Source organism: Eleutherodactylus coqui, chromosome 5 (genome assembly GCF_035609145.1).
Source record: "Eleutherodactylus coqui strain aEleCoq1 chromosome 5, aEleCoq1.hap1, whole genome shotgun sequence".
Lineage (NCBI taxonomy): Eukaryota > Metazoa > Chordata > Amphibia > Anura > Eleutherodactylidae > Eleutherodactylus > Eleutherodactylus coqui.
Genome location: NC_089841.1, coordinates 91,811,932 through 91,956,110, shown reverse-complemented (window position 1 = coordinate 91,956,110; position 144,179 = coordinate 91,811,932). Strand labels below are relative to the sequence as shown.

Genomic DNA, 144,179 nt, shown 5'->3' with positions numbered 1-144,179 from the left:
CTGATGGACAGATTCATTGAGGGCATAGACTCGAAGCTGACCCAGACGCAGCTGCGCATTTTGGCTGTCCAGCACCCGGGCATATCCTTCTCAGCTTTTAAGTCCCTGGTGCAACAGGTGTTAAGAACTGACACCCCTCCCGAGAGTGCCACTACCTGTGCATTTCCATCACAAGTCACGGGAGAGACTTTTGTTGCCCCTGAAAGGTCAATATATAGTGTCCCGCAGATTACACAAGCTGCGCAAATTTCTACCCCTGCTCCTGAAGCCCTAACCACAAAGCAGGTGGACATAGTGACTGAGATGATGTTAGAAATGACTAAAACCTTGCAAGAGCTCTCTGCCCGGTCCACATCCACAGCTAGTGAACCACCACTTCACAGAGCCTTTCCACCAGAGCATCGCCCACGCCATCCACATCCTGTACGACCCCCTCCTGCTAAAAATGTTAGGGGCGAGAGGCCCACCTGTTTCTACTGTAATAAGCCGGGTCACACTAAAGCTCAATGTTGGCAGTTAAACGGGCTGCCCCTGAGGTCGCGGACTGCCCCTCAGGAATAACGAAAGAAGGTCCGACCCGAAGAGCCTCCAAAGCAGGAGCCTCACACTATGTCTCCTCCTGCCCCTATATAACTATTCGTATTGATGGTGTACCACTGGAAGCATTAGTGGACACAGGATCACAAGTGTCCACTATATGTAAGAAAACGTTTCTAAAACATTGGGACTGTAATGATTTGCGAATACCTGATATTAATGATTTGACTCTATATGCAAGCAATGGTCAAGTTATACCATTAGTGGGTTACTGGGAACCTAATGTGCAAGTGGGTGATATGAGATTGCCTGATCAGGGTGTAGTAGTCACAGATGTAGAAGATGAAGGTGCTGCTGAGTTTATTTTAGGCATGAATATAATGTGTCATTGTTTTGTTGAAATGTTGGATGCCTTGCGTGCTTCTCTCCCTACTGCTTCTTTTTCATATAAGAAAGTTTTACAGCATCATGTCAAAGTTCTTACTGCTCAACAGAGGTTTGTAAACCAAGAAGATGAAATCTGCCATGTCAGAGTTCAAGATGCTAGACCTGTGACACTACCACCTAATGCAGAAACTATGATCTGGTGTCGTGCCCGACCGGGTATTGCAAATAAAGACTATCCAGCCTTGCTAGAAGCTATTCAGCTAGATGGACAACCACTGGTGAAAGCAGCAAGAAGTCTTGTCACCGTCTCAAACGGTAGAGTACCAGTACGGTTAGTGAATTTAAGTGACGCACCAGTAGTTCTGCACAAATTTCACCCAGTGGCTCAGTTGTATCAATTTCATCCTGAGGATGTGGTGAAGACTAGCCCCGCTGCCACTCAACAGTCGATAGGAGCCACTAGAGATAAAGGCAAATCAACTTCAAGTCCTTGGTGGACAGAACTCCACGTCGGAGACACCAGTACTCCTGCTGATAGAGTAAATGGAGCTCTGAACGTTGCCAAGCGGTATCATCAGGCTTTCAGGAAACACCCCATGGATTTTGGAAAGACTACCCTTATCCAACATCGCATAGCCACTGGTGATCATCCTCTTGTTAAAGAAAGACATCGACCAATTCCTTCATCAATGTACCAGGATGTGAAGAAAATGCTGCGAGAGATGAAGGAAGCCGACGTTATCTCTGAAAGTCAAAGCCCCTGGGCTGCCCCATTGGGTCTTGTTAAGAAGAAAGATGGATCAATCCGCTTCTGTGTGAACTATCGGAAACTTAACAATATTACGCACAAGGATGCGTACCCGTTGCCGCGTATCGAAGAGTCACTCACTGCCCTCGGCTCAGCTGCTTATTTTTCCACCCTGGACTTGACCAGTGGCTATTGGCAAGTACCTATGGCCCCTGAAGACAGGGAGAAAACTGCATTTACTACTCCCATGGGACTTTTCGAATTTAATGGCATGCCATTCGGACTCTGCAATGCTTCTGCCACATTCCAGCGACTCATGGAGAGGTGCTTAGGTCATGTGAATTTCCAGAGCATTTTGTTGTACCTCGATGACGTCATTGTCTACTCCTGGACGTATCAAGAACATTTGCATCACTTGGCAGAAGTTTTTGGAGTGCTTATTAAACACGGATTAAAAATTAAACCTTCCAAATGTCACCTGCTAAAACCAAAAGTCAGCTACCTTGGACATGTAGTCAGTGCAGAAGGAATACAACCAGACCCAGAGAAGATTGCTGCTGTGAAAAACTGGCCGACACCAGCAACTATTAAGGAAGAACGACGTTTCTTGGGATTCGCTGGTTATTACCACCGCTTTATTCCACACTTTGCCCAAGTGGCTGAACCACTAAATGAACTATTACGTGGATGTCCAAAGGAAAGTTACAACCGTAAGCTTCCTGTCGATTGGTCAGAAAGACAAGAAACTGCTTTTCAGATGCTGAAAACCCTCTTGACCCAACCTCCAATATTGGCATATCCAGACTATAGCCAACTGTTCTGTCTCTATGCTGATGCCAGCTATCAGGGTCTTGGAGCCGTGTTGTCTCAAGTTCAAGATAACAAAGAGAGAGTCATCGCATATGTAAGCCGTAGTTTACGAGGTGCTGAAAGGAATGATTGAAACTACAGTTCCTTCAAGTTAGAGCTACTAGCTCTTGTGTGGGCCGTCAAGATTACCTTCCAGCTACACCATTAACTGAGTATACTGATAACAACCCCCTGGCGCATCTTGATACTGTGAATCAAGGTGCCTTGGAGCAAAGATGGGCTTCCAGATTGGTGAACTACTCATTCACTGTTAAGTACAGAAGTGGCAAGTCCAACGTCAATGCAGACACTTTGTCCCGCCTACAAGTTGGAGAAGAACCCCCACAAGATGATAACTTGGAAGAGGTGGAAATGCCTCCCTTCTACAACAGGTTTGCCCTACAGAACTCTATCACTGCACCTGCAGATAGTAACCAACTGCCTGAAAAAGCATCTGAGCCTTTACCGGATCCTTCTATGTGGAAGTCAATCCAGAGTGAAAGTCGTGTTCTTGGAGAGATTTGTGACTACATTACTGCTGGTAGAGTACCAACACGACTACGTCATGCTCATCCAGATATTGAACTTGTTCGCCTGTGGTGACAGAGAAAACGTCTATTCCTTCAAAAAGGTGTGATCATGTGCAACTCACTTGATCCAGTCTCTGGCGAGAGGCTACATCAGATCCTGATCCCAAGAAGAGATGCTAACATGGTCTTAGATGCGTATCACCACCAGTCAGGACATTTTGACATACACAAGACAGAGGCTACCCTACGTAAACGCTTCTATTGGATCGGAATGAGGGGAGATATTGAGAAATGGTGTAATGAATGTTCTGCATGCCAAATCACCAAAAATGGACGTAAAGATGCTAGAGCACCCCTTCACCCAATCCAGACTCACAGGCCAAACCAGTTAGTAGCCCTTGATCACGTGAAGCTTGCCCCAATATATTCCGGCTACTCATATGCCTTAACTATGGTGGATCATTATTCCAAATGGGTCGTTGTGGTACCTGTTAAAGACCTTACAGCAAGAACCACTGCCATGATGTTCTATGAGAAGTATGTAAGCTGTTATGGATGTCCAGATGCTGTGTTAACCGATCGTGGATCAGCATTCGAATCACAACTGTTCAAAGAATTGTGTCAATTCCACGAATGCAGAAAGCTGAGGACAACAGCTTATCATCCTCAAGGTAACGGCCTTTGTGAAAGAGTGAATCAAGTCTTCATAAATATGATAAGGACCGCTTCAGTAAAGAAACAAGCAGAATGGCCTGAACTACTTCGTGAACTCCTTGAAATCTGCAACAATACCACACACTGTTCTACTGGGTATTCGCCTTACTATCTCATTTTCGGAAGATAAGGACAACTTCCAAGAGACCGAGCCTTAGGAATTCAAGTACCGTACACCATCAACCCCTTTCCGAAAACCGATTGGGTTGCAGAACACCAAAGACGAATAATTGAAGCTCAAGAAATAGTAGGTCAGCGCATGGATGAAGTTAGTCAGAGACAACAGGATGATTACAATCTTTGTGCAATCCTTGTGTCACGCAACTGTCAGTGGGCGGCTGACAGGAACTACATGACATGGAATCTCAAGATAAAGCTGGTTATGTAGATAGTAGGAACAACGAGAAGAAATGTTATGACGCACATGAGATAACACTAAAGGACTCACAGGAGAATCTCTAGTCAGGACAACAGTACAATTGCAAAAATCGCAAACCATATATATATCAAAAGAACCAAATGCGAGGAAGAAATCCAGCTCTATGGTTTTTATAAACAATGTAGACAATCCACAATGACATCAAAAGAATAAGGCAAAATGCAAGAAAACAACCTTCTTCACAATATGCATCTACCCACTTTAGAGGTGTGTCACAGGGGTGCTGAGTAACATTAGGCATAACGTATATACAGATCAGTATAACATAATAACGCAGGGATAGAGCAGTAGAACAATGGTACAGGAAATTGTAGAACCAACATGTACTACAGAAGGAGTTAAAGTATGAACATAAAAGTAGCAGCGTACATAAAAGGGACAGGACTAGAGATGAGCGAACACCAAAATGTTCGGGTGTTCGTTATTCGAAACGAACTTCCCGCGATGTTCGAGGGTTCGTTTCGAATAACGAACCCCATTGAAGTCAATGGGCGACCAGAACATTTTTGTATTTCGCCGATGCTCGCTAAGGTTTTCATGTGTGAAAATCTGGGCAATTCAAGAAAGTGATGGGAACGACACAGCAACGGATAGGGCAGGCGAGGGGCTACATGTTGGGCTGCATCTCAAGTTCACAGGTCCCACTATTAAGCCAGAATACCGGCAAGAGTGCCCCCCCCCCCCCTCCCAACAAGTTTTACTTCTGAAAAGCCATCATTAGCATGGCATACCTTTGCTAAGCACCACACTACCTCCAACAAAGCACAATCACCGCCTGCATGACACTCCACTGCCACTTCTACTGGGTTACATGCTGCCCAACCGCCCCCCTCCCCCCCACAGCGCACACCAAAGTGTCCCTGCGCAGCCTTCAGCTGCCCTCATGCCACACCACCCTCATGTCTATTTAGAAGTGCGTCTGCCATGACGAGGGACCGCAGGCACACACTGCACAGGGTTGGCACGGCTAGGCAGCGACCCTCTTTAAAAGGGGCGGGGCGATAGCCCACAATGCTGTACAGAAGCAATGAGAAATAGAATCCTGTGCCACCGCCATCAGGAGCTGCACACGTGGGCATAGCAATGGGGAACCTATGTGCCACACGCTATTCATTCTGTCAAGGTGTCTGCATGCCCCAGTTAGACCGGGCTTTTTAATTCATAGACACAGGCAGGTACAACTCCCTATTGTGAAGTCCCTGTCAACCGACAGCATGGGTGGCTCCCTGGAACCCACCGGCGGTACACAAAAATATCCCATTGCATTGCCCAACACAGCTGAGGCAGTAATGTCGTGCGTAATACAGGTGGGCTTAGGCCCACACTGCATGCCCCAGTCAGACTGGGGTTCTTTACAAGTGGAAACAGATGCATTTATAATTCCCTGTGGACCCACAGCCTGGGTGGGTGCCAGGAAGCCACCGGCGGTACATAAATATATCCCATTGCATTGCCCAACACAGCTGAGGTAACGTCAGCTGGAATGCAGGTGGGCTAAAAATTAATTTGATTACACTGTAGGCGAGGGCCCACAAAAATTGCTGTATCAACAGTACTAATGTACATCCCAAAAATTGGCCATGGCCAGCCAAGAGGGCAGGTGAAACCCATTAATCGCTTTGGTTAATGTGGCTTAAGTGGTAACTAGGCCTGGAGGCAGCCCAGTGTAACGAAAAATTGGTTCAAGTTACAGTTCCAACGCTTTTAAGCGCATTGAAACTTTTAAAAATTGTTTAGAAAAATTATTTGAGTGAGCCTTGTGGCCCTAAGAAAAATTGCCCGTTCAGCGTGATTACGTGAGGTTTCAGGAGGAGTAGCAGGAGGAGGAGGAGGAGGAATATTAGACACAGATTGATGAAGTAGAAATGTCCCCGTTTTGGATGGTGAGAGAGAACGTAGCTTCCATCCGCGGGTGCAGCCTACGTATTGCTTACGTATCGCTGCTGTCCGCTGGTGGAGAAGAGAAGTCTGGCGAAATCCAGCCTTTGTTCATCTTGATGAGTGTTAGCCTGTCGGCACTGTCGGTTGACAGGCGGGTACGCTTATCTGTGATGATTCCCCCAGCCGCACTAAACACCCTCTCCGACAAGACGCTAGCCGCAGGACAAGCAAGCACCTCCAGGGCATACAGCGCTAGTTCAGGCCATGTGTCCAGCTTCGACACCCAGTAGTTGTAGGTGGCAGAGGTGTGACGGAGGACGGTCGTGCGATCGGCTACGTACTCCCTCACCATCCTTTTACAGTGCTCCCGCCGACTCAGCCTTGACTGGGGAGCGGTGACACAGTCTTGGTGGGGAGCCATAAAGCTGTCCAGGCCCTTAAAGACTGTTGCACTGCCTGGGATGTACATGCTGCTCGATCTCCGCACCTCCCCTGCTACCTTGCCCTCGGTACTGCGCCTTCTGCCACTAGCGCTGTTGGCTGGGAATTTTATCATCAGCTTGTCCGCAAGAGTCCTGTGGTATAGCAACACTCTCGAACCCCTTTCCTCTTCGGGAATGAGAGTGGGCAGGTTCTCCTTATAGCGTCGGTCGAGCAGTGTGTACACCCAGTAATCCGTTGTGGCCAGAATGCGTGCAACGCGAGGGTCACGAGAAAGGCATCCTAACATGAAGTCAGCCATGTGTGCCAGGGTACCAGTACGCAACACATGGCTGTCTTCACTAGGAAGATCACTTTCAGGATCCTCCTCCTCCTCCTCCTCCTCCTCAGGCCATACACGCTGAAAGGATGACAGGCAATCAGCCGGTGTACCGTCAGCAGCGGGCCAAGCTGTCTCTTCCCCCTCCTCCTCCTCCTCATGCTCCTCCTCCTCCTCCTGTACGCGCTGAGAAATAGACAGGAGGGCGCCCTGACTATCCAGCGGCATACTGTCTTCCACCGCCCCCGTTTCCGAGCGCAAAGCAGCTGCCTTTATGGTTTGCAGGGAATTTCTCAAGATGCATAGCAGAGGAATGGTGACGCTAATGATTGTAGCATCGCCGCTCACCACCTGGGTAGACGCCTCAAAATTACCAAGGACATGGCAGATGTCTGCCAACCAGGCCCACTCTTCTGAAAGGAATTGAGGAGGCTGAATCCCACTGCGCCGCCCATGTTGGAGTTGGTATTCGACTATAGCTCTACGCTGTTCATAGAGCCTGGCCAACATGTGGAGCGTAGAGTTCCACCGTGTGGGCACGTCGCACAGCAGTCGGTGCACTGGCAGCTTAAAGTGATGTTGCAGGGTGCGCAGGGTGGCAGCGTCCGTGTGGGACTTGCGGAAATGTGCGCAGAGCCGGCGCGCCTTTACGAGCAGGTCTGACAAGCGTGGGTAGCTTTTCAGAAAGCGCTGAACCACCAAATTAAAGACGTGGGCCAGGCATGGCACGTGCGTGAGGCTGCCGAGCTGCAGAGCCGCCACCAGGTTACGGCCGTTGTCACACACGACCATGCCCGGTTGGAGGCTCAGCGGCGCAAGCCAGCGGTCGGTCTGCTGTGTCAGACCCTGCAGCAGTTCGTGGGCCGTGTGCCTCTTATCGCCTAAGCTGAGTAGTTTCAGCACGGCCTGCTGACGCTTGCCCACCGCTGTGCTGCCACACCGCGCGACACCGACTGCTGGCGACATGCTGCTGCTAACACATCTTGATTGCGAGACAGAGGAGGAGGAGGAGGAGGAGGGTGCTTTAGTGGAGGAAGCATACACCTCCGCAGATACAACCACCGAGCTGGTGCCCGCAATTCTGGGGGTGGGTAGGACGTGAGCGGTCCCAGGCTCTGACTCTGTCCCAGCCTCCACTAAATTCACCCAATGTGCCGTCAGGGAGATGTAGTGGCCCTGCCCGCCTGTGCTTGTCTACGTGTCCGTTGTTAAGTGGACCGTGGCAGTAACCGCGTTGGTGAGGGTGCGTACAATGTTGCGAGAGACGTGGTCGTGCAGGGCTGGGACAGCACATCGGGAAAAGTAGTGGCGACTGGGAACTGAGTAGCGCGGGGCCGCCGCCTCCATGATACTTTTGAAGGACTCCGTTTCCACAACCCTATACGGCAGCATCTCAAGGCTGATGAATTTTGCTATGCGGACGGTTAACGTTTGAGCGTGCGGGTGCGTGGCGGCGTACTTGCGCTTGCGCTCCAACAGTTGCGCAAGCGACGGCTGGACGGTGCGCTGAACTACACTGGTGGATGGGGCCGAGGACAGCGGAGGTGAGGGTGTGGGTGCAGGCCAGGAGACGGTAGTGCCTGTGTCCTGAGAGGGGGGTTGCATCTCAGTGGCAGCTGAGCAGGTGTCATTGGAGTGGAGTGAGGAGGCTGGGAGGAAGGAGGAGCAGCAGACAGAGGATTCTGATTTGCAGCAGTGGACGGCGCAGAACTGCGGTTGGACGATAGGTTGCTCGAAGCACTTTCTGCCATCCAGGACAGGACCTGCTCACACTGCTCATTTTCTAATAACCGTCTCCCGCGTGGACCCATGAATTGTGCGATGACTGTCGGGACGCCAGAAACGTGCCTCTCTACTAATCGCGCCGCAGTCGGCTGCGATACACCTGGATCAGGAGTTTGGCCTGTGCCCACACCCTGACTTGGCCCTCCGCGTCCTCGGCCGCGTCCACGTCCTCTAGGCCTACCCCTACCCCTCAGCATGCTGTATTACCAGTGATTTGATTTCACAGGCAGGAAATAAATTGGCGCAAGACTGCAGCCAAATATAATTTTTTCCCTTTTTTGAAAATGAAAGGCCCCACTGCCTCTAGTGAATGAATATTCTAAGTTTAATAACTGTGCTGTGGCCCTGCTAATGTGGCACAGAACTTGAGGGTAGCAGAGTTATTATAACTCTGGCAGAGCAGGTATTTTTTTTCCCAATTAAGGAAAGCAAATGGCGAAGCCAGGAGTAAAACGTAGCTGGGTGCGTCTGATTTTTAAACGTTGCACACGCAGCCGACACGTGTCCACCGCCCTTAGGACGGACAGAGGCAGGAGAAATAGAATTTTTTTCAGTTTTTTTCCACCAAAAGGCAGCACTGCGTATATTCAATGAACATGAGAAGTTTAATAACTGTGCTGTGGCCCTGCTAATGTGGCACAGAACTTGAGGGTAGCAGAGTTATTATAACTCTGGCAGAGCAGGTATTTTTTTTCCCAATTAAGGAAAGCAAATGGCGAAGCCAGGAGTAAAACGTAGCTGGGTGCGTCTGATTTTTAAACGTTGCACACGCAGCCGACACGTGTCCACAGCCCTTAGGACGGACAGAGGCAGGTCAAATAGAATTTTTTCACTTGTTTTACAAGCAAAAGGCCGCACTGCGTATATTCAATGAATAATAACTGTGTTGTGGCCCTGCCTACACAATTCTTTCCCTGCAGTATCAATGGAGGGTGCAATGCTCTGCAGAGGCGATTTTGAGAAGAAAAAAAATATGCAGCACAGCTAACAGCAGCCAGCACAGTACTGCACACGGTTAAACACTCTCCCTGCCTATGCAACACTTCTGTCCCTAATGCCGGGTGCAACGCTCTGCAGAGGCGATTTTCAGAAAAAAAAAAAATTGCCACTGCTAACAGCAGCCAACACACAGCTATCAGTGGCCCTAATAAGGACCTTTGGGGGTCTTGAAGCCTACACTAACTACCAATTCTTTCCCTACAGCAGCTCCGGTACAAACAGCACTGTCCCTCATCTAACTCACAAGGCATCTGAGGCGAGCCGCGGGAGGGGCCGACTTTTATATTAGGCGGACACCTGATCTCGCCAGCCACTCACAGCAGGGGGGTGGTATAGGGCTGGAACAACACAGGAGGAAGTTGTAATGCCTTCCCTGTCTTTCAATTGGCCAGAAAAGCGCGCTAACGTCTCAGGGAAGGAAGTGAAAGTAACCCGAACACCGCATGGTGTTCGTTACGAATAACGAACATCCCGAACACCCTAATATCCGCACGGATATCAAGTTCGGACGAACACGTTCGCTCATCTCTAGACAGGACGCAAGAGGAAAGAAACTCAATATAAGAGGAAGGACTCAATATAAGGAGTCACTATTACTACATGGGTTGGATTTTCTGCAGAATTTACAGTAGCTGTAGCAGCAAAGTGGATGAGATTTTGAATATCTCATCGACACACTGTGGGAAAAAATCTGCAAATATAATGTATATCAATAGCCCACCCAGTGCTCCAGCGTTCCTCCCTGTTTTTTTTTTTGTTTTTTTTAAATGGCCCTGTCCTTTTTATAACGACGGAGGTAAGTCATATGGCACGATTAGCCTGCTAGCTACAATTTAGATGTCATAAATAGGATCAAAGCCTCTGTGCCTTAGGCCTCCTACAGACATTTGCATCGGATCCCGCTATTAGTATTCTCGCAGCGGGGTGCGAGCCGTGCCCCTGCAGTGACCACCACTGCTCACCTCCTCCCGGCGTCTTCTCCGCTCTGCTATGTGCAGTGTCCCAGAACCAGAGTCCGTGTTACACCCCAGTGCAAAGTTGTCGTGTGGTTTCATAAAGCATATTTTTCACAATGGATTATAATATATATTGTTTGTATTTTGCACTCTGCTGTCTTATATTTGCAGAACCTTGCATATCTCAGGCTATGCAGAGATACAAGGGTTAAATTGTACAGATGAGATGTGATTTTGGTTATCAAGCAGACCCTCAGCAGATGTTGCAGAGTGCCACATCCCCCAAGAAGGTGGGAGGGACCCGACAGCAAAGGGAGTCAGTTGGCTCTTGGAGGGGGAAGGGGGTAGAGTAACATGTGAGCCAAGAACAAAGGGCAGACAGAGAGAGAGCTCCTGGGATCTTAACCCACTCTGCCATTTTTGTGCCAGTCCACGCTGTGAAGGGGCTTATCGTATGATGAGCTCTGAGGAAACGAGACAGAGCTGGAGCTAAAGACAGAGAGGATAAGTTGTACAAGGACCTCCCTGCGTATGCTGTTTCTAACTTTTGGTGTAGAGCAGTATTGGTCAGCTAGCACGCTGATGAAATTGTCCCCGCACGCGTCCTTCCAGGTACCGCGTGACGGAACGGAATTGTGAGTACCAAGTGAAAATTGTAATGCAATGTGAATGGAGCCCCACAGCAGAGGTTAATCTAAACTGGACTGTGTATATTGAGAATTGAATCTAACTGTTAGCAAAGATATTCCTGCTACAAGCAAAGTAAGAGACATTCCCAAGAGCATCATAGACTGTATCATCAATATCTCTGCTGAAGGAGCCACCTTTAAAGTCATGATAACCAAATGATCATCCATCTACTGCTTATTTGTAATACCGCATGTTATACTTTGATTGACTCGTAACCTGGAATGTACATAAGCAATTGTAGTAAAGTTAAAGCTGTTTCACAAAATCCCAGTGTCAGAAGTCCATCCTGCACTCCGTATAACTGAAGCAGCTCCCTTGACAAAAGGGTATGGTGTGGAGCCCGGGACCCTCAGGTTAGTGAAGGCACCCTGCCACATGACATGAGAACTATAGCCCCTGCTAGCCTGTTGTATTAACCCCTGGTGCACCACATATGTGCCAGCTGCCGCATAGAAATAGGACATGCCGCGATTTTTTTTTACCGCGCGAGTTCTAACGTGGTCAAATCACAGCTGTCTGCATAGGATTGCATTATCTAATGCAACGCTATGGCAGCGGGCACGGGCGGAACTTCTGTGGGAAATCCCGCCGCGGAATTTTCACCCATGTGCAGGAGGCCTTAATTATAGACATTGCTTGTGTTATAGCCCAGCAGGGGTTAATCCGCCATTTTGTGAGAGACTGTTGTGTCTTATCCTTGTGGAGCTGTGATGGATTGTTAGCTCACACTAAGGCATGTTACAGACTTTATTTGAAGATTTGCTTTCTGAGAAGATATTGTGTTGATGTTGTGAAAAATCCAAAACTCAGATAGTTTGCCATTGATTATTACTGCAGTGGTTCAGCCATGGAGCCCTTTTTAAACAAAGTTTCTCGAGGAGCCCCAATGTGTATTCAGGGGAGGGGTTAGGGGTGTGGCTTATCACGATATATGATTTTTGCCCAGTAGTAATAGGCTCCCCCGTTGCGCCCCCAGTGGTGCAGTAGCCCCTATTCCACCCCACTAGTAATAGCATCCCCTATATTGGCCCCAGCAGTAATAGTGACCCCTATTGCAGCCCCAGTGGTGCTAGCAGCCCCCAATGCAGCTCCACTAGTTATAGCGTCCCCTATATTGGCCCCAGTAGTAATAGTGTTCCCTATATTGGCCCCAATAGTAATAGGCTTCCCCATTGCGTTTTGACTTTATCTGTTATAAATGAACTCGGGATAATAAATCACCAAGACTTTTATTTCTACTAGCAACTCAATGTTGTTTGTGTTATGTAGACCCTTATCCAGAATGTTATTTATACAATTGTTCTGGTTTAATATAGGCAGAAATTTATAAAATAACTTTTTAATACTATAAAAGTCATTGCTAAATGGTATGGAAAATACTATCATATCATATTGATATTTAATATCGGTATTAGGGCGCCCACCCACTGGCGATTTTTTTTTTCTTTGCGTTTTGCGTTTTTTCTGCAGAGCAATTAGAATTGAATGTACTCCTGTCCACTGGCGTTTTGCGTTGCGTTTTTTAACATAGGAACTGTCAGTTGCATATGTGTCCTTATTTTTCTCCTAATGCACCCATGAAAGTCAATGGAAATTAATGGAAAAGCCGCGAAAACGCGGCAAAAAACGCAACGAAAACGCAACGTTTTTCACGCACGAAAATCGCAAACGCCAGTGGGTGGGCGCCCTTAGTGTTGTTCTTTTTTTTTTATTAAATAGATCTTCTCTAGAGATGAGCGAGCACCAAAATGCTCGGGTGCTCGTTACTCGAGACGAACTTTTCGCGATGCTCGAGGGTTCGTTTCGAATAACGAACCCCATTGAAGTCAATGGGCGACCCGAGCATTTTTGTATATCGCCGATGCTCGCTAAGGTTTTCATTTGTGAGAATCTGGGCAATTCAAGAAAGTGATGGGAATGACACAGAAACGGATAGGGCAGGCGAGGGGCTACATGTTGGGCTGCATCTCAAGTTCACAGGTCCCACTATTAAGCCACAATAGCGGCAAGAGTGCCCCCCCCCCTCCCAACAACTTTTACTTCTGAAAAGCCCTCATTAGCAATGGATACCTTAGCTAAGCACCACACTACCTCCAACAAAGCACAATCACTGCCTGCATGACACTCCGCTGCCACTTCTCCTGGGTTACATGCTGCCCAACCCCCCCCCGCACGACCCAGTGTCCACAGCGCACACCAAATTGTCCCTGCGCAGCCTTCAGCTGCCCTCATGCCACGCCACACTCATGTCTATTTATAAGTGCGTCTGCCATGAGGAGGAACCGCAGGCACACACTGCAGAGGGTTGGCACGGCTAGGCAGCGACCCTCTTTAAAAGGGGCGGGGCGATAGCCCACAATGCTGTACAGAAGCAATGAGAAATCCAATCCTGTGCCACCTCCATCTGGAGCTGCACACGTGGGCATAGCAATGGGGAACCTATGTGCCACACACTATTCATTCTGTCAAGGTGTCTGCGCGCCACAGTCAGACCGCGGTTTTTTATAAATAGTCACAGGCAGGTACAACTCCGCAATGGGAATTCCGTGTGCACCCATAGCATGGGTGGCTCCCTGGAACCCACCGGCTGTACATAAATGTATCCCATTGCATTGCCCAACACAGCTGAGGTAGTAATGTCGTGCTTAATGCAGGTGGGCTTCGGCCCACACTGCATGCCCCAGTCAGACTGGGGTTCTTTAGAAGTGGAAGCAGATGCATTTACAACTCCCTGTGGACCGACAGTATGGGTGGGTGCCAGGAAGCCACCGGCGTTACATAAAAATATCCCATTGCATTGCCCAACACAGCTGAGGTAGTAATGTCGTGCTTAATGCAGGTGGGCTTCGGCCCACACTGCATGCCCCAGTCAGACTGGGGTTCTTTAGAAGTGGAAACAGATGCATTTACAACTCCCTGTGCACCCACAGCATGGGTGGCTCCCTGGAACCCACCGGCGGTACATAAAAATATCCCATTGCATTGCCCAACACAGTTGAGGTAGTAATGTCGTGCTTAATGCAGGTGGGCTTCGGCCCACACTGCATGCCCCAGTCAGACTGGGGTTCTTTAGAAGTGGAAACAGATGCATTTACAACTCCCTGTGGACCGACAGTATGTGTGGGTGCAAGAAAGCCACCAGCGTTACATAAAAATATCCCATTGCATTGCCCAACACAGCGGATGTAACGTCAGCTGTAATGCAGGTGGGCTAAAAATTAATTGGATTACACTGTAGGCGAGGGCCCACAAAAATTGCTGTATCAACAGTACTAATGTACATCCGAAAAATTGGCCATGGCCAACCAAGAGGGCAGGTGAAACCCATTAATCGCTTTGGTTAATGTGGCTTAATTGGTAACTAGGCCAGGAGGCAGCCCAGTTCAAATAAAAATTGGTGGAGGTGAAAGTTTCAACGCTTTAATGAGCATTGAAACGTATAAAAATTGTTTAGAAAAATTATATGACTGAGCCTTGTGGCCCTAAGAAAAATTGCCCGTTCGGCGTGATTATGTGAGGTTTCAGGAGGAGGAGCAGGAGGAGGAGGAGGAGGAATATTATACACAGATTGATGAAGCGAAAAGGTCCCCGTTTTTGATGGGGATACAGAACGATGCTTCCATCCGCGGGTGCAGCCTACGTGTTGCTTAGGTATCGCTGCTGTCCGCTGGTGGAGAACAGAAGTCTGGGGAAATCCAGGCTTTGTTCATCTTGATGAGTGTTAGCCTCTCGGCACTGTCGGTTGACAGGCGGGTACGCTTATCTGTGATGATTCCCCCAGCCGCACTAAACACCCTCTCTGACAAGACGCTAGCCGCAGGACAAGCAAGCACCTCCAGGGCATACAGCGCGAGTTCAGGCCACGTGTCCAGCTTCGACACCCAGTAGTTGTAGGGGGCAGAGGCGTCACGGAGGACGGTCGTGCGATCGGCTACGTACTCCCTCACCATCCTTTTACAGTGCTCCCGCCAACTCAGCCTTCACTGGGGAGCGGTGACACAGTCTTGCTGGGGAGCCAGAAAGCTGTCAGAGGCCTTAGAGCGTGTTCCCCTGCCTGTGCTGTACATGCTGCCTGATCTCCGCGCCTCCCCTGCTACCTGGCCCTCGGAACTGCGCCTTCGGCCACTAGCGCTGTCGGATGGGAATTTTACCATCAGTTTGTCCGCCAGGGTCCTGTGGTATAGCATCACTCTCGAACCCCTTTTCTCTTCGGGTATGAGAGTGGAAAGGTTCTCCTTATACCGTGGGTCGAGCAGTGTGTTCACCCAGTAATCTGTAGTGGCCAGAATGCGTGTAACACGAGGGTCACGAGAAAGGCATCCTAACATGAAGTCAGCCATGTGTGCCAGGGTACCTGTACGCAACACATGGCTGTCCTCACTAGGAAGATCACTTTCAGGATCCTCCTCCTCCTCCTCAGGCCATACACGCTGAAAGGATGACAGGCCACCAGCATGTCTACCCTCACCAGTGGGTCAAGCTGTGTCTTCCCCCTCCTCCTCATCTTCCTCCTCCTCCTCCTCCTCACCGCGCTGAGATATAGACAGGAGGGTGCTCTGACTATCCAGCAACATACTGTCTTCCCCCGGCTCTGTTTCCGAGTGCAAAGCGTCTGCCTTTATGCTTTGCAGGGAACTTCTCAAGAGGCATAGCAGAGAAATGGTGACGCTAATGATTGCAGCATCGCCACTCACCACCTGGGTAGACTCCTCAAAGTTTCCAAGGACCTGGCAGATGTCTGCCAACCAGGCCCACTCTTCTGAAAATAATTGAGGAGGCTGACTCCCACTGCGCCGCCCATGTTGGAGTTGGTATTCCACTATAGCTCTACGCTGCTCATAGAGCCTGGCCAACATGTGTGGGCACGTCGCACAGCAGTCGGTGCACTGGCAGATTAAAGCGATGTTGCAGGGTGCGCAGGGTGGCAGCGTCCGTGTGGGACTTGCGGAAATGTGCGCAGAGCCGGCGCACCTTTCCGAGCAGGTCTGACAAGCGTGGGTAGCTTTTCAGAAAGCGCTGAACCACCAAATTAAAGACGTGGGCCAGGCATGGCACGTGCGTGAGGCTGCCGAGCTGCAGAGCCGCCACCAGGTTACGGCCGTTGTCACACACGACCATGCCCGGTTGGAGGCTCAGCGGTGCAAGCCAGCAGTCAGTCTGCTCTGTCAGACCCTGCAGCAGTTCGTGGGCCGTGTGCCTCTTATCTCCTAAGCTGAGTAGTTTCAGCACGGCCTGCTGACGCTTGCCCACCACTGTGCTGCCACGCCGCGCGACACCGACTGCTGGCGACGTGCTGCTGCTGACACATCTTGATTGCGAGACAGAGGTTGCGGAGGAGGAGGAGGAGGGTGGTTTAGTGGAGGAAGCATACACCGCCGCAGATACCATCACCGAGCTGGGGCCCGCAGTTCTGGGGGTGGGTAGGACGTGAGCGGTCCCAGGCTCTGACTCGGTCCCAGCCTCCACTAAATTCACCCAATGTGCCGTCAGGGAGATATAGTGGCCCTGCCCGCCTGTGCTTGTCCACGTGTCCGTTGTTAAGTGGACCTTGCCAGTAACCGCGTTGGTGAGGGCGCGTACAATGTTGCGGGAGACGTGGTCGTGCAGGGCTGGGACGGCACATCGGGAAAAGTAGTGGCGACTGGGAACTGAGTAGCGCGGGGCCGCCGCCGCCATCATACTTTTGAAGGACTCCGTTTCCACAACCCTATACGGCAGCATCTCCAGGCTGATAAATTTTGCTATGTGCACGTTTAACGCTTGAGCGTGTGGGTGCGTGGCGGCGTACTTGCGCTTGCGCTCAAACACTTGCGCTAGCGACGGCTGGACGGTGCGCTGAGAGACATTGGTGGATGGGGCCGAGGACAGCGGAGGTGAGGGTGTGGGTGCAGGCCAGGAGACGGTAGTGCCTGTGTCCTCAGAGCAAGGTTGGATCTCAGTGGCAGGTTGGGGCACAGGGGGAGAGGCAGCGGTGCAAACCGGAGGTGGTGAACGGCCTTCGTCCCACCTTGTGGGGTGCTTGGCCATCATATGTCTGCGCATGCTGGTGGTGGTGAGGCTGCTGGTGGTGGCTCCCCGGCTGATCTTGGCGCGACAAAGGTTGCACACCACTGTTCGTCAGTCGTCTGCACTCAGTGAAAAACTGCCAGACCTTTGAGCACCTCGGCCTCTGCAGGGTGGCATGGCGCGAGGGGGCGCTTTGGGAAACAGTTGGTGGATTATTCGGTCTGGCCCTGCCTCTACCCCTGGACACCGCACTGCCTCTTGCAACCTGCCCTGCTGCTTTTGCCTCCCCCTCTGAAGACCTGTCCTCAGTAGGCATAGCAAACCAGGTGGGGTCAGTCACCTCATCGTCCTGCTGCTCTTCCTCAGAATCCTCGGTGCACTCCTCCCTCGGACTTAATGCCCTTACTACTACCTCACTGATAGACAACTGTGTCTCATCGTCATCGGCCTCCTCACCCAATGAAAGGTCTTGAGACAGTTGCCGGAAGTCCCCAGCCTCATCCCCTGGACCCCGGAAACTTTGCAATGGTTGGGCATCAGTCACGATAAACTCCTCTGGTGGGAGAGGAAGCACTGCTGCCCAATCTGAGCAGGGGCCCGAGAACAGTTCCTGGGAGTCTGCCCGCTCCTCAGAATGTCTCATTTTCATGGAGTGAGGAGGCTGGGAGGAAGGAGGAGCAGCAGCCAGAGGATTCTGAGTCGCAGTAGTGGACGGCGCAGAACTCTGGGTGGACGATAGGTTGCTCGAAGCACTTTCTGCCATCCACGACAGGACCTGCTCACACTGCTCATTTTCTAATAAGGGTCTACCGCGTGGACCCATTAAATGTGCTATGAATGTGGGGACGCCAGAAACGTGCCTCTCTCCTAATCCCGCAGCAATCGGCTGCGCTACACCAGGATCAGGAGCTCGACCTGTGCCCACACCCGGACTAGGGCCTCCGCGTCCTCGGCCACGCCCACGTCCTCTAGGCCTACCCCTACCCCTCAGCATGCTGTATTACCAGGAATGCAGAAACACAACACTGTAATTAAATGTGCCGCTTATTGGCCTGTGGTTTGAGGCTTAGTTCGCTTAGGGAACGCCAGGAAATAATTTTGCGCAAGCCTGCTGTAACACTTAGCTGGCTGCGTATTTATTTGGAGAAATGTTACCCCCAGCACACACGGACCCACAACACTGAGCAGAGTGACAGGCAGGCCAAATATTTGTTTTTCTTCAAATATTTTTTTGCACAAGGACCACTGCGTATATTCAATCTATAAGATGTCTTCTGGCCCTGCCTACGCAATTCTGTCCCTGATGTGTGTGACGGAACTGCAGTGTTGCACTGTCTGTTATTAAGTGCAACAGAGCGGTGATTTCAGAGCCAGGAAATAATTTGGCGCAAGCCTGCTGTAACACTTAGCTGGCTGCGTATTTATTTGGAGAACTACAACCCCCAGCACACACGGACCCACAACACTGAGCAGAGTGACAAGCAGGCCAAATAGATTTTTTTCTAATCTTTTTTTGCACAAGGACCACTGCGTATATTCAATCTATAAGATGTCTTCTGGCCCTGCCTACACAATTCTGTCCCTGATGTGTGTGTGGGGGGTCTGGAACGCAGACCGAAATGCGAATGTTGCCTGTATCCAAATTAAGAGGAAATATTATATAGAGTACTCATAGAGAACCATAATAAATCACTACACAGACCGTCTAGTGATCAGAATGAATTCTAGTTTATTTTCGAAGATTGCTAGTTTTTATGCAAGATGAAAAGAAGGCGTTTCCAAATGTTACCTGATGCCTAGTTTCTTATTTAGTTTCAATGTACTTTTGGTGACCAACCCCTCATTCCAACAGGTTACAACATGACTGTAAATCAAAAAGCTTTCTAAACAAAAGGTATCAACAAAGCTGTTTGAAGTAGACATAAAACAGTTACAATGTGATAATAAAGGTTGACTCCTGGCTGTCTAAGTACCTTGTTAATTATATTTCTTGTTTGACAAGAAGTGTAATCTTCAAGGTCCATCAACAATTTGCACATCAAAAGAGGGGACATTGTTTCTAGTTTACACATAGAACTGGTTCAGCCACCTACTCGGGAGTCAGCACAAAGTTGATAAGTTGGTATTCAGTAAGATAGCTGAATAAAATCTAATTAATCATACATTTAGTATTCTAAAATCAATATTCAAATAAACGCTTGATATACCTTTTTACATATGATTCTACATCCGAATTCTACTAGCAACTTCTGGAATGTTTTACATATAATACATAACATTATATAACCAAATAACTAATGTCACATTTATTACACTGTTTCCTTATCTTTCTTATGTTAGGTTATTAAAAATATTGATTGACCCCTATCATTCCCCCATTTGGACATCAGAGCCACCATTATCTCCTGATTCTGTCACCCATAGGTGCCGGGTCCCCAGGTAGGAATGGTGCACTCTATGTCCATCAAGATATTTAAACAAATGACATAATATCAGATATTGCAAGTCAATCAAGTTTACAATACAGTAATCTTAGATCTATCAACATCAATTTATCATCGTCATATTAGACACTGAAATGGGTGTAGAAAATCGACATTCATTACATTTAGCTACACATGAAATTATTACTTTTATTGCAATATATAAGATTATACTAGTCGGACGATTGCAGAGTATTTGAGAATCTTTAGTAGCTGTTACTTCTGTTGCCTTAATTTGTTGGCATTTCCCGATTTCATTAGAGTCACAAGTAAAATTACAACATTCTTCAGCCAACGCAATATTTCTCAACTAAAACCGAGGTATATTCATCCAATGTGTATATTCAATGGTATCGCAATGGGGACAATATTCAAATATATTAAGGAAGGTGTTTTCCTGAACAACATTGTCATCTACTACATCACTATCATTGTGAACTATTGAGCATATGTCTCGAAGAGTCTCTACTGGAGTGGGGACAGATAATAGACAAGTCCGCAAAATGTCCTCTCCACTCCTGAGGTTGGGCATCCAGTCCATTGCTTCTCCATGTGGATCGTTCGTAGTGGTGTTTCCCAATAAGAAGACAGTCCAATAAGACAAATGCAAAAGTCAAAATCAAAATGTCCATTACCTCCCCCACCCAAACAACGCCGGGATCCCACCCATCACTTTTCCTCTGGCTCGGGAACTTTCTTGCAGTGGGAGGCATGTATCCACTTTTACAGAAGTAGGCGTTGACAACAGAACTTGGTATGGTCGTCAAACCTTGGGTCCAAGGCCTTTATTACGTATCTTTTTGCGACCACCCAGTCTCCAGGCTGCAAGAAATGAGTCCCCTCTAGATTGTCAGGGTCTGGAATTGGGGAAAACACTAGATCGGGTGTTATTTTCAGTTTACGACATAGTTCTTGCACATATTCAATAACCTTATCACACCCCTGCTGCAGGGCCTGTGGATGGTACAGGCCTAATCTTGGCATAGAGCCAAACAACACTTCTTTTAACTAAAGCGTATCATTTTAGTTCTTTCAACTTTGTCTAAACTCTGCGGGTGGTATGGAGTGTGAAACACTTGTTCCACTCCCAGGCTGACATCACCTCTCGCATCACTTCACCTGTAAATTGTGTACCTCTGTCACTCTCAATTGTCTCTAGTACCCCAAATCTACATACAAGTTCTGACACAAGTTTAGTCACTGTACATTGTGTGGTGGCTTTGAGCAGGTCCACGCACACAAGGACGTACTCATACCTGCCTGATTTGGGAAGCCGGATGTAATCGATTTGTAATCTCTGAATAGGATACAGTGGTCTGGGTGTGCACTTCACATGACTTCACATATGCCTTCGCCAACCTGTCGAACCCTGGAGCATACCATAGCTTGTCCATAACAGAAACCATGGCATTCCCGAGAGGCATGCACTTTCCCGTGAGCTAGGACGGCGAGGTGGGGGTAGGCAGCCGCTGGTACATCATCTACGTCCCATAGGACGCCAAATCCCAAATCAACAAGAGTGGTGGGACCAAGATCCAACTTACAGCACAAGGGGTCTTGCGTCCTGTCCAGGAGAGCTGCAGCCTTGGCTGCCCTATCCCTTGCTCTCTGGTGACTGCCCCTGCGTGTGTGCTTTAACCTTTATTATGGCCACCTGTCCTGGCAACATGATAGCCTTCATTTAATCTTAATGGGCTTGCCTTGTGCCGTGAGAAAGCTCCTGGACCGCCAGATGGGTCCATAATCGTGTGCAGTACCAAAGGCGTACCTGGAATCAGTGTAGATGTAAGCAGTGGTAGCTTTTTCAATCGTACAGGCCTCAGTTTCTGTGCTGACATGTATGGCGGCAGTGGTTTTTGTACAAGCATCTTATTCAGTGTGACTACTTCAAAACCTGTTACAAACCTTCCTTCGTCATTCAGGTATCTAGATCCATCCACAAACATTTCAAGGTGGGGGTTTAGGAGGGGTTTGTCAGTGACATGTGCGAACCCAGTTGTCTCCTGCTCCATGAGCGCTGCACAATCATGCTGGTGTTCTGCGTCGAAGGCCTCCTCTTCATCATCAGTCAGAGAATTTGCAAAAAGCAAAGCTGGTTCTCTGTACTTACTCCCCCATTTGAATCAGTGTCACCTAATGGTAATAAGGTGGCCGGATTCAAAGTGGTGCAACGTTGAAATGAGACATTGGATGAAGAGTGTACTGTAAGTTCCATTTTGATCTGTCTAACAAGGGACAGATGTCTACGGCTTACCTGTGTCAGGATACCATGTATGTCATGTGAGGTGTAGATCACCATGGTGTGATCTAAGAAGTTTCTCTTTGCTGGCTTTGCAGCCATTCTACTCTGATGGAGGAAACACAAAAGGCTTAGTGATGCATTGAGGTAACTATTTGTGTCAGCAGTACACAAAAGAAAATTAAAAACAAATCATCAACATATTACAAGAGGGCGGTGCCCTCGGGAATTGGTCAGGCATCTAATACCAGCTTCATGCATCTGGTGAACTGGTATTGGGCTATTCTGTGCCCCTTGTGGCAGCACTATCCAACAGTACTGCTTTCCTCTGAAATTAAATGCAAACAAATACAGACAGTCTGTCGAGGTCCTTCTGACTGGTAGCCCAAAGGCTCGAAGGAACGACACTAAGAACTTGTTCCTCTGCGTGCGTAAAAGTGAAGACAGGTAGAGGTGTCGCTAGGTCTGCTGCCATCCGACCGAAGGTTGGGTGACTTTCAGACCTGGGGTGTATACGAGCCTCACCGGACGGGTGAAGTTCAATACAAGATCCCAAGGATCTCATCATTTCGGTTCCCAATATGCTTTCAGGACTTTCCAGCACAAGGAAGCGCATGAGGCATCGTGACCCTTTAAACATTACCTCTAGTGGTTCAGTTTCTGCCAGCTGAATTGGCACTCCTGAAACCCCTTGCACCAATTACTGCTAGACAATCAGGCTGGTATTCTATTTAAAATAGATCAGAACCTTGTTGCAAAAAAAAATAAAAAATTAAAAATTTAGAAATTGCTGACCTGCAATACCTGGATCACCTATGTCAGATGTCCAGTTCCTTGGGCTAAGCAATGACTCAGGAATTGGAGTTTGTCTTGGAGGTGACTTACTATTTGTCAGGACCTGCGGAAAGCTGAGTTTCTGCAGTAGCTATCAAGACAAATACATGAGCCGGATCTACCAAGAGAGCAGTTAGTTTACAAACCTCCTCTGAACTGTAACTTGAGGTCTCAACCCGTACCGATCCATCTGGTGAAAATTTGATGGATGCAGATAAGGCTTGTAAGATATCAATACAAATAACAGAGACATGAATTACAACAAGGCAGAATAATCCACAAACATCTATCCACATTAAAATATGATATTCTTTAAGCAAATTCATTATTAATCTGATCCTGCCTGCAATGTCTCATCAAATTTGAGAAGAGAAAAAAAAACTTTTCCTAACTGCCCAAGCTCCTCACCCCCTCCCTTTGTAGACAAAAGAAGGATGAAACATTACCTACTTTTACATTATCTAACTCCACCCCTTGATGCTGGTCGTCTGCATGTCTCTCCTACAGAACATTCTCTCAGAGACAGTGCAGTACTAACAGCATTTAGCAGTAATATAGACGTCCAACCAATTACAGAACTGACATTTACACAAAAAGCAAAAATATATCTTAAAATCCCTATGTTCTCTATTTTTAAGACCATATAATTCACATAATTCATTACAAGTTTCTTATTTCATCAGCGTCTGTCTTCCTCTCTATGACACTGAATTTTATCTCTATGAAACAGAACAATAGCTAAGATATTAATAAGCAACTAAAACATTCAGACTTTAAACAGCATTAATTATTAGTAATTACAAGACGTATACTTCTTAGCTAGGCTGGTCTGTGTTGAGGGTGGAGCAAGACCTCTTCCTATTGTTCTTCCCTCCCATCTCCTTACATCACCTAGCTCCACCCCTTGTGGCCTGGCTCAGCGTTTGGTCTTTCTTGCCTCATTTAGTTTCTAGCCACCGGACAGTATATACCATATAACACAATCTAACTCTCATACGGGCCCTTCATTAATACACAAATTCACACTCACTGGGGTTTTCATTCACTCATACACAGACTGATAAGTATCTCCTGTGAAGTAGAAACTGGGATTGTATTTACTGTACATAGAACTTCCCATATTGAACAAAGTATATATATATAAGAAAAACTCTTATGTACCGCGGTTTTTACATATTTTGTTCAGAATAGGCTATCAAATGACAAACATAATACAACTTATGCCCATTTCCATCCACATACTTATATTCACCACTCCAGATAGCAACTATTATCACCGTTCATTGTTAAACCTTCTACCTTTCCTTAACTCATTGACTTGCTTTTTTTTTCTTTCTTTTAACAAGTTATACTACACTTTCTTTGTTCCCTATTAACCTGCACAGTCTGCTTACACCATTCACTACTACAGAGACAATACAAAACCCCCCCATAGCTCAAACCTTCTTTACACTCAGGACATTACTTCACAGACAACATAAAAACCACACAGTATATATACTTCATTGTTCTTTTGAGCCCCCACAGATGTGAGTGGGGTATAACTTTCTTACACTTACATGAAGAAGACTAAGACGTACAACAAAGATTAGTTTACATAACAACAAGACATACAAGACAAATAATAGTGGTTATTTGTCACATAATTGTCCACAGATTTTGCATGAACTTACTTTATGTCCCAGAGGAACACAAACTATAAGAGGATTCCCTTTCTCTGATAACCCCTTACTGCTGTATCTATACTTGCCTTAATCCATCTGTCTAACATATTTTTATACAACCTTTTGACTATCTCTGAATCTTTTCCCCAAACTTGCTGGTCTAAGACTCCCAAAATTCTAAACACCTTACTACATTCTTCTTCCCACAGCTAACGTGCCTTCTTTGTCTTTTACTATTTCTCTAGCTGATTTCCATATAGGCATACTGCTTGCCCTGTACGTTTCCCATATTGTCTGTTCCTTTATCTAAACCGGCGTCTCTGATATCTTTCATATGCTTTTTCCCGTACTGTTACCAGAACTCATAGTTAAAGGTTCCCGCTTTTCTAAGTCTTATCTGTATATATATTTTATACGTTTGTCTGCGTACGTCTCCCCCTTCCCTTTCTCTTATGGACTTACCTCTTGCTTTACCACTGTTACACAGCATTGAGGATGCATATGGCTTTCCTCAGATAAATCTGGCGGTCCCTTCTTACCAAGCCCGCAGCTGGCAGGACAATTATTTCTCACACAGACCTCTATTTCCCACTATTCATCACTAAGTAAACAGGACCTTATTTCACACAGTACACTAAGGACCCCTGGTCCCTGGTCCTGGAATAGTTTTACGGACTCCTTAAGGGGGGGGGGGGGTTAGGGGAGACCAGACCTCTCTTCTAAGGGAACTTCTGGTGATATTATAACAGACTCAGTAAAAGCAAATTATGGCTTACATGACACAGACTATCAACGTACAGATTTCAACAATTACTACAGGCAACATGGCAATATACACACAAGGGTTCTTCCGTCTAGCACGGTTACTAAGAACACCGTAAATAACAGGCAGAAGCGTCCTATATAACATGCAGCAACTCACCCCCTGTCGACACGAGACTGAATAAAGCCAGGAGAGCCCAGAGCTTGAGTGGTAAGTCAAGAGCTTACCGTATACCGGTGTTTTGTAGATCGGCAGGAAGTGTCGTCAGGTATCGGCTGCAGGTAAGGAGTTAGCTTCTGCCCCACAATGGGCGCCAAATAAACTGTGGGGGGTCTGGAACGCAGACCGAAATGCGAATGTTGCCTGTATCCAAATTAAGAGGAAATATTATATAGAGTACTCATAGAGAACCATAATAAATCACTACACAGACCGTCTAGTGATCAGAATGAATTCTAGTTTATTTTCGAAGATTGTTAGTTTTTATGCAAGATGAAAAGAAGGTGTTTCCAAATGTTACCTGATGCCTAGTTTCTTATTTAGTTTCAATGTACTTTTGGTGACCAACCCCTCATTCCAACAGGTTACAACATGACTGTAAATCAAAAAGCTTTCTAAACAAAAGGTATCAACAAAGCTGTTTGAAGTAGACATAAAACAGTTACAATGTGATAATAAAGGTTGACTCCTGGCTGTCTAAGTACCTTGTTAATTATATTTCTTGTTTGACAAGAAGTGTAATCTTCAAGGTCCATCAACAATTTGCACATCAAAAGAGGGGACATTGTTTCTAGTTTACACATAGAACTGGTTCAGCCACCTACTCGGGAGTCAGCACAAAGTTGATAAGTTGGTATTCAGTAAGATAGCTGAATAAAATCTAATTAATCATACATTTAGTATTCTAAAATCAGTATTCAAATAAACGCTTGATATACCTTTTTACATATGATTCTACATCCGAATTCTACTAGCAACTTCCGGAATGTTTTACATATAATACATAACATTATATAACCAAATAACTAATGTCACATTTATTACACTGTTTCCTTATCTTTCTTATGTTAGGTTATTAAAAATATTGATTGACCCCTATCATGTGTGACGGAACTGCAGTGTTGCACTGTTATTAAGTGCAACAGAGCGGTGATTTCAGAGCCAGGAAATAATTTGGCGCAAGCCTGCTGTAACACTTAGCTGGCTGCGTATTTATTTGCAGAAATTTTACCCCCAGCACACACGGACCCACAACACTGAGCAGAGTGACAGGCAGACCAAATAGATTTTTTTCTAATCTTTTTTTGCACAAGGACCACTGCGTATATTCAATCTATAAGATGTCTTCTGGCCCTGCCTACGCAATTCTGTCCCTGATGTGTGTGACGGAACTGCAGTGTTGCACTGTCTGTTATTAAGTGCAACAGAGCGGTGATTTCAGAGCCAGGAAATAATTTGGCGCAAGCCTGCTGTAACACTTATCTGGCTGCGTATTTATTTGGAGAACTACAACCCGCAGCAGACACAGACCCAGAACACTGAGCAGAGTGACAGGCAGGCCAAATTGTTTTTTTTCAAATATTTTTTTCAAAAGGACCACTGCGTATATTCAATCTATATATGTCTTCTGGCCCTGCCTACACAATTCTATCCCTGTAGTATTACTGCAGGGCGCAATGCTCTGCACGGCCGATATAGAAAAAAAAAATGTGCAACACTGCTAAAAGCAGCCTCCACACTACTGCACACGGTTAGATGTGGCCCTAAGAAGGACCGTTGGGGTTCTTGAAGCCTACACTAACTCCTAACACTCTCCCTGCCTAACCACCACTTCTGTCCCTGTAGTATTACTGCAGGGCGCAATGCTCTGCACGGCCGATATAGCAAAAAAAAAAAAAAATGCAACACTGCTAAAAGCACCATCCACACTACTGCACACTGTTAGATGTGGCCCTAAGAAGGACCGTTGGGGTTCTTGAAGCCTACACTAATTCCTAACGCTCTCCCTACAGCAGCTCCAACACTATAGCACTGTCCCTCAGCTATCTCACAACGCATCTGAGGCGAGCCGCGGGAGGGGCCGATTTTTATACTCGGGTGACACCTGATCTCCCCAGCCACTCACAGCAGGGGGGTGGTATAGGGCTTGAACGACGCAGGGGGAAGTTGTAATGCCTTCCCTGTCTTTCAATTGGCCAGAAAAGCGCGCTAACGTCTCAGAGAGGAAACTGAAAGTAACTCGAACATCGCATGGTACTCGTTACGAGTAACGAGCATCTCAAACACGCTAATACTCGAACGAGTATCAAGCTCGGACAAGTACGTTCGCTCATCTCTAATCTTCTCTTTTCCGACTATCCACTTTTTTATAGCTTTCTCTAAAATAAATTTATTATAACCTCGTTTTTCCAACCTTTTACAGATAGTTTCCTTTGGTGTTGAAAATGTATGTTCTCCCGAGCATGCTTTTCTCGCTCTTATAAGTTCGCCCACTGGCACTATCACACTAACAATAAACAATGGATAGCATTGGAGCAAACCGATTGTACAGTTCCCCTGAGGCTACTCCCATGGGTGAAAAAAGAGGATAGGGCCCAATCTGTAGGTCCAAATTACTTCCTAAGGGGTGCACTCAGACTATGCCCAGAGAGAATAGTCCCCTGAAGGCATTATTTGATAATCCAGCTTACCCGCCAGGGAGGGCGCGAGATCGCTTTCTGGGTTGCCCTCTCTTCAGAAACTCAAACGCCAATTCAGAGATATTCATATCTCCTGGATTGAATACTTCCAGCTATGCTCCTTCCTTGCACCTTGGGAAGGAATCGACACCCTAGGCTTGGTATTGACACCCTTTGAGGAGTTGTTTGAGTTGCAGTCCCCTCTGGAGCACGTATTGTTGCAAATATACAGTCTTCTGATGCAGGAGCTAAGTCGCACAGGCCCAAGTTTCAAGTGGGCCTGGGAGCAGGAGTTGGGGGAAGAAATCACACAGAGCGATTGGCAAAAGTCATTTATTTTCACACACAAGTCGACCATGGCATGCCCTGCTCAGGAGAAAGGGTACAAGGTGTTGGCTAGATGGTACAGATACCCAACACGCATCCACGTGATATTCCCTTTGGTGTCAGCGCTGTGGGACTGATAGAGGCACTCTGATACTTGTCTGGTGGGGTTGCGATACATTGCTACCTTTCTGGGACAGGGTGTTTACCATCTATAACTCGATGTGCAAAAAATCCATGAACAATACTCTGTGGATAACTCTCTTCTCCATTCTACCTGGCTCAATTAGTGCTCAGAAGGGAGATCTGCTCCGTTTCTGTGTTGCAGCAGCCATAGGAGTTATCCCTCACCACTGGCGAACCACACAAGTCCCCTCAATGAAGGAGTGGCAACAAGAAGTGTCGTATCTCAACCATATGGGGGAGCTATGCGAAGAACACTCTCGAGAACCCGAAAAACAAAGGCAAAAATATAGAGAAACCTGGCGACCCTGGATTATGTTTGAGTCCTCTACAGAGTTCACCAGCCTGTTTCAATAGACCTACCATGAGCCTTGAGGGGGACACAGGTCCGCCAGAATAAGAGACCGACAGGAATGCGCTCTAGGTGCACCACCTCCTCCCCCTTTTTTTTGTGTGTTTGTGCTGGGTTTTGTGCATGCGTGTTTTGTGTGTCATTAGAGTGCCTTGTTATCCTGTCATATTTGTTCTTTAATCTTCTCCGATTTTTCCTCTACTTTTTTTTTTTTTTCCTTTTCCCCTTTCATTATATTATGGTATGGGGCCCCACCCCTACTTCTCAGTCAGTTTCGCAACGATACAGTAAAAGAATAGACGACTGAGGGGAGGGGGCCTAGGGGGTTACTTTTGGGTTAATCGAACTATTTATTTTATATTTGTTGTTAATATGAAGATTTGCCTAATTTTTGTACAATGCTATTTGTAGGTCCTGCGAGACCTGTCTTTATTTATATTACTACTGCCTAATGTCTGTAAAATATTTGAAAACCTTTAATAAAAAGAGATTTAATATAAGTTCACCCACTGGTATTGAATCTATTGTGTGCCTGGGGTGTCCACTTGTGGCATGCAATAAGGTATTACCTGCCGTAGGTTTTCTATATAAGCGTGTTTCAACTTTGTTTTTTTCGGGGACACCTGTCAAAAAAAGATCCAAAAAGATTGCTTCTTTATCAAACCGAGTACATACAAATTGGAGATTGAATATGTTATTATTAATGTATTCCTCAAATTTCTGTATACCATTTCTGTTAGGGAATTCAATGTTCCGTCAATATGCTGTGAGGCTCCAAATCAAAGGCTGTTATGGCGGCCGCCATGAGAAAGCTATGAAACACAGAGATCAGGCCTGTGTCTAGAAGCAATCTGAGTTTATTGTGTACTTTGTCTTTCTTATACAAAAAATAGTAGGCGTATCAGAGATTGAACTGCTTTACAGAGGTCGACCTGTTTTACTGGTACATAATTTTGTCTTCTCTATAAACAATGCTTTATTTGTTTGTATGTAGACATCGTGTCTGGTATCCTGATTATCATCACACTCTACATTAACAAAGCATTCCATACAACCTTTTGATCAGTGTAACGAGATAAACAAGCTCTTGGAGACATGATGGACGCTTAAGATTACACCTGTACTTAATGTAATTAAGTACTAAGCTAAATGTACGAGCATTTAGCAGACCTTTTCATAGGACACAGAATAGAGTGTACAATTTAGGCCTACAGCCTCCGGAAACGTATATTACAGATGGATGAAATGTATACATATATAAGTTTTCATGTTCATAACCCTCACAGTCCCCCATTTTGAAACAGTCCATCTTGAAAAGAGCCTTTGTAGTGGTACTATCAAGGGTGCTAAGCCACCCCTGCCGGTCTTTCTATCCTCTTCGCCGGATCCCCACTGTTGTTGCTCTTTTACGTATGACTGTTTTAACGATATCGTAGAGGGGGCGATTCCAGATAATTTGCTTGTCTCCGTATCCCACAGAATGTCCATAAATTGCAAACACTCAAAAGAATGAACAAAAGAAACAGTATTAGTAAAGGGTGAAACATAAAATCCATCATCTTTCCTGCAATAGGTGACCATTCAGTAAAAATATCATACCAGTTATACTCTGTGTCTACCTGGATCTCAATACCTAGGCTGACTAGCTTATCTCCTACCCATACATTTTTCTAATTCCATAAGGGAGAGGTTAGTAACATCCAAATGCATTTAAAGGTGTTCAGTATCTATCATTAGTCTTACAATTCTACCCAAGGATACTGTCAGAGTTGACATAGGGATAGTATCTGGGTACCAGTAGTACCTTAATGTTGCTTCAGCATCTGACAAAAATGTGTAAGTTTCTGTAAATCTATGTATCACCAATATGTTCTGTATACATCCAGACAATGGAGTGGTGAGATTATACATACTGGTGGTTCCAGTTCGGTTGGCAACAAAGAACATATATATATTGGGGGCCAACTTCTATCAGCATATAGAAGAAGCAGGTAACACCGTCCAATCACATATGCTGATTGAAGGCTGCTGGAAACATGGCTCATATGCGGCTGTACTCCGTCCGCATGCTAGGCCATCCAGTGTTTCTTCACAGTTCTCTATACCATGGGTTTTATTTTCACTATAAATCATAGTACCTGTGAACTTGGGCAACCAATATTGTAAAGCATATAGAGGAGGTCCGAACACCACAGGTAGTACTACAGACTTACACATCAGGCTTGTGTCCTTTACATCATAAAAAGTCATTTCTCCAGTGCAATATTCATCAGAGCATTCTACACTATCAGCCCGGGGCCGTATCCAGGATGCTACTGGAATTACATTCTTGAAAATATTTCTCCACAATTTTTCATTATTTGTCATCTAATCTGACTGTTCTTTATCCCTCTCGTGAATCATATATACATATTGCAGGCTACATTGTGTATAGTTCATGAATTTACTCATATTTACAAACAAATCCTTTTAAACCGCAAAACCAGATTAAAAAGCGTTAATACATCCTTATCATATCCTAATGCAAGACCTCGGGGGAGGAACAAGGAAGGCATGCATTGTGCCTGAACATTTATCAATCTAGAAACATCCTGTCCCACCCCAGCCATTTTATTCTTCATCACCTCTAAATCTATAGAGTTTAGAACCCCTACACCTGTACCAATTCCCCCTAATAGGGTATCATACCATTTTCGTTTTCCTCTGGTGCAGGGTTTCATTGCCTGAAGAGAAATATTATAATGCAATATGGTTTTCTGGCTCTTTGTGGATGATAAGGGGTGTCAAATGCCTGGGAGTTACCCAGGGCAGACATGAAGTGTTGCATTATTTCACCTGTGAAATGTGTACCTCTATCTGACTCGATTACCTCTGGTACCCCGTATCTGCAGATTACCTTATTCATGAGCTTCTTTTCGGTTACCTGCTCATTTACTTTTGTAACAGGGTACGCCTCCAACCTGAAAAACATCAACAACAAGCACATATTCATACTTCCCAACACGTGAGAGCTGAATGTCGTCAATTTGCAATCCCTGAAATGGGTAGAGTGGTCCTGGCAAGTGCCTTTGTGGTCAATTTACTTCTACCCTGTTGCTTACGGCATAGCTCATGCAAAACTGGACAAATGATGTAGCAGCTACAAAGAACCCAGGGGGCAACCCTTTCTCTCTCAAGCGTAGGTAACATAGCTGCCTTCGATAGGTGAGTCTTTCCATGGATCAGCTGGGCCACCATGGGGTACAGGGATCGTGGTAGGCAAGTTACTGACCGTTTGCCATACGCCACCCTGTTCTACTGCTCCCATATTAGTCCATTTATCTTTTTCTTCTTTGCTGGCTTGTGACTGTAATGTCTTTAGTACATTAATGTTCAAATTTTTATCAAAGTCCAAATCATAGTCTCTGACTTGTGCGGTCAGTATCTTCTTTTCTTCTTTCTTCCACGGCTTGAGGGCCGCTGTCTGCGCTGAAGTCTGCTAGGGCATTGCCTTTTGCTTCTGCACTGTTGGCTTTAGTATGAGTTTTTACCTTCAGGATTGCTACTTTGTCTGGTAGGAGTAGGGCTTTCATAAGGTTCTGTACTGCTACACCATTCTCAATGGGTTGTCCTACAGAAGTTTAAAAATGTCTGGCCTTCCATATTGGGCCGTAACCATGATCTATGCCGAATACATACCAGGAGTCAGTGTAAATGGTTACCTTCTGTCACTCTACACGCCTCAGTGAGGGCCTTCAGTTCCGCTTCTTGTGCTGAGACATGCGGAGGCATTCTGCTTTTAGAGATCTTGTTGTGTGAACACTGCATATCTGGTGTGGAGTTGTCAATCACCCTGGTACCATCTATAAAATACAACTCAAAATATGTATTAACAAGGGGTTTCAATAACTCTTTAAAACGTAAACTTTCTTGTTGCATCAATGCTAGACAATCATGCTGATATTCTATTCCAAATAGATCACGTTCTTATTTGCAAAAATTTTTAAAAATAGCTGATCTGTAATACATAGATCACCTATGCATCCCCCTCCCCCATTTGATCACCTATGCCTCCCCCTCCCCCATTTGATCACTTATGCCTCCCCCTCCCCCATTTGAAACAGGATACTCGATTGGAAGAAGAGTAGCCGGGTTCACCATTGAAAAGAAATATTAAAGGGGGGGCATGAGCAAAGCACATTGCAACCTTATTTGACGAGCTAGAGACAGGTGTTTAGGTTGTACTTGAGTGAGTATACTCTGGAGGTCATGAGGGGTGAGAACCACTAGGGGGTAGTCCAGGACCAACTCAGAAGATTTGTCAACCATTGCTTGTACTGCTGCCACCGCACAGACACAGGAGGGGGCTCCTCGGGCTACCGGATCCAATCTCATGGAGTAATACCCAAGTGACCGTGGACGTCCTCCATGTTTTTGCGTCAATACTGCTGTCGCATGAAAGGCCAGGGACGGCAGTATGAGACAAGTCCCAAAAAGGTGCGAAGCTTTGGCAGCAGAAGAAGATACAGAAATGGCTTGAACTGCAGCCCTGCGTCGTTCTGTGAGATGTCTGCCTTCTTGAGCTAGACAACAACCTTTTGTTTACAAAGCTGTAATTTTTCCTTTTTAAGCCTTGCAGCCATTTTCTGCTAAAAAAAAAATTTTAGAAGAGAAATAGATGCAGATTGACATGTTTCAGATCCTCAGCACAAAGCTGGAAAGTCATTAACATATTGCAACAGCACAGTCCCCTCAGGCGGAGTCCAAGCCTGCAGGACAGTTACATAAATGCCCTTTTGTCTGAAAAAGGGCCGGAGATTCAGACTGTCTCCACTCTGGTTTATTATCTATGACCTTAGGGATTCCAATAGACCTTCTACAAAGGCCATACTAAGTACATGTTTGCCCATCTTTTCTATGCCCCTATACCCCAGATCTGACTAATGTTGTTGAAGGCGGGCATAGAATTGTTTTACACTTTCTTCCTTCTCTTTGTGTGATATTAGAAAGAGACAAGGAGGATTCTCTCAAATTTTTGTTTTTCTTTTTCCCAATGTTCCAGACAAATTAAAAATATTTTACCACTTCTCAATTCTCTATGATTAATTTAATCCTAATCTGTGCCACAATAGTTTTTCACATAATTTTAGATTATCGTTCCCACTGCCTTCCCTGTTTTACATCTGCTCCTATTCCACCCTCCGCTCCCTGCATCTCTTTCTTGTCCTCATGCTTCCACTCACTAGCCTAGGATCTAGTGAGCATAGGCATAACCGGTTTGCACCGAGGAGCTCCGCAAGCAGGGCAGCTCTCTCTCCAATCCGGGTTCTATTGTCCACAATGCCAGCAGGTCCATCCCTCCAGTCCAATGTTTGACCTTGGAGTGGATGACTTGGCATAGGGTGGGGAGGAGACGGTTGGAATTGAGATGAAGGAGGGGGTGAAGATGGAAGAGGGAACTAACCCGACAATGAGAGAACATCTTTGAATTCTTTTCTCATTTCATTTTCAGCTACTGAACAGTATATATATATATATATATATATATATATATATATATATATATATATATATATATATATATATAATACAACATACTTCCTGTGTAGCCAAATATAACCAATTCTTAATTCAGATTTCTTTGCAAAGACAAGTAGGTCTTCTAAAGCCCAGTACTCCCCACCCTTTGAAATTTATCTTATCTTCTATAGAACACAGAAACTTGTCCAGACAGATAGCAAAGCTGTATAACAGGTTCCACTGCCTGTGACCATCTTCTATTGTGTGTAACTAACCTGGGCTGTCTATTTAAGATTAACCCAGAATGTAATACACTTGCCCCCACCTTACAAAACTGCAAATTCACACTCACTAAGGGGGGTTTTATTCATTCCTATACGGACTGATAATATGTGAAGTAGAAATTGGGATTGTATTTACTGTACACCAGACTTCCAATAATGAGCGAATTATGTATAGATAAGAAAAACTCTTAGTACCGCGGTTTTTACACAATTTGCTCAGAATAGGCTACCCAATGACAAACACAATACAACTTATGCCCATTTCTACCCACATACTGATATTCACCACACTGCGACCACTCAGCGGCCAATATATTATAGGGGGCTTTATTCCACCCTGGCATAATTAACAATTCATCGGACACTTCTTTGTTCTTAGCTACCGACATTTTCGTACTATTGCGGATTTTCTTAAAAGGCGACATTTTCACACTAAGCCCGATTATCACAAGAAATTCTTCAACTATCAGTTTATCAAAATTTTCCTTTAAAACAAACTAGTGTATTACTCTCTGCGTAATCCTGTTCACAGCGCCATTTATGTATTGCTGCAAGGAGCAAGACTTAGTTCAAATTACGCTTTAAAGAGAGTAAGACACTATAAAAGGATCATACTGTAGTTGATTGGGACCCTAATAAGTGGGATGGGGACCAATATTCATTTGCCAATTTCTTTAGCTATCTTTCACACCTTATCCTCTTTACCAGCAGTATGGACAATGGCTGGCGGTTTATGTACACCAAGAGGCTTATTGTTTTTATTCTTTCACACACATAAAACAATTGTTTGTTTCACTATTTTCTTGTGCAGTCTTCCGCACCTTATCCTCTTTACCAGCAGTATGGACAATGGCTGGCGGTTTATGTACACCAAGAGGCTTATTATTTTTATTATTATTTTCTTTATACACTCAAATAAAATGCTGTTGTTCATTGAAAATGAATTACACTTTAAATAGAGCTTTTGTTATTAATTTGACTAAAGTACTTATCAGGTGTTTCAAGTACACAATTATCTCATATTAATATCTAAATTCAATAATATTCAAATTAACACAACTCAATATTTTTGAATTCCAGATATTCCATGAATCTGTATATTCATATATACACTGTGGTAATCCTGGGCTATTATCTCACACAACTAGTCTCAGGAATAAAATTAGATGCCCCTCCTTTGGTCACTCCATTTGTTCAAGTGAGAGACTTAACATGGAGTCTAAGAGTGACCTTCACTCTATACATTACCACAATATACATATATATACACCAACATCCACTTAAAATGGAGACACACTTCTCACCTAGGCTGGACTGTGTGTAGGGTGGAGCAAGACCTGTTCCTATTGTTCTTCCCTCCCATCTCCTTACATCACCTAGCTCCACCCCCTGTGGTCTGGCTCAGCATTTGGTCATTTTTGCTTCATTTCGTTTCTGGTTACCGGACAGTATACACCATATAACACAGTCTAACTCTCATACAGGTCCTTCCATTTATACACACACATAAAGACAAAAACATTTGCATGTCAGTTACTATTTTTTTTTTTTTTTGTCAGTACTTTAAGTGTCAGTACTTCCTCACTTGTCTAAAAGTGTCGGTACTTCCCAACCCTGCTTATTTCCCCCCGTCTCAATTACTTCTCTTATACCTATAAGAGGCTCCCATCAGGGATTTTATCCCCTGAAAATTTTAGGCTTCCCTGGTACAATTTATACCATGCCTTTCCGAGATCGGCAAGCGGGTTTCATATTCTGTACTTCCTCACCCTGCATATTTTACCTCGTCTCCACTACTTCTCTTATGTTTATAAGAGGATCCCATCAGGGGTTTTATCCCCTGAAAATTTTAGGCTTCCCTGATATAACTTATACCATGCCTTCCAGAGATTGGCAATAGGGTATTACTTCCTCACCCTGTATATTTTACCTCGTCTCTACTACTTCTCTTATGTTTATAAGAGGATCCCATCAGGGGTTTTATCCCCTGAAAATTTTAGGCTTCCCTGATATAACTTATACCATGCCTTCCAGAGATTGGCAATAGGGTTTCATATTCTGTACACTGACCATGCAAAGTAACAAATAAAGACAATAACAGTTAAACACCCGCACAGCATATTCAGCCCACCATATGAATTCTTAAAAAGCTTGAAGATTTATAAGAGGCATGCACTTCTTACCCCTCGGACAGGAAAGGAGCAGCCAGGAAGCACGGATAGATTGTGGCAAGATAAAACCTTACCTTACTGCGCAGTTTTTGTCAATCCGTGGTTCCGAGTGGCTCCTTATCCCATCTGGGTCCGGGGGGGTTCGAGGTGTAGGTGGTCCTCTTGTTCCATCAAGCCCCGCGTTCGGGCGCCAATTTCTGTTAGGGAATTCAATGTTCCGTCAATATGCTGTGAGGCTCCAAATCAAAGGCTGTTATGGCGGCCGCCATGAGAAAGCTATGAAACACAGAGATCAGGCCTGTGTCTAGAAGCAATCTGAGTTTATTGTGTACTTTGTCTTTCTTATACAAAAAATAGTAGGCGTATCAGAGGTTGAACTGCTTTACAGAGGTCGACCTGTTTTACTGGTACATAATTTTGTCTTCTCTATAAACAATGCTTTATTTGTTTGTATGTAGACATCGTGTCTGGTATCCTGATTATCATCACACTCTACATTAACAAAGCATTCCATACAACCTTTTGATCAGTGTAACGAGATAAACAAGGTCTTGGAGACATGATGGACGCTTAAGATTACACCTGTACTTAATGTAATTAAGTACTAAGCTAAATGTACGAGCATTTAGCAGACCTTTTCATAGGACACAGAATAGAGTGTACAATTTAGGCCTACAGCCTCCGGAAACGTATATTACAGATGGATGAAATGTATACATATATAAGTTTTCATGTTCATAACCCTCACAGTTTCTAGTTCGTTGTTGTCCCAAACAATAATGATGTCATCGATGTAGCAAACATACCACACCATGTGACCACAAAATGGATTACTATGTGAAAAAATATGCAACTCCTCCCACCAACTCATGACTAGGTTGGCGATTGTTGGAGAAAACTTGGAGCCCATAGGGGCTTCAGATATCTGTAAATAAAGTGATTCATCAAAAACAAAAAAATTATGCTTAATAAAAAATCAACACATTCTGTAATAAATTCACACAATTGTGCAGAATAACTACTATAATTTTTCACATGAAATGCAACTGCTTCCGTTGCCACATGGTGGGGTATGTACAAGTATAAATCCTTGGCATCGCATAAAAGCCATTGATAGTAGAGATGAGCGAGTGTACTCGGCCACGCCCCTTTCTCGCCTGAACGCTGCAATTTTCGAGTACTTTCGAGTACTCGTCGAGGTAAGCTGCTGCATCTGCTAAAATTTTCATTGCGTGCATCTGCTCATACGTGCTTATTTTGCGCATATTTGCAGGTTTTCGTGTGTGCGTACGTGTGTACGTGTATATATAATATATGATTCTTCTGACCAGGTTGGGGGAGTAGTGGTCAATGTAAGTGGGTGGAGCGGATCTAGGGATCAGTAATACTGGTGTGATGTGACTGTTAACCTGCTGATTTTTCGTTATTTCCTGCAGATCTGACGTCCTTGAGAATGGGAAGGCTGGCGGACAGTGAAGAGACCCTCGACGTTCAGCAATCTTGAAACCCTTCGTTTTATGGACTGCTTTTTGCCTGTGACTCACCTTTTTTTTTTTTTTTATAAGCTTTTTCTTTCAAAGAATTATGACGGAGGATCCTGAAAAACTGCGCAATATTTTACACCGATTGAGTAAACAGAAAAGATCCCCAAACACAGCGGCCTTTGGTTTATCAGGGAATGACACTTGGTGTAAAATCCACATTTTTAATAAATAATAAAACGTGATTTGAATTTGTTTTTTTGTTTTACCTTATTTATGTTTTCAGGCTCCTGATTACCCACGCTGTAAAGCCGGCTGCACATGGCTGTGACGGGCTCCGCCGTGGAATTCCGGGGCGCAGCCCATCACGGCAGCCCCAAGAGACCCCAATACTTACCTCTGGTTCCGGAGTCCCGCATGACGCCTCAGTGCGCATGGGTAATAGAGCGTGAGACGCACCGCAGCGGCATGTGACGCGGCTGGCGGTAGGCGTAGAGGCGGTTTCACGCTATTTTCCGCTGTGCTACAGCGGAAAATAGCGTGAATGGACGGCTTCCACAGACTGCAATGGAAGCCGTCCGCGCGTATACCCGCGGCATTTTACAGTGCGGAATTCCGCTGTGAAATTACGCACCGTAAGCATTGAGCTATTAGGTTGAATACCGTGTTTCCCCGATAGTAAGACGTATCGGGGGTTTCAGGGGGGTCGGCCAATGTAAGCCGTACCCCGAAAGTAAGACATATGTCTTACTTTCGGGGAAACACGGGGGTATTGCCGCCTCCCTCTCATCTACGGTAGCTGCGCGCCGCCTCCTGCCCACTTCCGCGCCGCCCCCCCTCCATACGTCACCGCGTCAGCTGCCTTTGGCCTCATGTCCACGGGGAAAATCAGGCCCGCTCCGGATTCTCCATGTAGAATCTGCAGCGGGTCCCTCCTGCCCCGCGGACATGGGCGCTGAAAATAGGAATAAATCAGAATTAACTTACCTCTCACACGCTCCGGATACTTCCTTCGCTGCGGCGTCATCTTCTCTCGTCGCGGCCGGATCTTCTTTCTTCGGCTCGGCGGATGTGCATGATGACGTCGGTGACGTGCCCCGCACATGCGCCGGGCCGAAGCAAAATGATCCGGCCGCGACTGAGAGAAGATGGCGCCGCGGCGAAGAGAAGAACCAGAGCGTGTGAGTACAATTTGATTTTTGTGTCCCGGGAGACCCGCATGAAAATGGAGCATGGTCCAGATTTTTTCATGCTCCATTTTCCAATATAAGACATACCCCGAAAGTAAGACATAGTGGGGCCTTTGGGGATAAAAAGAAAGTAAGACACTGTCTTACTTTCGGGGAAACACGGTAGATCCGTCTGTGGGAAGGAGCCTTAAGGCCTCATGTCCACTAGCAAAATGGAATTGCGGTTTCCGCAGCGGATTTGCCCCTAGGGAATCATTGGCCATCCCGTCCATTAAACTGATTTTTGCACGCGCAGATGGAATTTCAATAGAATTGCGTTTTTCATGCGTGGGAGAAAAAACCGCGGCATGCTCCATTTTACCACGGGTCGGCCACATTGCTATCACATTGACAGCAATGTGTGCGGATATCTGCATGAAAATTATACAACTGAAAGCTGATTCTACGCGGATTGTATTTTTCCAGTGGACATGAGGCCTAAGGCCGCCTGCAGACGGCCGTGTCGCATCCAGCTGCTCGCAACGGGACCCGACCTGAGCGCCTGCAGAGAGCAGTGCGGAACTCGCCCGCTCCCGCAGCTCTGTCTCATGTGCCAGCAGACGCCACATGCGCAGAGCCGGCAGCCAGCGAGTGGCGTTTCTGTACGGGGCTCTGCGAACCCCGCACAGAATTAGAGTGATAAGGGCCAAGAGGGGCTGTAAAGAAATTAATATATGTCGCTTATCAAAAATGAGTACCGTATATATGCTTATCAATCTATTTTAGCAAAAAGAATATTTTAGCAATATATTGTATGTGTAACAGAAGTCATGACTGATTTTGAGGAAGTAACCTGTGGTTTCTGTCTACACTGAAGGTCTACGTCTGATCTAAGTGGAATCAGGAAGTTCTAAGGCCAGATGTCTCGGGATGTAGCAAGACAGGGCCTAACCGCAAAGAGTTTTCATCTCTCTCTGTCTAAAGTTAAATGTCTAAAAGTCATATGAAATCAGCAATTTCTTAAAGATGTGTTTGTCTGAGTCATATATCACACGTCTAAAGTTTATTGAATAATTATGTCATTGTAAGATATAGAAGTCATGTGTTTTTATCAGATGAATGTATGTATCATGAGGTTATTCCCTGTTTAGCCACACGTCCCGTCCTGCGAGAGGGGCTGGCTATAAAAGCCAAGAGATACAGACAATAAAATAGAGTCACTTGTTTCAAACCATATACTGTGTGTATAGGTCTGTGCATGGTCTCTCAAAGGAGCGCTCCTCCTGCTTAGGTCAATTTGGAACCGACAACATAACTGACCAGTCTGTTTGAACAAATTAACCCTCGACAGTTCTTGGCGCCCAACGTGGGGCGGGGCTTACCTTTACGGGACATCGCAACCAGTAGACTGAAACAAACTCCTGGCCCGTTGACGTGGATACTGGATTCGGAGACCCCAGACTAAAACACCGGTGTAACAGGTAAGAGCTTATCTTACTATTATACAGTCTGGATTCTTTTGATCTGTGTGTCTCTAACGGACTAGAGGTATGTTGTTGCCTGTTTCCTATATTTTCTGCCCCGTCCATATTTTAGAGTGAATAAGTTCATTTAACTGTCCTAGACGGAAGAACTCACTCATTGGGACTTAAAGAGTCATGTTGTCTGTATTGGAGATTGAAATAATTGTTATTGTTATAGTCTCATTTCTGGCAGTCATATTGTTACTCTGGATCTGTTATAATATTACTAAAAGTTCCCTAAGAGGCGAAGTCTGGTCTCCCCTGAATCCTAGTGTTTGAAGTTGACCACGTTTTAGTTCTGTAAATCTATTCCGGGACAGGGAACTGTGTGTTCCCAGATAGTCTCAGTGATTATCTTAGTTTACTGTGTGAAATATACGTCCTGTATACTTAGTGAAGAATAGTCGGAAGTGGTCAAGATGGGGTCTGAACAATCTAAGATATATCAGACTCCTATTGAGATAATTAAAGATAGAGAAGGGGAGGACATTTGCAGACAAGCCTATAAAGTTTACAAACGTATAGGCCTTAAGAAAGCGGGAACATTCAATTATGAATTTTGGTCACAATATGAGGATAAGCATAGAAAGGAAATAAGAAATAAGGGTTTGGAAAAAGGCATGAAGGCTATTCTGGACTGCTCTAAAACAGCAGAAGACGAACACTGGGACTCCGAGTCCCGAGGCGAGGGCATTTTAGTTTATTGTCCTATGCCCTGGCCACCAATAGACGTTCCCATGGAAACCCCTACGGTTCCATTAGTCTCTCCTGTCGTCCCGGCCGCTCCACCAATGTCTCCTAATAATCCCTTTAATTCTCTGTATCCCAATTTGCCACCCTTGCCTCCTACGTATCCACAGGCTACTGCCCAGATGGATACACCTCCCTACAGCCCTCAATCAGGATCCCCGGGCCCTGAAGTAAATAGAGGTCCGGCTTGGGACTGTCCACGTTGTGGTCAACAGAATGCCTGTTTTAAAGAAATCTGTACAGTATGTGGGACTCCACGTCCCAGGGATCAGTGTAGACAACCGATTCCCTTATTCCCAGTTACAACCTCCACTACCCATTATAGAGAACCAAACAGACCGAGTCCACCATTGGGCACGGTCAGACAAGAGGACACTGACAGACCATCGTCTTCTAATGACAGACCTACGGACGCACATAGACCAACTCCCGGGTCTACAGTCACTACATGGCGACCCTGGAGCGCCACAGACCAGATGGCACTGTGTCAGCAACTGCCCGATCCCCAGACAGAGCCAGCAGCTTTCCATAGAAAGTTGGAAGTCATACAGAAAAACTACTCTGCCACTTGGACAGATATGGAATGTCTTATGAATGTAAAATGTCCTCTGGGCCTTTACAATAGTATTGCTCAATTTTGTGGTCTTGAAGATCGCCCAGATGACCCCCAGACATTACTTAGTGGTACTCAATATGTTGACAAGGTTAAGACCTGGTTTAAGGATAAAGCCCAAGAGAGACGTACAGCCCTAACCCAGTGTAGACAGAACAAGGGCGAGTCTATTGAATGTTACTTTGGCCGTTTAGAGGAAGTTGGCAGAGATCTGGGTTTATATGATTGTCCAAAAGCAATACGTAATGCTGCTTTTTGTGAAGCCTTTATGCAAGGAATAGATAAGCGCCTGTCTGAACGCGTTAAAGCATGTACCCCCGATTGGCGACAGGCCAGACCGCGTGATCTATATAAGAAAGCTGTAGGATTTGTCATGGATACAGAAGACCACACAAAGGGTGTTATGGTTAAACATTACACCATGGAGGGGGACACAGTCCGACTTAACGACCCCAGGCGGGAGACCCGTAAGTGTTATAACTGCGGGAAGACTGGACACTTGGCCCGTAATTGTAGAGCCCCTAAACGCCCTAGACAGAACACGTCAGACGAAAGGGGGCAACAGGGAAGTACGGCCAATACCACATCATCCCGCCCACAGGGAAACAACGGGTATACCAATTACCAATGAAGGTCTGGCACTCCTTCCCCCGTGTCCCTTATAGTTACTGACGCACGTGGGCCACAAATTTTTCAGCCTCTAAAAATCCAGGGGAAGGAGGTGCCCTTTTTAATTGACACAGGGGCTACTAAATCATGTGTCAGTACCTCACAAGTCAATGACCTTAGTATTCCCCTCTCAGACTCCATAGCCATAGCCGTTGGAGTGTCCGGGGAACCAACACCCATGCGTGAGACCGAGCCCATAGAAGTCTCCTTTCAAGGGTCACGAGTCCTCACTCGCTTCCTGGTGTCACCCGCTGGGGATTGCATCATGGGAACCGATGTGATGGGACCCCTGGGGTGCTGTATTCAGCTCCATCCTTCCGGTGAGGCTCATGTCAGTACCTCTGCGGCCGACCACCAAGTATTCTGTCTCATGGCAGCAGACTTGGTCACTCCGCCTCCTTCTTGTACTGTATATGTGTTGACCCCAGAAGATACACAGGTTCTCTCAGCAGTGCCAGAGACCCTTTGGGCAAAAGGGAAGACAGACTTGGGCCATCTCCACGTACCCCCAGTCATGGTATATCTCAAAGATGGGGAAAAAGCCCCCATGATCCGCCAATATCCCCTAGCCATGGCACAGGAAGACGCAATAGCCTCCACTATTACAGAGTTATGTGCCTTGAATGCTTTAAAACCTTGCGTCTCACCCGCTAACACGCCACTCTTCCCGGTTAAAAAGAAAGGGAAGAAAGGTGAACCTGATACCTACCGGATGGTTCACGATCTAAGAGAAATCAATAAGGTGACCATCCTAGAAACACCTTTGGTCCCCAACCCTTACACTCTGTTGTCCACCATACCTTCCGGAACCTGTTGGTACACCTTGATCGATCTCGCCAATGCATTTATGTCCGTCCCGATCCACCCCGATTGCCAGTACCTGTTCGCCTTCACGTTCCGAGGAAAACAGTACTGCTGGACTGTCCTACCACAAGGGGCACAAAACAGCCCAAATCAATTCACCCGATGTATGAGGCTTGTACTTGATGCATGGACGGTCCCACCAGGTGTGGCCCTGCTTCAGTATGTTGATGACCTCCTACTGTGTGCACCGGACAGACCTACCTGCGTTGCGGCCTCACTCAGCCTCCTTTGTTTTCTTGCAGACAGTGGGTGTAAAGCCAGTAAAGACAAATTACAGTTTTGCAAATCTCATGTTGTGTTTCTTGGTCACTGCCTAGGTCCTGGTACAAAACACCTCACGCCAGAACGTACCAAGGTGGTGGAGGACATGCCACTTCCTACCTCCCATGCTCAGTTGCGGACATTTCTGGGGTTAGTTTCATATTGTCGGCCGTGGATTCGCTCTGCCTCCATGACCATGCAGCCTCTGTACGACTGCCTGAGTTCCAAGCCATTTGCTTTGTCTCCGGAAGCCGAGTCAGCTTTTCACCAGCTGAAAATACAGATTACCAGTGCTCCAGCACTGGGTCTGCCAGACTATGATAAACCCTTCCAGATGTTCGTGACTGAGATGGCGGGACATGCTACTGCCGTCCTCACACAAGAGCATGGTGACAAAAAGCGCCCTGTAGCATACTACAGTGCACATCTTGATGCAGTAGCCAGGGGTTCGCCCTCCTGTGTAAGAGCAGTTCTGGCTGTACAAGCACTACTTGAGAAAGCTTCTGAGGTGGTCCTAGACTACCCTCTTGTGGTCCTCACGCCCCATGACGTACATGGAATTCTGACACAGGTGAGCCGTAGACATCTTTCTCTTGCTAGACAGGTCAAAATGGAACTTGCAGTACACTCTTCATCCAATGTCTCATTTCAACGTTGCACAACTTTGAATCCGGCCACCTTACTGCCATTAGGTGACACTGATTCAAAAGGGGGAGTAAGCACAGGGGATCAACTTTTTGTCAATTCCCTAGGCGAAGAGGAAGCTTTTGACACCGAGCACCAGCATGACTGTGCTGCTCTGATGGAGCAGGAGACAGCTGGATTTGCTCATGTCACAGATAAGCCTCTCCTGAACCCCCACCTTGAAATGTTTGTGGATGGATCACGATACCAGAATGAGATGGGCAGATTTGTGACAGGGTTTGCTGTAGTATCAATGAATGAAGTACTGATAGGCCGCGCCATGCCCCCACATATGTCAGCACAGGAAGCGGAGCTGTGCGCTCTGACCGAGGCCTGCAAGTTAGCCCGGGGAGTCACTGCTAATATCTACACGGACTCCAGGTACGCGTTTGGCGTTGCGCATGACTATGGGCCGATTTGGCGCGCGCGGAGCTTCCTAACAGCTCAAGGCAGACCGATAAAGAATGGTGAGGCAGTAAGTAATTTAATGTCAGCTATCATGCTCCCGAAGCAGGTAGCCATAATAAAGGTAAAGGCACACACCCGAGGGGACTCCTTGGAAAGCAGAGGCAACGAGAAGGCAGACGGAGCAGCAAAGGCTGCAGCCCTGCTGGACTGGAGGGCACCCGTGTGCAGAGTTCAGACCAGGTCCTGCCCAGCGGAGGATCCTGATCCCCCTGCCAAGGACCAGACCCTCTCTGTCCCACCACAGAAGGAGGTGGACCTACTCCCCTCAGGGCAAGAGCAGGAGCGCTGGGCAAGTGCAGGGGCAGTAAAAGGAAATGAAGGTTGGATGATGGGTTTCCGTATGTGTTTACCTGCGGCTGCCTATCCTAGTATGGCCCTTTTGGCTCATGGAAAGGTGCACGCTTCTCGTAATGCCATGGTAGCCCTGGTGGAGAAAATGTGGTACGCTCCGGGATTTGACAGGATGGCAAAGGCATACGTCAAGGCTTGTGAAATCTGTGCACTACACAACCCCGGTCAAGTAGTAAAGACCCCTCGGAAGTGCACTCCGCGACCTTTGTACCCCTTCCAGAGACTACAGATAGATTACATCCAGCTGCCCAGATCAGGAAGGTATGAGTATGTCCTGGTATGCATTGACCTCTTTTCCGCGTGGCCCGAGGCCTACCCGGTCACGAAGGCCACTGCCCAGGCCACTGCAAAAAAACTTGTGTCAGAGTTAGTGTGCAGATTTGGGGTACCAGAGACCATTGAGAGCGACCGTGGTACTCACTTCACTGGTGAGGTAATGAAGGAAGTCATGTCCGCCTTAGGAGTAGAGCAGGCGTTTCACACCCCCTATCATCCGCAGAGCTCCGGAAAAGTAGAAAGACTCAATGGCACCCTCAAACTTAAGATACAGAAAGCCATGGTTGAAACAGGAAAACCTTGGCCCGAGTGCCTACCTCTGGCCCTCTACTCAGTACGGACCACACCAAATAGGAAAACAGGACTGTCTCCTTATGAGATTCTCTTTGGCTCCGTGCCCAGGTTAGGACTGTATCACCCCCAAGCTCTATCCCTGGGTCATGATAAAGTTACTTCCTTTGTGCAGGATTTATGCCAAAAGCTAAAAATAACACACAACCTAGTCTTCTCTTCTATTCCAGACCCTGATAGTTTGGAAGGATCCCACTCTCTGAATCCCGGAGATTGGGTGGTGGTAAAGAGACACGTCAGAAAGACTTTGGAACCTCGCTTTGACGGACCATACCAAGTGCTGTTAACCACTCCCACCTCGGTCAAGCTAGAAGGCAAACCCACTTGGATCCATGCCTCACACTGCAAGAAAGTTCCAACGCCTCAGCACCACGAGGGGGGTGGAGAGTAAGCCCAACCCAGGGTGGGGGAGGAGGATGGCAACCTGGACACCAGCATTGATAGTCTGGATAGGTGTATTATTTACCCTTTGTTTTCTTGGACTACTCTCTTTTCGGGACAATTCTTCATCAACTGTCGATGTAATAAGAAGATGGACTGTTTGGGCGGAAGGACACCCCAACATGTGGGAATACTTTGCAAAAGACGTACTGAATATTTCCCACATGTGCATGCCCAACCTGCGGAGTGGGGAAGATATTTTACGGACTTGCTTACTGTCTATCCCCACCCCAGTAAAGACACTTCGCGATATATATTCAATAGTGCATAACGATAGTGATGTGGAGGAGAGCAATGTCATTCAGGAGAATACCTTTCTTAATGTATATGAATATTGTTCCATTGTGATGCGGTCAAACATACACTTTATGTTTCACACAAATGATAAAAGATTTGTTTAGATTCATGAAAACAATAATACATTTTAAAAAGTCAGATGTCGGCTGTGATCTTGGGACTTGTTCCGATCGCCATATTTGGGGTCAGGAAGGAATTTTTCCCTTTTATACAAGGATAATTGGCTTTTTCCTAAAAGGGTTTTCGCCTTCCTCTGGATCAACTCAGCCTCAGAATTCCCCATAATTGTCATTCCTGTGTGTGACTTCCTGATGTCCAAAATGGGGGAATGATAAGGGCCAAGAGGGGCTGTAAAGAAATTAATATATGTCGCTTATCAAAAATGAGTACCGTATATATGCTTATCAATCTATTTTAGCAAAAAGAATATTTTAGCAATATATTGTATGTGTAACAGAAGTCATGACTGATTTTGAGGAAGTAACCTGTGGTTTCTGTCTACACTGAAGGTCTACGTCTGATCTAAGTGGAATCAGGAAGTTCTAAGGCCAGATGTCTCGGGATGTAGCAAGACAGGGCCTAACCGCAAAGAGTTTTCATCTCTCTCTGTCTAAAGTTAAATGTCTAAAAGTCATATGAAATCAGCAATTTCTTAAAGATGTGTTTGTCTGAGTCATATATCACACGTCTAAAGTTTATTGAATAATTATGTCATTGTAAGATATAGAAGTCATGTGTTTTTATCAGATGAATGTATGTATCATGAGGTTATTCCCTGTTTAGCCACACGTCCCGTCCTGCGAGAGGGGCTGGCTATAAAAGCCAAGAGATACAGACAATAAAATAGAGTCACTTGTTTCAAACCATATACTGTGTGTATAGGTCTGTGCATGGTCTCTCAAAGGAGCGCTCCTCCTGCTTAGGTCAATTTGGAACCGACAACATAACTGACCAGTCTGTTTGAACAAATTAACCCTCGACATAGAGCATGGCGCGGTTTGTTTTCTGCGCGTGATTTCGCGTAGACAAACCACGGCCTTCTGCATAGGATTGCGTATTGAAATGCGTGTACAGCCGGAAATGTACGGTGCTGCGTCTGGCATAGACTGAAGTGGCAGCGGTGCGCACTCGTCATCAGCTGATTGGCAGGGATTCTGGGAGGCAGATCACCACTTCACTGCGCATAGATCATCAGTACTGGAGTCCCAGGGAACCCTTTTAACCCCTTGCCACCGCAGCACGTGAATGTATGTATATGTTAGGAAGCAGCTTTCTGGAATGGACTTGCATCTACATCCTACAGATCTGAGCCCACACCATCTACTGCTGAAGACTGTTGCTAATGACAGTTGGCCTCCCGCAGCCACAGAGGGGATGGGTCAGACAACAGATTCCCACTGTTAACCCTTTCCAGTCCAATGTCGGGCCTGCCCCGACATCATAATTTCCCTCCAATGTCGGGGCAGGCCCGACACTGCAGTGCAGGAGTGGATCTGCAACCGATCGTCAGGCACATCGGGTGCAGATGCACTCCTGCACTGGTCCTCATCGAAGACCCCCAAGGAGAAGGCAGAAAGGGATTTTAATCCTTTCTGCCTTCTCCTTTACACATTACTTAGCACTATGTAATGCATAGATTCTGTCCGGCGATCATGTGACCGCCGGTGTTACCTGACCCCAGCAGTCACATGATCGCCGAACCGGGAGGCAGAAGGAGAGTACTGAAGACGCCGGACAGGTAAGCAGGTCCCTCCCTGCACCCTCCTGAACTCTGTCAGCTCAGGAGGGTGCAGGGAAAGTGTATTTTTTCTCACCCATTCTCCCCAGAACCAATTTATTTGGAGCTGGGGAGAATGGGTGAGAAAAAATAAGTGGATTGGAAAGGGTTAATGCTTTGCATGCAACGATTGCTCTTATTTCATTAGGTTTTTGTATGTAATCAGATATACTTCAGTCTAAGCCGACCTGAGTATAAGCCAAGGTACCAACTTTTACCCCAAAAACCTGGGGTCAATTATTGACTTGAGTATAAGGCAAGGGGTAATATTAGGTACCTCGGCTAACACTGGGATCAGCTATACTCGAGTATGCATTGTGGCTGCTGCTACAGGCCAAGTGGGCAGTATTGTCCGGGTCTCCTGGACTCATGGTTAGTGTAGGGACTAGCGGTATAACCAGGAGCTTAGAAGTTCGCCCGCTAGCTTCACGTTTTGTCTACAATGTCAAGTAATACCTGTTCTTTATAATCAGCCTGTTAGTAGTGGTTGCATTTTTGGCTTCTGTATGCAGTGTTTTCTATCTCTGTGTATTCTGTTCTGTCTCTGTTATATGCCATGCGTGTGTCCTGTTCTGTGGCTCCTAGGATCAGCTATGGCCCAGTTCCGAAGACCGCTGGGCCGCCCTCTTATTTGGGGATGTATATGCTTAGGTTGGGCCACTGTCGACACCCCCCCCCCCCTCTTTAGCACAGGGTTAGTTGCATGGATTCCATGTGAATCTCCTGTGTTTCCTGTGTGCATGTATACTACTAGACTACTACTCCTTTGGTCACGATGGTGTTAGCAGTCTGCTCAATCTGCCCACACGATCATAACAGTCTGTTCAGAAAGCCACATAGTACTGATTACATTTTGGGCCCCATTTGTGCATACTAACATAACATTAGGGCCACAATGGGTACATTTCTGAAAACAATACAAACAGGGGTATCCATTTTGGGGTGTCAGTGCACATGAAAATGATGATTCTTGGTGGAAAAAAATTTAGAATAGCACATTAGCCGAAATAAAGCCTTATTATAATTTTTTTTAATCATAATTCCATTAATTCCTGAAAATGTGTGATCTAAATACTCCTCACACCACTCAGTGAACACATTAAGGGGTGTACTTTGTAAAATAGGGCCATTTTAGGGGGTATGTATTCTGACACCCACGAGCCTTTGCAATCTTGGCTCGGTGGAGGAAAAAGGATTTAGCAAAATGAGGAAAAATGAGGTTCAACTTGAATGTCTCCAAAATGGTTCCAAACAAAAGATGTTTTTGCAAATGTGCGTCCAGAATAAAGTGAACAGATGGAAATATATGTTGGCAAGGATTTGTAGAGTATGCTTGCACATATGAGATATAACATTTGCAAATGTTAAAAAATTACAATGTCTTCAAAACTGTCAATATTCTTAATTTTAATTAATATACACAACTTCTAACTGCCCATTGTTACCACTTAAACGAAGTACAACAAGGCACAGAAAAAACAATGTAAGAATCACTTCGATTTGCAAACATGCCCATCTTGAAAGCGTCCTACTGAGCCAACATCTAGGACCGTCAGTCTCTCTGCTGCTTCAACAACGATTGTGAGCAAACGCAGTGTGGTAATCTAGAAATAACTTATCAGCTCACCTGTAAAGAAGAAGGAAAAAAGTTTGCAAGAAAATAAATAAAAGCTTAGTCTATCCAAAAATACCAAAAAAAAAAAAAAAGGTGAGTCACCGGCAAAAAGTAGTCCATAAAACGAAGGGTTTCAAGATTGCTGAACGTGGAGGGTCTCTTCACTGTCCGCCAGCCTTCCCATTCTCAAGGACGTCAGATCTGCAGGAAATAACGAAAAATCAGCAGGTTAACAGTCACATCACACCAGTATTACTGATCCCTAGATCCGCTCTACCCACTTACATTGACCACTACTCCCCCAACCTGGTCAGAAGAATCATATATTATATATACACGTACACACGAAAACCTGCAAAATAAGCACGTATGAGCAGATGCACGCAATGAAAATTTTAGCAGATGCAGCAGCTTACCTCGACGAGTTATGTCAGCTTGTGTGCAAGCGAAGCGAAATTCTTCTCAAAACGCGTCCAAGCGTCAGGATCATCTCCACACGTAAGTTTGCAAAAAAAAGCGCACAAATCTCGGGTGGCCGCGTCTCCCCACGTAGCGCACAAATCTGCAAAAAAAGACAGGTTGCGTCAGGTGGCGTCTCGCAAATCTCAGGTGACGTACTCACCACACGTAGCGCACAGCGCATTAATCTCAGGTAGGTACTCACCACACGTAGCACACAGCGCATTAATCTCAGGTAGGTACTCACCACATGTAGCGCACAGCACATAAATCTCAGGTAGGTACTCACCACACAGCGCATTAATCTCAGGTAGGTACTCACCACACATAGCAGCACAGCGCCTAAATCTCAGGTAGGTACTCACCACACAGCGCATTAATCTCAGGTAGGTACTCACCACACGTAGCGCACAGCGCATTAATCTCAGGTAGGTACTCACCACACAGCGCATTAATCTCAGGTAGGTACTCACCACACAGCGCATTAATCTCAGGTAGGTACTCACCACACATAGCAGCACAGCGCCTAAATCTCAGGTAGGTACTCACCACACAGCGCATTAATCTCAGGTAGGTACTCACCACACGTAGCGCACAGCGCATTAATCTCAGGTAGGTACTCAGCACACAGCGCATTAATCTCAGGTAGGTACTCAGCACACAGCGCATTAATCTCAGGTAGGTACTCAGCACACAGCGCATTAATCTCAGGTAGGTACTCACCACACAGCGCATTAATCTCAGGTAGGTACTCACCACACAGCGCATTAATCTCAGGTAGGTACTCACCACAGCGCATTAATCTCAGGTAGGTACTCAGCACACAGCGCATTAATCTCAGGTAGGTACTCAGCACACAGCGCATTAATCTCAGGTAGGTACTCAGCACACAGCGCATTAATCTCAGGTAGGTACTCAGCACACAGCGCATTAATCTCAGGTAGGTACTCAGCACACAGCGCATTAATCTCAGGTAGGTACTCACCACACAGCGCATTAATCTCAGGTAGGTACTCACCACACGTAGCGCACAGCGCATTAATCTCAGGTAGGTACTCACCACACAGCGCATTAATCTCAGGTAGGTACTCACCACACAGCGCATTAATCTCAGGTAGGTACTCACCACACATAGCAGCACAGCGCCTAAATCTCAGGTAGGTACTCACCACACAGCGCATTAATCTCAGGTAGGTACTCACCACACGTAGCGCACAGCGCATTAATCTCAGGTAGGTACTCATCACACAGCGCATTAATCTCAGGTAGGTACTCAGCACACAGCGCATTAATCTCAGGTAGGTACTCACCACACGTAGCGCACAGCGCATTAATCTCAGGTAGGTACTCATCACACAGCGCATTAATCTCAGGTAGGTACTCAGCACACAGCGCATTAATCTCAGGTAGGTACTCACCACACGTAGCGCACAGCGCATTAATCTCAGGTAGGTACTCACCACACGTAGCGCACAGCGCATTAATCTCAGGTAGGTACTCACCACACGTAGCGCACAGCGCATTAATCTCAGGTAGGTACGCACCACACGTAGCGCACAGCGCATTAATCTCAGGTAGGTACTCACCACACGTAGCGCACAGCGCATTAATCTCAGGTAGGTACTCACCACACGTAGCGCACAGCGCATTAATCTCAGGTAGGTACTCAGCACACAGCGCATTAATCTCAGGTAGGTACTCAGCACACAGCGCATTAATCTCAGGTAGGTACTCAGCACACAGCGCATTAATCTCAGGTAGGTACTCAGCACACAGCGCATTAATCTCAGGTAGGTACTCAGCACACAGCGCATTAATCTCAGGTAGGTACTCACCACACGTAGCGCACAGCGTATTAATCTCAGGTAGGTACTCATCACACAGCGCATTAATCTCAGGTAGGTACTCACCACACGTAGCGCACAGCGCATTAATCTCAGGTAGGTACTCACCACACGTAGCAGCACAGCACATTAATCTCAGGTAGGTACTCACCACACAGCGCAGAAATCTTCCTCTCCCACGTTGAAAGTAGTATAAAAGGCTCCAACCATCAGCTTCCTCTGTAGGCTCGGAATTTGCGGGCAAATTCAAGTACCGGTGACGTCACCGGTCACGTGAGGCGCGGGCACAGCTCTCATCGTGCACGGCAGCTGAACTGTACTGCTCGTGCACAATGGGAGGTCACATGGTGCCGATTCCAGCCACCTCATTGGCTGGAATCGGCAGCAGGAATAACCGCAGTGTAAACTACTAATATGCACCCCCTACAGTAGATACCACTACAGGAGACATCACCATACAGTAAATGTGGAAACTCTGTGATATTGGTGAGTGCACAGACTGTTTATATGTAAGTGAACATTGTGTGCTCAGAATACAGATAGTATACAGAGAAATAGCTGCAGCCATGTCTGATACTAGTGATACTGAGCCGCCCTGCCACAGCCAATCCCCTGTTACTGACGCTGCTCCAGCCATGCCTCTCACTATGCCATATTACCTCTATGGTTGCCACGCTACATTGGGAAGCCCACACTTTAAGGCCCCCTGTTCACGGCCGTTGCAGAATATCGCCAGCAATACTCTGACGAGGGGGAGGCGCTGACAGGTCTCAGTGGTGAGTCTATCTGACAGATAGGCTCACCGCAGAGAATCGTGGCATGCCGCGATTTAGATACCGCGAGTGGAGAATCGCTATGATTCTCCGCTCGTGGACGCCGTGGCTGTGCTTTCCATAGCAACACTATGCAAAGCTTCACACAGTGTGATCCGCCGGCGATTTACTGCTCGTGGACATGCAGCCTAAGAGACTTTTGTGATAAAATGATGGCCATGTTTCGCTTGTATCCCAAAGCAACTGATCAAAAAGTGAAAATCCTGATTGGCCAACTAGACGGCGCTGCTTTGAGGCAAGTTAAGTCCTGGCCCCAAGCCCAGAAAAAAGTGGTGGAATAGATCCTTGAGCGGATGCAGAATATATTTGAGCCCCCCACTGTCAATGCTGAAGACGCAGTTCTTTAACAAGAAACTAATGAGTCTTTGCGAGACTACGCCTTATCTCTACACGCAGGCATCCAAGTAGAACCCTGAGAAGCAGAGAGAGCAGATCAAGCCTTCTGAGAACGATTGATTGAGGAAACTGCCACCGAAACTTTAACTCCTTAAGGACCCAGAGCGGTAAATATAAGGCGCATAGTCCTGCGCTTTAATCCCAGCTGATAGTGAAAATACGGCACAGGATTAAAGCCTCTGCTTCTGCAATCAAGCAGGAGTAGGTCAGGTTGTCAGCTGTTAGTCACAGCTGAGAACCCAGAGGAGAAGGGAGAAGTGGTTTTTTAACCACTTCTGCCTTCTCCTTTCCTGGGTACATAGCGCTCAATAAGCGCTATGTACTAAGAAGTGGAAGTGTTTCTTCCTCTACCTGACTGGGCGATCACGTGACCACTGGGTGCCTTCTGTCACAGCAGAGCTGCAGGGTTCTAGCAGACCATGATCAGCTCTATTACTGACTACTAGTAATTACCGTGTTTCCCCAAAAATAAGACAATGTCTTATATTAATTTTTGTTCAAAAAGGTTTAACTTTTTTACATGTATAGGTGCCTGGACACTATTTAAATTGACTTTTTAAATAAAATGTTAGCAGGGCTTAATTTTGGAGTAGGGCTTATATTTCAAACATCCTCAAAAAGCCTAAAAAATCATTTTGCATCCTCAAAACTTCTGGAAAATCATGCTATGTCTTATTTTCAGGGTATGTCTTATTTTCAGGGAAACAGGGTATTAGGAAATTATAGTATCAGTGTTTCTGGTGGCGCAATGCGCCACACAGCTCTACTACATGGTACATGCATTATAATCCCCACACATCACACACACAGCAGCTTGATTACCACACAAGACAAACACAGATTGGCTCCTCCCACAACAGTGACATCACCACAGGTCCATCAGCCCACTAATAGCGGTTTAGGGTAGATTTACACAAACGTGTTTATGTGCGTACACTTGCGCTCACAAAAACACGCTCCTATTAGAAGCATTGGTTCCCTATGGTGTGTTCACATGTCTGTGCTTAAGGCCGCCTGCAGACGGCCGGGTCGGACCCGAGCGTCTGCAGAGAGCAGCGCGTCACTCACCTGCTCCCGCGGCCCCGGCTCTTTCATGTGCTGGCTGCCGCACAGAAATAGAGCATGGCGCGATTTGTTTGCCGCGCGAGATTTCGCACGACCAAATCACGGCCGTCTGCCTAGCATTGTGTTTGTTAACGCAATCCTATGGCAGCTTCCAAGGGTGGAAATTCCGCGGGAATTCCCGCCCGTCTGCAGGCGACCTTACTGGTGTGCAAACGCACGTACCTACAAAACATAGCACATGCGTGCACCATAGGTCCATGGTGCGCGTCAATATTCCCCAGCGGGGAGTCCCTTTGTCACTGAACACTGTGACAGCACTGTCACAGTGAGCAGTGCTGAGAGGACTCCCCGCGGGAAGTAAAGAATCCTTTGCCACAGCTGTGACAGCTGTGGCAGAGGATTTCTTCATCTCTGCAGGGAGTAAAGAATCCCCTGCCACAGCTGTCACAGCTCCTCCCAGTGCTCTGGAGAGCAGCAACTGACGCCGGCACAGCACACTCCTCAGGCGCCGGGTCTGGTCAGTTAAGGGAGTGGGAAGCCCCCACTGAAGGCCCCCTAAGCACTCCTACCACTACCCAGCAGGTCCAGCATACAGTCCCACTGGGGCAGCACATAGCCTCAACCATGAGGCAGCCCCATACTCCCCACAAACAAGACCACCAGCATAGCACTGAACAGAGACTAGGAGTACTAGAACTACCATCATCCCCACAGCAGCCTCTTCAGTGTGCACCACAGGCTACATTACACACAGCCCTGGATCCAGCAATGTGCTGTCTGCTGCTCCTGCCACCCTCCATGACCCCTCAGAACCACCTATAGATAACACTAAAACCCTGCAGGTGCTATGGGTTATGATGTGCGTATTACCCACTAAGGTGGATCTGGAAATGCAGCTGCGGCGGATTGAAGAGAAACACGATGCGGCCATTGATGCGGTACATCACTCAGTGCAGGCACTTGCAGAGTGTGTCACTACCTTGGAACAGACCACAGGTGCTCCTTCTATGGACTTTCAACAGCTTGCCTCCACGGTGGAGAAGCAGCTCAGAGATCTGACGCTACATCTAGACGACATTGAAAACCGCGGTCGCCGCAATAATCTAAAACTCAAAGGTCTACCAGAGGACATTCGACCCAAAGCTCTATATGATTGTGTTTCGGCGTTTTTTAGCAAGTTACTACATCGCCCGTAAGACAGAGCAATTGGATTAGACAGGGTCTAGCATCTGTTTGGTGGGAGGGCACGGAATACAAATTTACCAAGAGATGTAATTTGTCGTATCAACTTCTATAGGCAGAGAGGACAGATTCTGCACCTGGCGTGAGAGCGGGGCCTGGTCAGCTTTCATGGGACTGAGATCACTATCCCACCCGATGTATCTAGGCTGACCCTAAATAGCCAGAGGGTAATTCGCCCCTTGTTAGACGCAGCACGCAGAGCGGACGCGACATACAAGTGGGGCCACCCGTTCCAACTGATACTCCGCAAGAGAGGCCTTCTCTACATGGTTAAAACACCAGCAGACCTGAAAGGAGTGTTTGTTTTTCTGGAGGTCCTCCCAATCCCGGTGCCGGACTAGACCTGGCCCGTAGACACAGCGCCAGCAAGCTTGGGAACAGCCAGCACTCCTGGGGGATATTCTAAATTGTTTGGGGGTTGCTGTAATGAGAGAGGGAAACATTTATTTATTCCCTCACTCTGTATAGTGTCTCCCCTTTTTTATTTTTTCACTGTTTCCTTACGTTAGGTCTGCTGCCTTGCTTGTCCAACGTGTTTCCACGTAACCCCAAGTAGGGACTCCAGTGCTCCTTTCTGTTAGAGGGGAGGCCAGACTGCCTGAATAATTTTGAGTGACGATTTGCAAAATTGGTAGTATTGTCCTTTGTAATTTGTCTGTCTTCCCCCTGTGCGTCTAGTATAGTGTCGTTTGTTCTCCCCTCCCTCTTTCCCTTTTACTTGTCCAGTAAGATTTTCTTTTTACTAGCAGGTACTATTATTATCCGATATCGATTGCAACCACGATACTGACCATGCCCCCGAGCCCCGCTAACCTTACTGTTCTTTCTATTAATGTGGAGGGATTAAATATTCCGGAAAAGAGGTCTTCCATCCTCCGTCGTCTATGGAAAAAAAGAGCAAAGGTAGCCTTCCTACAAGAGACCCACTTTCAGATGGATGCAGTCCTGGGGATGGCGAATGTGAGATTCCTGAGCATCTATCATAGCAGAAACGTGGAAGCTAAATCAAAGGGAGTCTCGATTCTGATCTCCAACTCAGCCCTGTCGGAACATGCAGAGACGCGGAGTGATCCAGAATGGCCGATATCTTTTCTTCAAGAGTAAGCTCGCCAACACACCAGTCACACTTGCTTCCTTGTATTTTCCCAACTCCAACCAGGTGACCTTTCTGGAAAGGGTCCTGGAGGAACAGGGCGAATTCAAGGAGGGCACCCTGATACTGGGGGGCAATTTTAACATTCCACTAGACCCTCAGGTAGACACCTCCAAGGGTAGTAGCAATCTTCCGCTATCTGCACACCATAGGTTCAGGAAAGCCCTACACAAGCATCAGCTGATACACGTGTGGAGGATCTTGTACCCTACTACCAAAGATTATAACTTTTTTTTCTCCCCTACATAACACGTACTCTAGATTCGACTATTTTCTGATACATCATTCCTCCATGGCTCAGCTTATTTCGGTGGAAATTGATAACATCCCGTTTTCAGACCATGCTCTTATTACCCTGTCGCTGTCACTCTCTACTTTACACAACAGAGAGTGGCATTGGTGCCTCAACCAATCCTTAATCTGTGACCCGGTAACATCAGGCGAGATACATACAGCCCTACAAGACTACTTTGAACATAATTATACTCCAGAAGTAAACCCTCTGACGATCTGGGAAGCACATAGGTGCGTTATCCGCGGGTTTTGTATTAGTCTCAGGTCCCGCCTTAAAAAACAGAGATGAGCTCAGCTGCGCGAGTTGTTAGAGCGCATTAAGAAACTGGAACTTGCTCACAAGTCTATCCTAGATGGTGTACAGGGAGCGTAGTTAGCGCAACCTAGAGACAGGTACGCAAGATAAGCTTAGATCAAGCAAAAGTAAACCTGGCAAAATACAGACGCCATTTTTTTGAATTTGGCAACAAGCCTAGCCGTATGCTGGCCCGGGCATTGCGCAATGTCAGAGAAAGAACATATGTTCCCCATATTACCAATTCCAGTGGCAGGACCCTGCACATCCCCCAACAGATATCGGAAGCATTCAGGGAATACTACCAGGCGTTATAGAATCTGTCACCCCCCCCCCCCCTTCCCCCCCGAACAAGACAGGAATTCCCGAAGGACATTGATATAGGAATATCTCCAACAATCGAATTTGGCCAGTTTTACGCAGGAAGCAATAGAGCTTATTGTTGCCCCGGTAACACAAAATGAACTTGCAAAAGCCCTCTCGGAGTCCTGCACTGAGAAAGCCCCCAGCCCAGATGGGCTTACATTGCTATACTACAAAAAATTTGCGGAGACCCTCTCCCCCCCACTTTATACGGGCCTTTAACTCTTTGACACCTGGGAATGAAATGTCAGAGATACCCTAGGGGTTCATATAACAGTGATCCCAAAGGATGGAAAGGACCCTGTCAGAGTTACCGGCCTATCTCCTTGCTAAATGCGGACCTAAAACTGTTCAAAAACACTAGCAAACCGGAGTTCCCCCTATTTACAACACCTGATTCACAAAGACCAAGTAGGTTTCGTTCCACTCAGAGAGGCCAGGGATAACACAACAAAAGACATCAACCTGATTTATCATGCCCCAAAACTCTCGATCCTGGTCTGCTTACTGTCAATGGATGCAGACAAAGTGTTTGATAGAGAGGACTGGGATTTCCTTTTTGCCACTTTGTCACATTTGGGGGTAGGCCCTCATATGGTAAAATGGTTATCCAGTCTCTACTCATGTCCAACAGCCGTGGTTAGAGTAAATGGTCAGCTCTTGACACCTTTCTCTATAACGAACAGGACAAGACAAGGCTGCCCACTGTCGCCCCTGAGCTTTATTATATGTTTGGAGCCACTTCTAGGTCACATTCGCTCTAATCAGAATGTAGGAGGAATAGCACTGGCAGACACGGAGCATAACATTGCAGCATATGCAGATAACCTATTTTTCATCACCAAACTGCGAATTTCCCTACCAAATCTGTTATCAGAAATTATTTGATATTCTCTGCTATCCAATTTTAAGATTAATTATCACAAATCGGTGGCACTGAACGTTTCGCTCCCCAAAAGCCTTAGCGAATGAACTTAAAGATTCTTTCTCATTTCCCTGGAAGACAGACCAGATTCTATATTTAGGGATCAACCTCACATCTACTGTAGCTGGGCTTTATTCTCCGAACCACCCAAAACTTATAAAGAAGATCCGACCGGATTAAAATTCCTATTTTTGTGATTCGGGAGGTGTGCTATTTTTTAAAATGAATATCCTACCGAGAGTGCTTTACCTGTGTCAAGCGTTACCGATCCATGTACCCAGACAATTTTTTCAGCAATTACTTTCTCTTATGTCCAAATTTGCTTGGGCAAATAAACCAACTTGCACAGCCCGCAATACACTGACCAAACCAAAAAAGGAGGGGGGTATGGACCTTTCAAACTTTACCTGATACTACCAGGCAGCACATCTAATGCGTATAGTGGACTGGCACAGACATCGGGACCTTAAACAGTGGATTGACTTAAAACAGGTATCAGCACCAGTATCCCTTTTAGTTCTTCAATGACTACAGGACCAGGTCACAGCGGAACTAGCACGTCATCCCACAATTGGCCCCACGATGACAACTGTAACTAGGATCCTGACAGAGGCTGGCATCTCCCCCAGACCTTCTACCATGTTTTAAATTCTTGGCAACCTAAAATTCCCTCCAAGTAATGAGAGCAAAACATTTCTTGACTGGTTCACGGGTGGCAGATTCAGAGCAGGTCATTCTCTACATGAGGGCCACTGGTCATTCTCTACATGAGAGGATCTGGGGGACATGATTGGCCAAAACCGGCTCTCATTCCAATTGAGACATTTTTGCTGTCCCTTCCCCACCCAAGCTAATTTTCCCCTCCCCAAGACGCAATTTGAGATGGCGTGTAGCGTAGAGGGTCCCTCCAGACACACAGTATCATGAATGTATGGTATCCTAAATACACAAACAGAGGCCGCTCCCTCAAGTTTTTTACAGAAATGGGAAAAAGACCTTAATATCACATTCAGTCTGGAGGAGAGGGAAAAAATTTATGTGGTGACGCACTCAGCTTCCATATCAAGTCAGGTCCAGGAGTCTGGTTATAAGATCCTCTTGCATTGGTACAGGGCGCCCTCCCGCCTACACAAGATGCTCCCCTCGCTGTGTTGGAGATGTGGGGTCGACCAGGGGAAGCTGTTACATGTCTTTTGGGACTGTCAGGTGCTGGCGGACTTCTGGTCGGAGGTATGGCGGATTACCTTTAAGTTCACTCAATGCGCCTTACCAACATCGCCAGCCCTCTTCCTTCTGCATCACTGTGACGTCCCAATATCGACTTATAAAAAGTCAGTGGTGCGCCATCTGATTAGCACAGCGAGATCTTGCATTCCTAGACTCTGGAGACAGACTTCTGCACCCACCATCAAGATGTGGCTCAATGCAGTAAATTGGATTATGGAGATGGAGGACCTCACGGCTTCACTAAGAGGTACGCAGGACAAATTTGTAAAGACCTGGTATTATTGGATAGAATTTTAGAACACTGAAGAGTATAGGCTATTGTATAGTTCCTGAGCTGGATAGTGGTTTTCTCCCCTTTATCTTTCCCTTTTCCCCCACTATATGCAGTCTCCCATATATGTTTTTCTCCCTTGTACTACGTGTTTTCGCGAAAAGGACAGGATGTTTGTGTGTTGGGTCCCACCTTTGTGACCCAAGGCTGGAATAAATGTGTTTATGCGTTCAGATAGAGAGAGTTTAGAGGCAGGAGAAAACGGAAATTCAAATGATTATTAGACAAACGTAGGTTCTCCCACGATTGTTTTGTTATCTTTTGGAACACTTTTATTTGTGGAACGGACTCTGTAGATATTGTATCATATAAGCTGTTGCTGCAGAAATGCGGTAAAATGTTAATGCATGGAAATTGAAAATGATAAAATAAAGAATTTAAAATTGACAAATTGCTTGGCCCCGATGGTATCCACCCCTGGGTTTTAAGGGAATTAAAGGAGTTGTTCAGCCGTGACAAGTGCATGTATGCACTTCTGTTTGACCATTACAAAGCACTCTGTAATATACTAAGTGCATTCTAAATGAGCCATACAGAAGTTAGAGACTTACATATACTGGTACCTCCCCCCCCCCCCTCCTTCAAGCTTACCATTCCGTCGTCCCTGGATACGACAAATTCTTCCTTCTGTCTTCTTCTTTACAGGGGGGCTGTCACTATTACTATTGGGGGAGTGTCTGAGGGGTTCACTATTATTACTGGGGGCAGTGTTGGGGTTCGGGTGGTATCACTCCTATTACTGGGGGCAGTGTAGGGGGTGGCAGGTGGTGTCACTATTACCACTGGGGGCAGTGTCGGGGTGGTGTCACTATTACTGCTGGGGGCAATGCCAGCGGGGGGCGGGTGGTGTCACTATTACTACTGGGGACAGTGTCAGGGGGTCAGGGGGCAGGTGGTGTCACTATCACTGCTGTGGCAGTGTCGGGGGTGTCACTATTACTTCTATGGGGAAGTGTGGGGGGAGGCGAGTGGTGTCACTATTACTTTTGGGGCAATTACTGGGTGTCACTATCACTGCTGGGGCAATTATTGAGGGTCACTATCACTGGTGGGGCAATTACTGGGAGGTCACTATCACTGCTGGGGCAATTATTGGGGGTCACTATTACTGCTGGGGCAATTATTGGGGGTCACTATTACTGCTGGGGCAATTATTGGGGGTCACTATTTTTGCTGGGGCAATTATAGGGGTCACTATTTGTGCTGGGGAAATTATTAGGGGTCACTATTACTGCTGGGGCAACTTTTGGGGGGTCACTACTACTGCAGGGGCAATTATTGGGGGGCACTATCACTGCTGAGGGGAATTATTGGAGATCACCATTACTCCTTGGGCAACTGTGGGGGTCAGTATTACTGCTGGGGCAACTGTGGGAGGGTCACCTTTTTGCTGGGGCAACAACTGGGGGTCATTATTACTGCTCAGGCAACTGTGGAGAGTCACTATTACTGCTAGGGCAACTATCATGCTGTATCTAAGTCGATTCTGTGTAGATACATCTGCACAGCTTAGATACAGCAGCACAGCAGACATCTTCCCCTTGATTGGCTTAGATACATCTGCCGTGTAGATGTATCTAAGAGGGTCCAGCGTAGATATGTCTGCACGGCTTACATACAGCAGCTTAGCAGACCTGTTTCCTATGATTGGCTTAGATAGGTCTGTCTTGCAGATGTATCTAAGCCCATCCAGCATAGATACGTCTGCACAGCTTAGATACAGCAGCTCAGCAGACATATCGCGCATGATTGGCTTCGATACGTCTGCAGTGCAGATGTATCTGAGCCAATCTGGCGTAGATACGTCTGCACAGTCTGGATACTGCAGCTCTGCAGACATATCACCAATGATTGGCTTAGATACGTCTGAACAGCTTAGATACAGCAGCTCAGCGGATGTATAAGCCATGACACGTCCGTTGAGCTGCTGTATCTAAGCTGTGCAGATGTATCATGCAGGTTTGGCTCAGATACATCTGCACATTGAACTAAAGATGTATGGTGTAAGCCAACGGGACAATGTATTTATCGTTGCCTCACAGCGGGGAGGCTGGAGGAGATTTCTCTCCCCACACTTCCCCGCCCGTCTCTATTCACTAGACGCCATTCAGTACTGAATGGCTGCTATTTACAATGAGTGTTGACAGTCTCTCCTGGCCCGGCCCCCTCCAAGTTCACTCTACAGCAGGAAAACGTCCCATACTGTAGAGGGAACTTAGAGGGGACGGGGCCAGGAAAGACTGTGGATTAGTTCAATGGAAGTGGGCGGGGTGTGGGCAGGAGCTTTGTGAAGCCAGGAGACACCACTTTTTTGTTCAGTGCGTCGTTCTGCTGTCATCTGGAGCATGCACAAAGAGAGGAGCAGGGCATTGTGGGATTGCAGTACAACGGCGCCATCTTTTAAAGCTGCTTTCAGCATCAGATTACAAAGTACAAAACAGACATTACAGCTTAGTGAAAGGAAAGCATTATTATTATAAAACAATTTCACCTTGTGTGGCAGGACAACCCCTTTAACTAATGTGATACACAGACCTTTGTTTCTTATATTTAAGGACTCTACAGTGACGGGGTCTGTTCCACTGGATTAGGTGGAACTGGATAAGGTTAGATTTCAGAACGACAGATTTTTTTTTTTTAAACCCATTTAGGAACAGGCACTGTATATATATATGTGTGTGTGTGTGTATATATATATATATATAATATATATACATATACACGGCGCTTGGTCCTGGGCTTAAAGCTTAGCCGTATGTAAAATTATGGCGGCGCTTTAAGCCTCCTGCTCTGCAATCAATCAGAGCCAGGACGGGTTACAGCTGTTAGTGACAGCTGATAACCCAGAGGAGAAGGCAGAAGGGTTTTTTAACACTTTCTGCCTTTTCCTTCCCCAAGTGCACAGCACTCAATGAGCGCTGTGTACTAGAAAGTGAAAGTGGAAGTGTAACTTCCACTATGGGAGTCGTGGGGGGTGGGGGTGGGGTCACGTGACCGCCGGGGTTCCCTGCTACAGCAGAGCTACAGGGTCATACTAGACTCTGGCCAGCTATGCCAGTGACTAATGTCACTACAGGAGTTTTCTCCTGTAACTGGGGCTCCTATGGATGCCCCAGCTACAGTGGGAAAGTGTCAAATAAAAAAACAAAACATGTAAATGTCCCCAGAGGTCTTACATGACATCATGGAGGGCATAGATAGTAAAAAACATACTGTAATTACATACATAGATAAAACAAAATTACAGAATAAAACAACAATATATACATAAGAAAGGAAATAACCCAAAACCAACGCCAACCAAAACCGTCACTATAAGCACCCTGTAATCCAAAACCGTTATTATATTACTATATAATCGTTATTATATAGCAAAACCTCCAAAACAAAATGAGGAACCCGTTCCCATACTTTATTTTAGTGTAAATATACTAATAATTTTTTAAAAAACTATAAATGTTAAAAAAAAATTTTTTTAGCTTTTTATCCCCAATAAAACTAAAAAACGGGGGGGGAAAGTCAGTGAAAAAGATTTTTAGAAAATAGCCCTATATGTCACAAAAACACAGCAAAAATAATTTTGATAGCTAAAGGAAAAAAATAGAGCAGTAAAACCGCCACATGGGTAAAATCCCTAAAAAGTGTCGGGTCCTTAAGGTACAAAACAGCCTGGTCCTTAAGGGGTTAAAACTCTTTTTTATTAGCATTTAAGAAAACATACATGAGCAGCTTATATCCATTACAAAAAGATCTTGTTCACATATTATACATTTCCATTACAGTATTAGATATCCACGTAAGCTTTTCAGTTTAATATTTTCTGTGTATAAAGCATTACTTCAGCCATGCATATGCCTTGCATTTTTTAGTTCTTCCCAATATCCCCCCTCCCCTAGCCGCCAACAAACAATACCATATTATAGAAACAGTAACAAAATATTTAACTGTAATATTTAAACTAGTCCGCAGTGATTCCCCCTACCCCCCACCGCAACCACCTCCCCCCTAATTCTATCATATAATGTTTAAGATTCCCAGTTGATTCATATCGTCCTGACTGTAGAACCATGTTGTGTTAGTGAATTGGGTCATACACCTCTTGATTTCACTAGGGCTAAGACATTTTTCTATAAATTTCCTTCACTTTATAAAAAATATTTGAGCCTGGGACTCTACTTTACTCTCTATTTCTAATTTTTCCATTTTTAGAAGATGTTTTAATTGCTGTATAATTTCCTTTATACTCGGGAGTTTACCCAACAGCCAGGTACTCAAGAGGCACCTTTTGCTGATCATTAGAATAGTATGGATCATTTTGTTCTTTCTTGTCTGACCAGGTAGTTGGTGAAGTATGAACACTTGTGGTGTCAGCTGCAGGAGCTTCATTGCCGGTCATGTGTTCTTTCCTCCGGCGCTGCAGAGAGACGGCCGTTTTCAGGTACGTCTGTCTCTTTCCTGCAGTCACACGGGCGCATCGGCGCCGGTGTACGGATGCCGATGCGCCCGTGTGACTGAGCCCTAAAAAGTTGGATTTTGGTTGGGAGCATCTAGGATGGGCTTGTAGCCTTGCTGGACCCTTGGGATTCTGTGGCTTGTCAAACCCATATACAGCTCCATGAATTATCTTAAAGTAGGTTTCCCTCCATCTTTCAATTAACACCGCCTGCCTCACAGAAGTCCAACTCTCAATTATTCCCTCGGGTAGCTGTGGATCTTGGAGCTCTTGTGCCCATTTTTTTAATACGCTGGAGTTGGTCTTCATCCCCCACCCCTCTCTAAATTTTGTGTACAATTTTGAAATTGAGTATTTATGTAAGTAATATTTTACCAAGATATCTATTGGGTTAAGTATTGCTTCCTTGGCTATGTCAGCTATTCTTTCTCAGAGGAAACTACGTACTTGTGCAAATGGTAGGAAATGGGACGGAGGTAAACTGTATTCTTCACACATTTCTCTAAAAGTCTTACATCTGGGGCATTCTGGATGAAAGAGATGATGGACTTTTGTAATCCCTTTATGCTGCCATATTTCCCTTCCCTCCTTAAATTCTGGGTGTTGCCACAAGTCCATGTGCCCGGAGATTTTAAACGACAAATCCTAAGCCTTGCGAGCTTTTTTCCAGGCTTCTATAGTGTCTTTTGCCAAGGCAGAATGCTTACATTCTATTGGGAGATTTGTGTAGCTTTCATGTAGTAGGGTAATTAGACTCCATGGATTAAATAGTTCCGCTTCTAGGTTGGTATTTGAGTAGTCATTGGAGCCAGTCCAAAGAGTGTCTCGTGAGGCTAGCCACATTATATAACCAAATATCTGGAAAATTTAGACCTCCTCTGCTTTTGGGGAGCATCAATTTTTCAAGGCTATGCACGGTCATTTACGAGACCACACAAAGGCCACAAAAGCCGAGTACAGTTTCCCCAGGTCCCGCCTTTGAAGTAAGAGTGGAATTGTCTGCAATAGGTAAAGAAGTCTTGGAAAGCTAATCATTTTTATCAAGTAGCACCTGCCCATGAAGGAGAGCGGGAGATTGCTCCACCTAACTTCTTTATTTTGAGAATTGTTGGGGGATAGTTCAATGTATCAAGTGACTCTGGCCTCTTGCCTATGTTTATACCCAGGTATTTAATATGGTTTTTTGCCATACTAACAGGGCAGCTTTTGAAATCTGTGGTGGTAATTTAGCTCCGGGGGAAAATATCCAACAATTCGCATTTAGTGGTGTTTACTTTGAAACCTGACAGTTTCCCGAAAGCTTCCAATAAGGCAAAAATGCACAGCAAATCAGATTTCGATTGGGGGAAAGTGCTATCAAAATACTGTCTGCAAATAATAGAAAGGCAGATTTTAATTGACTCAGAAAGAGGGTAGGTAGTATCCAATGGCTGGATGTTCTTAAGGACAGAAATGTCCAAGGAAGAATGAAAAGCATTTAAAGAGACCAGGATGGATGAACACAGAATAGATAACTTTACTGAATGATCAAATTTGGTGATAACACAAAACTAGGAGGGTTGGGTAACATTAGAGAAGAGAGGGACAAGATTCAAAAAGATCTAGAAAAGCTTGAACAGTGGGCAGAATGGTAATTAACAAAAAGTAATTCAAGGTCCTACATCTGGGCAAGAAAAATGAAAAAAGCACATACAGAATGGGAGGAATTGGGCTAAGCAGCAGGAAATGTGAAAAAGACTTGTGTATACTTATAGATTACAGACTGAACATAAGTCAACAGTGTGATGCAGCAGCAAAAAGGCATACAAAATTCTGGGATGTATTAAGAGAAGCATAGAGTCTAGATCAGGTGAGGTAATTATTCCCCTCTACTCTCCCTTAGTCAGACCTTATCTAGAATAATGTGTCCAGTTCTGGGCACCCCGATTTAAAAAAGACATAGCAACTGGAGCAAGTTCAGAGAAGAGCTACCAGGATGGTGAGTGGTCTGCAAATCATGCCCTATGTGGAACGGTTTAAGGATCTGGGAATGTTTAGCTTGCAAAAAAGAAGGCTGAGAGGAGACTTAATAGCGGTCTACAAATATCTGAAGGGCTGTCACAGTGCAGAGGGATCAGCCCTATTCTCATTGTCACAAGGAAAGACTGGAAGCAATGTGATGAAACAGAGGTAGACGATACAGACTACATATTAGAAAAATCTGACAGTGAGGGTGATCAATGAGTGGGATAGGTTGTTACGGGAGGTGGTGAGTTCTCCTTCAATGGAAGTCTTCAAACAGTGGCTGGATAGATAGCTGTCTGGGATTATTTAGTGAATCCTGTATTGAGCAGCGGGTTGGACCTGATGACCCTGGAGGTCCCTTCAAACTTTATGATTCATTTCTATAAGGATCCAAGGATACTAGGTGGTATGTTTAGGTTCTTTTTATTATGTTTATTATAAACAGGGGATTCATGGTGTAATTTGTTAGAAAAAGAAGATTCTCTTATCAGAAAGCTACCACAGAACTTATAAATTTGCTTGCAATCTAGTGGTGAATTACAATACACCAACTAACCTTATATTTTAAATAAAATCACTTAAAACAAGAAACAAGTTGTTTTTGCAAATTATTGAGCATACTACTGTCAAAGCATGTTTACTCAATCTTAAAATCCCTACTCTGGTGGCTTAAAAGGAAACAAATTTACGACCCACATAGGATTATCAAACTCTAATGTAGATGTGCCCACAACTTGTGACTTGAAGAGTACATTAATTGGAAGAGACCCTTCCTTTCACATTTTCTTCTACTACTTCTTCACAGACAGCCCTTAAATAAACCAACAATAACTTGCCCTCAACACAATTTTAAAAAATACAGTCAAAATTCCATTTCTTCATCAGAATGTACACCTAAGGCATGATCTATGCCAACTTCATCAGATGATTCCTCTTGCTTATCTAACAATGACCCTCCACTGGTCTTCAATTCAATCCCAACGGGACCAAATTCATCAAAAGCTACCACTAACTCCCATTTGGATACTCTCTTAACACAAATACAAATATTACTGCAAAAAGAACTGTCAAAAACTTCATCTGACATTACTACCAAACTTACTAAAGAGATCCATGAACTAGGTCACAGAACATTGGCCCTAGAAGAACGCATGGATAATGCCACCACGGTACTTCACAACAAAATAGAGAAAGTTGAAAATAGAGCCCGCAGAGATAATTTATGCATTCAAGGCCTTCTCAAATCAATAAAGGATCTACAGTCAACAGTAGCTGCAATATTTAAGGAGCTTTGTTCTAATATTCCAATTGAAAGGCTGGAAATGGACAGTCAATAGAACTTTAAATACTCAAAAACAAAATGGCCCCCCAAGAGACATTGTACTAAAACTCCACTTCCACTGTATTCATGAAGAATTGCTTCAAGCGGCCCAATCCTCCTCAAAACATACATTTCAAGAACATGAATATTAACTATTCCCTAACTTGGCTCTATCAACCTTGGCCAAACAAAGAACCCTTAAACCATTTTTAGAAATTGTACAACAAAAACGTATTCAATATTTCCTATTTAAGTTAATCTTCAATTCAATCAAATTAAGACATACACCCTTTCCTTTCCACTGTAGGTACAAGATGATGTCTTGAAGATTTTCAACTTCAATAGCCAACTCTACAACAGAACCCTCCTATCCCCTCGCCAACTTCCAGCCCTAAACCTGGACCTTCTCATGACGAAAATCTCTGACTTTTACTCTTAGAAGAAACTATGGTTGATTGGACTGGGACCAACTTATCTAAGTTTTACAATATTATTATACCATAAATTGACATAGGACTTTAAAATTCCCACAAAAGGCTTTTTCTCTGAGACAAGATAATATTGAAAGAATGTCTAATTCTTTAAGGTTTTCTAAAATTAAGTATACTTACAGATGTTAATTTTAGTTTTTTACCATATCCCCTCCTTTTCTTTCTCTGTGTGTCTCTCTCCCTCTTCCTATTCTCCCCTCTCCTCCCCACTCCCACTCAGAGTTTCCTTTTTTCTTTCATATGATGTTTACAATATGGTCCCCTCTAGTGCTGTTGTGCCAAATCATCTTCAAAACTACCAGCTGTGATGACAACTAACATAGCTAATACCACGATTATGGTTATGGCTGTAGTTATAATTGTAGTTATAATTAAAACTGTTATGTTAATTTGTTTTATTGGCCATTTCGCCACCTCCCCTATCTTTTTCTTGCCTTTTCCTCTCCTCTCGTAGAGCCGTTCTCTAAGGATATAACAATAATCAATAATTCCTCATGGCACTGACAATTATTTCACATTATGTGCAACTCATTAATTGCCCTTAGAAACGCTCTAAAGCTTTTAAATACTGCATAAATGCCCATGCCGACATTCTCTGTGTACAAGAAAGCCATTTGATTAAGTGGCACATGGTTGGCCCAAAATGTGTCAAATGTAATAAGAGGCTTTTATTCAGCACAACTTACTCCATGATCGCTTATCTAAGACCAGCATTTAAAACACCAGTTTTCATTGAAGGGGGTCTCTGAGTGATAGCTCCTGTGTAAAATGCAGTCACCGTGTAATAAAATAACAAATAGGCTTATACTTATCTCTTCCCGCTCCCGCTGTGTCCCACAGCACTGGTACAAGTCTCCCTTTTGACATCACGTCTACAGGTTCCCCCAAACTATTTATGGGACGTCATAGGTGCTGCAACCAATAACAGAGCTCAGGCTGTAAACAAGCAAAAGAGTGGAGGACGGAGAGGAGCTTTGGTACACAGCGGGAGTAGAGAAGGAGGAGTACAAGCTTATTATGTTACTGCAAGGTGAATGCATTTTACACAGGATCTATAAATCGGACAACCCCTTTAAACGTGCCCCATAAATACCCAAATCCACTTCTTGCCTGCACATAGTAGATGATAAAACCATGGCTTGTCTGCAATTTCCATTAAAGCTGTTATTGAACTCAATCAGAACTTTAAAAATCTCTGTGTAGCAAGTTTCTCCTGTAGTTGTGCCCGTTAGGAAACACTGACTGAGTAGAGGCAAGCAGAGGAAATGTTTCTGCTCCGACCCCCCTCTGGGCTCCATAGTAGATGCATGGTTGTTATGTCATTGGAAAGCAGTGAGACGGATGTGTCCAATGTTTATGTGAGATAACATTGCACTCTGTCATTTACAATATCATTCCTATATTGTTTTATTTACATAGCTGAAAAACTAAACGTAGAATACTGTACAATATGTTACTTTTACTTCATGGCTTTGTGTCTGGGCCATGTTCAAAATACAACATTTTATATTGTACAAGCTTTCAACTTGAAAGGATATGAAGGAGCAGCAGTGTGAGGAGAGTAATGGCTGTCAGCTGCTCTTAGCCAATCAGCATTAGTGGGAACATCCTCTGAGTTGTTGATTGGCTAGCAGGGTACTCTCAATGCTACTCCCTTTTGTCCTATTCAGTTACTTGCACACTAGTCACAGCTGCTGTACTAAACCCCTTTTACAGGGCAGTGGTCATGCACTACAGGTATTATAGTAAAACTATACATTCTCCTCCATATTTAGTATATTCTGAAAATGAAGGAAACCCATGCAGTAGTTTGTGGGCATGGACTTGGACACTGAATGTGAACATTCTAATACCACATTTAGTTCCCTATAATCATTATCAAAATTTACACAGCAAATACTTGTAGTCCCATGTTAAACTTCTTTTAGTTACTGAATGAACTTTCTGTATATGATTGTTTGGATGTTTGGATCTGGTGTTGCACTTGTAGTTCATCAGACATCTTGTAACATAATAAACTATATATATAATTCCGATACCTAGATGACACATAGTAATACATTAAAGGATCAAGACAATTACTTATGCTGCTGATGCAGGCACAAAGTAGATATGCAATATATAAAGAATCAGAATATCTATGACTGAAGCCCAGATAATGCATTAATAAGATGATATTTGTAGGAGCAAAGCAAATAATGAACACAGAAAGGACTAGAATGGTTAAGAGAATAGCTCTTGTCTTCTTAGAACAACTTTTAATGTCCTTGGAGCTTTTACTTAAGGTTCGGACAATTTCACTGTAACAGAAGACGGTAATAATCAACGGTAACAAGCAAAAAATTGTAGAAAAGGTGGTAAAGTAGTACATGTAGAAGTTCCGTTGGTCTTCTAATTCCAGCACATCATGGCAAGTTGTAATATTCAGTGATTCTATGTCGTCAGTTTGCTTGTTGAGCAGAAGAGGACCAGTGCCAGCCATGGATACAAGCCAGATGAAGCCACATACTAGCCATGCCCGTCTCTTTGAGCGCCAGGTAAGAGAACGTATTGGAAACACTACAGCCATGTATTTGTCCACACTTATACTCATCATGAGCAGGATGGAGCAGTACATGTTACAGTAAAATGTCGCAGTGACAATTCGACACATGCCATCCCCAATTTGCCAGTTGTTTCCAGAGAATCTGTAGACAATATTGAGAGGCAACACAGCGACAAAGAGCAGATCAGCTGTCGCCAAGTTCAGCATATATACTATTGCCGGCGTCTTGATTCTTATCTTCAATACAAACATTAGAATTGCCATTAGATTTAGAGGCAGAGCGACAATGAACACCACAGTGTAGACCGATGGGATGAACTTGGTCAACCACGGACTGGAGAGGTAGAAGTTAGTATTATCTAAAATGTTTGATATTGAAAAAGAGAGAAATAATTGTTTACAGTTTTAAAAGATTACATTGTGCAGGATAAATACAGATCTAGTTATAGATAAACCCAATAATGGGATTTTTCAACTTAGGCCTCGGTCACATGGACGTTTTTAGGTCCGAATTGCAGAGGCGCTTGCGATCTGCAGATTTATAGACCCAATGCAAAGCAATGGGATCGGTCACATGTCCGTTTTTAATGCGGATGTGCCGATAATTTTAGGACACGCCGATTCGCCGAACGCATGTAACTGCGTTCTGAGCAAATCGTTGCTTGTATATGCGCTCAATGGGGCCGGTGGCAGCAGCGCCGACCCCATTGAGAACATATACTAAGATTCTTATCCTCTGCCACAGCTGTGCCACAACTGTGGCAGAGAAGAACAATGTTCTCCCATTGAAGTCAATGGAGCCGGCAATACAGCCGGCAAGACAATGGGCTGCCGGCAAGCGCTGGGCGCAGGGACCAATCAGAGGCAGCTCTCAGCTATTGAATGACAGCTGAGAGCTGCCTCTGATTGGTTCCTGCGCTCAGCCAATCAGAGGCAGCACTCACTCACCCATTCATGAATTCATGAATGGGTGAGTGAGAGCTGCCTCTGATTGGTGAGGGCTGTGACCAATCAGAGGCAGCCCATTCAGCAGGTGGGGATTTTAAATCCTCGCCTGCTGAATACTGCACAGCAGTTCAGGAGAACTGCCGGCCGGCCGCGGCTGAACTCCGGCTGCAGGGAAAAGGTGAGTATAATTTTTTTTTTATTTTTACACATTTCAGGATGCTTTTCAGGGAAGGGCTTATATTTTAAAGCCCTTCCCGAAAATTCATCCAGTGCTCGCCGGCAGCCCATTGCTTTCAATGGAGCTGGCTGTGTTGCCGGCTCCATTGAATTCAATAGGCGAACAGCTGACAGTGCTTCTTTGATCGGGCCCGTTTCGCCGAAAACGCTGCTAGCTGCAGATTTTTCGGCGAATCATCGGCCCCGGTCATGCGATTTGCGGATGCGCATCCGTCATGCGATCCGCAAATCGCGTGAAAAAAACGCCTGTCTGAGGCCTCAGGGGAATCCCTTGGCCAAACAGCCCCCATTGACTAAAATGGTGACCTTTTTTGTCTCCCATTCAGCTATCCAGCATTTTATTTGATGAAAAAGTCCTTCATGCAGGACCTTTTCTTTCTGCATTTTGTGCCGGATCTGCAACGGAAACACCGAAAAAAGGCTCCTAAAATAGATGTGAACATAGTCTTCGTGGTAGATAGGGCATATTTCATTTTTTCAGCTTCCTATGTTGAAATTTTGATCATACAACTATATTTTACACTGATGGGAAGCTTATATTTATAGAGAAATATTGCACCATATGGGGAACAAATTATGTTTGTGGATCCTGAACATTTCTAGGCTCCTGTGTTGAAGGTGTTAATTTGAACTAGGTACAACCATACAAATATTTATTTTGTTTTTTAAAACTTGGATATCATGACTTTTAATACAAAAATTTTGTTCTCAAGTTACATGATTTAAAAAATTTTGATAAATTTATTTATTACCTTGTGTCTTTATACTCATGATAAGAGAATATCGCCTTGTCTTTGGAATGTTACCTGAAAAAAAAACAGAATATAAAAAAAGTAGCCTTGTTCATAATAGAGACTAGTTGTGCATGTTAGATTAGTATAAGACCATAGTACCGGTGTCCACTGGCGAAACTATAGTGGATGCAAGCCCTTCACAGATATAGACAAAATTAAAATGAATAACTTTTATTAATGACTTGTTTAAAATTAGGGCCACATAAATCATATAACAAACACTAACAGACGTGGACTGACAACATGGATCATACTGTGTGACTCAGTGACCAGATGGAGTGAGGGTCTCAATTCCCCTCGAGTATCCAGTCGGGTTAACCCCTATTGACAAAATTAGGGGACTGGGTCACTGGTTTATAGCGAGATGTCACAATAGGAAGTAGGTCAAAAAGATATTAGGTTTCAGGTCTAACGTATCTGTTAATAGTTCATAGTTGGAAACCCCTCGACCATTATTATCGCTATTTTCAATAAGGATTATATGGTTAATCAGAGGTATATGTTACACCATACTAAATAAATCGTCACTCATGGTACGTATATTTCAACGTTCATGTTGGAGGAATTATTCCCCACAGTGGATAATCACTCAGATATTAGTGTAAGTGTTCCAACGTTAATAACCGAGTAGTCAAATAAACACTCCAGCATTCATTTCATGTCTTGAGAGTGAGATAGTTGCTCAGCAGGTAGGTGGCTACTGGGGTGTTTTTCAGTGTTTCAACACTTTTTAACGTATTAGCTCAGAGTTGTGTATTGATATCACACAGTGAGTGACTGCTCAAGTGTTTAGTGTACATATTTCGAATAGTCACTCAGTGATCACTCAAGCGTTCATCAGTTGAAAGTAGCGGGATAATCGCTCCAGAGGTAAGTGATCACTTCAGTGGCTCTTCGTTCAGATATTAGCTCTATTACAAAGTTAATTTCCTTTAGGGATAGGGTATTGGCTCAACGCGTTTCTCCGTCCCTGTCTGGGGCGGTTCTTCAGGAGCAGGGCCGAGAATCGCCCTTAAATCTGTGTAATAATCCCTATGAATCCTATTATAGTAAATAAGACCCTTGTTGGTAGTCCTAGTTTCTATTAGAAGGAAATAAGACAAAGTTCTCCTCCTATTGCTTCCCCCGTCTCGGTTCAGAGACTTAGTGTGAAAGGTCACTTTGCTAGATAAAATAGCAGACGGACCGATGGTAGCCTATAGGTATATGGCTAGCAACTTTACTAATTGCACTGAGACCAATTGGCATATATAAGTCTCACGGCAAGTAGGAGAAAATTAGATATCTCAGCTCCCCGTTCTCAGAAGGAATCTCCAGAGACAATTCCTTCAAAGGCGCAATATGAATCGTGCCCCAAAAGTAAAGAACTAGACGAATAGACCCGTATGTCCAAGTCTATAGGTGCTGGACCGATACCCTATTACAGCCTTTAGCCTGTAAGGGGTAGTCTAATAGGGTTGGATCAATCATCCAAGGCGCCCAAAAATAGGTAAGTAGTGCTGCCCCAGATGCCGAACAGGGCTGCGCAGCCCTACTAGTAAGGGGAGGTAAGTTGCGGGAGGAAGAGAGGAGAAGAGGTATAGTGCCTGCGGCTCTGATGGTGAGCGGCTGGCAATGAAGTCCCAGAGCTCACAGCAGGGATTAAAAAGGGATATAGCTCCTCCTATTTCCGGGGGCCTGTCAGTAATTAGCCAATGGGTTCCCTTGTGGGGCGGATTTGCACTTATCAGGGTAAATGGCAGTGCACTCCATCCATCACCATACTGCCTGTGTCACCTGTCATAGTGCACATTGTAGTCCGGATCATAGCGCTGCTGACCGTGCATCTGAAGTAACCTGACGATTCCTAGATATGAGGCTACGATCGGCAGCACAGGCAAACATACAGCACTTCCGCGTTCCATGCTGGAACGCATGCAACGTTGCCTGGTGACGTCATCACGCACCGTACGCCCCCATTGGACGGGAGGACGGCACCACGATGTCATCAATTGGAAGCTGTGTCAGTGGGCGGAGCCGGTACTGGGAGAGGTGAGTCACTCAGGCAGCCTGGGAGTGGTTTACCCACTCTGTCGCTGCCTCCACGAACAGTGCAATGGCGCTTCCGCGTTCCACGCTGGAACGCATCCTCCGTTGCGGAATGACGTCATCGCGCTCCATACACACCGCTTACCCGAGGGGGCGGCAGCGCGATGTAGTCATTGGAAAACTGAATCCGTGGGTGGAGTATGCAAGTAAGAGGTATATTAATGACACAGGCAGCGTGGGAATCATTGCACTGCTGTCTCTCCGCCCCCAAATGCTCGGTATGTAAAACCGGTAGCAAATGGGGCACCGTTCAGATCCAAGAAATAATAAAGATTGTGATGTCCGGAATTAGCCTCCTTGGGAGGGGCAATGATGATGAAGTCTGCATCAGGTTGCTATGAGTAACGGACTACTCATGGTAGGGAGCCCAAAGTATATATATTTCCCATATAGTGATAGTTTCTGGGATGTTAGTTATATCAAGTATGTATACCCCAAATTAATAAATTATAATGGTCAGAGTTGTAGTTTATGCATATAGGTAGGGGGAATCAATGTACAACAGCAAAATATATCACTACCAGTATGCCAATCAAAGTCAGGCGGGGAGACTATCATAGCCGAGGACAACGTGCGAGAGAATTATCGCATATTGTTCTGGGAGATGCCAGAAATATATGGAAATGATCCCCTATTTAACCCACGATAGGGCGGGAATTTGTGAATCCGACATATGTCAGGAGTAACAAGAAAATGCAGAAGAAGCTATCAATTTAAGAAGAAGTTGAGAATCACGCATCAGCGATACCGAGTCTAGAGGAAGCAATTGAAGTTTAGGGTCGCGTTTAGGCCCGCAGGGGTTACCGTATTTAACCTAAAGATCCAGGCCGCCTCTTTTCTGAGGAGCATCTTGTCAATGTTGCCCCGTCTGGCGTTCGTTCGTAGGTTTTCAATTCCCTGGAATTTCAAATCAGCCAGATTGCCATTATGTACTTCTAGGAAGTGGTCTGCCAATGGTGTTTTTTCCCGGCGTCGAATATTCCCCACATGCCCCAGGATACGACGCCGGAATTCCTGAATAGTCATACCGACGTAGTTCCTGGGGCACGGGCAAGACGCCATATAGACGATATTTCGTGTTTTACAGTTAATGAAACTCCTGTTGGAGTAGGTTCTGTTGGTATTGGCACTTGTGAACGTCTTGCTCTTCAGTATAAAGGTACACGCCTCACAGTCATGGCAGGGAAATGTCCCACATGGTTTTAGGCTGCCCAACCAGTTTTCCTTTAGACAAGGGGTTAGATGGCTCTTGACAAGATGATCCCTGAGGTTATGACCCCTCCGGAATGTTATCATCGGGTATGTTGGTATAATGTCTCTTAGGTCAGGGTCATTGGAGAGGATGGTCCAGTAGTGTTCCAGGATGTGCCGAACCTCTCTCGTTCCTGTATCGAAGGTCCCGATGATCCTTGAGGATCTCGGGTTGTTGCGTTGTCTAGGGACTAAGAGATCTCGTCTCGGCTGTAGTTCTGCATGTTTCAGTGCGTCTTCAATTATATTGCTTGGGTAGTCTCTCTCCAAGAAACGTTGCTTCAGTACTTCGCTCTCTCTCTGGAAATCTTGCTCCCTCGAGCAGTTCCGTTTAACTCTGAGGAACTGCCCTTTTGGGATTCCTTTCTTTAAGGTAAAGGGGTGGTAACTATCCCATTTAAGGAGGCTATTCGTAGCCGTTGCTTTACGATGCAGTGTCGATGTAATTGATCCATCGATATTTTTCTGAATCAATAAGTCAAGGAAGGTAATTGATTCGCTATTGATTTCCGAGGTGAGTTTGAGATTTAAATTATTGGTATTAAGTGTTTCAATGAATCTATGGAAGGATACCTCAGAACCTCTCCAGAAGACCAAGATATCATCAATAAAGCGCAACCAGAGGGTGATGTTTTCAGACCATTCTTCATTTGGGTATATGTACTTTTCCTCCCACCAGCCCAGGTAGAGATTGGCGTACGATGGGGCACAAGATGTCCCCATCGCCGTCCCCCTGAGCTGGTGGAAGTACTGGGTATCGAACAGAAAGAAATTGTGGGTCAAAATAAATGATAGAAAATTCAAAACGCACTGATTATGTTGCAGAAACTGTGTCCCCCTCTGTTCCAGAAAGAACCGTGTGGCCATTAAACCTCCCTCATGGGGGATGGAACTGTACAAAGATTCCACATCAAGTGTGGCGAGGAGTGTGCCAGAGTCGACAGAAATCCCATCAATGATTTGGAGAACATCCATGGTATCTCTAACATGGGATCTAAGGGATGTTACAAAGGGACGTAGTATCTCGTCTACGTAGGTACTCATGTTCTGTGTAAGGTTCCCAATGCCAGACACAATGGGTCTACCACGCAGGGGGTTCGTCCCTTTGTGGACCTTAGGTAAGGCGTAGAAAGTGGCCACAATTGGGTGTGTTGGATTCATATATGTGAATTCATTTCTATCGATGCATTCTGTCTCTCGGGCCTTGTAGAGGAGTTCCCTTAGTTCCCTCTGGAAATGTATTGTCGGATCCGTAGTAAGAACTTTATACGTAGCAGGATCACCAAGCAGATGGTGACACATCTGTTTATATTCGTCCCTGTTCATGACAACGACATTACCCCCCTTATCCGCTGGTTTAATTATTAGACCTTCATTTGCTTTGAGTCTTTGTAGTGCTTCACTCTCCCCTTGCGATAAGTTGGGGCATTTTTTGTGGGGCTTAATAATCTTCAGGTCCGCTGTAACTAGGCGCTCAAAAATATCAATCTCTGGACATGGACAAGCCGGAGGATTTGAGGTGTTAGGTGCCTTAAGGTCCGTAAAGGGACCGGTTCCTGTTTCTCTCATGTTTTCTTCCTCCAGGGCTTGAAGTGTGTCCAGGCCAGGTAGGTCTGTGACAGCGAGCCCCAGTTCTTTAGCGCGTTCTCGGTTTTTAGTGCTGAAGTATTTATGCCACCTCAACTTCCGAGTGAAGAGGGAGATGTCCTTCGCCCACACGAACGGGTTATATTGCGTCATGGGGACGAAGGACAGCCCCCTCTCCAAAACTCGTTTTTCGTCCAGGGTGAGGTGGTGGTCTGACAGATTCACCACCTGTAGTTTGTTTGTAGGTGTGATCCCCACTACGTTAGAGCCCAGAGGGGTGGTGGGTTGGTAATGTGGTGGTTTCCTACCAGTTCTAGATCTATTAGTTACTTTTCTAATCACTGATCTCTCCTCCCTCTCAGGAAGTATTGAGAGATCGGTTGTTCTAAAAAACCGGCAGGTTGTGTTGGTCTCCCACGTCTCCTTGATTGTTGTGCGAATGAGCCTCGTCTTTGTGGTCGCGTCGGTCGTCTGTTGCTGTTAGTGGATGCAAGGGATGCAGTTGCCTCTGGGCCCAGGAGCCTTAGGTTGCCCATAAGGCCTTTCTTTTCCAAATAGGGAGCCCTGTGCTATGAATAAAGCATTATAGTTGGGAGCCCTGTTACAGGTTTTGCATTGGGGCCCAAAAGCTTCAAGTTACCACACTGCATTAAGGGGTTAAGAGAACTTGGGGGGCCCCAAGATAAACTTTTGCACCCGGACCCATGAGCCTTTAGCTACACCCCTGCAAGTTCCCTTAGAAGTTATTGTTGACTTTAGAAGTTAGTGGGGCAATTTTCATTTTGTCAATTTCCCATTTTGAAATTCTGACCATACAACTGTATTTTAGACTGATGTGAAGCTTACATTTAGACATCGGTCAGACAGGCGTTTTTTTGAGTACCAATTAGGTGCGCAAAAAAAAAGATCGCCGCTCGCATGTGTCAAAATCGTGTGATTGGGCAAAGTTTCATATGCAGAAGACCCAGTCTTTATGCTCATGAAAATCGCCCATTCACTGGAGCAGCTGTGCTTTAAAAAGCACAGCTGCTCCAGGAGGAGAGAGCAAAGAAGCTCCACAGGGCTTCGGCATTTTCCCATAGCAGGAAGAGAGAGCGGAGCTATAAGGGATCAACCCATATCAGGGAGAGACAGATCGGGGCTGTGGGTTAATCCCCCATAGCTCCATTCTCCCTGCTATGGGGTTCCCCGAGGATATCCCCATAGTGCACAGAGGGTGGGCAGGGCTGAAGGACTTCTCATGGAGAATTCCTATAGCAAATATAGATGGGGTGGGACTAGAGGGTAGATCTCTCTAGTCCCACCCCCTTCTCTCACACTTTCGGGGAAGCCCATGGGGAAAGCCCTGTAACCCCGCCCCCTCTCTCTACCCGCTATAGGGAAATCCCGTGGAGAAAGAGGGGGAGGGAGTCCCTACTGTTCCTCTGCTGCTGGGGAATTACCCAGCAGTGGGGCTGGAGGAATACCCTGCTGCTTACAGCAGGGCATTTAAAAGATGCTGCCCAGAAGCACATTTTAAATGTCCCATTGTAAACTCCTGTCAGTCCCCGTGGGGATTAACCGAACCCTCGGGGAATGCCCTCATCCCCGCGGGGACTAACAGGACTTTACAGCAGGACATTTAAAATGTGCTTCTGGGCAGCAGGTTTTAAATGTCCTGCTTTAAGCAGCGGGGAATCTATTCCCTACGCTGGAGTTTCCAAAAACTCCTGCTCCCATAGGAGTCAATGGAAACTACTGCACATCACGCATCAAGGAAAGGTCAGGCTCTATCTTTGTTAGGTGCACAACGTTTTGCCTTCATTCTCTCATGTGAGCTCTTCTATAGGAACCCATTGGTTCTTTTAGAAGTGCTCTTTTTGCGTGCACGAAAAAGACGCTTGTCTGACCGAGCCATTTTAGAGAAATAATACACCAAAATGGGGAAAAAAAATCTTTGCAGATCCTAAACACCTCTAGGCTGCTCTTGTGTTGAAGGGGTTAATGTGCACTAGGTACAACAACACAAATGTTGGGGGGTTGGGAGGGGTACCATTTATTTTTAAAACTTGCATTTCAGGATGTTGGAATAATTTTATACATATATAGATCAAATGCAATACTATACAATATGACATCATTATTTAGTTTTCCTAATGTGTATTTAGTCTGTAAGCCACTGACCTTCTTCAATAATGTTTTTTTGATAAGGAGGCATTTCATGGTAAGGTTAGTGTGTCTGGAGAAACAACCTTTAGACCCCTTATCTTAAGGCCCATTTAGACACAACGATAATCGCTCAAAAGATGTCGCTCAAGCGACTTTTGAGCGTTCATTGTTGTGTCATTTACAGTGCAAGATGATTGCTCAAGATGAGCGATCACCTTGCACTGCCAGCGGAGGACGCAGAAGACAAGCAGGGTGTTCCTGCTTGTCTTCTGCATACAGCTGTTTCCCCACTCCGAGTGCTCGGCTGTTATACAGCCGAGCGTCCGGAGCGGAGGATGCAGAAGACAAGCGGGGTGTCCCCGCTTGTCTTCTGCATCCAGGTGTTTTCTGCACAGAGCGCCCGGCTGTTATACAGCCGAGCGCTCCGTGCCAGGTATGGAGAGCGGAGCTGGGCCGCTCTGTTCTTCATACCCAGCCTGTTATCAGGGAGCGGGATACAGCTGAAACAATAGTATCAGCTGTATCCCCCTGTGAATCCCTGCTAAGGCTCATCGTTGTCTTTCAGCGCGCTGCACGATGTAAGTGCAGCTACACTCAACGATTATCGCTCACATGGCATTCGAACGAATTTTGAGCAATAATCGTTGTGTCTAAATGGGTCTTTATTCCATTGTAAGTATAATGCAAAGACCAGCAGCATCAGATGAATTTTCAAACCAACTTCAAATTCTTTATTCCTGCGACGTTTCGGTCACAATCGTGACCTTTCTCAAGCATGGTTAACCAGTACAAAATGACACATATAAATACACCAACTATACAATGACAAACACAATTCAGGTGTGAACCAACCAGCCCACCATTTAACCCCATGAGTGCATATACATACCTCACAGTGTTGGAGACTGCTCCAAGTCCATGTGGAGACATCCAAGGGCCATGCACGGGTTAAAGGGGGTTGAAACCTACAAAAAATACCTCATACATGGCATCAGGTGATATGTAAATTAACCTCCTCTATGATGAGAAAAACACCATTATTTACTTTGCTATTAAACAACTTGGCTGCTATTATAAAGCCATCATTAACATTATAACGAAGGCTATACATATCTAGAGACTCCATTCAGTCAATGGGTATGTTCATATTGATCCCCCGCAGCGTCACAATCATGCGCATCATAGCGCTCACATAGTGACGTAGGTATACCCATTCAGAACGAACAGCGTCACAATCACGCGCACCATAGCGCTCACATAGTGACGTAGGTATATATATTTAGATCGACCAACCCGATAATGTGATGAACAGCCCGATCACGTGACAACCAACGTCGTCACGTGTCCAGTGTCGCACACGTCACCACGTAGCGAGCCCCACACTCGTAACGGCCGCCCACAAGCAGCCAGCCCACAGCGGGATCCCTCCATCCTTGGTCAGACCAATCGTCAACTCGTATTAACCCCGACGTCAGCCCGTGCATGTCACCATAAGATTTATCATGCACCGAGCCCTGTTTCATTGTTATTGCATTAGGTTTCACTTATTCAAGAAAGAGGATGTGATCATACAAGTCATAATGTTTGACAAGTGACCTATGTAATCACATATACCACTGAACAATCGGTAATGCATATTATTCAACTCCTTGATGTATATTCACATCCATGTTAATAATAATTAGTCAAGAATACAGCTTTCTTTAAGCCTCCCATCTTAGTTATAGAATCATGTTGTTTTCTATTTTTCTAAAAGTACACCAAGATATCAATCAGGACCAAACTATCAAGTTGTAAATATGACAACAGCGCATACTTGTTATAATACCGATCTCTAACTCAGCCCAGATGATAAATTAGTACAATAATCTCACCCGGATAATGAAGTTAGGGTATTAAATAGTTCAAGTTTAGATTGGAATATACTTGCATCAATTCAATTTAATGCGACAATAACCCGAACGTCAGAATTTGATTTTAAGGGAAAAGGGGAGGGAAGGGGGAAGGGAAGGGAAAGGGGGGAGAAATATAAAAAAAAGGCGGAAAAACCATAAGTCTAAACAATATCGATAAGAGACAAAGACCCTCATTAATAAAGATTTATAAGAATGATTATTTGAATACAATATCAACATCTATTCCCAATAGACGAAAATAGAGTCATCAACAAAAAGCTGCCAAGTGTATTATTTTTATTAGTTGTTTCATTTTTACATCATCTCAATCAACCATACAATAAGGGAAAAAAAATTTTCCAAAAAGGAGGACAGAATCCCTGCAGATGTCACCACATGGAAACAGGAACAGTCCAACCACCTGTGAGTACAAAATAAAATAAAATTAAATATACATAGTCATTAAAAAAATACATAAAAAATGTATATTCATACATTATACATTCAGTATGTCAATTAAGAACCTATACTGTATCAATATTTTAAAGCTTTTCATATTAGTCACGACTAGAGATGAGCGAGCGTACTCGGAAAAGCACTAGTAATTTGCTTTATCCGAGTATCGCTGTGCTCGTCCCTGAAGATTCGGGTGCTGCTGCGACTGACAGGTTAGTCGCAGCGGGGAGCAGGGGAGAGCGGGCAGGAGAGAGGGAGAGAAAGATCTCCCCTCCGTTCCTCCCCACTCTCCCCTGCAGTTCCCCGCTCCGTGCCGGTACCCGAATCTTCAGGGACGAGCACAGCGATACTCGAATAAAGCAAATTACTCGAGCGAGTAGTGCTTTTCCGAGTACGCTCGCTCATCTCTAGTCACGACCACTTATAGGGGAGAACCTATCCAGCTTCCTATAGAATTGCTACCAACCCAGATCATCTCATATATGGGGTGCCACATGATACTCTATATTAAGCCCCTTAGGTTGCAAAGTGTCTAATGTACGCTCCCGTATAAATAAACACAAGAGCACAATTAGAACTGAGGCGAAGGATCTACCTGTTGTAAAGCACTTCCTTGAATATAGGCACTCTGTTAGCCAACTCAGATACAAGATTATAGACCATGTTCCTCCGCTTGAGAGGAGAGGCGACAGGGAGCTACTACTCAAAAGGAAGGAGCTGAAGTGGATATATACATTAGACACTTTGCAACCTAAGGGGCTTAATATAGAGTATCATGTGGCACCCCATATATGAGATGATCTGGGTTGGTAGCAATTCTATAGGAAGCTGGATAGGTTCTCCCCTATAAGTGGTCGTGACTAATATGAAAAGCTTTAAAATATTGATACAGTATAGGTTCTTAATTGACATACTGAATGTATAATGTATGAATATACATTTTTTATGTATTTTTTTAATGACTCTATGTATATTTAATTTTATTTTATTTTGTACTCACAGGTGGTTGGACTGTTCCTGTTTCCATGTGGTGACATCTGCAGGGATTCTGTCCTCCTTTTTGGAAAAAATTTTTTCCTTATTGTATGGTTGATTGAGATGATGTAAAAATGAAACAACTAATAAAAATAATACACTTGGCAGCTTTTTGTTGATGACTCTATTTTCGTCTATTGGGAATAGATGTTGATATTGTATTCAAATAATCATTCTTATAAATCTTTATTAATGAGGGTCTTTGTCTCTTATCGATATTGATTAGACTTATGGTTTTTCCGCCTTTTTTTTATATTTCTCCCCCCTTTCCCTTCCCTTCCCCCTTCCCTCCCCTTTTCCCTTAAAGGGGTTGTCCCGCGCCGAAACAGGTTTTTTTTTTTTTCAACCCCCCCCCCCCACCACCACCCGTTCGGCGCGAGACAACCCCGATGCAGGGGTTAAAAAAGAACACAGAAGAGTGCTTACCTGAATCCCCGCGCTCCGGTGACTTCTTACTTACCTGCTGAAGATGGCCGCCGGGATCTTCACCCTCGGTGGACCGCAGGGCTTCTGTGCGGTCCATTGCCGATTCCAGCCTCCTAATTGGCTGGAATCGGCACGTGACGGGGCGGAGCTACAAGGAGCCGGCATCCAGCACGAGCGGCTCCATTGAGGAAAGAAGAAGACCCGGACTGCGCAAGCGCGGCTAATTTGGCCATTAGACGGCGAAAATTAGTCGGCTCCATGGAAACGAGGACGCTAGCAACGGAGCAGGTAAGTGAAAAACTTCTTATAACTTCTGTATGGCTCATAATTAATGCACAATGTACATTACAAAGTGCATTAATATGGCCATACAGAAGTGTATAGACCCACTTGCTGCCGCGGGACAGCCCCTTTAAAATCAAATTCTGATGTTCGGGTTATTGTCGCATTAAATTGAATTGATGCAAGTATATTCCAATCTAAACTTGAACTATTTAATACCCTATCTTCATTATCCGGGTGAGATTATTGTACTAATTTATCATCTGGGCTGAGTTAGAGATCGGTATTATAACAAGTATGCGCTGTTGTCATATTTACAACTTGATAGTTTGGTCCTGATTGATATCTTGGTGTACTTTTAGAAAAATAGAAAACAACATGATTCTATAACTAAGATGGGAGGCTTAAAGAAAGCTGTATTCTTGACTAATTATTATTAACATGGATGTGAATATACATCAAGGAGTTGAATAATATGCATTACCGATTGTTCAGTGGTATATGTGATTACATAGGTCACTTGTCAAACATTATGACTTGTATGATCACATCCTCTTTCTTGAATAAGTGAAACCTAATGCAATAACAATGAAACAGGGCTCGGTGCATGATAAATCTTATGGTGACATGCACGGGCTGACGTCGGGGTTAATACGAGTTGACGATTGGTCTGACCAAGGATGGAGGGATCCCGCTGTGGGCTGGCTGCTTGTGGGCGGCCGTTACGAGTGTGGGGCTTGCTACGTGGTGACGTGTGTGACACTGGACATGTGACGACGTTGGTTGTCACGTGATCGGGCTGTTCGTCACATGATCGGGTTGGTCGATCTAAATATGTATACCTACGTCACTATGTGAGTGCTATGGTGCGCGTGATTGTGACGCTGTTCGTTCTGAATGGGTATACCTACGTCACTATGTGAGCGCTATGATGCGCATGATTGTGACGCTGCGGGGGATCAATATGAACATACCCATTGACTGAATGGAGTCTCTAGATATGTATAGCCTTCGTTATAATGTTAATGATGGCTTTATAATAGCAGCCAAGTTGTTTAATAGCAAAGTAAATAATGGTGTTTTTCTCATGATAGAGGAGGTTAATTTACATATCACCTGATGCCATGTATGAGGTATTTTTTGTAGGTTTCAACCCCCTTTAACCCGTGCATGGCCCTTGGATGTCTCCACATGGACTTGGAGCAGTCTCCAACACTGTGAGGTATGTATATGCACTCATGGGGTTAAATGGTGGGCTGGTTGGTTCACACCTGAATTGTGTTTGTCATTGTATAGTTGGTGTATTTATATGTTTCATTTTGTACTGGTTAACCATGCTTGAGAAAGGTCACGATTGTGACCGAAACGTCACAGGTTTTCCTTTGATGGAGGAATAAAGAATTTGAAGTTGGTTTGAAAATTCATCTGATGCTGCCTGGTCTTTGCATTATACTTCTACTGGCTATCAGGTCGTGATCCGGACCAAGCTGAGCTGCTGCATCTACCTGCTCCTCACTGCATCTGCAGTAGAACAACTGGGACTAGTCTGGAGAGAATCCATGTGAGTGCTGCTGTTGGCTTCATTATTTACCTTTATTCCATTGTAAGGCCTCCCTCACACATGGCGTTTGCAGAAACGCAGCGTTTTTCAACGCTGCGTTACTGCAGATTCCGCCCCGTTTCAGCAGCACTGGCATACTTTATGCCAGCGTTTTGGCTGCGTTTTCAGCTCGGCTAAAAACGCAGCCAAAGATGCTGAAAAGAAAAAAAAAAGCAATACTCACCTAGCCGCTGCAGTCCAGGTCGCGGCCGCTGGGCACTGCTGCTGATTCGGGCTTCCTCTGCACTCCCAAGTCTATTGCCGTAGGCCAGGTTTGAGAACCCCACCTCCAGCAATAGAGTGCTGTGATTGGTTGTCGGCGCTTGCTCGATGCCCAATCACAGCCCTTCATTGACTGTCTCAGCCAATCAGAGCTTGCCGGCGCTGATTGGCTGAGACAGTGAATGAAGGGCTGTGATTGGACATCGAGTGCGCTGATAACCAATCACAGCACTCTATTGCTGGAGGCGGGGTTCCCAAACCTGGCCTACGGCAATAGACTTGGGAGTGTTGGAGAAGCCCGGATCAGCGGCAGAGACCAGTAGCTGCAACCCGGACTGCAGCGGCTAGGTGAGTATTAACTTTCTTTTTTTCTCTACCTAGCTGGGACTGATTTTCGGGTGAGGGCTTCTATTACAAGCCCTCACCCCGAAAATCAGCGAGCGGTTAACGCTGCCAAAAACGCGGCACCAAGTGTTGCCGCGTTTTCAGCAGTGCTAAAACCGCTGCCCGTTCATTTTAATGGGCGACGCAGGGCTGAAAACGCCCCAAAATAGAACTTGCATCGCTGTCAAAGCGCAGCGTTGGAAGGCGCTGCGTTTTCAGCCCTGTGTGAGCAGCCCCATTGAAATGAATGGGAGTGTTGTACAGCGTTTAGCGCTGGGCTGAAAAGGCAGTGCTAAACGCTGTACAAAATGCCCTGTGTGAGGGAGGCCTAAGGCGAAAATAAAAAGGCCTTACGCTTCAACTTGTGTCTGATGAAGACTCTAATTGGTAACTGCAAATATTTCCAACACAGGACTTTTAATACAAACATTTTGTTCTCAAGTTACATGACTTAAAAAATCTTGATACATTTATTCATTATCTTCTGCACCTATAATCTCGGGAAAAATATTGCACGACTTCCAGGTTTCCTTTTGAAAAATTAATTGTAAAATTACCTGCAAAAAAGGAGAAAATTAAAAAGAAACAGGCACCTTGTTCATAATAGAGCTTAGTTGTACACAATAGTTTAGTGCTAGTTATTATTTATTTATCATAACAGTGTTTCTGGTGGCGCCACTCATAATATAATGAATTACATCATCACTTGTAACTCACTGAAGGACCTGTGATGACGATTGGAGTTGGTCAAAATATTAAAGGACCTCTGATGACATCACCATCATATGATCAGTGGTAGAGCTCAGAGCTCCAGTGATTCAGCTGCTCCCTGTGGTGAAATTGTAGCTGCGATGAAGGACCTGTGATGACGTCACTGTCATGTGATTAGAGCGGAGCATGTAACTCACTGACTTTATGAAGGTCCTGTGATGATGTCACCGTCATGTGATCAGGGGCAGAGCATGTAACTCACTCACAGACAAGTGTTCATTAGTACTTTGATAAGACGTTAGTACCGGTGTCCTTAGAAATTATTGTTACACTTTAGAAGTAGATGGGGTGATTTCCATTTTGCCACAATTTCCCATTTTAAAATTCTCACCATACAACTGTATTTTACACTGATGGGAAGCTTACAATTATATAGGAATAATGCATCAAAATTAGCAAAAAATGTTGACTTCTTGGTGCATGGTGTACTTGTGTTTTCATTACAACAAGCTCATGTTTCTATATAAACACATCAGTACCTTGCTCTTGGTATGAACTGTTGTCGTAATCACTCATGTTCATATTCGATATATCGTCTGAAGTGTCTAAAACAATAGTAATAAAACATTGTAAGATAATGGATACATGAAAAAGTATATCTTCAAGTCTGATATAGGCACAGACAATATTATGGAACTGACATGAGCAGCCAGTGCATTTCCTATGATTTAAAGGGGTATACTGCTAAAATTATGAAAAGTATCATATAAAGACAGAAATGGAGTATAAATGCTTTTTGATGGATACTTTCTTCCACAATTGATTCAAAGATTATAATATAAAACCATTTACATACAGCAAAAATAACTTAATGTGACCCTTTTGGTTTACGTAATGTCATCGTAGATGCAGAATGCATAGATAACATACCTGTTCCAGTGTGCCATCCGCAACAGGTATTGGAAGCAGGGTGATGCCTCTATGTCAAACTGGTCCACGCGGCTGCACCTTTAAGCTCAGATGTTTGCCTCTTACCTGTCACTTGAAACAGTCCCTTTTGTTCTCATCTGTTGGTAATTCCTTAATGGGGCCTTTTTCTTTATATGCTTCAAGCTCTTTATAGTGCATGAACTAATTGTTTGACAGGGAGGGGTGTCTCCTGGCTGCCCATTAGTTCATGGTGTAAGTGTATTTAATCCGGTCACACATCTGGATGCTTGTTATTCTCCTATGTTCCTGTTGTAAGGATAAATACTGTGTAGCTTTCTGTCCATTTGTCTGGATCAAGTTTAGAACTCTGAGTAGTATTGGTGACTGGGTCTGGACTCTGTTTTGATTCAGATGGGTGATGTCTGTAAGCTGCTGTTGGAGTCTAGAGTCTGTGTCCAGCCAGCAGTGCTTCCTGTTAGTGTTTGTCTGGATCCAGCTTGGAACCCTGAGTATTGTTGGTGTTTGAGTCTAGTCTCTGTGTTAAGTTTGATAGGTGCCGTCGAACTGTCAGTGCTTGAGTCTAGGCTTGGTATACTGTCATAGATGTGTTGCCTGACTGTTTGTGTTTGTGTGCAGTCAAAGATTATGCATTACTGCTTGTGGCTGTGTCCAATAAGATGGGTAATATCTAGCTGTTGGTGTCTGTGTCTGTGTTGAGTAAGAGGCTAATATCTGACTATTGGTGTTTGAGTCTAGTTGCTGTATATAGCTATAGGTGTATGTTTGACTGCTTGGTATTTCTTGTAATAGCTTACTCCTTGTTGTAGATGGTTGGAAACCTGATTGTCCTGAACCGCAGTGTCTAGAGTTCAGACATTAGGTTTGGTTCCAGACATGAGATTTCCCTCCATCCACTATGTGGCACCCCTGCATCATATGTATTCCAAACACTTGGTCACATTTCCCTCCATCCAATGAGGAGTCAGATGACTGAGTTTAGTTTGGTTGTGCCACCCATTCAGTGAGGGTTGGATGGGATCCAGGGACAGACTGGGACTTAGGTACAAGAAACGGGGCCTTCCTTATTTGGGTGATCGCCTTATTTCTGGGTAGGTTCAGCCATAACAAAGTGGGCTAGGGATTTCGGCCCTTGTATTCCAGTTTTTTTGTCAATGTATATTGGAGTGGTACACCTTAGACTATACTACATTAGGCCGGCTGCACACAGGAGGCTTTCTGCCGCAAATTACGCGGTGGAAATTTGCAGCAATGCCCCGTAGCTATTAGGTTCTATTGAACCTAATAGTGCAATGCTCACGGTGCGGAATTCCACCGCGGAAATCCGCACCGTGAATTCTCCCATCCTCACCCGCGGCATGTTCTATTTGCCGCGGGTGTACACGCGGACAGCTTCCATTGCAGTCAATGGAAGCCGTCCGTCACGCTATCTTCCGCTGTAGCACAGCGGAAGATAGCATGAAACCGCTTCCCCGCCTATCGCCAGCCGCGTCATATGATGCGGCCGGCGCATCATGTGACACTGTGGGCGTGTCATATGACACGGCTGGCGCGTCACGCGCTCTATTGCGCATGCGCGCCAAAGCGTTGTGCGGGACGTAGGAGGCCGGATCCGGAGGTAAGTATGGGGTCTCTGCGGGGGCGCCGTGATGGGCTCCGCTGCGGAATTCCGCTTGTGGAGCCCGTCACGGCCGTGTGCAGCCGGCCTTAAGATGTAACCATTGTCGTGACCATTGTTAATGTTTGTGCAGTCTAGGTAAATAAGCCCTGCAAAAAAGGCTAATGGTTATACCCTTCCAAAACAAAATTATACAAATTATGTACTTTTATTGACATGTATGCACTCAAAACAGACAAATACACATTAAAATTGAGGAATAGGTGACTGAACTAAATCCTTACTGAGTCCAAAAATGAACTAAATATATAATGCTAGCAGACTGTGAGGGCATATGCTTTAAGCCAGTAATATATTCCCACAGCATGCAGTGTTTGGGGAAAATTGCATAACTGTTGGCAACCAATCGGCATAGCAGTTTACTGGGAGATTATAATACGGCTGCTTATATAGCACCTCTATTAACTGACACCCTGTGCCCCCCACTATTAGTTACCAACACTTATATAATTTCCCCAAACACTGCATGCTGTGTGAATATATTAGTGGCAAAAACATATGCTCTCACAGCCTACCTAGCAATATATATTTAGTTAATTTATTGACTCAGTAAGGATTTAGTTCAGCCACCTATTCCTCAATTTTAAAGTGTCTTTGTCTGTTTTGAGTGCATATATGTCAATAAAGTATATAATTTATATTATTCTCTTTTCGGAGACTATAACCATTAGGCTATTTTTTTGACTTTGGCAATTTTTTTTTATAGAAATTATGCTTATTTAGCCAGGTATACCCTAGGGCTGCTACCTTTCTATACAATTTGAACATAATGTTGTCTTAATATTATGCACATAATATTACAGATAATATTGCACTCTCTTTTTCAATGTTGCTGCCATGGTTCCTCCTGTCTCCTCCAGTCCCCTAAATAAAATGATTGCTGGATTCTCAGACTACCCTATGCACAGTGTGTTTCAGTAATGTGAGACACGCCCCCCCTGTTTTTGTGGCAAGGGATCTTCAGGGAAAGATAGAGGATAAACACACTTACACTGTCAGTGCTGGTCCACCAGAGGACAGAGAGAAGGTCTCAGACTACTGAAGTACATTAATAGGGTGGTCTGATAATCTGGTGACCATTCTACATACATGAGAAAGAGACTAGGACCGTGAGGAACTGTGACAGCAGCAAAGGCGGGCACAAGGTATGTTAACTATACATTTTGCATCTATAGTGAATTTTTGCTGTGAATTCAAGGGTCAACAAATCCCTTTACCAAGAGCATCCACAATACCTTTCCAAAAAGTAGTGGTTATGTGGCCAATTAGGCCCACAGGGGCCTCACATTTATATATTATACCTGCAGTCTGGGATGCTGATCAGCAAGTACACTATCTGCTTACATGTTTCTCTAAGAACTACTCATAGATACTCATAATTGAAGAGGTTTGTTCTAGTTACAGATTCTTTAATCCCTTAATGCTATAGGACATACAGTTACGTCCTGCATGTTCAGGGTATGTATGAAGGGAGATTGCGGGGCGACCTCGCTCCATATATTGCAGCTGCTGGCTGTTTCTTACAGCCGGCACCTGCCCACAACACATCCTCTTAGCCGCGTGGCTCATCATAGCTGTTAACCCTTTAAAGGCCGCCATAAATTCTGACAAAGGCATTTAAATCCCTTGACCGAAATTCCGGGGTCCTGTAGGCCCCCCCCCCCCCCCCCCCGCGATGAGATTGTGGGTTGCCGAACGGGTATCATGGTGTCTTCTGAAAGGCCCCAGGGCTGTCATAGCAGAATGCCTATCAACCCATGCCTGTGATATCGCTTAATAGAATGCCTGTCAGATCGCGGTATAATGTAATGCTATGGTATTGCATCATACTGCAGGGGCGATCAAAGCATTGCATGCTCTTGTCCCCTTTGGGGACTAATGAAAAAATTCAAAATAAGTTTTACTAATTATAAAAAAATAAAAGGTAATAAAAGTTAAAAAAAAAACATTTGCCATACTTAATAAAAGAATCTAAATAATAAAACAAAAACAAATATATGGTATTGCTGCATCCGTGAAAGTCCGAACTATCCAAAAAATTAGTAATTTACTAGAGATGAGCGAACGTACTCGTCCGAGCTTGATGCTCGGGCGAATATTAGGGTGTTCGGGATGCTCGTTACTCGTAACGAGTACCACGCGATGTTCGGGTTACTTTCACTTTCATCTCTGAGACGTTAGCGCGCTTTTCTGGCCAATTGAAAGACAGGGAAGGCATTACAACTTCCCCCTGTGATGTTCCAGCCCTATACCACCCTCCTGCTGTGAGTGGCTGGAGAGATCAGGTGTCACCCGAGTATAAAAGTCGGCCCCTCCCGCGGCTCGCCTCAGATGGGTTGTGACAGAGATCAGGGACAGTGGTATCGTGTTGGAGCTGCTGTAGGGAGAGTGTTAGGAGTTAGTGTAGGCTTCAAGAACCCCAACGGTCCTTCTTAGGGCCACATCTAACCGTGTGCAGTACTGTGGAGGCTGCCTTTTGCAGTGGTGCACATTTTTTTTTTTCCAAATCGGCCGTGCAGAGCATTGCGCCCTGCAGTAATACTACAGGGACAGAAGTGGTGGTTAGGCAGGGAGAGTGTTAGGAGTTAGTGTAGGCTTCAAGAACCCCAACGGTCCTTCTTAGGGCCACATCTAACCGTGTGCAGTACTGTGAAGGCTGCTGTTAGCAGTGTTGCACATTTTTTTTTTCTCCAAATCGGCCGTGCAGAGCATTGCGCCCTGCAGTAATACTCCAGGGACAGAATTGTGTAGGCAGGGCCAGAAGACATATTTTATTGATTGAATATAGGCAGTGGGCCTTTCCTTTAAAAAAAAAAGGGCAACAATTCTATTTGGCCTGCCTCTGACAGTCCTCAGCGTTCTGAGTACGTGTGTGCTGGGTGGAGAACTTAAACAAAAGTCATACGCAGCCAGCTAAGTTTAACAGCAGGCTTGCGCCAATTTATTTCCTGGCTGGGAAATCACCGCTCTGCTGCAGTTAATAACAGTGCAACACTGCAGTTCTGTGACACACTGCAGGGCCACAACACATTTATTATTGATTGAATATAGGCAGTGGGCCTTTACTTTAAAAAAAAAAGGGCAAAAATTCTATTTGGCCTGCAGGCTTGCGCCAATTTATTTCCTGGCTGGGAAATCAAATCACTGGTAATACAGCATGCTGAGGGGTAGGGGTAGGCCTAGAGGATGTGGACGCGGCCGAGGACGCGTAGGCCCAAGTGAGGGTGTGGGCACAGGCCGAACTCCTGATCCAGGTGTATCGCAGCCGACTACTGCGCGATTAGGAGAGAGGCACGTTTCTGGCATCCCCACATTCATCGCACAATTAATGGGTCCACGCGGGAGACCTTTATTAGAAAATGAGCAGTGTGAGCAGGTCCTGTCGTGGATGGCAGAAAGTGCTTCGAGCAACCTATCGTCCACCCACAGTTCTGCGCCGTCCACTGCTGCAAATCCGAATCCTCTGGCTGCTGCTCCTCCTTCCTCCCAGCCTCCTCACTCCACTACAATGACACATGCTCAGGAGCGGGAAGACTCCCAGGAACTGTTCTCGGGCCCCTGCTCAGATTGGGCAGCAGTGGTTCCTCTCCCACCAGAGGAGTTTATCGTCACTGATGCCCAACCATTGGAAAGTTCCCGGGGTCCGGGGGATGAGGCTGAGGGCTTCCGGCAACTGTCTCAAAGACCTTTCAGTGGGTGAGGAGGACGATGACGATGAGACACAGTTGTCTATCGGTCAGGTAGTAGTAAGGGCAGTAAGTCCGAGGGAGGAGCGCACAGAGGATTCGGAGGAAGAGCAGCAGGACGATGAGGTGACTGACCCCACCAGGTTTGCAACGCCTACTCAGGACAGGTCTTCAGAGGGGGAGGCAAGGGCAGCAGCAGGGCAGGTTGCAAGAGGCAGTGCGGTGTCCAGGGGTAGAGGCAGGGCCAGACCGAATAATCCACCAACTGTTTCCCAAAGCGCACCCTCGCGCCATGTCACCCTGCAAAGGCCAAGGTGCTCTAAGGTCTGGCAGTTTTTCACAGACGCCTGACGACCGACGAACAGTGGTGTGCAACCTTTGTCGCGCCAACATCAGCCGGGGAGCCACCACCAACAGCCTCACCACCACCAACATGCGCAGACATATGATGGCCAAGCACCCCACAAGGTGGGACGAAGGCCGTTCACCGCCTCCGGTTTGCACCGCTGCCTCTCCCCCTGTGCCCCAACCTGACACTGAGATCCAATCCCCCTCTCAGGACACAGGCACTACCGTCTCCTGGCCTGCACCCACACCCTCACCTCCGCTGTCCTCGGTCCCATCCACCAATGTCTCGCACCGCACCGTCCAGCCGTCGCTAGCGCAAGTGTTTGAGCGCAAGCGCAAGTACGCCGCCACGCACCCGCACGCTCAAGCGTTAACCGTCCACATAGCCAAATTTATCAGCCTTGAGATGCTGCCGTATAGGGTTGTGGAAACGGAGTCCTTCAAAAGTATGATGGCGGCGGCGGCCCCGCGCTACTCAGTTCCCAGTCGCCACTACTTTTCCCGATGTGCCATCCCAGCCCTGCACGATCACGTCTCCCGCAACATTGTACGCGCCCTCACCAACGCGGTTACTGCCAAGGTCCACTTAACAACGGACACGTGGACAAGCACAGGCGGGCAGGGCCACTACATCTCCCTGACGGCACATTGGGTGAATTTAGTGGAGGCTGGGACAGAGTCAGAGCCTGGGACCGCTCACGTCCTACCCACCCCCAGAATTGCGGGTCCCAGCTCGGTGGTGGTATCTTCGGCGGTGTATGCTTCCTCCACTAAAGCACCCTCCTCCTCCTCCTCCTCCTCCTCTGCAACCTCTGTCTCGCAATCTAGATGTGTCACCAGCAGCAGGACGTCGCCAGCAGTCGGTGTCGCGCGGCATGGCAGCACAGCGGTGGGCAAGCGTCAGCAGGCCGTGCTTAAACTACTCAGCTTAGGAGATAAGAGGCACACGGCCCACGAACTGCTGCGGGGTCTAACAGAGCAGACCGACCGTTGGCTTGCGCCGCTGAGCCTCCAACCAGGCATGGTCGTGTGTGACAACGGGCGTAACCTGGTGGCGGCTCGGCAGCCTCACACACGTGCCATGCCTGGCCCATGTCTTTAATTTGGTGGTTCAGCGCTTTCTGAAAAGCTACCCACGCTTGTCAGACCTGCTCGTAAAGGTGCGCCGGCTCTGCGCACATTTCCGCAAGTCCCACACGGACGCTGCCACCCTGCGCACCCTGCAACATCGCTTTAATCTGCCAGTGCACCGACTGCTGTGCGACGTGCCCACACGGTGGAACTCTACGCTACACATCTTGGCCAGGCTCTATGAGCAGCGTAGAGCTATAGTGGAATACCAACTCCAACATGGGCGGCGCAGTGGGAGTCAGCCTCCTCAATTATTTTCAGAAGAGTCGGCCTGGTTGGCAGACATCTGCCAGGTCCTTGGAAAGTTTGAGGAGTCTACCCAGGTGGTGAGCGGCGATGCTGCAATCATTAACGTCACCATTCCTCTGCTATGCCTCTTGAGAAGTTCCCTGCAAAGCATAAAGGCAGATGCTTCGTTCTCTATCACCATCCAAAACGGGGACATTTCTGCTTCATCAATCTGTGTATAATATTCCTCCTCCTCCTCCTGAAACCTCACGTAATCACGCCGAACGGGCAATTTTTCTTAGGGCCACAAGGCTCACTCATATAATTTTTCTAAACAATTTTTATATGTTTCAATGCTCTTAAAAGCGTTGAAACTTTAACTTGAACCAATTTTTCGTTAAACTGGGCTGCCTCCAGGCCTAGTTACCACTTAAGCCACATTAACCAAAGCGATTAATGGGTTTCACCTGCCATCTTGGTTGGGCATGGCCAATTTTTTCTGAGGTACATTAGTACTGTTGGTACACCAATTTTTTGGGGCCCTCACCTACAGTGTAATCATAGTGATTTCTATGTTCTTCGCCTGCACTCATGGTACAGAAAGGTGTGTGGGGTTGGCCTACACTTTAGCTACATAAATGTAACTGGGGCCTTGTCTATACTGCAGCTACTGAAATGTGAAAGACTGTTATCTCCCTAAACTGCTGCAATGGGAATGTTACTGGGGCCTGTCTTGAGTGCTACTATTACTGAAATGGAACTAAGACTGCGCTCCCCCTATACTGCTGCTAGTGATATGTTAGTGGGGCCTGTCCCTAATGCTACCGCTGAAATGTTAATAATTCTGGGCTCTGCCTATACCGCTGCTAATGGTATGTCACTGGGGTGTGGAAACAGAGGCTTCACAAAGACATGATGGCGGCGAGGCCATTTCCCACCAACGTTGTTACTGTTAAGGTGCATATAACCACGGACACGTGTAGAGGACACATAGTGCCTCCAAAACATCCCCCTCCTCCTCCAACAATGAAAACATTCTTGGCAAATACCTTTGCATTGGTCCGTCTGGTGGCAGTCCAAGAATTTCACCTTTAACGACACAACAAGAGAGCACCACCACCATCCCCCCCGCCACGGCCCACTTAATCCTGGCCACATTCCGAAAACCAACTACATAAAACCGCGCTACCAGGTCCGCAGTCACCACCACATTACCACCAACGAGGTTACTGTTAAGGTACATATTACCAGTCTGACTGGGGCATGCAGTGTGGGCCGAAGCCCACCTGTATTGTATCTGACGTTAGCTCTGCTGAGTAGGGCACTGCAATGGGATATATTTATGTACCGCCGGTGGGTTCCAGGGAGCCACCCATGCTGTGGGTCCACACGGAGTTGTAACTGCATCTGTCCACTTGTAAAGAACCCCAGTCTGACTGGGGCATGCAGTGTGGGCCGAAGCCCACCTGCATTAACCACGACATTACCTCAGCTGTGATGGGCAATGCAAAGGGATATTTTTATGTACCACCGGTGGGTTCCAGGGAGCCACCCATGCTGTAGGTGCACACGGAGTTTAACCTACATCTGTCCACTTGTAAAGAACCCCAGTCAGAGTGGGGCATGCAGTGTGGGCCGAAGCCCACCTGTATTAAGCACGACATTACCTCAGCTGTGATGGGCAATGCAATGGGATATTTTTATGTACCGCCGGTGGCTTCCTGGCACCCACCCATGCTGTGGGTCCACAGGGAGTTGTTACTACATCTGTCCACTTGTAAAGAACCCCAGTCTGACTGGGGCATGCAGTGTGGGCCGAAGCCCACCTGCATTAACCACAACATTACCTCAGCTGTGATGGGCAATGCAATGGGATATTTTTATGTACCACCGGTGGGTTCCAGGGAGCCACCCATGCTGTAGGTGCACACGGAGTTTAACCTACATCTGTCCACTTGCAAAGAACCCCAGTCAGACTGGGGCATGCAATGTGGGCCGAAGCCCACCTGTATTAAGCACGACATTACCTCAGCTGTGATGGGCACTGCAATGGGATACATTTATGTACAGCGGGTGGGTTCCAGGGAGCCACCCATGCTGTGGGTGCACACGCAATTCCCATTGCGGAGTTGTACCTGCCTGTGACTATTTATAAAAAAACACGGTCTGACTGGGGCATGCAGACACCTTGACAGAATGAATAGTGTGTGGCACATAGGTTCCCCATTGCTATGCCCACGTGTGCAGCTCCAGATGGAGGTGGCACAGGATTGGATTTCTCATTGCTTCTGTACAGCATTGTGGACTATCGCCCCGCCCCTTTTATGGGGGGGTCGCTGCCTAGCCATGCCAACCCTCTGCAGTTTGTGCCTGCTTTTCCTCTGGCAGATGCACTTATAAATAGACATGAGGGTGGCGTGGCATGAGGGCAGCTGAAGGCTGGGCAGGGACAATTTGGTGTACGCTGTGGACACTGTCGTGCGCGGGGGGGGGGGGGTTGGGCAGCATGTAACCCAGGAGAAGTGGCAGCGGAGTGTCATGCAGGCAGTGATTGTGCTTTGTTGGAGGTAGTGTGGTGCTTAGCTAAGGTATGCCATGCTAATGAGGGCTTTTCAGAAGTAAAAGTTGTTGGGAGGGGGGGGCCCCACTCTTGCCGCTATTGTGGCTTAATAGTGGGACCTGTGAACTTGAGATGCAGCCCAACATGTAGCCCCTCGCCTGCCCTATCCGTTGCTGTGTCGTTCCCATCACTTTCTTGAATTGCCCAGATTTTCACACATGAAAACCTTAGCGAGCATCGGCGAAATACAAAAATGCTCGGGTCGCCCATTGACTTCAATGGGGTTCGTTACTCGAAACGAACCCTCGAGCATCGCGAAAAGTTCGTCTCGAGTAACGAGCACCCGAGCATTTTGGTGCTCGCTCATCTCTATAATTTACCTCTCACGGTGAGCGTTGTCAGATGAAAAAATAACACCAGAATTGCACTTTTTTGGTCACCAGTCTCCAAGAAAAAAATGGAATAAAAAGTGATCAAAAAGTCGTATGTACTCGAGAATAGTACTAACAAAATCTACAGGACGTCCCGCAATAAAAGAGCCCTCACACAACTGTCAACTAAAAGAAAAAAAAAGTTATGGCTGTCAAAAGATGGCGACAGAAAATATTTTAAAAAAATGTAATTTAAAATAAAAATGGTATAGCAAAAAAAATATATATGATTGTACTGACCCATAGAATAAACCTATCAGGTCATTTGTGTTGCAGTGTGTATGTCATAGAAACAAGATGAAATGAAAGATGGAAAAATTTAATTTTTTTTACATTTTACCCCACTAAGGATTTTTTTAAAAGTTTTTCAGAACATTATATAGTACATTAAATAGTACCATTGAAAAATACAACTCGTCTCGCAAAAAAACAAGCACTTAGACAGCTATGTCGATGGATAAATAAAGTAGTTGATTTTTTAACCCCTTAGTGACCAGGCTTTTTTGCTTTTTTCCATTTTTGTTTTTTCCTACTCCCTTTTAAAAAATCGTAGCTCCTTTATTTATCCATCAAAGTCGCTGTATAAGGGCTTTTTTTTTGCGGGAGGAGTTGTGTTTTTCAATGGCACTATTTATTGTACCATATAATGTACTGAAAAACTTTTTAAAAATTCTTAGCGGAGAGAAATGGAAAAAAAAAACACATTCCACCATCTTTTGGTGCGTCCTGTTTCTACGGCGCACAAACTGCAACAAAAACAACCTGATATTTTTATTCTATGGGTCAGTACGATTGCTACCATACCAAACTTATATAGTTTTTTTTTTTGCTGTAGTACTTGTATTTTTTTTTTTAAGATATTTAATTTTTTTCAATTATTTTCTGCAGTCATTTTGTGCACGCAATAACTTTTTTACTTTTCTGTCGACGTAGTTGTGCAAGGGCTCAATTTTTGCGCGATGTCCTGTAGTTTCCGATAGTATCAATTTGGAATACATACAACTTTTTGAACGCTTTTTATTGCATTTTTTTCTGGAAGACAGGGTAACTAAAAAAGTGTATTTCTGGCATTCTTTTTTTTTTTTTTCAGACGACGTTCACCGTGCAGGAAAAATAATGCACTACTTTGATAGATCGGACTTTTACGGACGCGGCGATACCAAATACATATTTTTATTTTATGATTTAGATTTTTTAGTAATTGATATGGCAAAAGGGGGGTGATTTAAACTTTTATAACTTTTTTTTTTTTTTACAATTTAAAAAACTTTAACATACGATGCTTTGATCGCTCCTGCAGTATGACGTAATGCTATAGCATTACGTCATACTGCTTTTTTACAGGCAGCCTATCAAGCCACCCTGTGTGGATAGCTTGATAGGCAGTCTGCTAAGGCAGCCCTGGGGCCATTCATCAGGCCCCCGGCTGCCATGACACCTGCACGGCTCCCCCGATCTCACCGCGGGGGCCGTGCGGGACCCACGAACAGCGTTCGGGGGATTTAAATGCCGCTGTCAGAATTGACAGCGGCATTTAAAGGGTTAATAACCACGAACGGCCGAGCGTGACTATTGCCCGCGGGTGTTAGCTGTAATAAACAGCTGACGCCCGCGCTGTATGGAGGGAGATAGCGGCGCTACCTCCCTCCATACACGTCCTGCAGCTGCAGGACGTAAAAACACTATAGGGTGGTCACTAAGGGGTTAAAGGGGGAGAGCAAAATCAGAAATGGAAAAAAATGGGCTTTATGGTAATGAAAATCGCCCATTCACTGGAGCAGCTGTGCTATAAAGAACACAGCTGCTCCAGGAGGAGAGAGCAAAGAAGCCCCACAGGGCTTCAAGATTTTCCCATAGCAGGGAGAGAGAGCAGAGCTATGAGGGATCAACCCATATCAGGGAGAGACGGAGGGGGGCTATGAGTTAATTCCCCATAGCTCCACTCTCTCTCCCTGCTATGGGGTTCCCCAAGGGATATTCCCATAGTGCACATAGGGCTGTAGGACTTTTCACAGAGAATTCCTATAGCAAATAGACAGGGGGTGGGATTAGAGGGTAGATCTCTCTAGCCCCATCCCCTCCTCTCACACTTTCAGGGAAGCCCACGGGGAAAGCCCTGTAACCGGAAAGAGGGGGAGGGAGTTCCTACTGTTCCTCTGCTGCTGGGGAATTGCCCAGCAGTAGGGCTGGAGGAATACCCTGCTGCTTACAGCAGGACATTTAAAAGGTGCTTCCCAGAAGCGCATTTTAAATGTCCCATTGTAAATTCCTGTCAGTCCCCTTGGGGATTAACGGAATCCTCGGGGAGTGCCATCATCCCCGCGGGGACTAACAGGACTTTACAGCAGGACATTTAAAATGTGCTTTTGGGCAGGAGGTTTTAAATGTCCTGCTTTAAGCAGTGGGGAATCTATTCCCTGCACAGGAGTTTCCATAAACTAGGTACAACAACAAAAATGTTGGGGGTGGGGGTGGGGGGGGGACCATTTATTTTTAAAACTTGGATTTCAGGATGTTGGAATAATTTTATACATATATAGATTAAATGCAATACTATACAATATGAGATCATTACTTAGTTTTCCTAATGTGTATTTAGTCTGTAAGCCCCTGACCTTCTTCAATAAAGCTATTTTAATAAGGAAACCGTTCATGGTAAGGTTAGTGTGTCTGGAGAAACAACCTTTGGACCCCTTATCTTAAGGCCCATTTAGACACAACGATAATCACTCAAAAGATGTCGCTCAAGTGACTTTTGAGCGATCATCACTGTGTCATTTACAGTGCAAGATGATCACTCAAGATGAGCTATCACCTTGTACTGCCAGCGGAGGATGCAGAAGACAAGCGGGGTGTTCCCGCTTGTCTTCTGCATACAGCTGCTCCCCCGCTCCGAGCGCCCGGCTGTTATACAGCCGAGCGTTCAGAGCGGAGGATGCAAAAGACAAGCGGGTGTCAGCACTTTTTACTTGATGGGAACGGGGGGACTTTTAATTGTATATAAGCAGGAATGACCATAAAGCAGTAGACAATTGCCTTTTTGCATAGCTGGCATGTGTTAGCTGTGTATATATGTATTGTCTATGTATATAGTGGGGGGAAAAAAGTATTTAGTCAGATACCAATTGTACAAGTTCTCCCGCTTAAAAGATGAGAGAGGCCTGTATATGACATCATAGATAGACCTCAACTACTATGAGAGACAACATGAGAAAACACATCCAGAAAATCATTGTCTGATTTTTAACGAATTTATTTGCAAATTATGGTGGAAAAGAAGTATTTGGTCACCTACAAACAAGCAAGATTTCTGGGTCTCACAGACCTGTAACTTCTTCTTTAAGAGGCTCCTCTGTCCTCCACACATTACCTGTAGTAATGGCTAGAGATGAGCGAACGTACTCGTCCGAGCTTGATACTCGTTCGAGTATTAGCATGTTCGAGATGCTCGTTACGAGTACCACGTGATGTTCGAATTACTTTCACTTTCATCTCTGAGGCGTTAGCGCGCTTTTCTGGCCAATAGAAAGACAGGGAAGGCATTACAACTTCCCCCTGCGACGTTCAAGCCCTATACCACCCCCCTGCAGTGAGTGGCTGGCGAGATCAGGTGTCACCCAAGTATAAAAATCGGCCCCTCACGCGGCTCGCCACAGATGCATTCTGACATAGTTCAGGGAAAGTGCTGTCTTGCTGGAGTTGCTATAGGGAGAGCGTTAGGAGTTATTTTAGGCTTCAAGAACCCCAACGGTCCTTCTTAGGGCCACATCTAACCATGTGCAGTAGTGTGGAGGCTGCTTTTTGCAGTGTTGCACTTTTTTTTTTTTTTTTTTTTATATCGGCCGTGCAGAGCATTGCGCCCTGCAGTAATTATACATACTCCAGGGCCAGTAGTGGTGGTGAGGCAGGGACAGAAGACATATATTTATTGAATATAGGCAGTGGGCTTTTCCAAAAACATTTGGGAAAAAAAATCTATTTGGGCTGCCTGTGACTGTCCTCAGTGTACTGGGTCTGTGCTGGGTGTAGTTGTCCTCCTAATTCATACGCAGCCAGCTAAGTGTTACAGCAGGCTTGCACAAAATTATTTCCTGGCTCTGCTGTGCGTTCCGTAAGCGAAGTCAGCCTCCAACCACAGGCCAATAAGTGGCACATTTAATTACAGCGTTCTGTTTCTGCACTACTGGTAATACAGCATGCTGAGGGGTAGGAGTAGGTCTAGAGGACGTGGACGCGGGCGAGGACGCGGAGACCCAAGTCAGGGTGTGGGCACAGGCCGAGCCAGTGCGGTGGCCAGGGGTAGAGGCAGGGCCAGACCGAATAATCCACCAACTGATTCCCAAAGCGCCCCCTCGCGCCATGCCAACCTGCAGAGGTCAAGGTGCTCTACGGTGTGGCAGTTTTTCACAGAGACGCCTGACGACCAACGAACAGTTGTGTGCAACCTTTGTCGCGCCAAGATCAGTTGGGGAGCCACGACCACCAGCATGCGCAGGCATATGATGGCCAAGTACCCCACAAGGTGGGACGAAGCCCGTTCACCGCCTCCAGTTTGCACCACTGCCTCTCCCCCTGTGCCCCAACCTGCCACTGAGATCCAACCCCCCTCTCAGGACACAGGCACGACCGTCTCCTGGCCTGCACCCACACCCTCACCTCCGCTGTCCTCGGCCCCATCCAGCAATGTCTCTCAGCGCAGCGTCCAGACGTCGCTAGCGCCACTGTTTGAGCGCAAGAGCAAGTACGCCGCCACGCACCCGCACGCTCAAGCGTTAAACGTGCACATTGCCAAATTGATCAGCCTGGAGATGGTGCCGTATAGGCTTGTGGAAACGGAGGCTTTCAAAAGCATGATGGCGGCGGCGGCCCCGCGCTACTCGGTTCCCAGTTGCCACTACTTTTCCCGATGTGCCGTCCCAGCCCTGCACGACCACGTCTCCCGCAACATTGTACACGCCCTCACCAATGCGGTTACTGGCAAGGTCCACTTAACAACGGACACGTGGACAAGCACAGGTGGGTAGGGCCACTATATTTCCCTGACGGCACATTGGGTGAATTTAGTGGAGGCTGGGACAGAGTCAGAGCCTGGGACCGCTCACATCCTACCCACCCCCAGAATTGCGTGCCCCAGCTCGGTGCTGGTACCTGCGGCAGTGTATGCTTCCTCCACTAAACCACCCTCCTCCTCCTCCAACGCAACCTCTGTCTCGCAATCAAGATGTGTCAGCAGCAGCACGTCGCCAGCAGTCGGTGTCGCGCGGTGTGGCAGCACAGCAGTGGGCAAGCGGCAGCAGGCCGTGCTGAAACTACTCAGCTTAGGAGAGAAGAGGCACACGGCCCACGAACTGCTGCAGGGTCTGACAGAGCAGACCGACCGCTGGCTTGCGCCGCTGAGCCTCCAACCGGGCATGGTCGTGTGTGACAACGGCTGTAACCTGGTGGCGGCTCTGCAGCTCGGCAGCCTCACGCACGTGCCATGCCTGGCCCATGTCTTTAATTTGGTGGTTCAGCGCTTTCTAAAAAGCTACCCACACTTGTCATACCTGCTCGGAAAGGTGCGCCGGGTCAGGGCACATTTCCGCAACTCCAAGACGGACGCTGCCACCCTGCGGACCCTGCAACATCGGTTTCATCTGCCAGTGCACCGATTGCTGTGCGACGTGCCCACACAGTGGAACTCTACGCTCCACATGTTGGCCAGGCTCTATGAGCAGTGTAGAGCTATAGTGGAATACCAACTTCAACATGGGCGGCGTAGTGGGAGTCAGCCTCCTCAATTCTTTACAGAAGAGTGCGCCTGGTTGGCAGACATCTGCCAGGTCCTTGGAAACTTTGAGGAGTCTACCCAGATGGTGAGCGGGGATGCTGCAATCATTAGCATCACCATTCCTCTGCTATGCCTCTTGAGAAGTTCCCTGCAAAGCATAAAGGCAGATGCTTTGCACTCGGAAACGGAGGCGTGGGAAGACAGTATGTCGCTGGATAGTCACAGCACCCTCATGTCTATATATCAGCACGTTGAGGAGGGGGAGGAGCATGAGGAGGAGGGGGAAGACACAGCTTGGCCCACTGCTGAGGGTACACATGCTGCTTGCCTGTCATCCTTTCAGCGTGTATGGCCGGAGGAGGAGGAGGAGGAGGAGGAGGATCCTGAAAGTGATCTTCCTAGTGAGGATAGCCATGTGTTGCGTACAGGTACCCTGGCACACATGGCTGACTTCATGTTAGGATGCCTTTCTCGTGACCCTCGCGTTACACGCATTCTGGCCACTACGGATTACTGGGTGTACACACTGCTCGACCCACGGTATAAGGAGAACCTTTCCACTCTCATTCCCAAAGAGGAAAGGGGTTCCAGAATGATGCTATACCACAGGGCGCTGGTGGACAAACTGATGGTAAACTTCCCATCCGACAGCGCTAGTGGCAGAAGGCGCAGTTCCGAGGGCCAGGTAGCAGGGGAGGCGCAGAGATCAGGCAGCATGTACAGCGCAGGCAGGGGAACATTCTCCAAGGCCTTTGCCAGCTTTATGGCTCCCCAGCAAGACTGTGTCACCGCTCCCCAGTCAAGGCTGAGTCGGCGGGAGCACTGTAAAAGGATGGTGAGGGAGTACGTAGCCGATCGCACGACCGTCCTCGGTGACGCCTCTGCCTCCTACAACTACTGGGTGTCGAAGCTGGACACGTGGCCTGAACTCGCGCTGTATGCCCTGGAGGTGCTTGCTTGTCCTGCGGCTAGCGTCTTGTCAGAGAGGGTGTTTAGTGCGGCTGGGGGAATCATCACGGATAAGCGTACCCGCCTGTCAACCGACAGTGCCGACAGGCTTACACTCATCAAGATGAACAAAGCCTGGATTTCCCCAGACTTCTCTTCTTCACCAGCGGACAGCAGTGATACCTAAGCAATACGTAGTCTGCACCCGCGGATGGAAGCATTGTTCTCTATCACCATCAAAAACGGGGACATTTTTGCTTCATCAATCTGTGTATAATATTCCTCCTCCTCCTCCTGCTCCTCCTCCTGAAACCTCACGTAATCACGCCGAACGGGCAATTTTTCTTAGGCCCACAAGGCTCAGTCATATAATTTTTGTAAACAATTTTTATACGTTTCAATGCTCATTAAAGCGTTGAAACTTGCACCTGAACCAATTTTTATTTTAACTGGGCTGCCTCCAGGCCTAGTTACCTATTAAGCCACATTAACCAAAGCGATTAATGGGTTTCACCTGCCCTCTTGGTTGGGCATGGGCAATTTTTCTGAGGTACATTAGTACTGTTGGTACACCAATTTTTTGGGGCCCTCGCCTACAGTGTAATCCAATTAATTTTTTGCCCACCTGCATTACAGCTGACGTTACATCAGCTGTGTTGGGCACTGTAATGGGATATGTTTATGTACCGCCGGAGGGTTCCAGGGAGCCACCCATGCCGTGGGTCCACACGGAGTTGTAACTACATGTGTCCACTTCTAAAGAACCCCAGTCTGACTGGGGCATGCAGTGTGGGCCGAAGCCCACCTGCATTTAATCGGACGTTACCTCAGCTGTGATGGGCACTGCAATGGGATACATTAATGTACAGCCGGTGGGTTCCAGGGAGCCACCCATGCTGTGGGTGCACACGGAATTCCCATTGCGGAGTTGTACCTGCCTGTGACTATGTATAAAAAAAACGCAGTCTGACTGGGACATGCAGACTGTTACCATACAGTGCGGCATGGGGTCCCGCGGTCGGCGCGCGTCGCTCCGGCGTCGGCTCCAGCAGCCTGGAGCCCTGTGTCGAGGTCATCCCAGCAGCTTGGGTTGGCCAGTGGGCGGCGGCGTGGGCGTGCCCGCCTGTAGGGTGCCGCCCGCACTCCTCTGTGCTTCTTATACAGCAGTGGGTGGAGTTGCCTCCTCCCACTCTCCGTCCCTGGGCGGAACCTTGTGGTTAAAAGACTGGCAGTGAACTGAGCTCATTGCCAGTTATTGGTTCTGCATGCACCTAGCCAGTCTGTCTGTGGTTCCCCTCAGTCAGTCCCTAGTTGTCGGTCAGCTCCCTCTGCTCCCCTGTTACTCAGTCTGTTTTAGTTGGTTCTGTTTGCCTCTAATCTAGTCTGGCCCAGTCAGCACTAGTTGCTATCCAGCACCCTGCCAGTTTGCCTGTGAGTTCCATCTCCAGCCTTGTCAGTTTTGTTGGTCTGATTCATCTGCCTCCTCTGTCGGCACTCTGTTCCCCCCATTAGGTAGGTTCCTGCTTGTCAGTCGCCAGGTCCCTAGCCAGGGCAGGGACCGCCGTCCAGTTGTCCGCCTGGGGTTAGCCAGGGCCGAGGCAAGTAGGCAGGGACAGTGGGGGTGCGGGAGATCAGGGCACCCCAACTGGCGCTCGGGGGGCAGAGTGCCGTAACATAATAACTGGCCCTTAAAATACTGTTTTTCTTTTCATGGCGGCGATCAGCGCCCTCGCAAACCAGCTGCAAGACCTGGTGCCGGTGATCCGGGATTTGTCAGCTCGCATGGTGGCCCAGGAGCAGTGGGCATTGTCGCAGGAGCAGAATGCCGTTACCAGTCCCGAACCCAAGTGCCCTCTTCCCGAGGTGTTCTCTGGGGAGAGGAACAAGTTTTTTGTTTTTCAACAGGCGTGTCGCCTGTTTTTTCGGATGCGTCCCCGCTCTTCCGGCTCGGAGGTCCAGAGGGTCGGGCTCATAATGTCCCTGCTGCGGGGCTCTGCCCAGACTTGGGCCTTTTCCATTCCCGAGGGTTCCCCCTCCCTGCATTCGGTGGACTCCTTTTTTCAGGAACTTGGGGGGCATCTTCGATGAACCGGACAGAGTGGGGTTGGCGGTTTCTCGGTTGCTGGCGCTGCATCAGGGGTCGCTTTGTGTGGAGGATTATTGCTCCAATTTCAGACGCTATGCGGGTGATACTGCATGGAACGATAGTGCCCTGAAAGACGTTTTTATGCAAGGTCTCTCAGACGCGGTCAAAGAACTGTTGATCTCCCATCCCGTTCCCGGGTCCTTAAAGGAGGCTATGGAGTTAGCAGTGAAGGCAGATAGGAGGCTCAGGGCTGGGAAGCAAGATAGACCGACCCATAGAGTCAGGGAGGTCATTTGTCCTGTTCCCTCCCCGTCCGTACCAGTCTCTGTTCCCGAACCTATGGAACTGGACCCGCTGGACCCCAAGGAGCGACGCCGGATTCGGTTATTACATAATCTCTGTCTCTACTGCGGGAAAGCTGGACATCGGGTGATAACTTGCCCCTGGAGGCCTCAGCGTCCACAGTCTGAATCAGCAGAAAGACTTCCAGTCCTAGGCGACTGCAGGGACGGTCGCCTAGGACCTCAGGTACGTCCTAGACTTCTGATACCCTGCCAGGTTAGATTCCGGAACTTCTCCCGCCTAGGGCAGGCGTTTATTGATTCCGGAGCAGCTGCTAACCTGATAAGCATGCGTCTCGTTGAGCCCCTGAGGGCTGAATTTGTGGCGCTGAAGACGCCAATTCGTTTTGCTAGCATTGATGCTACTCCTCTTGCTTCGGGCTTGGTTCAATGGAGGACCCCAGTGTTACAACTCATGGTGGGGGGTCGCCATTCGGAAGGTCTATCATTCCTGGTGATGGAGAAAATGTCGGTAGACATGGTACTAGGGATGCCGTGGCTGGCGTTGCACAACCCCCAATTCGATTGGGCCACTGGGGAGCTAACCCAGTGGGGGCCGTCCTGCCATAGCCATCGCGCTCCCCCTCCCCCCTGCTCAGTCGAACAGAAGGGGTACCGGTCCTCTGGAAATCGCAAAAGGAGGGGTCGCACTGGGTGCCATAAGTCTTTGTCGAGACCTGTTGTCTCTTCGGTGATGCCCACCTCCGGTCCCCCGCCGCCCACCCTGGTCTGTGATGAAGTTGAACACAAGGCCCAGGAGGTCCTGGATTCTTGCCGGGGTCCAGGAACCGTACAATATTTGGGGGCCCGGAAGAGTTTTTTGGAGTATGATAGCTCAGATGACAGTGATTTTAAAGTTAGAGATGCCTCAGATTTTGAAGGCAGCGTCATTGGTAGCGAGGATGGGTCAAAAGACAGTGGCGAATGGTTGGACATTGACTCGGAAGACGACCTGAAACATGACGATATGTCAACGGTTGGCCCTGAAGGAAATGGGGCAGCCACAGACTACCGAAGTCATGGACCTGAGGATCAGTCCATGGTGTCCGCTCAGGAGGGTCACATTCTCGGGTTGGTACAGCGTTTTCACAGCCTTTGCCTGGATAAGCCTGGTCGAGTTTCCGGGGGCCCGGAGGTCCCCCGTCAGAGGGGGGGTAATGTTACCATACAATGCGGCATGGGGTCCCGCGGTCGGCGCGCGTCGCTCCGGCGTCGGCTCCAGCAGCCTGGAGCCCTGTGTCGAGGTCATCCCAGCAGCTTGGGTTGGCCAGTGGGCGGCGGTGTGGGCGTGCCCGCCCGTAGGGTGCCGCCCGCACTCCTCTGTGCTTCTTATACAGCAGTGGGTGGAGTTGCCTCCTCCCACTCTCCGTCCCTGGGCGGAACCTTGTGGTTAAAAGACTGGCAGTGAACTGAGCTCATTGCCAGTTATTGGTTCTGCATGCACCTAGCCAGTCTGTCTGTGGTTCCCCTCAGTCAGTCCCTAGTTGTCGGTCAGCTCCCTCTGCTCCCCTGTTACTCAGTCTGTTTTAGTTGGTTCTGTTTGCCTCTAATCTAGTCTGGCCCAGTCAGCACTAGTTGCTATCCAGCACCCTGCCAGTTTGCCTGTGAGTTCCATCTCCAGCCTTGTCAGTTTTGTTGGTCTGATTCATCTGCCTCCTCTGTCGGCACTCTGTTCCCCCCATTAGGTAGGTTCCTGCTTGTCAGTCGCCAGGTCCCTAGCCAGGGCAGGGACCGCCGTCCAGTTGTCCGCCTGGGGTTAGCCAGGGCCGAGGCAAGTAGGCAGGGACAGTGGGGGTGCGGGAGATCAGGGCACCCCAACTGGCGCTCGGGGGGCAGAGTGCCGTAACACAGACACCTTGACAGAATGAATAGTGTGTGGCACATAGGTTCCCCATTGCTATGCCCACGTGTGCAGCTCCTGATGGCGGTGGCACAGGATTATATTTCTCATTGCTTCTGTACAGCATTGTGGGCTATCGCCCCACCCCTTTTAAAGAGGGTCGCTGCCTAGCCGTGCCAACCCTCTGCAGTGTGTGCCTGCGGTTCCTCCTCATGGCAGACGCACTTATAAATAGACATGAGTGTGGCGTGGCATGAGGGCAGCTGAAGGCTGCGCAGGGACACTTTGGTGTGCGCTGTAGACACTGCGTCGTGTGTGTGTGTGGGGGGGGGGGGGGGTTGGGCAACATGACTTCAATGTTCGAGCATCGCGATAATTTCGTCCCGAGTAACAAGCACCCGAGCATTTTGGTGCTCGCTCATCTCTAGTAATGGCACCTGTTTGAACTTGTTATCAGTATATAAGACACTTGCCACAACCTCAGGCAGTCACACTCCAAACTCCACTATGGTGAAGTCAATTGGTATCTGACTAAATACTTTTTTTACCCACTGTTTGTATATATATATATATATATATATATATAATTATACACACACAAAATAAAAAGGCAGTATGCTTCAACTTGTGTCTAGAGATGAGCGAACCTACTCGTTTCGAGTAATTACCCGATCGAGCACCGCGATTTTCGAGTACTTCAGTACTCGGGTGAAAAGATTCGGGGGGCGGGGGGAGGCGTGGTGGCGCGGGGGTCAGCAGCGGAGAACAGGGGGGAGCCCTCTCTCTCTCCCTCTCCCCCCACTCACCCACGGCGCCCCCCGAATCTTTTCGCCCAAGTTCAGAAGTACTCGAAAATCGCGGTGCTCGGGCGAAAAAGGGGCGTGGCCAAGTAGGCTCGCTCATCTCTACTTGTGTCTGATCAAGACTCTAATTGGTAACTGCAAATATTTCCAACATAGGACTTTTAATACAAATATTTTGTTATCTATCACGTTACATGACTTAAAAAATCTTGATACATTTATTCATTATCTTCTGCACCTACAATTATATAGGAATAATGCATTAAAATGAGGAAAAAAATGTTGACTTCTTGGTGCATGGTGTACTTGTGTTTTCATTACAACAAGCTCATGTTTCTATATAAACACATCAGTACCTTGCTCTTGGTATGAACTGTTGTCGTAATCACTCATGTTCATATTCGATATATCGTCTGAAGTGTCTAAAACAATAGTAATAAAACATTGTAAGATAATGGATACATGAAAAAGTATATCTTCAAGTCTGATATAGGCACAGACAATATTATGGAACTGACATGAGCAGCCAGTGCATTTCCTATGATTTAAAGGGGTATACTGTTAAAATTATGGAAAGTATCATATAAAGATAGAAATGGAGTATAAATGATTTTTGATGGACACTTTTTTCCCATAATTGATTCAAAGATTATAATATAAAACCATTTACATACAGCAAACATAACTTAATGTGAAATTTTGGTTCACGTAATAATGTCATCGTAGATGCAGAATGCATAGATAGCATACCTGTTCCAGTGTACCATCCGCAACAGGTATTGGAAGCAGGGTGATGCCTCTATGTTAGACTGGTCCACACAGCTGCACCTTTAACCCCTTAGTGACGAAGCCTGTTTGCGCCTTAGTGACGGAGCCAAATTTTGGAAATCTGACGTGTCACTTAACATATCATAACTCCGTAAAGGTTTTGTATATCCAAGTGATTCTGACATTGTTTTTTCACCACATATTGTACTTCACTTAGGTGATAAAAATAGACTGATAGAACCTGTGTATATTTATTAAAAGCACCAATATTGGGAAAATTTTGAAAAAATTGTCTTTTTTTCACATTTTCAACTGTAATATCTTAAATATGTGCAAACATACTGTCCAAATTTTTGATAAGATATATATTTCCATCGGTTTACTTTATTCTGAATGCACGTTTGAAAACTTTTAGTTTTTTTTAACAATTTAGGAGACGTACAAATTTAACATTACTTTTCAGCATTTTGAGGAACACTTTGTTTTCCTACACCAAGCCAAGTTTGCAAAGACTCATAGGAGTCAGAATGATAGACACCCTTACAACTGACCCCATTTTAAAAACTACACCCCTTAATATATCCATATATTTTTACTAATATGTCATTTTAAAGACATATTTTTTTCTATAGTGCACATAAAAAAGGGATTTGACACCCCAAAATACATACCCCTGTTTCACCAGTGTTCAGAAACATACCCATTGTGGCCCTAATCTTATGTCCGCATGGACAACGGGGCCCAAAATGAAAGAAGTAGTCAGTGTCTTTCAGAACAGAAATTTACCTTGAAGGCCTTTTAGGCCCCATAGCAGACTTGTAGAGCTCTTGAGTGGCCAAAACCATTAAAAAAAACACACAAATGACCCCATTTTGAAAACTAGACCCCTTAACAAATTCATCTAGGGGTCTACTGTCCATTTTCACCGCACAGTTTTTGAATGAATTCAACCAAAGCAGAAGTAAAAAATTGTGATTTTCGTTTTTTTGGCAATTCTGTCATTTTAAAAACAGCTTTTTTTTGTACAGCACACATGAATGAACACTTGCACCCCAAAATGGATACCCCTGTTTCTCCCGTGTTCAGAGACATACCCATTGTGGCCCCAATCTTATGTCTGGATGCACAATTGGGCCCAAAACGAAAGGAGTAGTCGGTGGCTTTCAGCACAGACATTTTGCATGAAGGTGATTTAGGCCCCATAGCACACTTGTAGAGCCCTTGAGCAGCCAAAACCATAGAGAACCCCCACAAATGTTCCCATTTTAAAAACTAGACCCCTTAACGAATTTATCTAGGGGTCTACTGAGAATTTTTTTAAACCCTACAATTTTTGAATAAATCTAAGCAAAGCAGTAGGAAAAAATTACGATTTAAATTTTTTTGGCAATTGTGTCAATTTAAAAACAGGTTTTTTTGTACAGCACACATAGGAATGAAGACCTTTACCCCAAAATGGATACCCCTGTTTGTGCCGTATTCAGAAACATACCCATAGTGGCCCTAATCTACTTACAGGACACATGGCTAGGCCCATAATGGAAAGAGCACCCGTTTGATTTCAGGGTACAACTGAATTAATTCCAGGTCCCATTGCCCAATTATAAAGCCATTGAGCAGCCAAAACCCCAGTTTGAAAACTAGACTCCTTAACGAATTCATCTAGTGGTGTACTACACTCCCCCCCCTGTTTTTGTGGCAAGGGATCTTCAGGGAAAGATAGAGGATAAACACACCTACACTGTCAGTGCTGGTCCACCAGAGGAGAGAGAGAAGGTCTCAGACTACTGAAGTACTATCCGTTGGATAGCGCCGATCGCATTGCCGGGGGGGGGGGACTGCCCACTGCCTAGGATGACAGCTCCATGCTGTCGGTACCCTGCGGGCACCGACAGCATGGAGCTGTCACGTCCTCATCCAAGAGGGCTTTAACCAAAGAGGATGTATGTATTTACGTCCTCTAGGATTAAAGCCCACTTAGTGACGGCCCCATTGCCTTTTTACGTCTTCACTAAGGGGTTAAGCTCAACTATTTGCCTCTTACCTGTCACTGGAAACAGTCCCTTTTGGTCTCATCTGTTGGGAATTCCTTAATGTGGCTTTTTTCTTTATCTTGCTTCAAGCTCTTTATAGTATATGGACTGATTGTTTGACAGGGAGGGGTGTCTCCTGGCTGGCCATTAGTTCATGGTGTAAGTGTATTTAATCCGGTCACACATATCTGCATGCTTGTTATTCTCTTATGTTCATGTTGTAAGGATAAATACTGTATAGCTCTCTGTCCATTTGTCTGGATCAAGTTTAGAACTCTGAGTAGTATTGGTGACTGGGTCTGGACTCTGTTTTGATTCAGATGGGTGATGTCTGTAAGCTGCTGTTGGAGTCTAGAGTCTGTGTCCAGCCAGCAGTGCTTCCTGTTAGTGTTTGTCTGGATCCAGCTTGGAACCCTGAGTATTGTTGGTGTTTGAGTCTAGTCTCTGTGTTAAGTTTGATAGGTGCCGTCGAACTGTCAGTGCCTGAGCCTAGGCTTGGTATACTGGGTATACTGTCATAGATGTGTTGCCTGACTGTGTTGGTGCGCAGTCAAAGATTATACATTGCTGCTTGTGGCTGTGTCCAATCAGATGGGTAATATCTGGCTGTTGGTGTCTGTGTTGAGTTAGATGGCTGATATCTGACTATTGATGTTTGAGTTTAGTTCCTGTTTGTAGCAATAGGTGTATGTTTGACTGCTTGTAAATTTGTTGTAATAGTTTACTCCTTCTTGTAGATGATTTTTTTTTTTTAACTTTGTTTTATTTGTCAGACTTCAAAAATCACGGTACAAAGCATATTTGTATAGAAAAAAACATCATACAGAACAAAAAGTGTATATATATACGAGTATTATAGATGTATACAACTGTAACTAGAGCTGATCTGTACCTATCTAATTTGGAAAATAAAGATATTACTTTTTAATATTACTTTGTTTGCATGTTGAACAATTAAGTAACAGTATGGGGGGGGCTGGAGAGCCCGCGCCGGGTGGTCGCTCAACGCCTGGTGGAGAGATGAGGAGTTCAGGAAGAATGCAGATGGAACATAGAGAGGAGTAAAAGGGATAAAAGAGAGGGAAGATATAGAGGGGGGAGGAGGAGGGCAGAACCCCAGAAAAAAATCAGATTGATGACAAAGTGTGGCGGTTGATGAGCCAGAGGCCCCAGATCTCCTGAAACCTACCCGGACATCCCCTGTTTTTGTAGATGATTTTTTCATAGGGAATGACGTTATTTGTTAATTGTATCCATTGTGTTAGTAGGGGTGGGTCTGCGGCCATCCAGTGTAGTACTACCGCCTTGCGGGCTAGAAACAATATTTTCTTGAGGAAAATGCGCGTATATTTGGGCCATTGATCTTCCGGCAGTAAACCAAATAAAATTATTTTTGGGTCCAGTGATATAGAGAAAGGGGATAACAAGAGTGAGTTTGTAAAGGCGGTAATATCAGACCAGAATTTGTTAATAGGTGGGCAGTCCCATATCAAATGCCAAAAGTTTGCCCCTGGTTGGTGGCATCTATGGCATGAGTTTGAGGGAGTATTGCCCATTTTGTGTAGTCCGCTAGGGGTGAGATAAGCTTGGTGGATTATATAAAGTTGGATCAGTTTATTGTTTACGGCCGGAGAGACGGACAGATGGGATTCCATGATGTCAATCCAGTCATCAGTTGTGAGAGATGGGATGGAAAGCGTGGTTGGAAACCTGATTGCCCTCAACTGCAGGGTCTGGAGTTCAGACATCAGGTTTGGTTCCAGACATGAGATTTCCCTTCATACACCTGGTGGCACCACTGCATCATATGTATTCCAAACACTTGGTCCCATTCCCCTCCATCCGATGAGGAGTCACATGACTGAGTTTAGTTCGGTTGTGCCACCCATCCAGTGAGGGTTGGATAGGATCCAGGGACAGACTAGGACTTTGGTACAAGAAACGGGGCCTTCCTTATTTGGGTGATCGCCTTATTTTTAGGTAGGTTCTGCCATGACAAAGTGGGCTAGGGATTTCGGCCCTTGTATTACTGTTTGTTGTTAATGCATGTTGGCGTGGTACATCTTGGACTATACTACATTAAGATGTAACCATTGTCATGACCATTGTTTGTTAACGTTCGTGCAGTCCTGGTGAATAAGCCCTACATGAACATAATGTGCATCCCACTATTAGTTACCAACATTTACGTAATTTCCCTAAACACTACATGCTGTGTGAATATATTAGTGGCAAAAAACCTATGCTCTTACAGCCTACCTAGCAATATATATTTAGTTAATTTATGGACTTCGTAAGGATTTAGTTCAGCCACCTATTCCTCAATTTTAAAGTCTCTTTGTCTGTTTTGAGTGCATATATGTCAAAAAAGTATATAATTTATATAATTCTCTTTTGGAAGAGTATAACTATTAGGCTATTTTTTTGACTTTGGCAATTTTTTTTGAAATCATGCTTATTTAGCCAGGTATACCCTAGGGCTGCTACCTTTCTATACAATTTGAACATAATGTTGTCTTAATATTATGCACATAATATTGCACTCTCTTTTTCAATGTTGCAGCCATGGTTCCTCCTGTCTCCTCCAGTCCCCTAAATAAAATGATTGCTGGATTCTCAGACTACCCTATGCACAGTGTGCAAGGGATCTTCAGGGAAAGATAGAGGATGAACACACTTACACTGTCAGTGCTGGTCCACCAGAGGACAGAGAGAAGGTCTCAGACTACTGAAGTACATTAATAGGGTGGTCTGAGAATCTGGTGACCATTCTACATACATGAGGAGGAGACTAGGACTGTGAGGAACTGTGACAGCAGCAAAGGCGGGCACAAGGTATGTTAACTATACATTTTGTATCTATAGTGAATTTTTGCTGTGAATTCAAGGGTCAACAAATCCCTTTACCAAGAGCATCCACAACACTTTTCCAAAACGTAGTGGTTATGTGGCCTCACATTTATATATTATACCTGCAGTCTGGGATGCTGATCAGCAAATACACTATCTGCTTACATGTTTCTCTAAGAACTACTCATAGATACTCATAATAGAAGAGGTCAATTCTAGTTGCAGATTCTTTAAACCCTTTATGCTATAGGACGTACAGTTACGTCGTTCAGGGTATGTATGAAGGGAGATCGTGGGGCGAATTCGCTCCATATATTGCAGCTGCTGGCTGTTTCCTACAGCCGGCACCTGCCCACAACACATCCAATTAGCTGAGTGCCTCATCATAGCTGTTAACCTTTTAAAGGCCACCATCCATTCTGACAGTGGCATTTAAGTCCCTCGACCGAAGTTCCGGGGTCCTGTAGGCCCCCCCCCCTTCCCCCGCGATGAGATTGTGGGGGTTGCCGTACGGGTATCATGGAGTCTTCTGAAAGGCCCCAGGGCTGTCATAGCAGAATGCCTATCAACCCATGCCTGTGATATCGCTTAATAGAATGCCTGTCAGATTGCGGTATAATGTAATGCTATGGTATTACATCATACTGCAGGAGCAATCAAAGCATTGCATGCTCTAGTCCCCTTTGGGGACTAATGAGAAAATTCAAAATAAGTTTTAAAAAGTTTTACTAATTATAAAAAAAAATAAAAGGTAATAAAAGTAAAAAAAAATACATTTGCCATACTTAATAAAAGAATCTAAATAATAAAACAAAAACATATATATGGTATTGTTGCAACCGTGAAAGTCTGACCTATCAAAAAAATGAGTAATTTACCTCTCACAGTGAGCGTTGTCAGATGAAAAAATAACGCCAGAATTGCACTTTTTTGGTCACCATTCTCCAAGAAAAAATGGAATAAAAAGTGATCAAAAAGTTGTATGTACTCCAGAATAGCAGTAGCAAAATCTACAGAACATCCCACAAAAAAAGAGCCGTCGCACAACTATGTCAACTAAAAAATAAAGTTATGGCTGTCAAAAGATGGCAACAGAAAATATTTTTTAAAAAGTTTAATTTAAAATAAAAATAGTATAGCAAAAAAATATATATGAATTTGGTATCACAGTAATCGTACTGACCCATAGAATAAACTTATCAGGTCATTTGTGTTGCAGTGTGTACTCCATAGAAACAAGATGAAACTAAAGAAGGCAAAATTTCATTTTTTTTTCCATTTCACCCAACTAAGAATTTTTTAAAAGTTTTTCAGTATATTATATGGTATATTAAATAGTACCATTGAAAAATGCAACTCGTCCCGCAAAAAACAAGCCATCATATAGCGACATCGATGCATAAATAAAGGAGTTGAATTGAGGGGATAGCTAAAATGGAAATGGAAAAAAAAGGGCCACTTCCTTAAGGGCTCGTTCAGACAAGCATTTTCTTTTGTTGCACACCTATGTGCGCAAAAAATTGCGCTCCATGGATTTGCCAAATGCGAATGACCGAAGCTCTGTGCAGTGGCAGTGAACCACGATGTTCTCCTATTGCTTTCAATATGGCCAGCGCTTTTTCTGCCCCATTGAAAGCAATGGGATGCAGGCAAACCCCGCAGTGATTTTTCCAGGAAGTGCTTGAAATATAAGCCCTTCCCTGAAAATTAGCCCTATCTGCTGTAAAAAAAAAAAAATCACACAAATATATACATCACCTAGCAGCACTGTCAGAGCTCCGGGGCATCTTCTCCCTGGCTCCCTGACACTCTTCTGTAGCATTTCTTCTGACCGGGCATTTAAAAATCCCCGCCCCCTGAAAGCACTGCCTCTGATTGGCTGAGCGCTGTGATCAATCAGAGTCAGCGCTCAGCTGTCATTCAGTGGCTGAGCGCTGCCTCTGATTGGTCATAGTGCTCAGCCAATGTGATGAGGAGATGCCCTGTAATATCACACGATGTTACGTGCAGCATGGACCTTACCAATGCACGCATGTCCTATCTTTTGCAGGTGCAAGTATTTTACACCTGTAAAAAACGAACATGTGAACACTGCATAGGTAATCAATGGTTCTAATAGATGCAAATTTTTGTGCGCACATAGGCGTGCACAAAAAAAAATACGCCCGTCTGATCTCGGCCTAAGGGGTTAAGAGTTTTTTCAATCTTATATTGTAAATGATCATTGAATACAACTCCGTGAGTCATCTATTTTTGACAGAATGAAATGTTTTTTATAAATGTTAAAAAGTAAGAAAATGTTGATGCACCAATTTCTGATGTTATACTTGCCTTTGGCAAGACATTGTGGGGACTAATATACAATTTGACGAGGAGTCTGCAATTGAAGAAGTAAACATGGAAAACGTGCAGACTTTTACTGTTTCCAAGTGTTCCTGCACTGATGGCACAGTTGGCACTTTTGGCACATGCGCACACACTCTGCAGGAGTCATTAATAAGCTCTTGTGTGGGAGTTACTGTTCATCGCCTGTACAGATGCAGGCATAGCTAGAAACAGCCTAAGTAGTGACTTGTGTATGTAGTGACTGCTGTGTTATAGCTCGTGGATGAGGAAAGTGATTTTCCAATGTTTAGATTGGCAGCAGCGCTTCTTAAATTTGAAGAATGAAGATTAATTGCCCATCTCTATTTATGTGCCGCTCAGAGAGTAGATAGTGGCTGAACCCTTATAATTTAACACTTTCAATTGCACATTTATATTGCTTAGCAACTTAAAGCTACTTGAACTCGGGCAATTTAAAAGTTGCGCCTGAAATTCTTGGGCGCAACTCACATTGGACACCACTTAGACATCCCGTCTGTGTGCTGCCCGATGTGCTGAACACCGTACATTGACATGTGCTATTGTCATCCAAAAATTGGACAAGAATAGGATATGCTGCGATTTTTTTTTAAACTCGGACTATCAACCTGAGTAAAAAAAATTATGAATGCATACACCTATTCAAGTGAATGGGCCCAATAGCCACCAGATTGTCAGACCGATTTTTACTTAGATTACCGGGTACAAATGTATACATTATACACAGGCTGCAATGTTAATAAAAATAACATTGTTGGCCAATAAAAACAAGTAATATTTATGTACGTTTGCCCAGCAGATACCAATAGGACACTCTTTTCATATTTGTCAGGTCTATAGGGTTCTATGGAACTGTCCACAATCTGAGTACCGAGAGCCTGAGATGAGTTATGTACTTTATATTACAGCGAGCGCAAACTGCACATCGTAGTAGACTTGTACAACTGTCCATTACTCAAGTTGCTAAAGGTCATTTCAGTGTTTACCCACAACTGAAGCTTCTGCTGGCTATAAGGCTATGGTTCAGGAAGATTTGTGTGCTCAGCTTTGTTCACTGTCCATAATTTACAAGTAACTGCAGGAAAATGTTGCAGAGTTACTTTGATGTTTTCTGGGTAGAAGCTTCATAGTGTAAACAACATTGCAGGGAAATGAAACTACTACGTGGTGGGGGAGGGCGTGCTGGCGTGGGGCTGATACTTTAGAAGTCACAGTATCAAATGGTAAAAGCTTACAAAATAACTGATACTCTTATTTTCAGCCCAAATTTGTTAAGGGTGTTTTTCAATTTTTGTCACAATTTTCACCTGCTTTTCTGCATTTTTTGTGCAAAAAACATAGTAGCTAGATTTTGGTTGTGAATAGAGATGAGCGAACCTACTCGTTTTGTGTAATTACTCGATCGAGCACCGCGATTTTCGAGTACTTCCGTACTCAGGTGAAAAGATTCTGGGGGGGCAGGGGGAGGCGTGGCGGAGCCAGGGGTAGCAGCGGGGAACAGGGGGGAGCCCTCTCTCTCTCCCTCTCCCCCCCCCCCCCCCCCACTCCCCGCTGCAACCCCCAACTCACCCACGGCGCCCCCCGAATCTTTTCGCCCGAGTACGGAAGTACTCGAAAATCGCGGTGCTCGGGCGAAAAAGGGGCGTGGCCGAGTAGGTTCGCTCATCTCTAGTTGTGAATGAATACGAAAATATGATTTCTTATTTACATACTGGGGTTTATTTCTGGTATTTTTTGCATATTTTTGAGATCGATTTAGAAGTCATTTTTTGGAGCTGGTTTTCAAACACGTTACTGTACCTTAATTATACCCAAAGCACACAAAATGCTCTGTGTATGTCTTGTTTTCTGTTCTTACCTGTGTAACCATCGGAATTCTGTTTTCAATCACCACTGCTTTTGATGCCACAATCAATAGACATAATCACTTGAGTTCATGTATGTAATGACATGCCATGTCTATTGTGTACATCCAGTGCAGTATTTGGAAACCCATATGAAATGGGGTTATTTAGGTAATTACCATATTTTTTGTTAGATTGCTTTTTTTAGGGAGGGGGGGTTGGGGGGGTTGCTGTAGGAAATACTGCAAAGCACGCAGATCAAACTGGAAGTATACTGTACCACATCGATCATCAAACAATTCTAACTAATACCTATTATTAACATAAATGGAATTCTTATCACCATTGCAAGTTGTCTGTGACTTTTTTCTTCATTGGGAAGCATTACATTTGTTGTGCTGTGATGTCAGCAACGTGTTGCCGAATGGCCCTAGACTTAAGAACATGAAGCTATATACTTCTGTAAACTGAAGCAAACAGCAAATGATCATGACTTATTTTTTCAAGCTTTATGTAAAAATATTAAATCTAATGCTCTCCAAGAGAAAGGTTGTATATTTACTATGAGCAAACAAGTTACAACTTTAATTTTTCCAAGGCATATTGCAAAATAAAGCAAAGACTTGATTTATTGCTAGGAGCAATTGCAGTTTTTCCTTTACACTAATGTTTCTAAATGTGACCATTACCCTGGAATTAATGGGGCTTTAAAATAAATAATGAAACATTTCTGATATGTAGTAAGACAATTATACTGATGCCATTATGTCATAAGAGAACTTTTAGCTATACAATAGAAAGACAGATAATCAGCCCCACAATGTGGTTTCATGATGTCTTACCTGATGCTGGATGATCACAGATCCCAGCACAGAAGATGCTGAATGCACCAAGTAAGGACAGTGGTAGCAGCGCTGAGGTCTGCATGGCGGTACTATTTCCCCCTATTCCTAGATATTCCCTGAGAAGAGTGTGTAGACTGTCCAAGCAGAGCAGTGAATGTAAGAGTACTGATGGTATCAGACAACTTCTTACAGGCTGGGTGTAACACTCCTGCTGGTTAAAAGGGGAGGTTGTGGGGGAAGCAATCTGAATATTACCATATTAGTTCAACTAATTTGTTACTCCACCTCTTCCTATCACTCAGCAATATTGGTATCTCCATGTTACAGAGCATAGGAGAAAACTCTTTTTACAAACTTTAGTTTTTCAAGTGTTGCAAAAGTACTCCCGCTGCAGCCTGGCTGCAAAGCCAGTGAATGGGAGATAAATGACAACAAATCAGGGATGTGGTGTTCCTTTTTAAATTGGAATAAATAATCCATTAGTAGAAAATGCAATGCTCCTTATTAAGACAGGATTACATGTTCGTGTCCTACTTATGGACTCTTGATTCCAACTGGTAAAGCTGTCAAAATTTTTGTCTTTTATCTCCCATTCAAGTTTTAACTGTATTGCTGTCCTTTCACTTTAGATGAGAATGACTTTGCGAGGGCAGGCACACTGTTATAGGAGCATCGAGCAAAAAAGATTGAAAGCCACAACACTCATCACTGAAGGTCTTTTAAACAGCAGGTTTTTTAATCTGTATGGAATACAATTCCAAAAAATGGGAGTGGAGGAGAGGTGCAACAGAAAGCAACAGCTAGATGCATAAAGTAGTTCTAGCTACCGTATATGAAATATCTGTTTCTGTTGCCGCTTTTCCCTCCCCAATTTTTGTAACTATGTTAAAAAAAACTGCTGTTTTAACCCCTTAAGGACATGGCCTATTTTGGGCTTAAGGACGCAACGATTTTTGGCAGATTGTCATCTCCATTTTTCAAAAGCCATAACTTTTTGATTTTTCTGTTGATTCGACCGTATAAGGGCTTGTTTTTTGTGTGGTGCACTTTAGTTTTTATTGGTGCCATTTTTGGGTACGTAGACTATATTGTAAAATTTTTAGTTTTTTATAACAGGGAGAGAACGCACATCAATTCTGTCATAGATTTTTGTGGTTTTTTTTACAGCGTTAATTATGCAGCATAAATGACACAATCCATTTATTCTGCGGGTCGGTACAATTACAACAATACCAAAACTCTTAATTTTTTTTTAGGTTTTTCCACTTTTCTGCAATAAAAACCCTTTTTTGGAAATCTTTTTTTTTTTCTAAATCGCTGCATTCAAAGTCTTAGAACTTTTTTATTTTTCCATGGACGGAGCTCTGTGAGGGTACATATTGCTTTTTTGATCACTTTTATTGTGTTTTTGGGTGGCAAAATGCTGATGTTTTTTGCCGTGCAGGATAAAAAGGGTGTGCAACTTATTGTACGCGTCGTTACAGACGCAACGATACCCAATATGTCAGAAAGAATGAACAGTGAGAATAGCACCTTGTGGGTTTCAATAGATATAGACGGACATGAGAACCGTGAGAATTTACTCACCCGGCACACAGTGAGTTAACCCTGATTAGGGATATCCCGCCGGCACCCTCCATCCTGGATAGCGTATAAATTATGTCTTTGTCCCCTATCCAATAAAGCTGGAGAGACGTCCGGAGCCATTGAGCAGTCTGAAGTCCAGGTGCTCACACAAGTATTCAACCAGAGGCACCGTGCTCCAAGTGTCCAAAGTAGCACTAATCCACGATACATTGTACCGATCGGAGCACATGACGTACGCCTCTATTGCTGAAACGCGTAGCAATAAAATCTTTATAGACTGTACTATCGTGGATTAGTGCTACTTTGAACCCTTGGAGCGTGGTGCCTTTTTGTAATCTGGTTGGATACCAAATATGTGGGATTTTATTTTTTTATGATAATATGAGAAAAAGCACGAAAATAGGTTTTCATTTAACATTTTTTTCTACATTTTTCTTTTTTGTACATTATTTTTTACCTTTTTTTCACACCATTTGTGTCCCTGTGGGGGACTTACATCATAGCAATGATGATCCTGCAATGCCTTATTGCTTGTTACAGCGGTCATAGGCACAGGCAATACAGAACACCGGTATCTGGCGTTCTGTTGTCATGGCAACCAGTCGGGCACTTCGTGATTATATCGCGAGAGTCCGATGACGTCACAGAGGAAGCGCGCTCCCCCTCTGTGAACCCGTCAAATGCTGCGATCTACATAGATAGCAGCAGGGAAGGGGTTAACAGCGGCTGTCGCTGCTCCGATGCACCCCGCTGTTGCAGTGGGAGGCTGGCTATCAGTGACTGCCAACTCCCGCTGCTGGATAGCGCGAGATCTCTTATGATCTCGCGCTATCCCCAGAATGTAAGTGTACGTCCTGTTACGGGAAGAACCCCGCTGCCAAAACGTAAGCTTATGCCCTGGAGCTAGAAATGGTTAAAGACCTTCAGTGATGAGTGCTGTGGCTTTCGTTTTTTTTTTTTTTGCTTGATGCCCCTATAATAGTGTGCCTGTCAAAAGCCCTCCTAATTGTGCTGTAGTGAAGAGGAGAACTAAAAACACTTGGACAGAGCTTCCAATCAAGGAGAAGGACAGAAGTAGTCAAACAATATTTAATCTAATAATTAATTTCACATGCAATGTCTATTGAAAAGCAATTAGCAAAAAATAAGTGTTAAAACACACAGTGTATCACAGCTTGCTGTAGGGATTCATAGTGGCAAACCAGTTGGACTGTCCATGATACATCGTTTCCTTGCCAAAAAATGCCTATTGTGAGCATCAGATGTTGGCTTTGTTTGATGTATTACGTTTCTTTTACATCATATGAATAGCGAGAAACTTGTTGAATAGAATAGTTGTCAGCAGCACTCACCACAGTCCAGAATTCAATTGGAAATCTCACAGCAATAGGTGCTCGCCTTTAAGGGGACTGGATCCTAAATTACAATATACTCCAGATAAGACAGCGAAAAAAGACCCATTTAGGGTTGAAACGTCGTTGGCGCTCTGATCACGGGCTAATAAAGGTCTTTATACATATTTACTCGCTGCCTGGAGTGCTGCCTTTTCGCTATCTTATATGAATAGCGAGAAGTGTGCCTTACATACCTGGGGAAGAAATAGTACCAAGATGAACTATGGGATGAAGGCAAGTCGGTGGCGGCAGTGTGCCTTTCTAAGCAATGTTCTACTGGGAAACCTTGGGTCCTGACTTTCATGTGGATGTTACTTTGACATGTACCACCTACCTAAACATAGTTGTAGATCTTGTTAATTAGTTAGCGTAAAATGTCTATTGATTTGTAATAAACTAGAAGTATTGCGCAGCTGTAGTGATTTAACTCTGTAGAGACTTATGGCTGCATAATTTCATTATGGTAATTGCTGGACAATGGCATGGTGAAAGATGTGTGTTTTATAAATTCAGCCTAATATAAAGCTCTACTGCATAAGGAAAGAGTTAAAGCCACATTGCAATACTGAAGAAGTGTATCCAGCCCCTCCTCCACTCTCCAACTTCTCAGACAAAACTGCTTTAACTGACCACATGTTGATAGAACAAAGATTGGCTTACACACTGAACTTGAGAGAGGTGTGGGGAGTGGGGCGGGGAATTCTATATGACCCAGCGAATAAGAATATGTATACGTTACTGATTTAATCTGTTATACGCACATAAAGGGCAGGTATTATGTGTTTCAATAAATTAGGGCTCTGGGGATTGTAACTCCAGAGAGCTGGTTGAGATTCAAGGCTGATGACTTGTGTCCGATTGGTTTCTTTCATTATGTGTGCACACTATACAATTAGGAAGCTACAGAATACCCTGAAACCTGCTGGAGAAAAATATGATCCAGTACAATTTGGCGTCTCCTGTGTGGGCGGGTAGACTGTGATTTTTTTACTCTGGAAAGATACAGAGACTGGCAGATAAAACGCAGAACTCATGGGCCCGAAAATCTACGGAACACGGTAAGATTGCTTTATGTTAATCTACCTGTGTGATGACTCTACAGCCAGAGTGACAAATCACTGAAAGGCAGGTAATATAGTTCTGTCTACCCGATTATCACCGTGTAACCTGTCTAGGGGTATTCTGTATGCTGTGAATGTTGTGTCTGAGATGGTTAAAGATTGTGTATACAAGATTCTGTAAGGGTTAATGTGTCAGAAGGGCCGACTTGGCTGTATAAGCCTGAGGGAGCGCGCCCGGGGCGCACTCTCCTATGTAGTAGTGCACGGTTTGCGCTAATACACTTGGAGAGCGAGGCCAGGAAAATTTAAAATAGGCGTATGCACTTGTATGATCAAGCGTAGTATATGCTCTCATACGTAAGGAGGGATACACAGGGTTTAAAATAGGCATATGCACTTGTAAGATCGAGCATGTTATTTTCTCATATGTGGAAAGGGATATGCGGGGAATTATAGCCGTGTTGTGTGTCGGCTGGGTACTCCAGGCACTGTTGGTCTTTATCACTGAATATAATTGTCAGTCTTTGTGCATAGTCAAAGGTCTTGTTTAAAGAATGTGCTGTGTTTGTTACTGGGAGTTTTACTAATAGTGAGTGAACTGATGTTAAGCCACTGAGCATTCCCTGGTTAACCCGTCTGTTCCTTTTGTTTTGTGTTTATAGTGTTAATGTGCATTGTGATTTGAAGAAGGCAGATTTTACAGGGGGACACTATTGTGCCCAGAACTTCGGATAGGATAGACTGAGCAGGCAGAATAGAATATGGCATAGATCTAGGTTGTCTAGGAATTCTAGAGAATGGCGAAAAAAGCAAGCCAAGATAAGGAGCATAGAGCATGTGACTTAGTTGGCAAAAGAAAGGAATGTTGGGTTGTAGACAGACCACAGAAAAGTTTTCAGAAGATAAGCAGGGGGGCCCTGGCAGACAGAAAGGTGCTTCAGATTGCTAGGAGGTGGTATAATGTAGGAAAGGGATTCGTGAGCAGAATTGGGTGGGGGGGAGGAGAGAGTGTAGTGGAGGATGTGTATTGCCTGTATCATGAACAATGTAATGCCTTTGTGTTGACTATAGCCCATCCCTATAATGGCGGCCGCACTTACAATGTTTAAAACCCCACATAGTGTGACTTTGCAGCAAGTGTGGTGAGCCCTGCCCCCATCCTGAAATTACTTCCCCCCCCCATGTGCTCACTTTCAGGGTGTGTGACGTTACTTCCGGCCATTCCAATCCGGGACAGGACTAAGCCTCGTCCCTTCCTCCGCCAGCAGCCATCTTGCCTCACCAGGGAGATTTGTAGCCCCGCCCCTTTCTGTCTCTGGTGGCCATCTTGCTGCACGCGGGAGGCCTACATTCCTCAATGCCACTGTATCCAGTGCTAACATCATAATTGTCTGAAGTAAGGTCTTGTTTGACCAGACTTTGTTACACTCCAAAATGTGGCCACCTTGGATGTGTGATAAGTTCAGGGAAACAAACCTTTGTTCTTTGCAAAGATGCAGCTTAGGACATATTAGATGACTAAGCTGGTTTATAATGTATAGAAGATTGGAGTTGATGCACGGAGGACAGGGGCCAGGGACCCATGAGCAAGGGACGCCCTCTCATAGTGTGTTCCCAGGGGCTCTGTTTTCCGCTGCCTGCTTCTCCAATGGATGTTCAGACAGATGATGTTAAGGAAGGCTCCTACAGATGTAATAACTTCCCAACAGTCACCCAGCAAACTTTTTCACGCAATTTGCCAAAGAAGTCTTGGTTTTTATGTGAGAAAGAGGGACTTAATTGCTCAGAGTATGATGTCAATTCATCCGCATTCTTTTTAGTTTTTTTCCTTATGTCTTTGTATATTCTAGTGTCAGTCTCCAATGAAGCTATAATTTTATTCAGACAGGATGGTCAAAGTTAAACGGTGCAATTCCATTGCGACTGGGTGGCTGTTAACTTTGCTTGCCTTGCGCCCCCTTGTGTTAGAAATGCTAACTGTGACTTGAAAAAAAAAATCTAAAGGATATTTTAATTCCAATAGTTTTTATTGTGAAACTTAACAGATACAATATAACATACAGGTCTACATGTTTATTTGTACATACGCATCCTGGTTTATATTATAGACACTTTTAACAACTTGTCCACATACATTTTTCCTTATATTAACCTCGGGGGGGGGGGGGGGGGGGAGTTAGTTAGGGTTAGTTAGGGGGGGTAAGTAGATAGGGAAGGTGGGGAAACACTGGGGAAACACTGGGGAAATGGAGGTGCTTGAGTCCGCTTGTTGTCTACTTCACGCTTATCTATCATTTTTTCCATGTCTTATTGTTCGGATTCCCATCAGACTAAGTAAGGAGATGGGTCCCTTTTCCTACTCTCTGTCCAAGGTTGCCAGATTGCTTTGTATTTGGTCATGTTGTTTTGTTTCATTGCAAACAGTTTTTCTAGTGTATTGTGTTCCTCTAATAAATTTTGTGAGATTCTGGGCTGAGGGTGTTGTTGTGGATTTCCAGTTTTTCACTATCAAGAATTTTACACAGAGCAGCATATGTGTTATGAATTTCCTGCACTGGGGCGGAAACTTTTCCACCTCCAGTAGCAATATCGCTGTTTGGGGTTTTATTTTAATTCTGATCCCCCAGATTTTATGGACGATTGTGGGAATTTCATTCCACAGTGGTCTTAGGCAGGGACAGTCCCACAGTATATGTCTTAGGGATCCCCTTTCCTCACATCCTCTCCAGCAGTTTTCCGGGGAACCTGGGAACATCTGAGCAAGTTTTAAGGGGGAGTAGTACCACCTTGTTATTGTTTTCTGGTGGACTTCAAGTAACTTGGCGCTCAAGGTACATTTAAATGCCCAGTTGCAAGTTTTTTCCCAGTATTCTAGTTCATATGAAGCTTTTAGGTCTCTTTCCCAGTTAAGTATATGTATTTTTTTCTGTTTGTTTGGGTCTCCTTTAGCTTTTCCATTATGCAGCTCATACCATTGTTTTAATTTATTGTGTGGTAGGTTTTGAGCGTAGAGTAAGTTGTAGAGGTTGATGGGTAGGGTAAGTGGAAGACCTTTATTGCCCGTTATGTAGATTTTTATCTTCATGTATTGAAATGCATCTGCTTGAGTGAGTATTGTTTTTTCGCATAGTTTGTCGAAGGCCATAATTTTACCATCTTCTTGGATATCTGAAATTAGTTTTATTCCTTTTTGCTTCCATTTTGTTAGCGCTATGTTAGGAATTAGTGCTTCCAATGCTTCAATTGGTATTGGTACTTGTCTCCTCGGAACATGTAGCGTTGTGATTTTGAGAGTAGCCAACCATGTTTCTATTGAGGATTTGATAGAAGGGCATTCCGGGGTTTTGATTTTAGGATCTATGGCCGCCGCCAATAGTAGTGTGCGGAGGTTTTTCCCTCTCCCCAGCTGTTTCTCTATTTCTGGCCAGCTTGCGCTCCCTGGGGAGCACCATGCTCTCAGTTGTTGCGTAATTGTGGCTCTATGGTATGCTGCGAGGTTAGGGACGCCCATCCCTCCTCTTCCCCTGGATGTATATAGTATGGATGCTGCCATTCTTGGTCTCTTTTTACTCCAAATAAAAGATAGCATTTGGTTTTGCAAGGTCTTGAGGAGTCCTTGTGGGATGGGCATTATCATTGTTCTAAAGATATATAAGATTTTTGGTAAAACCATCATCTTATAGAGTACTATTCTACCCAACCACGAGGGTTCCGCTTTTCCATAATTGTCTAATTCTTTTTGGAGAGAGAGGATCAGTGGGGCAAGGTTTATTGTTGGTATCTTGCTTAGGGGGGTCGCGAGTTTAAGCCCTAGATATGGAACCTCTTCCGATTCCCATGCGTATGGAAACTCTCTTTGTATTATTTGTTTTGTGCTTTTATTTATGTTTAGTCCCAGAATTTGGGATTTATGGGCGTTAATTTTGTAGTATGAGACTCGGCCAAAGTCGTAGATGTTTTTTGTTATAGCTCTGAGAGAGGTTATTGGGTGCGTCATGATTAGTGCGACATCATCGGCGAAGAGGCCGATCTTGTGTTGGCGTAGGGGGAGGGGGATGCCTCTTATTTCCGGATCCGATCTTATTTTTTCAGCAAATGGCTCAATTGTTAAGACGAACAATAATGGGGAGAGGGGGCACCCTTGTCGTGTGCCGTTAGTGATGGCGAAACTGTTGGACAAGGTCCCGTTGGTCAACACTCTCGCTGTAGGGGATGTGTATAGTGCCTGTATAGCTCTCAGTATATCCCCTTGGAAGCCAAATTTCTCCAATGTTTCGAACGCGTAGCCCCAGTGTATTCTATCGAACGCCTTCTCCGCATCCAGTGTTAGGAGCAGAGAAGGCGTTCGCATTTTCTCCACCCTCGCCAGGAGATCAATAATTCTTCTTGTGCCGTCCGATGCCTGACGACCCACAGTAAAACCTACTTGGTCACTATGCACCAGGTGTGGCAAGAATTGCATAATTCTTTGGGCCAAAATTTTCGCATAGATTTTTATGTCGCTATTTAATAGGGATATTGGTCTATAATTAGCCGGGTGGGAGTGATCTTTATCTGGTTTTGGGATCGTGACAATTGTCGCCTGGAGCATCTCTACGGGTAGTTTCCCCGACTTCATGGCTAGGTTATATGTTTTGGCTAGGTGCGGGGCCAACTCCCTCCCAAACAACTGATAATACTCGTTAGAGTACCCATCAGGTCCGGGTGCCTTCTCTCTTTTAAGGGTATCTATAGTTTTTAGAATTTCTTGTGTGGAGATTGGAGTGTTGAGCCTATCCAACTGTTCCTCTTTTAGTGTCGGGAGGCTAATATCCTTTAGGAACTTTTTAATATTTTCTGAGTCTGGTTGGATTGTCACGCTTTCATCTTTCAAATTATAAAGTTTAGCGTAGAATTTGGAAAAGGCCTCTGCTATTCCCTGGGGACTGCTGATTTTTTGACCTGATTCTTCCTTAATGTGTGGGATTCTGGCTTTTATACGTTTTTGCTTTACCTTATTGGCCATGTATTTGCTAAGTTTATTGTTGTCCGTGTAATAAGTGGTTTTGTAGGTTCTAAGAAGTTTTTCGTGGTCTAGCATTAAATGGTCTCTTATTTCCTGCCTTGTTTTCAATAATTTTCTGTGTTTTTCTTCTGTTGGGTTTTGTTGGATTGTGTGCTCTAGTTCCTTTGCTCGTGTGAGGAGATCATCTAATTTTTTTGCTTTTTCGTTTTTGTGGCGGGATCCCTGCTGGATCATCAGCCCCCTTATCACTGTTTTGTGTGCCATCCAGACTATGTGTGGAGTCACCTCCGGGGTATCATTTGTTTCAAAGTATTCTTGTATTACATTACGTATCTGGTTATTATAAGGGTCAACTTTCATCAGGTAGCTGTTGTTTCGCCAAATTTTTGGTAGGTGTTCTTGTTTCGATAGTCTCAAATTTAGGAACACCGGCGCGTGATCCGACCACGTTGTGGTACCGATCGTGGCCGAACTCACTCTTGGGAGGAGAAAAAAATCCACCAGGAAAAGGTCAATCCTAGTGAAAGTCTTATGCCTTGAGGAATAAAAAGAGTATTCTCTCGAGGTTGTGTTCAGGCATCTAAATGCATCATATAGTTCCTCCTTTAGGAGCCATGGGAGCAGCGTGGGTGCACCCAGTCTTCCTCTGCTATTAGTGTCTAGTGTTTTATCAATGATCATATTAAAGTCGCCACATAGTAAAAGCTGACCCTTTTGACATTTCTTAATCTTACGCATTATTTTATTTAAGAAATTTATTTGGGAAGAATTCGGCGCGTATACATTAACCAATGTCGTTAGACACCTGTCAATGTCACAGACCAAAACTATAAATCTCCCTCTTTCATCTATTACAGCTTCATGTAATTTGAAGGTAATAGTGTCCATAATCGCTATGAGGACTCCTGCTTTCTTTTTTTCTGTGTTGGCCATAAAAATTTCCGGATATCTGGGATGCGAGAATTTAGGATGTTTTCCCTTTACAAAATGAGTCTCCTGTAGGCAGAGAATATCCGCCCGAGCTGCTACAGCGTCCTTCCACAGAGAGGCTCTCTTGTAAGGGGAATTTAGCCCTTTGGTGTTGAGGGACATTATTTTTGTGTCCATGTTAGAGGGTTTTTACCTTGCTTTCGACGAGTAGGTGATGTCTTCTCTTTTTCGGATTGTAGACGTCGGAGATGATTCCAATTTCGTCTTGCAGCGCACCTCCATGTTGTGGGTCGTGGGGGGAAAAGAAAGGTTAACCTAAACAAGGGGAAGAAAAACAGACTCAAGGTGGTTAGAACGACGGCTGCCCCTCCTGGGCCTTTCTCTGCCCACGTGAGGGGGCCGATTCTCCTTGTGGGGGGAAACAGTTCAGCCAAAATGGAAATCCAGCTCCCGTCGAGTTGGTTAGAAGAGAGGCTGTAGGTCTTGAAACGGTTACAAACAGGTCTTTAAAGGCTTTTCCAGCTTCTGATTTATAAGAAGGGATGCGTTGTTGTTATTTCAGCGTTTAGGTATTTTTTCCCACTCTGTGCTTAGTCGTGCTGGTGGGTTCGGGTCTCCCGGCGCGAGGTCCCATCTGCTCAGTAGTTGCAGTCCCTCTTCCGGTTTTTGCACTACATAGGTTTCCCCGTTCTTTGTGATGATTAGTTTGGTCGGGAAGCCCCATTTATATAGGATTTTGTTGTCTCTTAATATTTGGGTGATGTTTCTATACTTCCTCCTGTTTTGCAGGGTGGCTTGGGAGAGATCTATGAACAGCTTTATATGTTCATAAGGCGCCGGGAGGGTTGCGTTCTTCCTTGCTTCGTAGAGCAGGGCTTCTTTTACATGGAAGAAGTGCACTCTTATAATTGCGTCTCTGGGCAGGTGGTCTGGGATTGTCTTCGGGCGAGGGAGTCTGTGCGCCCTATCAATAATTCTTTCTTCCTCTGAGGTGTTTGGTAGGATATGTTTTATTAGTTTCTGGATATACCCTTTAAGCTCAGATTGTGGGACTGTTTCAGCAATTCCTCGGATTTTTAAGTTATTTCGCCGGTTCCTATCCTCAATATCTGCTACTTTGCTTTTAAGGGCTTCAAGTTCCTCTTCCAACCCATAATGTGCGTCTATCAGATCGTTATGAGAAGAGGTGAATTCGTCTAATTTATTTTCCATATGATCCACTCTTGTGCCCAGGTCAGTTATTGAGGAGTTCAGGGCTGCTGTAGCAGACACCAAGTCCTTTTGTAGGGACCCCCTTAATGCCACTATCATTTGTTGTATAAATATTTCTGACGCTGCTTGCTGTGTGCAGCTCATGCTTAGTATTGGGTCGTCTGTTTCGTCAACTGCTGATGTTATTTCAGCGTTGTGGGTAATCTGGGGCTCTAGCTCTGTTGGTGACATTATGTTACCTGCACTTGCTGCTGCCACCCCTTGCTGGGTTTGTTTCTGGGGCTCGGGAGTTTTTTTCCGTGCAGGTGTCTCAAGCGCCATCTTAGATTGCGCTGCCCGCTCCTCCACAGCTTTTTTCTGGGGATTTATTGGTGAGATAGTGGTGGGGGAACCCTAACCTTTTCCACTCTGCGGAACGCTTCCTCCAGGTGCCGCTCCGATCGCCGCCCCGGTCGAGGTCCGCTGCTCCCGCTTGTCAGCGTCTCCCTGTCTCCCTCCTTCACCCGGTCGGGCTGTAAAGAACGAGGTAAGCCTCTGGGGCCCCGTTTTTCCTCTCCTCCGTGCTGCCATGGTGTTTGTCAGTGGATGGGGTTTGCTTGATGCGGCAGGCTTCTCCTCACCCTCTATCAGAGCGGAGTGTTGGTTAAAGGTCTCCGGTGCAGCTTGCTCTGTTCACTGGAGGCAGGCTCTTCTCCCAGCTCCTGCACATCGGTGGGCTCGTTAGGAGCCTTCAGCACGTCAGACGCCGGTAGTGGGGGCTAGAACGCGGGGTATGCACCTCACCTTCTTCCGGCACCGCGGGGGCCCCAGCGGGATCCCCGGAGCTTCAGCGGTCGGCGGCGCAGGAACTACCGGCAGTTCAGTCTCCTGCTTCCGGTACAGCAGGCAGTCCGTTCACTCTCTTCAGGGCAGCGCCTGACACTCCACCAAGCCCAGCTTCTCTCCTGCTTCCGACGGAGGGGAGAGATCGTCAGGGATGCCGGGCACGTCGGCGGGCTGCAGCGACCGGAAGGTAGGTGCAACTTTCTCACCTCCGTTGTCTCCGCTCGTCGGCACCCGCGGTGGTTCCTCCGAGCGGCTGCAGATCGTTTTAGTGGTCTTTGGGGCTCCGAGAGGCTGCTTTATTTCAACCGGGCGGGCGGTCCGATGAGGATCCCAAGCGCGGCGGGAAGCCCGGCAGCACGTGCAGGCAGAAAGTCTTCTCGATGTCTGGCCAGCTGTCCCGTTGATCTGCACCGGTAGCTAGTTGATAGAAGGGGACCTGTGGGTTATCTTAGGGTGAAAAAAAATGCTTCTTCTATAGCTTTTAGTCGCTTTGATGGGAGAAGGTTTCCGGAGCTCCAAGATTAAGCTGCCATCTTGGTGCTCAGTTAGGCCACGCCCCCAATCTAAAGGATATTTTTGCTCAGACTTTGCTGCATACAATGTCACCTTGACCTACAAAGTGCTTGTTTTTGTGCCTCTTGGTTTCCTTTTCAACGTTGTACTAGTTTGAACACGACTACTCCTTTTTCAATTGAGTATTCCGGTTCAAAAGAGGGAGGCATAGGTGATCTAGAGCATGGGTGATCTAGGTCATAGGTGATCTGGGTGTTGTAGATCAGCTATTGGGTTTAAAAAAAAATAAAATAAAATAAAAAGGAAATAAATAATTATGTCCTATAAGATTCTGATCCATGTAAAATAGAACATCAACACGATTATTTAGTACTGATACAGTAAGAAACTGTAGGCATGCAAACAGTTACTGGAACCTCTGTTGACAATGCATATGTTGAGCTTTTTGCAGATGGTACCAGGGTGAGGATTGATGACTCCACATCAGATATGCAGTGGTCACACAACAAGATGTCCTAGAAGCAGAAGTTCTGCCTCCGCATGTCTCAGCACAAGAAGCGGAACTGAAGGCCCTCACTGAGGCGTGTAGAGTGGCGAAAGGTAAGACCGCAACCCTTTACACTGACTCCTGGTATGCATTTGGCATAGCTCATGATTACGGCCCAATATGGAGGGCCAGACAGTTTTTTTACCTTAGCAGGACAACCAGTTAAGAATGGTGCAGCGGTGCAGAGTCTCATGGAGGCCCTACTACTACCCGACAATGGAGAGCTCACACCGATTCCTACAATGGAGAAGAGAGAGACGACACCCTCGCCGACAGGCAGCGGCCCTCAAGCCGTGGAAGAAAGAAGAAAAGATACTGACAGCATGAGTCAGAGGCAAAAACTTTGGACATTGACAAAATTTGGACTTTGATATGCTAAAGACTTTACAGTTACAAGCCAGCAAGGAAGGAAAGGATAAATGGACTAAAATGGGAGCAGCAGAAACAGGACCGTGTATGGTGAACCGTCAACAGCACTTGCCTACCACAGTTCCTGTATCCCATGATGGCCCAGCTAACGCACGGAAAGACCCACCTAGTAAAGCAGCAATGACGTCGATGCTTGAACGAGGACGGGTGACTCCTGGGTTTTCTGTAGCTGCTGCATGATTTGTCCAGTTTAGCATGATCTATGCCATAGGTGAGACAGGGCAGAAGTAAATTTGCCACATCACACTTGCCGGGACCACTCTACCCATTTCAGGGATTGCAAATTGACTACATTCAGCTCCCACTTGTTGGGAAGTATGAGTATGTGCTTGTTGTTGTTGTTTTTGCAGGTTGGAGGCCTACCCTGTTACCAAGGCAAACAAGTAGGTAATCGCAAAGAAGCTCATGAACGAGGTAAACTGTGAATATGGGGTACCAGAAGTGATTCAGAGTCAGACAGAGGTACAAACTTCGCAGGTGAATGCAACATGTCATGTCTGCTCTGGGTGTATCCCAGGCCTTTTAAACACTCTACCACCCTTAGAGTAGTGGAAAGGTGGAGAGACTTAGTGGCACGCTAAAAAGCAAGATACTTAAAATGACGCCGAAAATGGGGCTACTTTGAAAAGGCTGTCATCCAATAGCCCTGTTAGTGTTAGATATGAGACCGGGGGGGGGGGGGGGGGGGATCATGCATTATCTCCCTACGAGATTGTTTGGGCTAGCCCCAAAGTTAGGTTGCTACTATCCCCAGTAGTTACAATCTGATGTGTTGACTAAGTATGTGATTTCAGTTGTTAAAGCACTAACCAAAGCCTATGTACAGGTGTTCTCTTCCAGACCCAGAGGCAGATACTGGGACACATATCTGGCAGCCTGGGGATTGGGTGTGTGTCAAGAAGTTCCTCAGGAAGCACCCTCTTGAGCCCCGATTTGATGGTCCCTACCAGGTGCTTCTGACTACTGCCACAGCTGTGAAACTAGCCGAAAGACCTACATGGATCCACGCTTCATACTGTAAGAAAGCCTCAGATCCGGGAGACCAGTCTTAGTCGTGCTGAGTACATTACTCTGCTTAGGGCTAGTGAGAGAGGAGGGTGGCAACTGGAATCCTTAGTTGGAAGAATATGAGGGTATGGTTACCTTCTGGTATAACTCGTCCAACACTCAAGTAGCCGCATATTCCTTCGACTATTGTACTGTGGTCCCGTGCCTAGGCGCAAAATCCCACCGCAGGCCAGATTTAGCTCAGTCCAGCTGGTTATATGACTTTCATATACCCGGGGAATACAATATGTTTGTGCCACTGATAATGTCTGGGGAGAAGACTGCCGTTATTGGGGATCAGTGGGATGGAACACAGGAACAGACTAGTCCTATAAACCGCGAAGTGCCTTTGGTTTCTTTCATTATGTGTGCACACTATACAATTAGGAAGCTACAGAATACCCTGAAACCTGCTGGAGAAAAATATGATCCAGTACACTTGTACCCCCCTTTATGACAGTAATACTCACTATTAGCAGTGGCTTCTTTCAGCAGGATAATGCTTCCTGCCGCACTGCAAAAATAGTTCAGGAATACTGTGAGGAACATGGCAAAGGGTTCAAGGGGATGACTTGGCCTCCAAATTCTTCTCATCTCCATCCAATCAAGCATTTGTGAGATGTGCTGCAAAAGACATTCCAATCCATGAAGGCCCCACCTCATAACACAGAGTGGCCACACATATTAGATGTATATCAGTGGAACCCAACAATTTCAGTGGGATCAGATGAGCATCTAATGTCTATGCCAGCCTCTTAAATCTTCCCTGATGCTTAGTGTTTCCTGGATTTCATTGGGAGATACACAAGATCGAGAACAAGGCTGTGTGTCAAGATTTCCCTGCTTTATTGATTAAAGTGTTCGCATATCAGAAAAAACGCGGAGAACGCGCTTCAATTCTAAAGAATATTGTTTAATGGGAGATAAGCTGCTGCTGCCAAGTATGTCTGGTAGCGGTTTTCTCCTTTCCCTAAATTCACAACATAGACACGCTTTCCTGACTGTGGTTATTGACCAGGCGGTATATACAGGTGAAATGTTTAAAAATGTGTTAAAACTGTGCAGCTAATGACCCCAAAAGTGTTGCAATTTGAGGTAAAACGTGTGCAATTGACCACGAGGCACAATACAACTATGTCTACACTCAGACTTATGGCAGCTGTTTTTCTAACGTCTAATGACTGATTTAATGGCAAAGAAATAAAATAGATGGATTTTATTTATCTTAGTTACATCTAATTCTAACACTAATTACTCAGTGGACTCACTCTAAAGTCCAGCAGCAATTATCAAATATCTGCATTTTTCCTAATGGTTTATTCATGACATAAAAAAAATCATTCCGATTTTGGAATGCAAACAGATTAAAGACTTTTATTGCTTCTTATTACTTTATCAGATTCATGCAGGAGGAGAAGTGAAAGTCATTTAATGTTATTTTATTCACCTAGTTATTACTAGCAGACATCATCCTAATTACAATTTCCAGGAGCACTTTGATGTTTGATACAATAATCTAATACTCTGTCATCAGTTGATAATGTGACATACCACCATGTAAAGAAGAAACGGACGCTGTTGGGAGCATACCTAGTAGTGATAAATACCATAGGTTTATCTGATTCTGTTACCAAAAAGGGCTTTCTGTCAGACATACATTGCAGAATAGAAACAATGCATGGAATCGTAGCATTCGTAGAGTTAGAAGGAACCCCCAGAGTCATCGGGTACAAACTCCTGCACAATGCAGGATTCACTAATTCATTCCAGACAGATGTCTGTCCAGCCTCTGCTTGAAGACTTCATTGAAGTAGAACTCACCACGTCCTATGGCACCCCCTGTTCCACTCATTGATCACTCTTACTGTCAGGAAGTGTTATCTAATATCTAATTTGTGCCTCCTCACTTATCTTACGTCATCTAGACTCTATGCTTCTCTTAATGCATTGCGGAATTGTGCTTGCCTTTTTTGTTGCTGCATCACACTGTTGACTCCTGTTCAGTCCATGATCCATTAGAATACGCAAGTCTTTTTCACATGTGCTGCTGCTTTGCTCAATTCCTCCCATTCTGTATGTACTTTTTTCATTTTTTCCTTTCCAGATGTAGGACTTGGTATTTCTCCTTGTTAAATGCTATTCTGTTAATCACCACCCAATGTTCAAGCTTGTCTAGATCTTTTTGAATGCTTTTTTTCTCTCTTCCCTAGTGTTAGCTATCCCTCCTACCTTTGTGTCATCTGCAAATTTGATTTGTTTCTCCTCAATTCCCTCCTCAAGATCATTTATAAAAATGTTGACAATATTAGGCCAAGGACAGAACATTGTGGTACCCCACTTGAGACATTCTTCTAATTGGATGTGCAGCCATTTATGACCACTGTTTGAGTAAAATCGCTTAGCCAGTTGTGAATCCACCTATCAGTTGCCTTGTTGATCTCATATTTGGTCATTTTTTCAATAAGGAAGGTTTGTCAAATGCTTTGCTATAGCCAAGATATACTATATCCACTGCAGGAAATTAGACTCATGTAGCATGATAAATTGTTAAAAACCCATGCTGGCTCTGGTCTATTATTCCATTCTCATCCAAGTACTTACATATATTCTGTTTAATAATTTGTTCAAAGATCTTTCCTGGTATAGAAGTCAGGCTTACAGGCCTGTAGTTGCCTGGCTCCACCTTCTTCCCTTTTTTGAAGATTGGGACAACATTTGTCCTTCTCCAATCTTCTGTGACTTCTCCTGTTCTCTATGAATTTTCAAACACTACAGCGAGTGGTTCAGTAATTGCATATGCTGCTTCCTTCAATTCCGTAGGATGTAATTCATGTAAACCTGTAGCCTTGAATCCATTTAAGTTAGCTAAGTGTTCCCTCACCATCTCTCTACTTGTAGATAGCCTGCATTCTTTTATTCCTTCAAAAGCACAGGGAAGATCAGCTGATGTTACATTTGCTTTCTAAATGAAAACAGATACAAAATAGGAATCTAAAAGTTTGGCCTTCTCAACATCATTTTTAGCCAATTCACCATTTTCATCCTGTTAACATCTTATATTATCTTTGACTTTTGCTTTGCTTTTGACATAACCCTAAAATCTTTTTTATTGCTTTTAGCCTCTATTGCAAGACTCAATTCATTATTTGCTTTTCTGATACCTGCCCTACAGTTTCTGCACACTGCATTATATTCTTCTTTAAATATGCCACCACCCCCCCCCCCCCCACATGCTGTTCGGGCGAGTACACAGTTACTCGATAAGACTGTAGCAGCCTTAAACGAGTGTGCTCGCTCACCTCTACTTTCTACCCTATTTTGGACTTCATTAAAATCTGCCTTTCTGAAATCCAATGTTGAGGTCTGAGTTTTCTCAAGTCTTCCTTTCCTTGTTATCCAAAATTCAAGGATAGCATGATCACTGCCTCCTAAGGTCCCAGCCACCCTCACTTCCCTCTTGAAATGTCTTGAATAGTTAAAGTCTCCCATGATCACTATCTCATACCTTTTTGAGAACTTGGCCATCTGATGTAGAAAGAGTTTATCAATATCTTCTGCTTGTCCAGGCAGCCTATAGTAAATCCCTACAATAGTGTCCTTTCTGTTGTTCTTTCCTTGTATTCTTACCCAAACAGTTTCTACATAACTCCCATGCTTTGAAGCTTGAATCTCTGTAGAGATGTATTCTTTCCTAGCATACAATGCAACACCTCCTCCCCTTTTATTAAGTCATTTTCTTATAAATAAGTTGTATCCTTCAACACTTGTATTTCAATCATGTATATCATTCCCCCAAGCTTCCGTGATGCCTATGACATTTTTTTTCTCTTCCTGTGTTAGGATCTCCTTGTTTGTTTCCCATGCTCTGTGCATTTGTGTAGAAACATTTTAGTTTGTGATCGGTGTCTCTTGCTCTTCTACTTCTGTCATTGAACAGGCTTTGTGTACTAATCTCATTCCTTAAATGAAACACATTTTGCCAATTAGCTCTTTGAGAAGTAATAAACACAGAGGCTAACTTACTTTTTCACATAGAATTGTTTGCCCAATGTGCTCAGTTAAAAACATGAACAGTATAACTGTTTGCATCATATTAGTTTAGTTAGATTGTCTTTGCCTATGAGGACAGTGTTACACAAGCGCCATTAAGGGTGCTATCATACAAGTGCTAGGAGCAGCTGCTAACGCTCTTTTTTTCCTGACAATTCCCGGGAGCAACCTATGGGGAAACATGAGCACTAGCGGCTGCCACTAACGCCTGTGTGATAGCGTCCTAATACTCACAATTTGGTTCTTATTGGTCAGTTCCACCTGGACTGGCAAGTTCAGCTTGGCAATTAGCTCTAAATTGCAAGTGCTAGCAGAAACCACTACCTGTCATGTACCAACGCCCTAATTGTGACGTGTGTGTGTGTGTGTGTATATATATATATAATAATCAGATCACATTTTATTAGTAATCAATTCAGAAACCCAGGAAATTTCAAAAACTTCACTTTTTCTTGCAACTATACAATGAGCCAAGGAACACCATAACTCTATATAAGATCCCTATAAAGAGATATGGAACACCAGCATTACATATACTGTCCTATAATGGAGCACTATTATTACACATAGTGAAATATGGTGCACCACAGTTTTATGTACAGTCCTAAAGTGATATATAGAGCACAGTTATTAGATATCTAGTTCTACAGTGAGCTGTGGACTGCCATTATCGTACACATAGGCCTATAGTGAATTAGGGAGCACTGATGTTACATATTGTTAGAGAATTTATGTATGTAACACTGTCAAATTAATTCTTAATATGCCTGTATATGATTATAATCCTTGTTGTGATCAAAATTGTATGTGTAACTGTAAGAAAACATATATTAAGTTATTAAGAGGGTTTTTAGCTAAAGGGTGTAATCTTTAAAGGCCCATTTACACTGGATGATTATCGCTAAAACTTCGCTCATCGGTGATCATTTTAGCGATAATCGGTGCGTGTAAAGGTGTGCAGGGCACCCGCATTTCAGGCTCTTTTTGCTGATCATTAAAATCAAGTGAGCTTAATTTTAGCAATCAGTTTTATCAGTCCTTCTCCACGGGGAGTGCTGATAGCATTGTTTCCCCTGTTGAGAACAAAGGATCTGAGCACAGCTAATAGCCTCAGGCTACTAGCTGCATTCAGGGTAGGCTTCATTAACATACATAATTGGCATTTAAGTAGCTGAGAAGCTACTTGAATACCAATAATTCTTTAAGCAAAATAATTGCTCAAAGCTGTTGCTCAGACTATCGTTTGAGCGATTATCTGTTCGTGTAAATGGGCCTTCATAGTTGCTTCAGCTCGCCTATCGAGATGACACGGCCAGAAGAAACACTGCTAAGAAACCATTGAGATCATAGCATGAGTTAGCAAGATGATAGAGCAGAACTAATGTTCTGCAACAAACGTCTACAAACTTCCACACTTGTTTATTGGCTAGGAAGATGAGCGCACACTTTGATTTTAAATACTATATAAGTGCTGTATGATAAAATAAACCTGAGATCATTCCATTACACCAGCCTGAGTTTATCTGTGGTGATTTCCAAAGCACCCACTATTTCAACACATTTGACACAATGAAATTATACAAGGTTTTGCAGGCTTACTGCCATAACAATATCCTTCTCCCTCCCTGTTAGACTGTAAGCCCTCATGGACAGGGTCCTCTTTCCCTCTGTATCAGTTTGTTTGCCATTTACTAGATGCTCATTATTCTTCACATTTTCTATTTGCAATGTATTCAAATCCGTTTTCTCATATTTACAGTGCCAGGAATTGGAGGGGGAAGGGTCGATATACGCTACATTGGGAGACAAAAAAAATGGTGAACAGGCACACACTAGCAATTAGCGTGGGACACAGTCATTGACTGTTCCCAGGAATTTCTAGCAGGCTGTAGGGCTTATACAGTGACCAAGCCTTCTGAGGTCTAAAATAGAAAATGCTGTGTTCTTTTTTACACGCGTTTTATACATATGAAAAAAGCTAGTGTGAGTGGGTCAATAAAAATCTATGTACTTTCATTGCGATGAAATTACGTTTGTGTGAGCCTGGCCTTATACTAATTGGGTATTTACTAGAGATGAGCGAACGTACTCGTCCGAGCTTGATACTCGTTCGAGTATTAGCGTGTTCGGGATGCTCGTTATTCGTAACGAGTACCACGCGATGTTCGAGTTACTTTCACTTTCATCTCTGAGACGTTAGCGCGCTTTTCTGGTCAATAGAAAGACAGGGAAGGCATTACAACTTCCCCCTGCGACGTTCAAGCCCTATACCACCCACCTACAGTGAGTGGCTGGCGAGATCAGGTGTCACCCGAGTATAAAAATCGGCCCCTCCCGCGGCTCGCCACAGATGCATGCTGACATAGCTCAGGGAAAGTGCTGCTGATGCCGGAGCTGCTATAGAGAGAGTGTTAGGAGTGATTTTAGGCTTCAAGAACCCCAATGGTCCTTCTTAGGGCCACATCTGACCGTGTGCAGTACTGTTGAGGCTGCTTTTTGCAGTGTTGCACTTTTTTTTTTTTTTTTGTATATCGGCCATGCAGAGCATTGCACCCAGAGCATTGCGTCCTGCAGTAATTTTACATAGTCCAGGGCCAGTAGTGGTGAGGCAGGGACAGTGAAAGACATATACTGTCTATATAGGCAGTGGGCTTTTCAAAAAAAATTTGGGAAAAAAAATCTATTTGGGCTGTCTGTGGCCGTCCTCAGTGTACTGCGTCTCTGCTGGGGGTAGTTGTCCTAATTAATACGCAGCCAGCTAAGTGTTACAGCAGGCTTGCGCAAAATTCTTTCCTGGCTCTGCGTTGCCTGTTACATCACCGCTGTCATCCTGTCCAGAGGGAAATAGTCTGCAGTAATTTTACATAGTCCAGGGCCAGTAGTGGTGAGGCAGGGACAGTGAAAAAGGTGAAAGAGATATACTGTCTATATAGGCACTGGGCTTTTCCAAAAGAAATTTGGAAAAAAAAATCTATTTGGGCTGCCTGTGACCATCCTCAGTGTACTGCGTCTCTGCTGGGGGTAGTTGTCCTAATTAATACGCAGCCAGCTAAGTGTTACAGCAGGCTTGCGCAAAATTCTTTCCTGGCACTGCGTTGCCCGTTACATCACCGCTTTCATCCTGTCCAGAGGGAAACAGTCCGCAGTTATTTTACATAGTCCAGGGCCAGTAGTGGTGGTGAGGCAGGGACAGTGAAAGACATATACTGTCTATATAGGCAGTGGGCTTTTCAAAAAAAATTTGGGAAAAAAAATCTATTTGGGCTGCCTGTGACTGTCCTGACTGTACTGCGTCTCTGCTGGGGGTAGTTGTCCTAATTAATACGCAGCCAGCTAAGTGTTACAGCAGGCTTGCGCAAAATTCTTTCCTGGCTCTGCGTTGCCTGTTACATCACCGCTCTCATCCTGTCCAGAGGAAAACAGTCTGGAGTAATTTTACATAGTTCAGGGCCAGTAGTGGTGAGGCAGGGACAGTGAAAAAGGTGAAAGACATAAACTGTCTATATAGGCACTGGGCTTTTCCAAAAAAAATTTGGAAAAAAAAATCTATTTGGGCTGCCTGTGACCGTCCTCAGTGTACTGCGTCTCTGCTGGGGGTAGTTGTCCTAATTAATATGCAGCCAGCTAAGTGTTACAGCAGGCTTGCGCAAAATTCTTTCCTGGCTCTGCTGTGCGTTCCGTAAGCGAAGTCAGCCTCCAACCACAGGCCAATAAGCGGCAGATTTAATTACAGCGTTCTGTTTGTGCACTACTGGTAATACAGCATGCTGAGGGGTAGGGGTTAGGCCTAGAGGACATGGAAGCGGGCAAGGACGCGGAGGCCCAAGTCAGGGTGTGGGCACAGGCCGAGCTCCTGATCCAGGTGTATCGCAGCCGACTGCTGCGGGATTAGGAGAGAGGCACGTTTCTGGCGTCCCCACATTCATCTCACAATTAATGGGTCCACGCGGTAGACCTTTATTAGAAAATGAGCAGTGTGAGCAGGTCCTGTCGTGGATTGGAGAAAGTGCATCCAGCAATCTATCGACCACCCAGACTTCTACGCCGTCCACTGCTGCAACTCTGAATCCTCTGGCTGCTGCTCCTCCTTCCTCCCAGCCTCCTCACTCCATTACAATGACACATTCTGAGGAGCAGGCAGACTCTCAGGAACTGTTCTCGAGCCTCTGCTCAGAATGGGCAGCAATGGTTCCTCTCCCACCGGAGGAGTTTGTCGTGACCGATGCCCAACCTTTGGAAAGTTCCCGGGGTCCGGGGGATGAGGCTGGGGACTTCCGGCAACTGTCTCAAGAGCTTTCAGTGGGTGAGGAGGATGATGACGATGAGACACAGTTGTCTATCAGTGAGGTAGTAGTAAGGGCAGTAAGTCCGAGGGAGGAGCGCACAGAGGATTCGGAGGAAGAGCAGCTGGACGATGAGGTGACTGA

General features: G+C 45.4%; 1 protein-coding gene and 2 long non-coding RNA genes across 4 annotated transcripts; 1 reads left to right on the top strand and 2 right to left on the bottom strand.

Annotated features, from left to right (window-relative positions):
- Nucleotides 1–50,112: 50,112 nt before the first annotated feature.
- On the bottom strand, nt 50,113–53,058 carry LOC136627618 (uncharacterized). 2 transcript variants are annotated; one of them, XR_010792810.1, is made up of 4 exons: nt 52,757–53,058; nt 50,762–50,907; nt 50,448–50,546; nt 50,113–50,357 (listed from the first exon to the last, which is right to left on the bottom strand). It is a non-coding gene; the product is annotated as an uncharacterized lncRNA (long non-coding RNA). The 2 variants fall into 2 exon arrangements; XR_010792809.1 differs by having other exon boundaries at nt 52,800–53,058.
- Nucleotides 53,059–57,087: 4,029 nt separating this feature from the next.
- LOC136627619 (uncharacterized) lies at nt 57,088–68,953 on the top strand. The gene is made up of 3 exons (XR_010792811.1): nt 57,088–57,284; nt 65,110–65,210; nt 68,858–68,953. It is a non-coding gene; the product is annotated as an uncharacterized lncRNA (long non-coding RNA).
- Nucleotides 68,954–69,215: 262 nt separating this feature from the next.
- LOC136627617 (proteinase-activated receptor 1-like) lies at nt 69,216–121,304 on the bottom strand. Its single transcript, XM_066602860.1, has 5 exons — nt 121,150–121,304; nt 110,805–110,870; nt 88,190–88,255; nt 73,524–73,577; nt 69,216–71,945 (listed from the first exon to the last, which is right to left on the bottom strand). Exons 1-5 carry the CDS (start codon nt 121,232–121,234, stop codon nt 70,966–70,968), a joined length of 1,251 nt encoding a protein of 416 aa, XP_066458957.1. The 5' UTR covers nt 121,235–121,304; the 3' UTR covers nt 69,216–70,965.
- Between the last annotated feature and the right edge of the window lie 22,875 nt (nt 121,305–144,179).

Coding starts and splice junctions, on each gene's coding strand:
- LOC136627617 (XM_066602860.1), bottom strand. CDS start 121,234: ATGCAGACCTCAGCGCTGCTACCACTGTCCTTACTTGGTGCATTCAGC. Junction 88,256..110,804: donor CAGTTCATACCAAGAGCAAG/GTACTGATGTGT, acceptor CTATTGTTTTAG/ACACTTCAGACGATATATCG. Junction 71,946..73,523: donor CATGAGTATAAAGACACAAG/GTAATAAATAAA, acceptor CAAACATTTTAG/ATAATACTAACTTCTACCTC.